The 116568-nt window shown below is 37.4% G+C and overlaps 4 protein-coding genes and 4 non-coding genes across 13 annotated transcripts; 7 read left to right on the top strand and 1 right to left on the bottom strand.

Moving 5' to 3' along the window:
- Window positions 1-1069: 1069 nt before the first annotated feature.
- nxn (nucleoredoxin) lies at window positions 1070-64943 on the top strand. The gene is made up of 8 exons (XM_028465731.1): window positions 1070-1528; window positions 40883-41000; window positions 46952-47085; window positions 49255-49355; window positions 50219-50325; window positions 52496-52675; window positions 54276-54400; window positions 63971-64943. Exons 1-8 carry the CDS (start codon window positions 1220-1222, stop codon window positions 64151-64153), a joined length of 1257 nt encoding a protein of 418 aa, XP_028321532.1. The 5' UTR covers window positions 1070-1219; the 3' UTR covers window positions 64154-64943.
- A 1211-nt stretch (window positions 64944-66154) lies between these two features.
- mrm3a (mitochondrial rRNA methyltransferase 3a) lies at window positions 66155-71019 on the bottom strand. Its single transcript, XM_028464520.1, has 4 exons — window positions 70656-71019; window positions 69342-69586; window positions 69103-69264; window positions 66155-66787 (listed from the first exon to the last, which is right to left on the bottom strand). Exons 1-4 carry the CDS (start codon window positions 71006-71008, stop codon window positions 66201-66203), a joined length of 1347 nt encoding a protein of 448 aa, XP_028320321.1. The 5' UTR covers window positions 71009-71019; the 3' UTR covers window positions 66155-66200.
- Window positions 71020-71372: 353 nt separating this feature from the next.
- Window positions 71373-76802, top strand: glod4 (glyoxalase domain containing 4). Its single transcript, XM_028464521.1, has 9 exons — window positions 71373-71547; window positions 71700-71749; window positions 72681-72801; window positions 73647-73791; window positions 74739-74872; window positions 75939-76025; window positions 76125-76238; window positions 76319-76405; window positions 76479-76802. Exons 1-9 carry the CDS (start codon window positions 71458-71460, stop codon window positions 76542-76544), a joined length of 894 nt encoding a protein of 297 aa, XP_028320322.1. The 5' UTR covers window positions 71373-71457; the 3' UTR covers window positions 76545-76802.
- Window positions 76803-77731: 929 nt separating this feature from the next.
- On the top strand, window positions 77732-113289 carry LOC114474296 (protein KIAA0100-like). 6 transcript variants are annotated; one of them, XM_028464492.1, is made up of 41 exons: window positions 77732-77804; window positions 87065-87202; window positions 88562-88688; window positions 88793-88842; window positions 88931-89072; window positions 89196-89314; window positions 90081-90141; window positions 90222-90408; window positions 91795-91918; window positions 92007-92131; window positions 92215-92282; window positions 92371-92507; window positions 93210-93364; window positions 93446-93639; window positions 94424-94709; window positions 96109-96314; window positions 96393-97440; window positions 97536-97727; window positions 98626-98828; window positions 98930-99048; window positions 99177-99400; window positions 99498-99688; window positions 99833-99932; window positions 100573-100772; window positions 100861-101155; window positions 101325-101482; window positions 102116-102322; window positions 102503-102602; window positions 103441-103623; window positions 103713-103834; window positions 103935-104090; window positions 105017-105138; window positions 105215-105395; window positions 105521-105607; window positions 106333-106341; window positions 106631-106741; window positions 107963-108098; window positions 109002-109129; window positions 109210-109311; window positions 110283-110417; window positions 112006-113289. In XM_028464492.1, exons 2-41 carry the CDS (start codon window positions 87132-87134, stop codon window positions 112189-112191), a joined length of 6747 nt encoding a protein of 2248 aa, XP_028320293.1. In that variant the 5' UTR covers window positions 77732-77804; window positions 87065-87131; the 3' UTR covers window positions 112192-113289. The 6 variants fall into 6 exon arrangements, with proteins under 6 accessions (XP_028320293.1, XP_028320291.1, XP_028320292.1 ...); XM_028464490.1 differs by lacking the exon at window positions 77732-77804 and adding an exon at window positions 86507-86660; XM_028464491.1 differs by lacking the exon at window positions 77732-77804 and adding an exon at window positions 86530-86720.
- On the top strand, window positions 79068-79258 carry LOC114475096 (U2 spliceosomal RNA). The gene has a single exon (XR_003675427.1). It is a non-coding gene; the product is annotated as a U2 spliceosomal RNA (small nuclear RNA).
- Window positions 80515-80678, top strand: LOC114475089 (U1 spliceosomal RNA). The gene has a single exon (XR_003675422.1). It is a non-coding gene; the product is annotated as a U1 spliceosomal RNA (small nuclear RNA).
- Window positions 82508-82698, top strand: LOC114475097 (U2 spliceosomal RNA). Its single transcript, XR_003675428.1, has one exon. It is a non-coding gene; the product is annotated as a U2 spliceosomal RNA (small nuclear RNA).
- Window positions 84671-84861, top strand: LOC114475095 (U2 spliceosomal RNA). The gene has a single exon (XR_003675426.1). It is a non-coding gene; the product is annotated as a U2 spliceosomal RNA (small nuclear RNA).
- Window positions 113290-116568: the final 3279 nt, after the last annotated feature.

The following is a 116568-nucleotide window of genomic DNA, read 5'->3' as shown; positions in this document are numbered from 1 at the left end:
GTATATCAAGTTTTCAATTTTGGTGATATAGAAAATTGCAATATCACCTATATGGGTATACATATTTTTTTATAGCTTATTTTGTGTCAAAATACTTGTTTTAGGAGTCGCTGATTTCACTCCAGAACTCACTCACACGTGTTGTCCCTTATAGGAGAAAAAGCCAAAAGAGGAACATATTGTGCAGCTGTTTGTTTGTTAATAAATGAACCGGTTTGTCATTTTTCACCAACAAATTTATCCCAGAATTGTCTTTTTGGTCGGACTAAATTCAAAGGCAGTGGCTATCAGTAAGGTTGCCCTGTCAGTATACCGACATTCTATCCGTACGCAGCGCCCCTATTTGGCCAGTTTAGGTCACGTGACTAAGACTAAACCTAACCCTAAAACTTGTTGCGATATTGGGTTATAACCTAAACCTAACCCTAAGACGCTACGTATTTGTACTTTGGTAACCGTACCAATAGCACCGGGGGTTGTCCGTACTGCAACCGTACAAATAGACACTTTCAAATTTTAATAAAAATGATCAAAATTTGTATTGTATATTGCTATTTTGAGGAGAAAAAAAACATTGAGGTATGAATTTTTGTCCATATCGCCCAACTTTACTACAGTATACTGTACTTGGTATTCAGATTAAAAGACTGTGCTGTGCAAACCTGTTGCAGAACACAAGGTGGCAGCAAATCTATAATAAGCAAACTGATGTTCTACCACAGTTGTACTAGAATATGCATGATGAAAAGTTTAAAGTTATTTAATAATAAATAAAAATTGTTGTTGTTTATTAGAAAGATATATAATGTAGATAAACGTCTCAATAATCTTTGGGTCAAACGTTGGTAGGGGTCAAAAGAACATGTGTTATATATTATGAAGATGTGAAACAAGGAAACTCGCATAAATGAAATACGTAACCACCAGTGAAACCTTTTATATTGTGATGTGAACGTGTTATGATTGCTCACAGGTGATTTTAATGTGCTGGTAAAATAAAGTGAGGGATTTCCTTGGTGTGGAGCGCAGCCGCGGTTGCAGTCACACAGCGTTGCATTCCTACACACACACACACACACACACACACACCGCAGAGCCTGGAGCTTCACCCACCGAACACACCCGGAACGGAGGCTGAAGGGAGGGAGAGCCGGCTGGAGGACGAGCCTCGGCGGAGGGACTAGCTGAGGGACTGAGTGAGTGACAGGACGCCGCCGTGATGTCGGAGTTCCTGGTGGCTCTGCTCGGGGAGCGGCTCGTCAACAGCGACAAAGCCGAGGTAGACGTGCAGTCTCTGGGCTCCAGGCTGTCCCTGGTCGGGCTCTTCTTCGGCTGCAGCCTGAACGCTCCGTGTAAGCAGTTCAACGGCAGCCTGTGCGAGTTCTACTGCAGGTTTAAAAAGAGCTCGGAGCACAAGGACAAATTGGAGATCGTCTTCATCTCTTCAGACCAGGACCAGAAACACTGGCAGGACTTTTTACAGGAGATGCCTTGGCCTGCGCTTCCTTTCAAAGACAGACACAAAAAGGTAAGAAGAGGTGATGATGGATCACTTTAGTTATAAATACATCTACTCCTTTCAAACTAATCTGCTTATTGTGTGTCAGAGCTTTTGATTCATAGCAAAGTGAAGGTAATGGTGTAATTATATCATTAGCTTCACTTTTGTTCACATATTTACATCTGGATTTTTACCTCACTTTAAAATTTTCTTTCTTTCTTTAATCTCTAAATGCAAAGTTAAACCACAGAACAGCCATATTTAGTTAAGTTTGTATAAGATTGTTGTGAAATATAACTTTAGATTTTATATATATATTTTATTAATTTGACCTTTAAACAAATATCTGGCCCCTTCTATGCTATATGTTAATGTTCAATAACTAATGGTAAACTATTTCTTTTTGTGTGTCCTGCTGGATTTTGTGCTTTGCTTAAATTAAAATATTGGGGTTTGGAATGCATTTATTTATGTACCTTTTTTTTTTTTTTCATGTCAATCAAAAAGGCTTACATGGAAAAAAAACATTCTGTCACTTATCAGTTGAAACATATCTAAATATTATAATATTCATCTTATCTAAGTGGCTCCCCTTGTAAATACACTTATCTGTCTTTATTTTGATAAATATTTGCATCTTGGACCACGAGAGTTGTCTCTTAATTTTTGTTGTACCTTGTGTATAATGACAATAAAAACATTCTATTCTATACAGTGAATAGTGTAGAGACCTACCTGTAAATCCTAAGTTTTCATTTATTTTTATTTTTTATTCGCAAATGATTTGTACCCCTTCATTTAAATGTCTAATTTTCAAATCAAAGGGATTTTCTCTGAATTATTAGTGTGTGTGTGTGTGTGTGTGTGTGATGTCAACAGGCCTGGCCAGAGTCTGAATGTAATGGCAGATGAGCCATGAACAAAGAGTGCACAAACACACAGCTGTGTTTGCATGGCACAGGTCAGGCGTGTCAGTGAAATACGATGATGTTTACTGATATATATATATATATATATATATATATATATATATATATATATATAAAAAAATGTTGCTCTCTGTGCAGTTTGAGGATAATAAGGATCTTTTTTTTGTTGTTGTTGTTTTTGTTTTTGTTTTTTAAAAGAGTGTTATTATGATGAAAGAGCAAAATAAACCAAGCAAATGTCTATTTTATCCTTGAACTTTGAATTAAAAAATACAGATCTTAGTTATTTATTCTAGCAAGATTGATATTTGTGAGTTTTGCAATGATTCAGCAAGAAAATCCCCATCAGGTCTTTGTCTAAATGTGAGGTTTGGCTGAAGCTTTGTCTTTAAAAATGTTTCAGATTCCAACAGTGATGATTTTTTTTATTATTGCATGTTATAATTGAGTACAGACGGAAAAAAGGAAAAAGAGGCTCTAATGACCAGGAGAAGAGTGGGTGGTAGTTTTATTGTCTGCAGCAGAGCAGAGCATCCACAGGAGGATGTAATTGCAGAACAGTTTTCTATGCAGGTTGCAAAGGCCTGCATTTTTAGTCCATTTGTGTAATGTCTCTCCCCCCCCCCCCCCCCCCCCCCCCCCCCCCCCCATCATTTAGCTCCCATTTAAATTCACACTGTTATTTACATCCTAATATATCATTACAAATGCCAGGAACCGTTGCATAGTCAATCTCACATTTAAGTCCATCATAGTTTCCACCCCTTTTTTTAATTTCAATATTTTTTTTTTTTTTTTTGCGTTAGGGTTGACCCTTGCCTTATTATTTATGCACATTTGTTGGCCAAAAATTTCCAGCTTTCCTATTTATTTGTTTCTAAATGTCTTTATAAAATGATATCTTGCATGTCAGTAGGAAAAAAAGTTGTCTGAGTTTAGGAACCAGACATTTTGAGACCCTCCGTTTCATTTTCTTCCTTTATTTTCTCCTCACGTTTTTGGAGCCAGAATAATTAGTAGACCAATTGCAAGATAAACATTAAATAATTAGCAAATGTTTTGATTATGGAATAAAACTGTCACTCACAGCGGTAATTAGCAGACCATTATTTGTGGGGTTTAATTATGTTAATGAAACAAAAGGTGGTCGGCTTGGCCACAAAAATGCAAAATCTTTCTTTTTCTTTTTTTTCTGTTCTTCCCCAAACATGTAATTGGGGTTGTCTAATATAGTGCTGTGTGTGGGGGGTTATACTTTGCAGCAGAGGGCGAGTGAACTTGGCTGCTGGTAAAGTCCCTCATTAAGCCGGTAACACAGGGAAGCTGCTCAGGATGTGATTGTGAACAACACAGTATTTGAAGAGACTCCATAATGTGTTACTGACAAACACACACACACCTCCATGGGTGGGTGATGTTGGCCCGTTGAGGCTCGGTTGATGTTTTTGGTCAGAAACTCAAGTGCCCTCTAAATCCCCCCCCCCCCCTCTCAGGTTCCTGAAGGATTGGTGAGAAAGCCATTCATCTTTAAGCGATGCAATTTTTTTCAGCAATTGTGTGTTTCAGGGGCTCTCTGGTTACCTCAGACTGTTCCTCTCTCCTCTCTTTAGCCCCGCCTCCCATGTCCTGTAATGATTGGGCCTTTTCCCCCTCTGCAGGCCGTCCTCCTTCCTTCCTCTCAGGGGTTGTCCAGACATTCCTATGGCAGGAAATGAAATGTTAATGATTTAATCTTGGATGGTTAAAGCTCACAATCAGGACCAGTAAACTAAGTTACTCACAGGGGTGGCGAGGTGCCCACCTTGTCCTAAGAAGTAGTAGCACTGCTACTACTTATTCCAAAATCAGATTTCAATTTAGTGCTACTGTAGCACTAAATTGAAATATGACTGTGGAGTAAGTGAAGGTACAGGATGCACATAATTTTTCTTGGACTTCTTTCTGGGGTTCTTACAATACAACACATTTTGATGCAATTTGTGGTATACTGTATGAGAAATGGGCTTTTGTGTGTGGGTAAGAAGATTATTTTTTTTTTTACTTCTTTGTGAGTTGAGCAACATATTTTTTAATTTTTAACCTGTTTTTCTACCTTTGATTTACAGGGTTTTTTTTGTTGCTTTTCAAAGACAACAGATTTTTTTTTTCCAATGTAATATTTTGCTTTAATTTGATATATTTACTCTTCTTTCAATCATGCTCCTGTTTGCACCTATAACAGCGTTCTCACCAGGAATTTATCATCTCCGTAAAATTTTGAAATCTATAACTGTCTGAGGGCCAAATTTTGTAAAGTAAAGCTAAAGTTGTTTTTTTTTTAAAGCCAAAAGTTATTTGTGATGATGGAGTTAGAGAGTTACTCATGCTTGGTATGGGTCCTCCACAATAAAAAAACTCAGAGACACTGTATAGACAATAAATTTTATTGAAAAGACTGATACAAAGTCGTGCTTTTCAAATTTAAAGGAGGTAATATACTGTATGGCACCCGCAGTAATATCAGGATTGTTATCGACACAGTGGTGATTATGAGTTACAAAGCGGAGGATGCACATAGGCAACATCAGGGGCAGCTAAGTAGTTGCAGGGGTCCTCAGGTGAAGACGGGAGCATCCGAGCAAATCGCCGGTATAAAATAGACGGTGCGGCTGACTTCTGAGTTTCTCGGGCATGCAGATTAAAATAAGAGTTAAAACAACCCATGCACACCTGGAAGTCCCTTTGTGTCCTAGTGTGCAACAATTATTACGACGGTACCTGAAAAAACTGCAGAAAATACCCCTATGTTCGTTAAAACACAGCATAGGGGGCGACATCACAACGTAGGGGGCCCCTACACTCAATAGCATTGGTGAGAACTCTGCTATAAGGTCACATTAGTGTTGACATGCAGATGAGACTTACCGTTATAAAGTTTCTGTTTGATCACCACAGCTCATCTTTTATTGATCAGGCACTTGTGGTTTCAAGTTTAAAAGTATTTAGTTGTTGATGAATTAAAGGTGCAGTCCGCGATTTTCAGATCCCTCGCTCCCCCTCCCTCCCCACTGCTTTCTTGCCCTGCCTCCAAACTTTCCAAAGTCCCTCCCTCAGAGGAGCTAACAAGCTAACATTAGCCAGACAGCAACATCATAGTAATATGACATGCTCTGTTAAAAACATGCTACTGCAGCGCTTCTCTCTCTCTATGTGCCACACCTCAGCAGCAGCAGGAACACAGTGTCACTTACAGCAGCCACACGGAGGCTGCTGCGCGCACATGAACAAACACATGCACTACAGAGTTCTAGTGTAACAATTACACATTAAATATAATGTAAATCAAGCAGCAGTCATTACCTTTCAAGCAGAAAAGTTGCTAATTCCATGTTCTACTCTTCCAGACCATACACTGTTAAAAAAAAGGCAGTGCTCTAGCGCTAGGAAAGGGGCGGGGCCTGTGAGCAACAGCCGTCAGACAGTCTATCAAACACAATCCTGGCTCTGATTGGTTCTTTTTGCTCGGTCACGGTGCATTCTGGCAATCTGCCAAATGCTGCAGGAACAGCAGGGGGGCTCAATGAGTTTGTTTTTTTCACACAAAGTACTAGTTTGATGTAAAGCTGTCCTTACATAGTGACAGCTTTAGCAAATATGACAAAAAGTCACTTTTATAAGAGTTGCAGCCTGCACTTTTAAAGATTTGATCGTCACAATTAAAAGAATGTAATATATGCATTCAGTAAAACTCCCCACTCATAGTTTGATATGAGGAATACATCTCATCCACCTGGTTAGGCAATTTGCCCTGTGGTGGCCCAGCAGAGACGGCACGCTTACTACAGTGGGCTTGCAGCCAAAGGCATGAGCTACAGAGGAGCTCCAGAGTGAGGCTATAGGACATCTCTCATCATTCTGTCACTGATCTGCTGAAACCTTCAGGGCACCAGGGCCGATAAATGGCTTTCTGCCGTCATTACTCTGTGACCACAAAGAGGGGCTTGAGATGAGTTCAGAGTTGTTTGATCAGCAGGTGGTGATCCTCTTTTTGTGATCTGTCTTTGGTTTTTGTGGCTCAGTGATGCAGATATTTCCTTTTCCGTTCACGCACTCGGTGACACATTTAAAGGCTTCTGTGATGTGGAGCAGCTGCAGCTGAACGCTTGAAAGTTAATTGTGGGATTCAGAGGAAATGCATCCAGTTGTTGGTTTGCACTTGAGATCCAGAAACAGAAGCTCCAGCCTTGGCTTTGAACTTGTATCAATGATCAGTAATGGTATGAGCCTGATTCTTTTTAAGTTGTACAAATCATCCAACAGTTACAGATTGGTCAGACGCAATGAAAGCAGTTTTAATTATTCTATATCTGAAGAAGTGGAGCTGTATAGAAGTGGTTAGCGTTGTGCCTGATTATGTTGTCAGCTTGTTACGCAGTCCGTCTAAATGGAGTTTGCGTATTTTCACTAAGTATCCATGTTTTTTCCTGCAATGTAAGCTAAGACAAGGGGAATTTATTTTTATAGCGCATATCCCACACTGGGCTCTTTTTAACGTGCTTTACATGATTGAAAGTGCAACATTTACTTTACTGGCAACTTTTCCAGGAAGTGCACTACTTGCCACTGTTAGAGCCTCCTATTTTCCGTGATTGTTCTGAAATGAAAAAATCAACCCGACCCGTTTTTATTTCTTCTCTCTTTTTATTTAAAATTGGGCCCCAACACAACACGGAGATGCTTCACATGCCTTTTATGAGTGAATATTGCACATTTTAGTGATAAACCGATACATCGGCAGACCGATATTATCGGCCGATTTTTGCGTTTTTTACATGTATCAACATCGGCTGGTGCAGGCTGCTGCGTTCGCTGATCCACATTATTTACAGAGGGCAGAAATATTTGTTACTTGTTGATGCTCTACGTTGTTAATTTCAATAAATGTTCTTTTTTAGAAAATTGAGACTCGTACCATTTGTTATCATCATTGTGTAGTTTTTTATGATGTAAATTGAAGGAGCAAAAGTAGTATCGGCTCCAAATATCGGCTCAAGAAAATCGGCAGTCTGTATTTGTCATTGGCTAAGGCTGATGGAAAAAAATCGGCATTGACCCGAAAAAAAATCCATATCGGTCGATCCCTAGTATTGACAATATTTTTTACTGGAAAACGGGTGACTGAATGACGACTAAATGTACAAACCTTGAGCTATGTATAACGGTTTATAACTAGTGATTGTTTTATGTGTTGTGATAATAAACCAGCAGTTCGAATAATTATGGCTGCATTCAAATCAGAAAAGACAGGTTTAGCTAATGATGTAATAGTTTAACTTGTGGTCATTTTACCTGGTGATACGTCACGGCAGACATATTTACAATAGTACGCCAGCGACCCCTCTGACCACTACCAACACTCACTCACACCAGTTTTAGAATCATATCACACATTTTCTTGACATTTTTCTCATTAAACAGGTGGCTCACTGGTAATCTAACGTGATTTTTAGCGTAACCCCCTCAGGTAATAATAAATTTAGGATGTTATACATCCTCACTGATGACAATAGTTGAGTCTGTGAAGCCTATTAAGCATGTTTGGTATGGCTAGTATGGTAATCTGAATAAGGAAAGATGATGAAATGGAAAAGTGTAATGTGAAGCAGATATGGTTAACGCCGAATGATATTTGGGAAAATATAAAACGTGAAATCGGAGGCCCTGGCCTACACACTCTGAGTTTAGGTAGAAAGGACTCTAGTGCTCGACAAACCTGAAGTGGGTAACAGCAGGGTGAGTGCATGGCTCATTTAATGGAGGAGAATGAGTATGGGCTAATCATAAATACTTCAAATCAGAATGCTTTGACTTTGTTTGCTTTTAAGGTTTTGTCTGGGATCTTTGACTCAGAGAAGCTTTGTCTTGGATGAATACATTACTGATTGGTTTGAGTAGTTGGTAAACAGCTTAATGGGATCTTAGATCTAAGAAAAATAAGGAAGCGTGCTGATGTCTATGTCGTTGTGTTTGACCCTTCACATATTAGAGGACTAATCAAACAGAGAAAGCACTATGATGTTAAACTAGTTGAGGACAGGAAATGATAAATTGTCGAAAGAAAATTATAGAGGAAAAATAGTAATGGCTGCATTTCAATGAGTGTATTTGTAGAGAATGTATTACAAATCTAAAATAAAACATTTTTCTGAGGAATTTTCAAAATGATGTTATTATACATTACAAAAAGGGAGAAAACACCAGTGTTGCCGTATCCTTACTTGCACTCAACAGTGAAGCCTGAAGTCTAACGTGAACACCCACCCCCATTTTCTGACCCTTTTTTGAATGGACTGCACACACTAGCATTCTGTCTAGACGCAAACTAATCCCTGGTAAATGTTGAAATGCTGGCCTAATTCACTGTTGAATTAGACCCCCCCCCCACAGGCCACTGTGTTTACCATGGTCAGAATGCTGTTTATGTTTCTGATCAGTTTGAGTATTCATCATCTCATTCTAGACTTGTATTTTACAACTGATTTACACAAAACCAGCAGCAACAATGTATACGCATTAAATCTATATCTATATTCCAGGTTCACAGTGTTTGACTTTGCTTTACACCAGATTGTCATTTTGACTATGTTTTACCTCGGCTCCTGCTTCACGTCTTTCATACATGTCTGGCTGCAGCGCTGCCCCTTTTTAATAAGACTCTATTGTCCTGCAGCTGTGAGGCCTTGTTGCGTTTGCGCTATGTTTGACAAGAGCTTATGTAAAGAATGTGTGCTGACACCTGCTCTGCTGAGGCAGTTCAGGGCCATAGGCCATCAAGTGTATATGTGTGTGTGTGTGTGTGTGTGTATTGGGTGTACTTGTCAATGCCAACTGCTCAATCTCACTCCACTGAGCTTGTGTTACCGCCTGCGCTCACTGTCCATTGTGGCCTCTCTGCAGGGCGATGTGTAATATTATGAAATGTGACAAAGTGATTTGATCGGAGGTAAAGCAGAGAGGCTGGAGTTACACTCACGAGGATTTTCGGGAACAGTCGCTCTTATGTGTCTTGTTAAATCCAATCCCTGGTGCAACGCGATCAGTTTTCTCTTCTTGTCATCTACCCCTTTAGCAAACAATGGCTGTAGAGCTGCAGCCTCCATCTTCACTCCACCAACTGCTGAAACCACACCCAGGGACTGTACGCTGCTCCCCAGCTGCATAGCTCCATGTGCTCTGTGTGCGTTTCCAGATGACGGTCTATGTCAGAGATGGACAACTTCTATGACTGTGGGGGCCACAAAAAATGTGATTGTCTGATCCGAGGGCCAAATTATCAACATTCATGTCAGCATTTAGAAATCTGAGCATTAAAACTTCTCTATGTTTTTCCTGCAGTTTTGTGCAATTTTCCATCATATTTGCCAGTTTGTTTTTTTTTTAATTCATTTTGTTTATTTTTGTTTTTGTTTTGCATTTTTGGAGTCATTCTGTGAGTTTTGTGAGTCATGTTTATTTATCTAGTCGTCTTGTGTTTTAATAATTTTGCATATTTTTGAAGTAATTTTGTCTGTTTTGTGTCACTTTGTGAATATTTTTGAAGTCATTTTGTGTTCAAGAAGTCATTGTGTATTTTTGGAGCTATTTTGTGAATTTTTCTGCAATTTTTGCATGTTTTTTGGAGTCATATTGTGTATATTTTGAGCGTTCACTGCAGTTGCCCATGTCTGGTCTGTGTAGTTGTGCTCCGTGATCGAAAGATTTAAACCTGAATGAATTTTGTATTCCATACGTAGCTACAGTATGCTCTGCTTGGTAACAGAAAAAAAGCTGCAACACATTTAGATTCAAATAAACAAATGATTTGGATTTAATCGTCCTTTGACGCATTCACTCGGTATTTTCTGCGTTATCATCTTGTCCTTTCTTCCTGTGGGCTGAAATCACTCATGGATGGGATGTTGCCTTCCCTGGACCCTCCCCCCAGTCAATCCTCGGCTCTGTAATTGCCCCCACGCTGCAGCTCGGCAGCTCTTTCCAACATAATAATGGCACAGGCGCCCCAGGGGCATCCTGCCATCTCGGCCTGTCTTTCCTTTACCTTTTGTTATCTCCCTCTTCGATTGCATGTTGAATGTTCTTTGGGATTCATTCCACACCCCCATCCCTCATCATCATCACCGCTGATCATATTCCGTAAGACTAATGGAAAACACACAAAGATGGATGCACACTTAGGACTGTCAACACTCACTGAAAAAGCTCAAACATTACTAGTGGTGAAATTGATTGGATGTAAATTAATTCAATGTTCTATGTGGACAGTGTTGCTTTTCTGTGTGGACACGAGCATCATACCCATCCATTTCACTCCATCCCTGTATGGGTTGTTATAAGTGTAAGTGCTCTTTGCAGGTTCTGTTCCCATCTGAAAAGAAGCTGGCTATACAAAGGGAGCCAGTGTCTTAATGTGGAGCGTGTCATGCCAGCACCAGCTCTCCTGTCTTGACTAATTTGGCTGTTGCGTCTGGCAAAGCGATTCGTGTCTGAAAACTGACAGGGAATTATACACTCAAAAAAGTGAGAGCCTGATACTCAGAGGCTCTCAGTATTTAAAAAAGAAAAGCAAAATCCAGTTAAATATCTGTTTTTGCTGAATCAGGAACATGCTAATGTACCTGGGGTTGCCAATTCCTGGTCATCTTGTAAAGTCATTTTAGTTCAGGGGCCAAGTTTGACATTAATGTGCCCTGGTTTGCACTTCCACCTATATATGATAAAGTATGTAAGTATATCAGTCCCTGCAGGATCTTCACTTAAATTTCCCTGATTTTGAGAATTTGGGGAAATTCTGTGGAAAAATTTGAGGAAAATTTGCCAGATTTTGGAAAAATATAGAGTTCTTTCAACAATTTGAGATTGAAAATGACTGCCGTCTTGTGATATAAGAAGTGGAAAACTGAGCTCTGCAAATATTAATTGAATCTTTGTATTTGCAGGGACTGACATATCTACAGCTGAATTAGTTGGTTATTTACAAAATGTTTCATCTTTTTTTCTATAATTTTTACTTTCTCGAGCGGCTTGAATTTGACGCTCTAAAGGGCCGGATTTGGCCCCCGGGCCTTGAGTTTTGCTGTATGATGTATAGATAACATGCAAACAAACTTCATGAGGTGAAACCAATGTCTAAATTCTTTCAACCGCTGCACATGCCTTAACTTGAAATGCAAAGCATTCACAATGAGATATATAATATTCTTGATATTTGCCAACATTCCAGCCTAACCTTTAATGAGTTTGAGTTCTAACCTGTGGGGCCATTGGCGTGTGTCATTGTTATTGCCTGTCACAAAAACAGAGGAGTTTTTTTTTTTGTTGCTATTTCTGTGCATTTATGTTGATGTATTGAGTTGAGAAGAGTTTAAAATCGTTTTTTTTTTTTATAGACGTTTGTGGTTTAGTTAAACTAAAATAATCTGCTGCGAGTTGGCTTTGCTCTATTTTGAGGATTGTCTGTTCTCATTCTGCCCAGAAAAACAAACCAATCCCTGTCTTGGATTTTTTTTTTTTTCATTTTAATGAAACCTGAAAAGTGCAACTGAACAGTGCTTTCAATGCTTCACGGCTCAACAGTTACATTTGGCAACAACCTGTCAGCTTCAGCAGTTCCTCAGCAACAGATGCATGATGTTCAGTGAACAAGAGTAAAATCCAGAAATAGCTTCATCACAGTTATTGTGACAGTGAAGCAGGACTCTGTTCACCAGGGAAGCAGAACATAACATCATGTAAAGACCAGAGTCGTGCGTAACTCCTCTTTTTCTTTGAATTTTAATGGGATGTTTCCATTTTTCTGCTTAATTTGCCTCGTAAAATATCACATTATTGTTTTATTTTAACTGACAAACCTGAAGTTTACAGTGAACTACTGTATTCATTTCGGGAGAAGGTTGCAGGTCTAGGCCAGGTTCAGACACCGTCTTTTAAAAATCTGCTTTACATATTATTCAATTGGTTCATTCAGTCAGTTGGAGCTTGCATGTGTGTTAAATTTGTAAAAAAAAAAAAAAAAAAAGAGAAGTATTCCGATGAGCCTTTTTCCCCCCACTCTACCAGACTCTAGATTTATGTTGCTAATTTGAATGCAGTACTTAGTAAGTTGGCATGAGTACATGTTGCAGTTAGTTCCTAATTTTTGTAAAAACCTGTCACTTGCCATTTAGCCATGCTGCTTCTGCTTCTCCAATACAAGGCATAAAATCCGCACGTTTGGATTATTTATTGTGTTTCTATTCTATAAACACATTCTGTTGAAAGGTTCAGTTAACTGGGCACCGCACATTCTTCATTGGATTTAACAACTCATATAATCTCAAATGAATGTGTTGATAATGTAGGAGGAAGATTGTATGTGAGTGTGTGTGCATGCACACTAAGCCACATTATCATTTACTTCATATTGATGAGCATTTGCTCAGGGTCACCAGTGGGCGAGCTAATCTGGAAAATGGAAAGTCTTGCTGCAGCGCTACTCATAAATTGACTCGTGCTCTTGCATTAACAGGTAATTATGCTAACAATAATATGCTCAGCTTGTCATTGCCAACACTATGTTAAAACCTGTTACCACAGTAACAATTATAGTGAATGCCACATATTTTGTAAAAATTCGATTCATTCTAAAGCCCCTGTGTTTTTAATTCTCAGTTGTTTGTACTAGGATAAGGGAGAACGTTATTTAAAGAACGTAAAAGCGTAAAATGTTTATTTTTGATGGTGGATTATCACTTTAAGTGTAAATTCTGATATAGTTTGGTCCATGGTTCCTACATTTCATCTTAAGTTCTTTAACACCGGTTCACGGATGGAGATAAAACGTTGTGCATGTAATTTGTGGTCACCCTGTTTCCAACTTTTGTGGAAAGTGCGCTCCACACGTTACCGCGCTAGATTAGGTAATAACACATTAGGGTTTCATGAGTGTGTTTGTTTTGAACTCAGCGAGTTGGTGTTGGAAATCTGAGGTTGAGTGATTTTTAGAACTGCAGCGGTTTGAAAATCATATGGTTATTAATTTATACAGTCAATATTTGAACTGCAACAGAAGGGTCGCCTCTAGTTCAAAAGTCTTAAATGTTGTGGTTACTTATTGTTACTTTCGAAAATGGTTTTTGAAAGTATATTGGTCGTCACGATTGTTTGTTAGTATGTGTGTCTGTTTGTGTACACGATATTGTTTTTGACGAATCCACTTAAATCTTTTCCTGTTAATTGGTTTTTGGGCACAGATGAGACCATTCCATTTTGGTGAAGGTAGATTCAAGATCAAGGTCACAAAAAAATATAAAAAATTGCAAAATACCGTATCTTTAGCATGGGGCAAAATTTCTAAAACTCATGTATACGTCAGATCGATTCGTTCAAGATTTTGCAGTATGATGTAAGGCTATGACGTACAACATCTGACCAAACAGGATCCGGATTCATTTACGACTTTCATAAATGTCTATACAGTTTAAAGAAGTTTTGATTTCATTCAAATCTAGTGGATTGATGTCGGTTGTGACCTCTATTAAAATGTTGAAACAGTTAAGAACGAAATTGGGCGTTTTCAAATGTCTGCACTGCACAAGCGCTTTCATTTTGGTCTTTTGTTGTTTAAGCCTTTTTTGCTAAAAGCTTTAAGGAAGTACTTCTTAATTATTATTTTTTTTGATAACTTCATGATCTGTGTTTTGTATAGAATACAGACATTAATTGAACAGCTAATTCTGGAAAGGAATCTTGATGATGGAAAAACACGTAGCCGAGCAAACATGTTATTATGTTCGTTAATGAGGTTATATTTTTTACTAGCGTTTGTTTGTAGAATTACGTTAAAACGACTTTACAGATTTTGACAAAACTTTGGAGGGGATCCAGATCAATACACTGATTCAGTTGAAGAAAATCTAAAAAAAAATCCTTATCGGTCATTGTTGGCGATTTAAGAAAAAAAATATATTTCATATCTGGGTTCCTAACCGACCTATAATAATTAAATTTGACTCAGTTATGCCAGGTTGGTTTCTTGATTACACAACCGTGTTTCATTTGGGTCAGATCCAGATTGTGCATTTTATCACGATAAAAAAAAAAAGGTGTGCTCATACATATGTGAATGATCATCGTACCATGATCAGGATCACTGATCCAGGTAACTGTGAACATCTGGCAAAGAGGACATTTGGCTCCTGGCGGAGGTTTGTGCTCCCCTCTTGTTGGAGGGCGTTATCCAGGTCAGACTCTTGGATTGAATCAGAGAACATAGAAAGTCCACGACAGATTTGTCTATTAAATTGCTTTTTCAGGGTTCACCTCCGTTTTTGTATATAAGCCATGCCACAGTTTAGTTTTAACAGACCTCTCACTAACAGACAATCATCTTCTCTCTACTTCATGTACACCATGTGGTCGCAGTGTAATGTGTTAATCAAAAAAGGCTCAGACCAATCATCAGACACTTTTGGTGGTGGAGCTGGTGGACCCCCTGCTGAGGCTGCGCAGTGGCTTAGCTGGCTTAGCTCTGCTTCTGCACCAGGGGCTAATCGCTGTTTTGATTAGTCTTTTTTCTCCTCCGATCTGTTCACACGCAGCATCAATCCCACGGCCATGTTGAATGAAAGGCTTTATCAGCTTAAGCCTGTTGTACGGAGCAAGGGGTCTCATCTTTTCAAGGAAAAAACAGAGTGGCTCTCGGACACGAGTGTCCAGGCAATTAGAGACACGGGGGCCTCAGAGGGAGATTACTGGCACACAGATTTGTCGGTTTTCTTTTTCATCCCTCTCATTGTACACTTACTGCTGAGACACTCTGTGGTTGGTTTCAATTCTCAAAAGGTTCAAGAATGAGATAACTGCAGTTATTACAGGGCTGTTATCAAAGGAAGAACCAATGAACATTGTATTAGGAGCTTTAAAGCTAATATTTAACCATTGTATTGACGGAAAGGAAAATAAGGCTTGTCATGGTGGGAATATGTTATTCAATCAAGGTTGTAGGGTCCAAGTATGGAATCAGAACAGTATCATAATGAATGAACTCTTGCAGGGTTTTTCACGAATGCACATGCTTTGTTTCGCAGTTGTATTTCAGATTCACAAATGCACACGATCTGTTGCAAATATATATTTTATGCAAACTTGTAATATAAATTCTGAAATGCACACGCTCTACTTCACAAATATTATTTTGAGGCACACTTGTAATATAAATCCACAGATAATGCAAATTGCTGAATGTGCATTTACACACTGCTTCTGCGTTGCGAAACCGCACTGACGTCGCGGTCAACGAACGTCACCATTGGCTGATAAAAGTGATTGGCTGATGAATCTGTCAATCAGGTGTGTTTGCTTTCAGCCAATCATATGGCTTCTTAAATTTTTTCCACACTCTGGGTTGGACATTTGGGTTCTTTCTGTGCGGAGTTTGCTGCGTGGGTTTTCCTCAGGGTATGCCGGCTTCCTCCCACAATCAAAAAACATGACCGTTGGGTAGATTGGAGTCTCTAAAGGAGTGAATGTGTGTTTAAGTGGTTGTCTGTCTGTGTGTTGTCCTGCGATGGACAGAGATAGGCACCAGCAGACCCCGAGATCCTGAAAAAAAACCCAGGAACAAGCGGGTCAGAAAATGGATGGATGGAAATAAACTTATAGAAAACATCCAGGGTCAAGTATGGAGATCTGCGCCAAGGTCACTCACTTATAGGCTAGAGGGTGTTAAACACAGGCAGTAGACCACGCTGAAAGTGTGTGGGTAAAGGCAGACCAACCCTCCACCACATGACCAGCCAGCTGCTCTCTAAAGCACTAGGTGTGCTCCTGATAATCAAAGTCAGCACATCAGACATTCACCATGCTTCGGTTTGTAAGATGACTTTCTCTTACTGTGGAAAGGTGGATGGTAGAATCATTAAAAGGTCAATAGTACACTTTTGTATGTACGTAATTCCCCAATGAATGTTAACCGTTTGTTAAGTGAAGCAGAAAAAACTGGTTTGTTGTTTGGAATGGTTGAGTTCCTGCCAAGACCTATAGGTATTCATCTTCTCCCTTTTTCATCCGTCTTATAATTACAGTGTACAGTAAGAGCCAGAGGAATGCATCGGCACTTAATGGAGAGAGTAATGCTAAATTGTGATTGTTGGAAAAGAAAGCACAAACGCTGACATTTCTAGAGTGAGAATGGCGCTCAACGAGAAAGATGACACCCCAAAGAGTGTCTCATTGTAGCTGGAATCATTCTGTTTCTTCACTTTATGGCTGAACTCCATGGAAAACAAAAACATCTCATCATTCTGTTGCTTCAGGTGTTCCCAGGCTGAGTTGAATAACACATGTAAATATGCTAAAAATATTAAGTTTAAAAGGTAAGGAACAGGCAGAAAGTTGTTCTATTAAAACCTCTCTCCGACCTTAAAGGTCCTTCTCGGTACTTAATCAAGTATTTATTTCTGGACTGACCACATCAAAGCTTGAGATGCTAATGGAGTGTGGGGAAATCTTCAAAACAGTGTTGTGGTAAGAGGAAACAATCTGGGCAGAGACTGGTCTTTGTATACTGTAATTACCCTCCTAATTGCCGGCATCAGAGAAAATTCGCAAACCATCAAGACTGTATTTGACATGTGCTAACAGGCTGTTATTCCTGTGATTTCCCTATTCTTTTGTCTTTCCTACAATGCAGAACTTGAGAGTTTGAAAGTTTGCTGAGGAGAATAATCTATAAATCAGTCATAATGAAGGCAACTGTGTATTAGAAAGAAAAGGTACTTCCAAGTCCTCTTGCCTTTTTATTAACGTCCTCCTTTTTCCATTTTCAGTGACAACTAGAATGATTTCATTAGATTAGATGTCATTTTTGTCCACTTTGTCCACACATTGGCCTAAATATAAGGTAATGACAGCAGTTTCTCAAGCCTAATTATTTTGAACAAGGTCTAAATGTAGTGGGAATCTGAGTTTGTATATTTTCATGATGCCTTCTGGAAATCTAGCGAGAGCCTTGTTACTAAAGTAGTATACAACATACTCTCCCAAGCCATGATTTTAGGGTGTGCCTTGTAAAGTGCGAACAAGCAGGTCTAGTTTTAGAACGAAAAAGAAAGATGATATAAGTTTCTTTTATTTGTTGCAGCATATATTAAAAGAAAATCCTGCACATCTTCACTGTTTGCAGATAATGTGTGAGCAGTAGTTGTCTGAAGCTGAAACTTGGGCTAAAATGTAAACAAACAATTGAAACTTCATTTAATCATGGATCCATCCAGCCTTTGCTTTAGTCGTTTAAGGAGGTGTGGTTGTTAGAATGTGGTTGGTAAACTATTCACATTTCATGAAACACTGATTAAAGAACTACTGTATTTGGAGCTGAACATGATAAATGGGGCTTAGATCTTCTGGTTTTTCTGTCATCTTCTTATCTGCTTGCTTTAGCTTTTTTTTTTTTTTTTTTCTTTAGTCCAAAATTTGAACCGATCATTTAGTTTGGCCCTAAAATACAAATCTGATGTATTTTAACAAAGGCTCCACTTCTCAGCATTTAGAAATTTCTTAGGCAACTTAAAAACTGGATATTTTTTGCACATCGTTATACACACCATGTAAATTGACTTCTGATTACCATGCTTTCGTGTTTGATTGATCACCACGTTGACTGCATTTTTTATTATACAGAAAGAACAGATGACACTTGTTTTGCTGCTCATGTTCACATACAGAAATGGCCTTCTTCGTGAATGATGGAAATCTGTTTAGTCACAGTTTGGTTATCGAGATGCCAGAAGGGAATATGTTTGTGGTTTCAGCTTTGCATCAGTGCGAGTGACAGCTTGTACAGTTTCTGTTGTTGCGTTAACAGATTTTAAAGGCGAGAAACAAGAGCAAGGGTTCAACCACAGTCCCGCCTGCTTTTGTGTTTGCCGGTGGTGAAGTGTGAGCAGCTGTGGGAGGATGCCAACATAAGGACTGAAATGATTACTGCTGAATGCTGTTGCAGTCAACACAGCATCTGCAGCTGTGTTCCTTTTGTTCCTGGAAGTAATTCAAAAGATATATATTTCTTCAAGATGTTTTTGCACAATAGGTAAAGCCCTTGGGCAGAATAGGATTCATAATTGGTGATTGTGAGCACTGATACATCATAAGAGAACGTTGGCTTTAGCATCTGAGGAAGAAACTTGGGACCTCTCTGAGTTTGTACAGTATGTTTGGAGTACTCGTCGAATTGGAACAGTTAATCAGGAATATATCCATGTGTGAAAAGCCACTTTTTTTTTGTTTAAATACTGCGAAGTTACTCCTGAAAATGGCACATTGTTTTTCAGTGTTTCTTTTCTTCTTCTTTTTTCAAATAGAGTATTTGTCGTTAAAAAATGAAAGGTTTTTTAAGTGGTTGTGTTTTGAAAGCATGATTGTTTGCTGCTCAAAATCTGACATCACATTCGAAACACTCCGCCTAAATCACTAAAAGAAAACATGTTTTTTGGTGTTCCAACCAAAATGTATGACAAGGTACAAGCTTGAATTTGCGATGAGATAAAAAACTGCAGTTATGAATGGTTAAATGAGCTTTTTAAAGTAAAAAAAAAGTAGAGATTAACATTGGTGGAAATAAGATATAATACCAAATTTCTCTTTTAAATGTGCTAGACGTTGAAAACTCTCTAAACACAAGCAAATATGTTGTTATTTACAGTATTATAAGATAACCCTCCTGTTTTGAAATTGGTGGTAAGGTTTGTCTTCCAGGCCCATTAATAATCATTGCATTTACAGACACGATTTGGTTTTGTCCTCACAGGAACATCCTCCAGCTGGTTCCTTTGTGAGCAGCACACGGTAATCACAGACCGCCAAATGCAGCCACAAAGAATAGAGAGGTTCCAACTGACAGTCGCTCTGGTCAGAATTATGTTTGGTTAAATACCGCCCTATACCCACAGTGTGTGTGTGATTTGTGTTTAGTGTTTCACAGTCAGAACTTAAGTACAGCAGGGGTGAGGAGAGTGCATCGTCATTAATGCTCATTAGTCCACCATTTTCTGTTATTCACTGTGGATGGAATAAGCTTTCAGTTCCTTTCTAGAATGTGCCCCCCCTCCCCCCCCCCCCCCCCCTCACTTTTTCAGGCTCTAACAAAAGCCCCCTCGTTGCTGGCCCCTCGTAATCCTCACTTCATAGAACCCAAACTCCCACTACCCACACCCCCCTCAACAAACTGTGAAACATGCTGCCTCTAGAGGCCTGGCATCCCGCTGTGATGTCAAGATCAGGTACTCGGCCTCAGAGCTGTAACTGAGTGTTTTGAATCATTTTAAATGTTTAGGGGTGCTTTAACCTTGTAGCACACAGGAGCGGACAACATTATGTTTGGTAAAGACGAACAGCCACATGTGGGGCTGTACTTGTCTATTAGTATTCCATTATTCTATGCATTACTCTAATCATTAAGGGCTCTATTCTCCCATCTGGATTTAAGCATTTTTTTGCACGCGTGCAGTTACGCGCAACGCACAAGTCCGTGTGGCTTCAAATGTAACTAAGTCCATATTTCTAGTGCAATATCATGTTTCACCTTATCGGGGCGCTGCACTTATTCCAGGGTTAAAAGCGCGTGAGAGGAACAGGACTTACGTACACCGGAGAATGCGCGTAAAGCCAGATTTGAATGGGAACAAAAAAAGGAGTTGAAAACATACATTTTTTAAAAACATAAAACTATATATTTTCCTGTGCAACATGCATTTCACAGCATGCCTGTCAAAATAAAAGTTTCTTTCAAAATAAAAGACAAGTCCAACACGAGAGACTTCAAGTATTTAGTTACTTTTGACCAGCTGTCCGCGACCCACCAGTTGAAAATCAATTTTACGTTTTCAAAATATTATTTTGAAAATAATGTACCGGTAGATATTTAAAATATTTTGTTTTTTTTTTTCAATTGCAGGGTTTTTGTATTATTAGATGGACGGTTGAAGGCAGCTCCCCTTTCACCCATGGCACTAGGAATCTATATTTTTATTTTGGTTGTTGGACTCATGCGTTCCTCAATGAGCTGAAATGTGTCCACTTACAATCCAACAATTTGGGGAATTAAATGCTGTTCAAATTTATAGTAAATAAATTAAAAATAAAGTACTTATTTCAATTTATAAGTAATATTTTTGCATCAATATCAAGGTTACAACTTCAGCTTGTAGAAAGGAACACAGTAATTAGTCCCAACAAACTAAATCCAATGACAGATATTATTACCAGAAATAATCAGGAGCTTCTACCTGCCTTTTAAAGGTTTTCCAAACCCGCGAGTGTTCAGGCTGAAATAAATGTTTTCACATAGTTTCACCTTCACACTTCACTGAGCCAGACTTCGACTTTCTTGTCTCATGTGTTTCTGTTGTTGTATTTATTGTCCCGTGGTAGCCAGGAAGCCGACCTTGTTGTACTTTATAATGCAGTATGAGATGCAGCATGGATTTCATGTATTGTACAAGAAATCTGAAATGGTTCTCCACTTGGCATCATAGGTTGGCACAGAAATCTGAGACGTGCAGGATGCTGGGGAAAGTAAAAGGCGGGATGAATTTATTTGTTTTTCTCGTCAACAAGTGTGGTCCATCATAACTCTTTTTTTGCTAAAATGTGAACAGGTCTCCAACTCTGCAAAGGCCCCGTTTCAAGCATTAGCAACATGTTTTTAGTTTGTTTTTTGTATCGTTAAAGCTCTACATTGGGATATTTGCGTTTCCTTCTGAACAGGGTAGGCACACTCACTTTTTACTATAACTACATGTTAGTTTGGACCTTCGTGCATCAAATTTACTTTCTGGAGAAAGAAAAGTGACATGTAATTATAGATCATGGCATGTTTGTTTGGGAATTGCGAATGCCACTGTTTCAGACTTTGACGCCTCGCTGATTGCAGATCCACGAATCAGCTGTAATGTCAAAAGTTGTTTCCTGTGATCTACGTTATTTCCCCCAGTGGCCATTTTATAATTTCCCACATTGTACTAAAGGCTCAGCAGGCTTTCATCCTTTGTAAGTCCACATTTACTGATTGGTGCCTTGTACCAAATCAGATGCTCCATTATCAAAGCCAAGTGATAATGACTAACTAAGTAGAATGTAGTTTCTGTTCAGAGGGAACAGACCTGTATGATTAGAATAAAAATGCAGCTTTACTGTAAAATATAAAGTATATCTAGTGATGTAAGGAGCCGGTGTTGGTAGTTAAGCTGCTGAAAAGATGACTCTACTGGAATATACAAACTCTTCTTAACATACTTACTAGGCATGATTACACAGCAGTTTTAGTGCTTTATTTTTTACAAGTCATCATTATCATTAGTAAAGCGCCCATTCATTGAGCTGCTCACTCAATTTACAACTCATGTATTCTGAAAGAACGGAAGATATTATTGCTCATTTAGTCAATTCAGTTTTTGATCATAAAAACGAATCTATTTATTTGCTGACTTGAGAAATATTGACATACCCGAGATCAGCCAATTCTCCTTTCCACTTACCCCAAAAACATTACAATTATCTCACTGCAGAGGAACTTGATGAGTAAATCAATGTAATACATGTGATGACGTGTTTTCAGAGCTGACTGTTGGGGGAATGGGGGTTGGTGATGATTATGATCCGGTTTTCGAGTCTGCATACGTTGACTTTTGATTTTCTGTTCACCTCAGATTCCCTCTTGAAATCAGTCTTTTAATACATTATCCACCTGTGCAATAATGTGTACTTTGCCATTTACCCTCTGCATACTGGAATAGGTTCAAACCCCCCGTTTACTTAAACCAAACAACACAGTAGAATTGATGCGAACACAAATGGAAAAGATGCTGCTTGGATAAGGCAAGACTAAAGCAAGAAGTTACCATTTGTATTTGTGTTTTATGTATAAATGATGTTGTTTTTACCTGCTCTACTACCACAACATCTTAATCTTCCCTGCTCATCATAACACTTTATAAACCGAGGACTGAGTCAAAAATTACATTTGCTGCACTTTTTTACCACTTTTGCATGGTTTGCATTTAAAGATATATGATATATTGACGCTGGATATTAAATTAAGGCTAGAAATGTCTATTGCTAAGGGATTGGCAATGGGCTCATAAGGACCAGATTGATCCTGTGGAGATAGAACTTGTACTTCAGATCTATCAAAAGAACAATGACAGCAAATACATAATGTTTAGTTCTAGTAATACGTATAAAAGTGATGGATTCTTTGACTAAGCAGTAACAGCTTTTGGATTTCTGAGTACCATTATAGAATTTGGAGCCAAATCAATGATGAATGCAGCATTGTGAGATGCTCCAGTTGTCTGCATATTTCACAGTCATTCCAAGTAGGTGGGATGTGTCTCTTTTTTACGTTTTGTTAGTATTCAGTATAAAGCTTTCTGAGGGATTGCAATTAATTAAGCAGGGAGGCACTTGTCAATATTGCTGAGATTAAAAACAATGGAGGTGTTATTCTCAGGTTTGTAATATGTCCTTAGCAAAATGAATAGCGAGAACATGATAATCAAAACTTAAAAGTCGTGTCTGTCCATGCTGCTCTGTTTACCGCTCACTTTGTTGGACCACCCTGTCGGGGCTGTTGGGCTAAACAGATGAACATTGTATTCCTTTGGGAAAAGAGATGGCCAAACAAAACTGCTTTTCAGATTCATTTTTCACCAGTGAGAAGAGAACTAATAATGAACAGCCCGAGTACACAGCGAAAACATTCATTCAATCTCGTGAAAAGAGATAATCGACAACACAGAAGGGGAAATAAAGGGACCTGCTGTTTGCGGGTTTATTCTTTATTCTTTTTTGTATACACATTTTACAGGTTTGCCATTTATTATTGATCTGTTAATCTTACAGTATCTTTAAATATCTATGTACTCTTGTCATTCACATAATGTCTTTTTCACTTAAAGGGTAAATTTCTTATACAATTTCAGCTGTTTATCACATTTGAGACCGATTGGTGCAGTTTATTATAAATGAAATTGTCTATTTGTATGGTGGCCGTACGGACAAACCCCGGTGCTATTGGTACGGTTACCGAAGTACAAGTGCGTAGCGTTTTAGGCTTAGGGTTAGGTTTAGATTATAACCCTATATCGCAACAATTTTTAGGGTTAGGGTTAGGTTTAGGGTAAGGTTTAGTCTTAGTCACACGACCTAAACTGGCCAATGACTGACCTATCACATGACCTAAACTAGCCAAATAGGGGCGCTGCGTACGGATAGAATGTCGGCATATTGATACGGCAACCGTACAGATAGCCACTGCCATTATAAATCTAACCCATACCAACAAAGCCCAGATTTGATGCTGATTGATTCTGGACATACCTGGTTAAAGTTTAGCACTTCTGTGTGTACGTAGGTCTAAAATAGGGCAGACGATACAAGCTTAGCAGTGTTTGTTGTTGATACTAAACAATCAATGGCATTAACCACACGATCTTTATCTTAAAGCGGAATTGTGAACTTCAAATGAAAACTATCAGAAGATAACTTGCATAAGTTCTTGTGAAGCAGCTACAGGTACTAAGTAACTACTCCTATTGAAGACATGGTCAGCATTTAGTCTAGAATCATTCAGTGTTTTCTGGAGTTACATGAGCGGTGGGTCATCCGATCAATGGATGTCATTTCTTGTGACAATTTGCGGAGTACATTTTCATGCGGTTTTTGTGTAGATGCAGCCTTCCAATCAGCCTTCCATCATAATACATAATATTCATGTAGAATGGTAAAGAATACAATGCTAAAACTAAAATGTGCTAATGGCTGAATTAGGGCTGGGCGATATGGCCTTTTATAAATACCGCGATATTTTTAGGCCATGTCACGATACACGATATATATCTCGATATTTTGCATTACCCTTGAATTAACACTTTGATGCACAAAATCACACCAGTATGATGATTCTATATGTCTACATTAAAACATTCTTGATCATACTGCATTAATATATGCCAATTTTAAACTTTCATGCAAAAAAGGGGATATCACAACTAAGTCAAAGTTGACATAACTGTATTTATTAAACAGTGAGTGGCTCAAACATAAAATTGTCAACAGAAAGTGCACGTTCTGTGCAAAATTGTCACAGAGACATTTCAAAACAAGACATTAGTGCAGGATGCAACTCACATGGCATTTCAAAACACAAAATTAAAGTGCACTTTTTGTACATAATGCCACTACAATATTTTAAAACAAATAGTGCCCTTTTGTGCATGTTGTCATTAAGATGACATTTCAAAACAACACTAAATTTAAGTGCACCGTTTGTGCAAAATGCAACTAAGATATTTAAAAAAAAAAAATAAAAAAAATAAATAAATAAAAAAATAAATAAAAAATAAAAAAAAAAAGTCCGCGAGTTTAACGGTATGGTCATTTTCAACACCGCACAGACTACAAGCTGCGATATATCGAGTATATTCGATATATCGCCCAGCACTAGGCTGAATTGAAATAGGCTGATATAAAATAGCAGGAAGCATTTTAGGATCGTAAAATGTCCGAGGAGTTGGAATGAAGTACAACGCTAAGGAGCATGCTCTGAGGTCCGCTTGTGGTGGAGCTGTCTGTCAGGGATTATAAATATTATTTAGGCTTGGCCATTTCTGACACATTCATTGGCCACTGCAGAGATCTTGACCAGTTGCTCTTTTGTCTCAACAAACTTGAGTTGGCACATAAACATAAAGTGAGCCCAGCATCCAGTAGACCCACTCCTGACCTGTTTATGCCTGAGAGATCTGAGTGCAGATATCGTAGAACCATGTCTTTTTCCGTTTTTTTAGAATTATACAACTTTTAGAGCTATCTGCAATTATTACGCTGTATGACTTTGTTCTTATTTAAATTGCATGTATTCATTCAGGTTTTCTCTGATGTCTGAGACACACTTATATTCTCCTGGGCAAACCCATAATTGGCACTTGAATTTAGCTGCTATGTACTTTAGGTCCTATGAAACCAATGCCAACATTCCATGTGGTGTCTTACAAGCGTGTACTGTGTGTTTGATGGACCACAGCTTCCTGGTTGGGATTTGACAGCATGTGGACTAAAACATGGTTTACTCAATGCTTCTTTAGATAAAATGTATTGGTGACAGAACAACTTTAGACAATTATTCAAGTCTGTTATGGTCATTGTAGTTAACCTGAAAATGAGTTACGCCACTCACAATCTCACATACTGACAGTGATAGGCAATACCTTTTTATCCTCACCAGTTAAAAGCTGCTTTAACTATTCACCCCCTGCCACTGTAACACTTCTGTCATGTTTTACCACACAGCGACACAATGTGCACTGGTCATCTGCGTGTACGGATGTCAGTTCCGCTTGTATCTGGCAGGATGTGTGTATGTTTTTGCAGGAAGCCAGTTGTCCGGTTCCTGTTCGTACGCATTACGGAGAGTGCCACTCACAGGCCAGAGAGAGCAGGCAGATATATGTAGGTTCACTCAATCCTGTTAATGTGGAACAGCATTTAATTGGATCAGCTTCACGGCTGCATCTGTGTCTGCACTGTAACAACACTGCGTGACACGGAACACAAGGTTTAGTCGCAGATTTCTCATTCTCTGAGAGTAAAAAGGGCAGATTGATGCAACGTCATAAGGATTAGGATTGAAAATAGATTGAAAAAGATTTTTTTTTTTGTTGCATTGTACTATATTAGTGTATAGTTGCAAAACTGTCCCTCAATCTGTGTCCAAGTTTATGAATACACACCCAAAAATTTACTGCTGATGTGTTCCTTTGCAAGCATTATTTTATCCACTTCACATGGAGCACAAGTCAGTAGAAATTAAAATAACTTTACTCTCTCAGCACATCACAAAACGCTATTGGGAATCAGCCACAAATATTAACAATGCCAGAGTTGAACCCAGAGCATATTCCATGCAGGAATGTTGAAGAGTCAATTGTTGTGGTTGATAGTGTTTTCGTCATTGTTTAGAAAATATTCATAAACAGGGTTGTCATAATTCTTGCATCTGTAATTTAAAACACAAAAACAAAATGCTGTTTTTGTTTATAATCCTCGAACTGGATCTGTTTGACAATTGTGGTTGCATGTTTTGCTACCCTTCTTGGTTTATACAGTACTTGGATATAATGTACTTATATATTGGTGGTGAGATGGCTGCTACAAGCGATGTATTTTGGTTTGTTATGCTTGCTAAAGTTTAGCTGGAAAGCAGAAATGTTCATGAGCCACAGTGATGTAAACAAGAGTAAACCTAAGGGGTTAGTTAAATATTCGTGTTTTATAAAAACAAACATGATTAAGATGTTTTCTCCATCGTACTTGGATATCTGACATCAACATGATGATTACATGTTCTTATAGATTCTAAACTGTTGAATGTTTTCTGTTGCACTTTTTGATCATGTGAAGCACATTAAGTTGCCTTGTGTATGAAATGCGCTATACAAGTACATTTGCTTTGCCTTGCCATGTGTTCAGTTTGAGTTCACTGTAGATTGTTGTTTTGCAGTCCTAATTTCATGCTGGTGCCACTTCTTTACTCCTCTGTGCTCATACTGGTGGCTTTGACTGTTCTTTATATTCAGGTCATTTCTGCATTTAACCCATTAATGAGTTGGGTGGGTCGGGCACCGGTGACTCACTGGCTAACTGACCCAGTGAGACAACTGTAGGAACAAGAAAAGCAGCGAGAGTATTCTGTCAGAAACGAGCAGACACAAAAGCTGCCACTGTTCTTCCTCACACAACTCAGCAGTCATTTATAAATGCACTAAACCAGCGGCACATTCCTGGCTGTCTCAACCTCAAACAGAGCTACACCTCACTCATGTATGTCCCCTTTGTCTCAGCTGGACATGAGCTCTCAGAACAAGGGTGACGTCTTTTTGACCTGTTGACATTTTGTGATATCCCAAAAAAAAAAAATCTGGCATTCATCATTTTCTTTTTTTTTTAGTTGTAAGGCTTAAAAAACAAATCATTTCTGTGTGTGTTTTACAGCCTTTACTTTTAGTTGCTGTGGTATTCATTAACCACTGCTTGTGGTCTTCCATGACTCATTAATGAGATGACTGACTTGGCATGGGGATTGCTCAGTTCAATGTTACTCTATTAGACAAATTCAACGTTTCTGTTTTTAATCCAGAGCGCTCTCTCTCTCTCTCTCTCTCTCTCTCTCTCTCTCTCTCTCTCTCTCTCTCTCTCTCATTTAAAACTGGGCCCAAACATGAAACGGAAATGCCTCACATGCATGTTTTGGGACAATACCGCGCATTTACACACTCGTTTTCACCAGAAAACTAGTGATTGAATGAAAATGTGATAAATAAACCAATATTCCAATTCCGCTGATAATCCCATTCAGAATCTCTCGCTACAAGTTGCGGTGAGACTAGTCAACATGCTATCCTGTGATTGAAAATGCATGCAGAGCTTCATCTGAAGTGTCTATAATGTGTTATGATGAACAAGTGGTTCAAATTATGACTGCATATGCACTAGATTTAGTTGTTGGTGTATTAGCTGAACTGGTGGTCATTTTACCTGGTTGGTGGTAATTAGAGGTTTTGCAAACAATGTTTTGGGACCATATCACACATTTCCGTGGTATTTTTCTCATAAAACAAGTGGCTGAGGATTTAGCAATGTGGCCAACATCGCTCTTGCAATGTAATCTGGCATGATTTCAGTGTAACCACCCCAAGTTTGCAAATCATCTGAAGCATATAAAATGTCAAATTAATAACAGTTGTCTCTATTAATCCTATTTAAAGCTGCACTACCTGATTCTTGAACCATGACACAGGGGCATGGCTGAATCCGAACCGCAAATCCCGTCCCCTACTCTGATAATCCCTCCCAGTCTCCTCTCACGGAAGTGCACGCAATCGCAATAAGATTTTTAGTTCAAGAAAATAAATCAAGTACCCCAGCTTTAACATGCTTGGTACGATTTAGGGAAATTTAATAGCCAGTAAAGTCATCATAAGGGAAAGGTGATGAAACAGAAACTAAAAATATAAAGTGACATGGGAATTGGTCAACTCTGAAACAGAATTTGGGGAATTTAGAAATGGGAAAAAAGTAGCCCCTACATGTTTTAGATGCTACCCTGGTCCACCACACCTGATTGTAAAGGGAAGCTTGTTATCAGACTTTGTCGAGAGCAGTTTGATGACACAATCATTAGATTCAGGTATGTTGGACTAGCTAGACTTCTAAGACGTGCAGGATAGTGGCTGGACTAATCTGTTCTGGTCTCTTAACAGGACAAGTTAGAAAACCATTACTCTACTTACATGGATAAAATAAATAGATTTTCCACACGTTTAAGCCCTTTTGCCCAAGATACAGATAAAAACCCAAAGTAGCATTTGTGTCTGTTTCACTGCATATTGACTGTTTTTTTTTATATACAGTTAATGAGTGAATTACTGGAAGCAGTTGCAATGTAAATTATGCAGGAAAGTTGTATGTCTTTAACAACCAAGCCGAGTGTTAAGTTTAATGCTCTCCACAGGGTATTGTGGTGGTTTTTTTTACCAGCTAAAGAATCATCAACTGCTCATAAAATGCATACAGGAGTTTAAGCAGAAACAGCCTTTTCTAGTACCGTAGTTCTAGCGCAAGCTAACGTATCCTGCTGTTAGATGAGAATGGTTTCTGTAGCATTTAGGAGTAAGGTATTGCATTTAGGAAGACGTTGCATTGGCGCCTCTGAGAACTTTCTGGAAACAAATGGAGAAGATAGATGTATTTACCAGAGTCGAAGATGTGTTCCAGGGGATTACTTCATCTTGTGGCTGAGAGGTGCTTGAACTGAGCTGAAACTAGAGATCTGCATTGGAAGTAAAAAAAAAAAAAAAAAGTGAGGCCGGAAAATCTTTGCTTGCATCCTCGGGAGGCCATGGATCTGTGTCCGTGAAATACAAATATACAGCAAAGCAGACTATTTGCGTATATTTCAAAACTTCTGGATTGCTGCTTTTACATTTATATTCATATTTCCCAAAATTTGCTTGTAGAAATGTTGCCAAAACAAATCTAAAGTGCATCCTCAAGCAGTGAAAGTCTGTAAAGGTCATGGAGCTTAATCTAAAGATTTTTCCATGATCTTAAACTGCTGTCAGAGAGGATCAGGGGTTGCGTGGAGGTGAAATGGAAAAGACGCAAATAAGGTCATGCTGTTTCAGGCAAACTATTAAAGGCTTGAACTTTGAACTTGTGCCGTGCCGTGTCAATCGGGCCTCCACCAGGGTGACATGACCCTGAAAATTGACTAAACTGACTCTAACGTCTCTAAACCCTTTGTGTGTATCCGCCTGTTTTTGTCAGTTTTTTTTGTTTGTCTACTAGCAGATGCATTCTTCAAACCATGCTTAACTTTTTCTAACCTACATGGAGTTATGAATAAGATATGATTAGGAAAGGCATACAGTGAGTTTATCCTCATGTGCACTGGACATTCTGATCCCTCAGGGCTGCAAGAAAAAAAAAAAAAAAATTTAAACTGTAATCATATTGATTACTGAGGATGATGTTTTAAAAAAATTTAAATTGTGAAATCATTTTTAGATCTGAGAGACCTGCTGAGTTAATTCCTGACTAATCTCTCACTGATGTATTCTGGACCAAACTTATTCAGAGATTTATACACCAGCTGCAGAACTTTAAAGTCAATTTTGAGGCTAATGGAAGCCAGTATTGAGAAAAGTATTGTTCTGGTAAGACTTGAGCTGTAGCGTTCTCCTGTCAGAAAACCATTACAATAGTCCAGTCTGCTGGAGATAAAAGCATGGACCAGTTTCTCCTGGTCTTTCTGAGTCATGAAACCTTTCACTCCTGATGTGTTCTTTATGTGGTAGAAGCTGTTTTTGTTACTGATTAATTCTGACTGCTGAATGTCAGATCTGAATCCATCAGAACATCAAGGTTTTGGACTAAACCCAATTGTTCTGCTTTGTGTCTTGCGTCACCCTTGTAATAATCATACTAAATGTTTATGCACAAGAATCAGATAAATAAAAAGCAGACACACATTGTGAACAACCCTGTAAAGCAGAGATGGACAACTTCTATCACAGCGGGGTCCACAAAAATGCGATTGTCTGATCCGAGGGCCACATTGTCAACATTCATGTCAGCATTTAGAAGAATGACCGATCTGAGCATTAATACAAGCATTTTGGGTGTTTTTAAATTCATTTTGTAGATTTCAGTCTTTTCGTGTGTTTGTCAAGTCATTATGTGTATTCTTGTTGTCATTTTGTGTGTTTTTGTGTGTGTTTGAAGTCCTTTGGTATATGTTGATGTTTTTGTAGTCATTTTGTGTCATAATGTGTGTTCAATGAGTCATTTCTTTGAATTATTATTATTTTATTTATTTTTTTATCTTTTTCTTGTTACTTTTTTCAAATTCCTTGACATATTGTGCATTTTGCTGTTGTTTTCTGTGTTTCTGGAGTTTTGTGTATTATGTTAAGATAACTTCCAACTTCATGAATTACACAATTTTGTTCTGGGGGCCGCCAGGTGCCTATATCTGCTGTAAAGTCTTACATGTTTGACATTTCAATTTTATTTTTGATTTAATTTAATATATTTTTTTATTATTTATTTTTAACAACTTTTGAAGTTGTTTTTTTTAGGTGTTTTAGATGTTTGTGTCTCTGTCAGTATGAGAATTATGTTCTAGCCTTACTGTTCTCAGTCTGTCAAGGCTAATGTCTATATGTGCTGACCTTGTATGGGTTAACTCCAAGCACTTCCATCACTCTAGTGTTTAACTAATCCGGCTGAGGTTGGGGGAGCTCCTGCAGAATATCCCATGTTGTGCGAGCAGTAGTTGGAGATTTCCCAGGAGGAGCTGCAGGAAGCAACAACAAAAAAAGACACTTCCCTCCGAGTGTTTCCACAACAGTCCTGACCTTAAATATCCAAAGAATTGATAGATGTTTATTTGGAGCTTCAGCAGGGGGTTTGACTTCAGGTTGCATTTCTGACCTTTATTTTTAGTAACTTTCTATGATGTGAAGCATTGCCTCAGGTCTTCTGGCAGAGTAGCACACGGCATTCAAAGGGACTCTGAATATAACAAAATGATGACCTGCCTTTGCTTTCAAAGGCTGCGTCATGTGTTCTGTAAGCCTGTGCTGGGGCTTAGACGAGCCAAATCAGAAGCATCTCAGGGTAGAGATGTCAGAGGAAGCATTTTTACAACCTGCTTTTTATGTCTTTGTTTTTTTTTATTGCTGTCCCAAACCTGTCTGGCCCCTCAACCTGGTTCGTGTTATTCTTTTCTCTAGTTCCTTATAGATTTAGTTACTTCATAAATTCACTTCTATTTTCTTTTACCTCCTGGAGCTTATTTAACTGTAGCAATATTTGACTCTTAATGGGAATTAGTTTGTGTGTTCTGGGATAAAACATAAAGGCATCCAACTGACCAAACTACTGTATCTTCAGAGTTGACGCTTCAAGAACCATTAAACCAGGGGTGTCAAACTAATTTTAGTTCAAGGGCCGAATACAGACCAGTTTGATTACAAGTGGGCTGCAGCTTTTACGTGGGAAAACGAATAATTTCCACAGTAATGTGCACAAGTTTGCACTTCCAATTATAAATTAGACAAACTATGGAAGGCATCAACAACATCTATGCAGTAAGCGACAGATACTTAAATGTCCTTTGATTTATTTATTTTTTTGACCAATTTGTATTTAATTTGGGAAGATTTTGTGCAATAATTTGAGAAAAATTTCACACTTTTGGAAAAATTTAGAGTTCTTTCAGCAACAATTTACAACTGAATTATTTGGTTATTTACACAATGATTCATGTGTTTTCTCTGCCATTTTCACTTTCTCCAGGGGGCCAAATCAGATGCTCTGAAGGGCCAGGTTTGGCCCCTGGGCCTTGAGTTTGACACGTGCATTAAATAGAACTAATTAAAAAAAAAATATATATATATATATATATTTTTTTTTTAAACCAATTAAAAACATTTTTTATTTTTTTTTAAACCAGTAAGGTGATGCAATGAATAAGGATTAGTTTTATTTGAAAAATATTTAAACATGATTTAATGTATTTCATCTATCTTAATACTACGCATTTGTGCACAAATTTTATCGGATTGCAGCTTTGACTAATATTTGTCTTTCATGAATGTTTTTTAGATAATGAAAATCTAATTTCTGCTGATAACTAAATAATCTCAGCTGACTAACAAAAGCTGCTATGAGAGTCTTCCTGTCACATGATGTGGGAGGGCAATGAAAAAGGGAGTAAAGCATGCATGAGCAGTGTGAGGAGGGGAAGCTGTGAGAGATAATGAGATGGGTCCAGATGTAAGACCTGGCAATAAAAAGCACCAACGCCGTTCTCAAACAGATGTGACTTTACAAGTATTTGACTGGAGAAGGAAGCAGGTTAATGGACGGGTATAACGTGTCGGAGTGCAACCAAACACTGTTGAGATGAATGTAGCTCAGGCAATGAGTAGAACGGATGAGAACTTCTTCTAAAGATAGTGAAGTCATTTTCTTTTCATAGTGGGGAGTCGTCTTTGTGTGGTACAGCCTTTTATCTGCAGGAGCTGATATTGTGAGAAAATTCCTGTTGTCCTGCAGCCGAAGGTGCTTGTCTGGCTCTGAGGGTTATTTATAGTCTGTGCATACGTTTGTTCACGGGTCATGTTGCGCTGTCTCTATCACAAGTTTGTGTTTTATGAGGCAGAGTAGGAAAAGGATTTGATTGTACAATGGAAGAAAAACAGCTAGAAGGAATCTGCTATGTCCACAGTATCTCAGCAGTTGGATACCAAATGTGTACATCTCACTTCATCCCACATGGTAATATAGTGGAATCAAAGGACGGGCAGATGATTGTTTCATCAGAGTCGCCATGGCAACTTTCCACCATCAAACATTTCTTACTTTTATAACGTGGAAAGCTGTGTAATGAATGTAACTAATACATTTGGCAGTTAAAATATTGGTCTTACTCTTGTATTTTGATGTTATTGTTAATGTATATTTACTATCTGGGATTTTCATGGGAAGTGTTAAAGTTTGATTGGCGACATTTTCACAAACAGTTTTTTTTTTATCATCACTAAGATGTGGAGAAAATGTTATATCACGATATAGGAAGATTTATGTACTGATAATGATATAGTATATCCCGATATAGTATTTGTTCCTTAAAATGACATGAAATTAATGGAAAATTGCTATTCATTATATATTTTATTATATGTAAAATTGGTTTCTATAACTAAATTGGTAACATGACCTTTTCCTATTTCTCAGTACCTTTAGGAATTTGTGACCAATTTCTGCGATTGTTACAGCCTAAAACGCCTGATTTTGCAGCAGGTTTTTCAAAATATTGTTTCAAAAGTTGTGGCTAAGGCTATTTTTTTTTTTAATAATAAGGCTTTATTGTTTTCTATAACTTTGCATAGACTGGTCAATAGGGGTGTCCCAATCCGATATTGATATCAGATATCGGTTCAATATCAGCCAGAAAGCGAATATTGGATTTTATTCGACTGAATCTAAAATCTCCGATATAATATATTATGTTTTTTCGGATTTATTTTTTCAATATCTTCAATTTATTTATTTAAATTTATTTTATTCAATCATAGAATATTCTTATTCTAAAATGTTAATTATATGTAATCTATTGGTTTATAATAAATGGGTTTGGTTTTATTAATAATCAAGCATTTTCTAACATTCCACACTACAAAATAAGTAATAAAAGTATGTAAGATTTGTGCTGTTTTCGTATCGGATTGATATCGGTATCGTCCAAAAAGCAAGGCTGCAATATCGGTATCGTATCGGAAGTGATACATCGCTACTGGTCAATTTCCAATTATTTCATATCAATACAGAAATGAGGAGATTCACAACAATTTACCAAGATATGGATAATTTCCATCACAATGTTATAATTGGATAATCTGTGTGGTTTTATCATAATGCAATGTAACAATAATCCAATATAGGGATGGGCTTAAATAATGTATCATGTTTATCGCAACATTTGCAGCCACTTTTGAGTGCTACGGCTAACCATGCATTAAATTGCATTTGAAAGAGTGAGGTCAATGGAGTTCAGAGTCAACTTGATTATGCACAAAACACTGATAATGCGTCTGAAATGTTCCCTATAGATTCCTTATAAATATGTATGTGTTGTGCTGCGGAGAGATTGCAGGGTTAAGTCACTACTCCGACAGACTTCCCGGGGGGGGGGGGGGGAGGGGGAGGAATAGTGTTGTGACGTAAATGTTGTCCCTGTTGAGACCTCTGTTTGAGGTCACAAGAGGAAGCAATCTAAAGTAGGGCTGGGCGATAAATCGAGATTTCTATTTTGTCGATATAAAACATTACAGTATCGCCCATATTTTTATAGCTTATTTTGAATCAAAATACCTGTTATAGGAGTCCCTGCTTTCTCTACTTTTCAGAACAGCATGGAAAGCACAGTTAGATGGATTGTTAATAGTGTCCTACTACAACTACATAACAAGCCACACTACAGAACTCACACGTGCTGTCCCTTAGAGGAGAAAAAGCCAAAAATGGCACATATTGTGCAGCCGTTTCTTAATAAATGTGCTTGTGTGGCATTTTGTATTAGCGGTATTAAACCTGAGTTGTCTTTCTGATAAGACTTCATTTGAATTGAAATTATAGGGATTTATATCGTATATTGTCATTTTGAGGAAAATGATCAAGATATGAGTTTTGGTCCATGTCACCCAGCCCTAGTCTAAAGCCAATATCCTCCACTGGTTCTTCAGGAACCAGTCAGAGAACCAGTGATGTTGAGCCTTTTGGGCCAAAGTAATGCAAGATATGCTCAAACGAATGCTGAGAGAAGCTGGCATGATAGATGGATGGATAGATTTGAAATCATTGCACTCTGTATGTTATTAAAGTTGAAAGTGTTGTTAACATTTGGCAAGAGCTACTAAAACAAAAACCAATAAAACTTGCCAACCTTTTTTAAAGTCTAAAGTTAAGCAATCAGTGTAAGTGTATAGTGCTTAATCACAGGGTCACTCTGAGGTAACAGATAAGGCCTGTCCAGCTGGACCAAAGCCAGTCCAGCTTTGTATCATCTGTATCTGTGTGTCTCTGAGCTGGCAAGCCTGGACCTGTTAACATGCTGGCTCGTGGCTGAAAGAGCCGAGCCATGAAACGATCAGATATCCTGACAATTTGTCACCGAGTCTAGCAGTAATTCATCAGAAAGTTAGTGGAATATAGTGACTGACAGGTAGAGATTGACATCGTAAATAAAGGCACCATTGTTTCAGATATTTGTATAAATCATTTCCGAAGTAATATGTTCATATTTGTGTTAGTGGGATACACAAAAAATGTGGACACAGTTTTATTGTTTATATCAGTGTTTCGGAAATGAGGGTACGTGTTGGCACTACAGGGGGTACTTGAGACAGAGAGAGTGGAGAATTCACAAATAAAATGTCAGTCATGGTCCGAACCCGGTCATGAGATGAACTGAAATGATATGAAACTATAGAAATAAATCTATTCAGGAGCCAGTAAGTTAGTGTTTTTCAAACTTGGGGCCGCCTGAAATTTCTGAAAAATTCAAATAGATTCTTTTTTTTAAATTAAAACAATCTTAAACAACTGTATTTCAAAACTTTCACTTTGTGAAATGAAAATCTAGTTCAACTAAATTCTGGATATCAAAATGGAGTCACAATCCAAAAAAGGTTGGGAACCACTGCACTAAATACAGTTTATTTCCACTTATTTACAAAATGAAATTCTTTCAAATGTGTATTATCACTCATTCATTCCTTCATTATGATCTGTAGTTGTTTTTACATTTTCTAAGCAAAATGTTGTAGTTGGACAAAGGGGGTACTTGGGTTCAGAAAGAAGAGAAAGGGGGTACTTGAGCCAAAGAAGTTTCAGAACCACTGATTTATATGATAAAACACTACTAAAAGGAACATTTGAGAGACAAATTCTAATGAAGGCTACAAAACTTGGCTTGAAAAATGTTTGTATCTTAACACAAGAGGTAATCAAATTCTTTTCCCATCACATAATATTGCAAATGGTTGTTATTGTTTGCCTTTGCGTCATAGTTTTGGTATGCCTTGTTGGTTTACTCAGAGCTGGTTTTTAGTTTATCCAGAACAATCAAGGGTAAACACACAGATGCAACCCTGGGGAGTGAAGAATGCACCCCCTGCCCAACTGAACTTTGACCTCTCTGAGGGCAAACCATGACATCCGCCCAAGTCCTGTGGAGAGACAATGCTGCAGATACCTATTGAGATCTGGCTTTTTACTCCTTTACAACCCCCTCCCTCACCCCTCCGTCCCACCTCCTCCTGTGCTTTTGGTTAACGTCTGTTTTTACGAGCAAGTTCTAAGTTTGGATTTAAAGCCTGTATTCAGGGCTTCAGTGCCCCGGTACAACACTAAGAGGTGGGATGTACTATTCCCCTCTCGATTTTTCACACTCTTTGCCCCCCCCTTTTCTCTCTGCCGCCCTTTTTCCATTCTGTGGTTAATACCCAGAAGCCTTCTGACATTCTGACACCTGCTCGCCCTCACAAAACCATTTATTTATCACTGAATTATTAAACAAGAGCCCACAAAGTGTCTGGCACTTAGTGACGTACCCTGACTTTGTGGAATAGATGTAATTGGGAGGCGGTGGTTGCCAGGGAAACAAGGGGCACTCGCTCGTATCATAGAGGGTAAAAGGCTCTTTAGCCAAAGTCTTTTATTTGGGGAAAGCTGTGAGGAAAATGGTCTAGAACAGGGGTTCTCAACTGCTCTTACCCTCATTTAAACAATCCCTATAAATGTTCCTGTGCAACATGCATTTCATGACTGTCCAAAGTTTTTTTCAAAATAAAATTAATATTTACTTTTGACCAGCTGACCCACCCAGTACAGGTCTGCGACCCACTTTAGGATCCCGACCCACCAGTTGAGAATCACTGGTCTAGAACATAGTAAGATCAAGAGCAGTTAGATGTTGTGTTGGTGAAGTTTAATGTGAAAGCCACATCTGCTTTTGTCTCCAAAGATTTCATGAGTATAAGAACATTTTCTCAACACTATGGCTATCTAGTTGTCTGTAAAGAGCTCGGTAAGAAAGGCTTGAGTTGGTGAGCTTCTTGTGCTTTTATTTATCAATCCAAATATTTTAGGACTTTGCAGAAAGATGCAAAAACACGCTTAACAGAAGGATGCTTAAAAATATTATGAGAGGTCGTCACACAGAAAAAGGAAAGGGTCTTGTGCAGCTGTCACTGAGTCCTTGATGAGTACTTTACCACCCCAGGGAGAGGTGGTCATGATGAAGGCAGTAAGGCAACACACACACTGGCCATGAGCTGATGTAGGGCTGAGAGGTGGGGAAAGAAGGCTTTCTTTGTAGCTGTAAAGAGCAGAAACGGCGTTTTGAAGTGGATACAGGCAGTTACTCTGAGCCCCAGGAGCAGATTGAGCTGAGGCGGAGTCCGGCATGGAGGAATGTACAGTGAAAGGCAACTGCAGGGGCCAAACAAAAGGGAGTTACATCTGTGCAGCTCGACGACCGGGCAGTGCGGAGCAGGGAGTTTGTTTCACGTCTGTCTTCGGCCCTAAGGCTATGAAGATGGAAGAGGCTGCTGGCTTATGTGATGTATGAGCTGTTGGTTCTGCTGAGAACCAACATAGCTTTGAGACCATTTGCAGATGAAGTTATCAATGCTGTGGAGGTCATGACTTTGTTACATAACAAAGAAACGCTTGTATTTGCTCCAGCCAAGAGGCATAGCAAACATCTGTGATGTCTCCTTCACCAGGAGAGTAAGATGGTTAGGGTCAGAGTTCACATTGCCTCTGAAAAGGGTCTGTGTAGAGAAACCACACAAATGCTTATAACTTATAAATTGTAGTGTTGAGATCCGTATTTGTAACTTCTTTTCAACTTTGACATTTAAACTACTGAACTTATTAAACTGACCTGTTCTTTTTCATTTCAAGCTTTCATTCAGCTTTTATTGTAACAAACATTCAAAACACAAATCAGTGACCATTCACCATCAGTGATAAAGCATTATTGTTTGTTTTTTCTTGGGGCATCTTTGAGTCTGGCATCTTTCTTTAAGTGTTGGAAAAGAGAGTTTCAACACAGCTGTTGCAATAAAAACCTTAATCCATTTGTCAAAATCAAATAGTTTTTCTTAAAGCAAACTAAAAATGAAATCAACATCTGTCTTATTGTTGGTGAATCTATGATTTGCGCATTAATTTCAATGTACATGTTTTAACTGTACAGTTGGCAATAATTTCTATTCTATTCTGATCTTTGAGCAAGATTGAAAGTTCTTGAAAAAGTAAAACTTGAATAGAAACTGTAAAATAGTTCAACAATTACTTTAAATTGTTACTGTATTAGTGTAGTATAAGGCATATATCTCACCTTGGGTTTCATCTCTGGCAAAATAGGCCAATGTACCCATGATCTACTGCCAAAGCCTTTTAAAAAAAAACAGAGAGAAAGAAGAAAAAAAAATCAACCAACAGGTTGTCAATATTTGTCCTTTGAATAATTCACAAAGCAAAAGTGCCAAGCTGCTGTGGCAACCCCTCAGGATGCATCTCATGTTCTTTATTGTTAAGGGCTGATTTCCATTTGTTAGAAACACAACTGTAACAAGGAAGCAACAACAACCTCTGCTCAACATCTCTGGGTCAGTGCAACCCAGTGAAAGCCATTTTATGTGTCGATAGGAGTTGATGAATCAGGAATGTAAAGTGAGAAGATTTTTCTCACCCTGCGTCTCCTGACACATTGATCCTCAACCACTGCAAAGGCTCCACTGTAAATGATGGAGACCAGATCCTAGGCCAGCACCAACTACTCAAAACCTAAACTGAAGCAGATGTTTGAGGATTTAAAAGATTTTGACCTGTGAGTGTCAGTTTCCCACTGAGGATGACCTCGTCTAATGCAACTGACTGAAGTGTCGTACCCCAAAGAAGCATGAAACTGTGCTCTATTTAGTCGTTAAATGTCAAATGTTGGTGGATTGGTTTTCTTTCACTGGCGTAGATTCTGAAGGTACATGAGTGCAATCATGTACTTCCATCAACACACAATTATTTGTTTTCCATGATCCCTGAAGAAGTGGGATTTCTTGCATTTATCTCCCTGCTCACACGTCCACAGTCCTCAGACTTGAGCTGATTTGCTTCCATCTGGGATATGGATCGCTGCAGTCATGCGTGATCCAATTAGTAAGATGAATGTAGTACCGAGTGTTTGGCTGAAGCTTTCTTGTAAAGGAGGGTTCTGCGTATGGATTTCTAGCTCATCAGAGGCCTCGCAGTTGGTTGCCTCGCTTTGCAGGGGTTATGATATTGTCTCAGTGTATCAAATCAGACTTCTAGCTCTGTTGCTCAGCTCTCATATAGCACACTCAGAGTAAAATGATAATGAGTTCCCCTTGGTTTCATTTCAAAAAGAAAAGCTGAGAGATTACAAGAACAGCAGCTGGAAGGTACTTCAAAGTGATACAGTTAGCTGGCAGGACTCAGCTGTGAAACATTTGGGATCGCTGATATTCCAACACAATCCTACAAAGCTCATGTAGAAAGGTGTGTAAATGCACTGGGTGTTAGTTTGATACAGACCACAAGGTATGTTTTCAGTGACCAAGTTTTGTAGTGCCTGTTCTTCTCTTTGCCAAATCCTTTGATAGAAATGTTTCAAAGTAAATTCTTTGAAAGACCAAAGGAAGGTTTTACCTTTGCTGCACAAATCTCCATAGCTGCCTTTCTTCTGCCACGTTGGAAGTAGAAAACAGATGCTTTCATAGACTCGAGCTAATGTTATGGTTTTACTGGTTTGATGTTATTCATTATCCATTTGTAGTGGATGTTTTAAGCTGGTTTTCGGTTTTTGTGCAGGACTTTTCTCTTCTTGCCTACTTACTAAAGATGCACAGAGCAGATTGCAGCTCTTTGAGGCACGTCTGTTTACCATTCATTGGGTATAACTGAGCCATTTGATATTTAAAAGGAGCTCTTGAAAAAAGCTTGATCTACTGTTTGATGTACGAGCTACGCTAATGCCTGTGCTCTGTGAATACTTCATGTCCACGTGCAGATTCTGCCTGTAAATCATCCTTTCTGACTTCACAATGTTGTAATAGTATCAACTTGTCACATATGATTAATTTAAAGACTTGCCTGATGTGAATTGCGGTTGCCAGTAGGAGTAATAGTGGTTGTACATTTTCTTTGATTAAAATGAATGGATCTTGTGTGTGTGATGCAACTTTGCTTAACTTTCTACTCTTGTTTCCTTTCTTCTCTGCAGATGAAGCTGTGGAACAAGTACAAGGTTACCAGTATCCCATCTCTGGTGTTTGTAGATTCAACAACGGGAAAGATTGTGTGCCGGAACGGTCTGCTGGTGGTCAGAGACGACCCTAAAGGTACTCAAAATCTTTACTCTTTAGCCCCACTTCTGACCCTTATATTCCTTACCAAATGGTTGACCTTAACCCTTCACCACAAACCATTAAACCATCACAGTTTAATGAGGTAATAGGAGCTCATCTTAGGGTCAAAAGTCAGAGCAGCAGAAATAAATTCCCCACATTTTCGGACTGCCAAAGTCTTTCGTGTGTCACAGCAGGCAAGCACCAATAACTTCACCGTGTTTGCTCTGCTTGACACTCCTAACGGTTTTCCAGCTGAACAGCAACATATACCACTTAAAATGTCCCTTTGGTTCAACTCCAATGAAGTTTTTTCATCAAAGTTTACTTAACTATCTAGAAACTGCGTGCTGATGTCACGTACTAAAGTTAATGGGCAAGATGGCACATGCCTCACTCGTGTGCTATTTAAACTCCTGCAACTAATCACGTGATGTCATTTTCAAACAGTTTACCAGCTCTTAAACAGTATTGTGTAATCGTTTGTTCTGTGCATTTGTTAGGATTCCTGTCTTGTTCATACTGTACATGTGCTCATGGATTTTTTTTCCTTGCAGGAATATTAATCAAACATTAAAATCATAGCCATACTAGCGATTTTTACTTTCCCCATTATGTAAACTGAACGATTTAAAGCTTGTGGTTTTTCAATTATTGTTTTTTCACAAAGAAAAACAAAAAAAAAATCACTGCAGAGGAATTAACATTCATTTATGAAGACCGATAGTTGGGGGCAATATTTCATTTACTCCTGGTCAGTGAACTAATCTAAATAATCCCATATGTGTGTTTGGACTGTAAAAGAAAACAACTTGAGTTTAGCACTGTACAAGAAATAGGCAAGAGCAAAGCCATTCAAAGAAAAAATAAAACATAATCTGATAATTGTGGGTTTTTCCTAAACTTAATGGTTGGTGCAATGAATGCTGGATGTTATTCTTACAAAGTTAATAATTGTTGTCAAAGTATTGAAAATAGAATAACAGCATCTTCTTGGCTTTCTAGCCTCCTTGCTACTGCGCTTAAGTCTGAAGGATATATACACCATCCACTAATTCTAGTCTCATTTACTTAAAGCGGGGAATCCTGCAACCAGAGCCAGATGGGAAAAATACGCTGATCAGTTCAAGCTCAGACAGGAGAACTAGGTTTTATTTTGAAAGTGTTTCTCTGTTGGAAGAACTAGTTTTTTTTGTTTTTTTGTTTTTTGTTTTCAATAAAATAAATCACACCTACGATTTTTAAGGTTGCCTAAACAGTTGGGTGTCTGGGGCATTTATCAGCATTTGTCTTTTTAAATCATTTCTTGTAGGAAATTAGACACATGGTTGAGTCTAAAAAGAACAACATTATTGTCCATCTATGTGAAGGTTTTAGGAAATGGTGCTAAACAAAAGTGTTTATCAAAGAGTGATTTATATAATGGGACATAGAAGAACCTGTAATCTATGGATTATGCAACAATGGCCATTGGAGACGATAATTGATGTTTAAGTTGCAGAAATACTGAAAGGGCTCCAAAGTCTGTCATTTTCTGTAACCAAAACTCCAAACAAGGTCAGGAAGAAAGTGTAAACTGTGCCTGGGCTGAACTTCACTCAACTCAAGTTTCCCTTTTAGTAGAAGTAACAAAGCCATATATATTGATATCCTATTGTTTTGTAGTTCACAATATCTAAAGGTTTTTTTCTATCTTGTTTATTAGATCTCTGCATGGAGTTTGCATTTTCTTTCTGGGTACTCTGGTAAATACCACAAACAAACATGTAAACAGGTTGATTGGAGTCTCTAAATTGCCCATCGGAGTGACTGAGTAAGTGAAGGGTTGTTTGTCTATTTTTGGCCCTGGGACTGAATGAGTTCCTTTGAGGGTAAACCCTTCCTTACTAAAAGCACATCATTTCCATTTCTACAAAGCCATTTGGACAAATTGCCTCATATATGTTAAGTGGCTTTAACTAAAGGCTGCTAACTTAACTTTCCCTCACACTACAGCCATGCACAATAACAAACAAGCCTACTTTGTTGTATACATTACATTTTGCAATTGCAACTTTTTCAGTCTACATTATTAAAGCATAAACTTTTCCTTCTCGCTTGTATTGGTGTCTAATCATTTTTGTGCTCCATGAGCTTTACAACGCTTGCCTTTCACGCCCTATTCTGCGAAACCTGTAATTTACGCACTTTGAAGCAGGGATGAGGATTTAACAAGAGCGAGACTGCATTCCTGCCCTGCACATGAGAGCATTTCTCTGGCTCAGAAATGATCATTAAATTGACATTTTATCTCTTCAATTCTACTCTGGTCATATTGTGGAAAAGAGGGATGTTGTTCACCATGTGTTGCTTTGGTGACAATAGAAAATTTGAGAAACTGCTTTGTCAGACCCTGACAAAAAAAAGAATAAAATACAAAAGCCAGGCTGTAGAATTATTTCCATGATTTATTGAATGTAGTTAGATATTTGATGTGGGAAGAGAAAGATGAATCTTGGGCAAAGATCATGACATCTTGATTTGTCAGGATTTAAAATAACCTAACATCTGTTTCCCATTTTTCAAATATATGAAGTTTGTTCATTATTTTTTTTTGTGTGTGTGCTTTTGTACCATCTCTCGCCTAGATGGAAAGCGGCTCCCAACATGATCAGTCAATTAATCTACAACAGCTTCAGTGATGTAGAGAGACATACAAAAGGCATTGAAAGTTTGCTTTACACAGTGGCTCAGAGGGGTGAGCAATTCAGGACCTTCTGCCTTTTACTCACAGTGAAAGGCCTGATTTGAGTGGCAGCAGCGTTGCCTGCAGCGTAAAGATGGAGTGCACTTTCACCATCTCCACAACAAAGAAAGACCTTGCCTATACAGTACAGGCGTGTCGTTCCTGCCTAATGAAGCCCTACACAGCAGTACTCAAATAAAAAGGCCTTTATCAAGCGGCTATACAAGGTTTTATTTGTGATTACTTCCTTTTTTTTTAATTCAACAATTCCAAGTTCATCTTTAGAGCTTTTTAGTGGACAATAAAAAAACCTTGAAAAGAGAAAAAAAATGTAATTGGATGCAGGAGGGAACCGATTTTGGCTTGTTGCAATCTTTAAAACATTTATCTATGAGAGATGTGTATCCCCCCAAAAAACAAACTTGTATAAAACTCTGAAAGTTACGATGTTTGTGGTTAGGCCATTTGGAGAATTATTATCTGTGCTCCAAATCCTGGTTCAGTTGCATTTTCATTCCAAGTTTTGCAACCATAAAAATGAGTTATGCATATTTCTTTTACTGCTTTAATCACCTCATCTCTGACTTTCATGATGAACACACTGCATCGATAATAAACTTGACATGTACTGTTTTAAATTGGTGACTAAATTTATGATACAAAAGTGTACCTTCGAAGGCATGTTAAAGAAACTTCACAAAGAGTTTGAAATGTCTCCAAACTACCTAATTGCTGTTCTCAAGAGTCCTTGTTCGACTCATTTCCTTCATTCCACTGTATAAACATAATAAGCTAAATGACCCCTAGGAAGAAGGCACAGAAACACACACACACACACACACACACACACACACACACACACACACACACACACACACACACACACACACACACACACACACACACACACACACAGACAAACATACCCTGCATTCATTGGTACTCCCAGTTTGGGGTTATTGAGTTGGTAGTTTTGCAATGCTGCCTTTTGGCTAGGAGAGTGTAGGTTCAAATCCACATAATGAGTCTAATGGGCAGAAGCAAATGATTTTTTCCTGTATGTTACCCTGTGATGGTCTGTTGCCCTAAATATACCTGAAAAGGCTTCAATGACCCAATCCAATGAATAATTTTTTATAATGCAAGGTTTGCTTGCCTCTTCATGCTTCTTGCTAGATTTGCATTTTTAGCTCTAAATCACATGGGCCAAAAATGGCCCTTCAGACCAATGTTTCTCAAATAGGGTACCCCTAGGGGTACGCAAATGAGGGTTTGTGTTGGCACTACAGGGGGTACTTGAGAGAGAGGGAGTGGAAAATTGACAAATAAAGTGTCAGTCTTGGTCCCACCCATAATGTGATATGACCGGAAAAACTCTAGAAATCAATCTATTCAGGAGCCACTAAGTCAGGGTTTTTCAACCTTGGGGTCGGGACCTTATGTGGGGTCGTCTGGAGTTTAAATGGGGTCACCTCAAATTTCTGAAAAATTAAAATAGATTTTTAATGATTTTTTTATTTATTTATTTTTTTTATTAAAACAACACACAATCTTTAACAACTCTATTTCTATATAGTTTAACTGAAATGCAGTAAAAAAAAATAAAAAATAAAAAAAAAATAGTAATAATAATGAAAAAAACATGATCAAAAACTTTTTCTAGAAAAAAAAAAGTATTTGGGGTCACCAAAAACACTTGATATCAAAATGGGGTCACTATCAAAAAAAGGTTGGGAACCACTGTACTAAATACTGTTTCATTCCACTTGTTTACGGAATTAGTTTCTTTAAAATGTGTGTTATCACTCGTTCATTCCATCATGATCTATAGTTGTTTTTAAATAGATTTCTAAGCTAAACGTAGTCGTCGGACAAAAGGGGTACTTGAGTCAAAAAAAAGTTTGAGAACCACTGCTTTAGACTATCTAATTTAGCCCACAGGAGATAGTGAAAAAAAGACAGAAAGAACATTAGTTATTGTGTAAAATACCAAATAATTCAGTTGTACATATCTTAGCCCCTCTAAATACACTCATCTATTGAATCTACACAATATTTGGAAGATCGCAATTTTCCCATGCTTTTATGACATGACTGCAGTCATTCTAAATCTAAAATTGTTCAAAGAACTCAATGTTCCTAAAATGATTTCTCATAATTTCCCATATTTAAATGAAAATTAGTCACAAAATCAATGACATTTAAAAGAGAAAACCCTGCAGGGACTGATATCTGTCACTTATTGCTTAAATATTGTTGACGTCTTACATATTTTATGCATCCTTTATATGTCGAAGTGCAAATTTGGGGAAATTATTGTTGAAATAGCTCATTATCCCACCTAAAATCTGTGGCCCACTTGAGATCAAAGTACTTTATATTTGGCCCTTGAACTAAAATAAATTTGACACCCCTGCTCAAAATGAATCCTTTGTAGAAACGAATTTGTATACAGGTGCGTTCACACCAAAAGCGACTTCAGCGTGCTTTTTGCTCACTTCATCACCTCATAACTTCATCTACCCCAGTGACGTGATGACTGGGGGAGTAACATTGGGAGAAACTCATTGCCGATTGGATGTTGCGACACTGTCTCTCAAAGTCACTTGAAAAGTTAAAAAAAAATCCATGCCAGAGCCAGGCCCCTAGAATAAAATGTCCTCCTTTCTAACCCTACCTAACCCCACTAGATCCCTCCACCTAACTCAAAAAATACCAACATGGCTCCAAAGGTGTCATAATTTAGCAAACGACACATAATGACGGCCTCCATGACACCTTATTCATGCTAGCGACAGATAATGACAGCGTAATGTTAGCCTTATGTTTCAAACTTCAAGTAGTGTTACCAAAATGTTCAACTTTGATCGCGCGAGTCTCGTCACTTGAATGGAGGTGGCTTGATGTTGCATCATTTATCATCCTCGTCATTTATTGATTTTGAATGTAATCTTGTCACCAAAGTTGCTGAAGTGACATTCGATGTGAACACACCATAAGTATCACTGAATGCCATTAATAGTTAAATTGTGCACTAAACAGCTTTGCATTTCCTTTTTTATTTTCTTTCAATAAATCCCATTAACATACAAATGACATGTAGTATTTACAGAGATTACTAAACTGTAGTTGTGCATCACATCATGACCAAAATTATCCTGTTTTCTTCCAAACTTGGGCCCATTTTATTAAACCTCCACACTTTCCTACCTTCCCTCAGGCCTGGAGTTCCCCTGGGGTCCGAAACCGTTTGCTGAGGTGGTGGCGGGGCCTCTGCTCAGGAACAACAGACAGACAACAGACGGCAGCTCTTTGGAGGGACACTATGTGGGAGTGTATTTCTCAGCACATTGGGTAAGCACCTAGCTTTTACTTTCCATGACCTATCTTTTGGGAAAAGCAGAGGAAGGAAAGAGCCGTAGACCAAAACAGAGCGAGGCAAAGCGATAGCGAGAACAAATAAAAGAGCAGCTTTATCATGTATGTTTACTTTACCGGTGGTTGCCCACCCCCGTCCATCCTTTCTACTGTAACCCCCGGATCAGTCGTCACACCCCAGTGACATCAAGCCCATTGTCTGTTTCTCTGCTGGACGCACTGATAGCCTGTGAAGGTCATGACTCTGGTGCATGGGAGCCGTTAAATCATCTGTGTGCTGCTGGTGATGAGATGCAGCGCAGGCTTTTCACAGAGCCGGGGCCAGACTGCACAACAGCTGCCAGAGCCGCAGCCTCAGATACCGGCTCCACAGCACGGAGACGCCTGCACGCTGGCTCCAGCCCCAGACTCAGAGAAAATGGAAAAAGACAAGGCACAAAATGCATTGCTGTTTGTTTGCGGTTATTTCGACCACATTCGCCTTGGTTACACATGTAAACACATCTGCATCAATGAGCTCAGACATCACATGAGATATCGGCACCTTGCGCTGACCTCCATATGTACTGTTTTGTTTTGTCCGTTTGTGTCCCGATTAAAGCTCAGTAATAATAATAACAAAAATACATTTTATTTGAAAATCAACGCCTTTCAGGTCACTTTACAGTGCAGAATAAAACCACAAAAGTGCGTAGTATAAAACCACTAGAAAAGTTAAGCTAAAACACTATAAAAACAACAGTAAAAGTGAAGCTAAAACACAGAGACAGCAGGGGTGGTCAGGTGGGAAATGCTGTTGTGAATAAGTGGGTTTTTGAGTCCGGCTTTGAATTGTGAGAATAAGTCCATGTTCCTGAGATTCAGAGGAAGTGAGTTCCAGAGTCGGGGAGCAGAGCGGCTGAAAGCTCTGATCCCCATGGTGGTAAGGCGGGCTGGGGGAGTGGACAGATGAATGGTGGAAGAGGATCTGAGGGAGGGCGATGGAATGTGGACATGGATGAGTTCAGTCAGGTAAGGGGGGGCAGTGTGGTAAATGGCCATAAAAGTTAACGGAAGGATCTTAAAGTGGATGCAAAATTGTATGGGAAGCCAGTGGAGCTGGTGGAGAACAAGAGTGATGTGGGAGATAGAAGGGGGCTGAGTTCTGGACTAACTGGAGTTTATGGAGGGAATTGCTGGGGCGACCAAAGAGAAGGGAATTGCAGTAGTCAAGCCGGGAAGTGACGAGACTGTGGACAAGGATAGCAGCAGTGTGAGGGGGGTGGGAGGGGTGGAGGCGATTGATGTTACGGAGGTGGAAATCTGCAAACGGGGTGATATTATTGATGTAGGATTTGTAAGATGAAGTGCTGTCGAGGATTACACCCAGACTCTTAACCCGTGGGGGACGGGGAGGCGGGAGACCAAGGAGTAGTAGCATATATTTTGGCTTCTGAAGGGGAAAAAAGACTATTTTTTTGCACACATGGACATTGATCAATGGTTTTGTATAATGTTATCCTCATATCTAAAGTGCCAAGATCTTTTCGGCCCATTTGAGATTTTATGAATAATTCTTCTATTTTATGAGTTAGGCCTCAAGTATTTTATACATCTCAGTCTCGCTTAGAAATTAAGTCAAAAGCAAGAGTCATGTGCGCTCAAGTGGAAGTGGGGATTTAACAAGAAAAAAGAACGTGGACTTTTCCCAACTTTATTCTTTCTTTGTGGTCCTGTACCAAATGGTCCACACACCTGTGGCATTTTCTGTTCATAAAAGGATATTATTAAATAAAAACAAAAAAAATTAGAGATTATTTTCTGGGTTTTTTTTTTCAAGGTGTTACTGTTAAGTAAATAAGAAAATAACTGAACCATGGGAAACAGACTAGAAGTATTATTACTGGTCTGTTCCTCTTCCTGTTGCTGTTCTGCTTTGTTGTTTTCCTAATGCCAGCCATACCATTGCTTCCTCTGCTAGATAACAACGTACTCACAGACAACAAATAGTTCCCTACATCCTAATGAGTGTTTCTGCAAGATTAGTGTTTAAGGAACCCTTGTTTGAAAGATGTTGCATACGTAACGGTGAAGAATTATGACTAAATATGTAAACGTGTTGTTGACAGTGAAGTGTGTAAATTCCTTACTTTGTTTTTCTCCTAGTGCCCGCCATGTCGCAGTCTCACACGGGTCTTAGTGGAATCGTACCAAACCGTCAAAGAGTCGGGTCAGAAGTTTGAGATAGTCTTTGTCAGCGCTGATAGGTGAGTCACCATGTTTTTACTGTTTTATCATAAAGGGATGAAAATTGTGAAACCAAGTCAACATCTATTATTTGTGTCTATTATCTTGGGTAGAATATGCCTTAAACTAGTTTAAAGCTGATGAAATAAGTGCGAAATAAGTGTTTCCAACTGATAGGGCTAAAGTTACTAAGACTTTACAGTTGTGCTTTGGCAAATGTGTTTCAACACATCATTTTAATTTGTAATTTGATGTAATTTTTTTTACATCAGAATAAACTTTAAAGTTCTGCTGCTGGTGTATAAATCTGTGAATGGGTTTGGTCCAGAATCCATCAGTGGTCGCTCAGAGCTATGGACACATGTCAGATAGTGGAGCCCAGAGTTCGTACTTAACATGGTGATGTTGCTTTTAGTTGTTATGCTGCAAGGAAATGGGACAAACTGCCAGCAGAACTGAAGTCAGCAAGTCCAATTTAAAGGCACTATTTTTCTCTACTGTGTATGATTGAGAGGAGATTTTCAATCACTTTATTTAATGGTTTTATTGTTGATTTCAAGCTCTGTTTAATGTTTTTATTGATTTTTAAACTCCATTTAATCTTTTTTGTCGCACTTTTTAACCATGTATATTGAATTGCACAGATCTTCCTTTATGACCACTAGCAGGTGGTCCATTGTGGCCAGTATTGCATTTATTTGTCCAAGAACTACTGTATGAGCAGCCAATGTTTGATGAAGCAGTCTCCAAATTCTGTCAGATACCTCAGCACACCACACCACAAAAGGCCTAATTAAATTCAAAGCCGTGACAGGTCGGGGCTGTTTGATAGATCATATTTTCAGGCATGTTTGATGTATTTTTGTTGCCGTTTTGCCAACAGGTCAGAAGACTCGTTTACGCAGTACTTCAGTGAGATGCCGTGGTTAGCGGTGCCGTACTCAGACGAGGCTCGACGATCACGACTCAACAGACTCTTCGGGATACAAGGTGCTACTATTTCTAAGCTTCATCTTTAAATTCTGTTTTTACCTGTTTGGGTCAATACAGATTTTTTATTTCTTCTACCAGGCCTTGCCTTGGTAATAATGTAACAAAGGCACAACAGCTGAATGGTCTCTAAACCAGGCATGGAATACTGGCCAGTTATAATTTCTACCATCTCTCCTTCTCTCTCCTGTCCATCCTTTGCCTCCTCCTGTGCTCATGACTGTGAATAAAGTGAACACGAGCTGGCTCTTCATCTGTCCTGCAAAGAATGTGAGGAATGCACAGAGAAGACCAGTCAATGCTGCAGAGCCCAAATCCCCATGGTTTATAATCACCCCAGCCGCTGTTCAAATCAGTCGTCCACGTGCGCAGACAGGAACAACTGACTCATGCCTGCTGTTGGCAGCGTGATGGTGTCTGCTTCGGATAAAGGCTCCAAAAAAGCCAAGGGGATTGTAGTTTTCTGTCAGTGGAAAGCTTTAGGTGGAAATTTATTTTGAGGAAACAAGCAGAGCTGACATAAATGTGCAGCTTCAGGTATGGATAATGAAGAGGGTAAAAAAAAATAGGTAGACAAATAAACATTATTTTTAATTCAGTGAAAGACTAAAAGTGAAGCATTCAAATGTAAGAAGTCCTCCAAAATAATTTACTCTAAGTGTATTTAAGGATTTGTTGTAGACCCAGTTAAGAAAATGATAAACTGTGTTAAATAAATCATTTTGTAAAAAAAAAAAAAAGTTACCAACCAGCTTTCTGGTCTTGGCCATGGTGGAGGTTGGAGTGTGACTGTTTGAAGGTGTGGACAGGTGTCTTTACTACAGATAATGAGTCAAAACAGGTGCCGTTAATACAGGTAACGAGTGGAGGATAGAAGAGCTTCTTAAAAAAGAAGAACAGGTCTGAGAGAGACAGAATTATTGCTTGTTTGTAGGTGGCAAACACTTACTTTACACAATAATTTACAAATATGTTCTTAAATAAGCATACAATGTGATTTCCTAGATTTTTTTTCTCATTCTGTCTCTCACAGTTGAAGTATACTTATGCTGAAAATTACAGACCTCTGATCTTTTTAAGTGGGACAACTTGCACAATCGGTGGCTGCCAAATACTTTTTTGCCCCACTGTATGTGTATTTATTTAAAACTTTAAACTCTTTTTTTTTAATTTTCATGTGTGAAGGTAAGAATGCCAGCATGAGCTTTTCCTTATTGAGAGCAAATTAGAAGCAGGTAACTGAAGTACAGACATGGGCAACTGGCCCTCGGTCTAATTTTGTGGCACCCCCAAAACAAATTCCCAAAAATTTTATTTCAAGAAGTTGGAAGGAACATAAACCCTGACATAATACACAAAATAACTTCCAAAACATACAAATCGATAGCAAAATACGCAAAGTCCACAAAAATTTAAAAAAATACACAAATGGACTATGAAAACACAAAAAATATCACATTACAGAAAAGCTCCAAAGAGACACAAACCGTCAACCAAATTGCACAAAATGACAGGAAAATACAGAAAACAACAAAAATACAGGAAGTGACAAATTGGTAACCAAAAAGGGCAGAAAATGACAAAAAAATACATGAAATGACACAAAAAACAAAACATAAACACTCATAATGACTCCAAAAACATACAAAAAAAAAAAAAAAAAAAGCCTGACAAAACATCATAAACAAAGACAACGCCCTCCCGTATTAATACTCAGATTGGTCATTATTCTAAATTCTGACATGAATTTTGATCATGTGGCCCTCGGATCAGATACAATGACATTTGGCCCCCGCTGTGATAGTTGGCCATCCCTGTTGTAGTGAGTTAAAATTTTCAACACATCTCAGTTCCCAAAATGGACTGTATATTTTCAAGAACTCAATGAGAAGTGCTGCGTTAACACTTATGTGTTTTTTCACTGTATATATTTTACAACAATAACCGTTTTTTTGGGGTTGATCCAATGATGTCTTTTTGATTTATAATGGGTGAATGTGAAAGAAAAATATTGGCATCACAGAAGACAAACTCCCAGCATGGAAGCAAAGCAGCCTGTGTCTGAAAATGACCCAAATCACACCCCACGCTCACACGGCCAATTTCCCCCTCGCCCGGTGTTTGCCTTTCTCTCACATCGCACTTCCCCCTGCTCCTCTTTTGTCCCTAGGTATTCCCACGCTCATTCTGTTGGACACGGAGGGTCACGTGATCACGCGACAGGGCCGCGTGGAGGTGCTGAACGACCCAGAGTGTCGCCTCTTCCCCTGGCACCCTCGGCCTGTGCTGGAGCTCAGTGAGTCCAACGCGGCGCAGCTCCATGAGGGGCCCTGCCTCGTTCTGTTTGTGGGTGAGTGGAAATGTGCTTGTTAATGCAGTAGAGGCTGCAAATGAGGCGTGGCCTGAATGAAGGGGCTTTCTCTTTGAGTATCTGATTTCACACTCGGATCATTTTCTGTAGATTTTGGTTCATATAGTTTTTGAAAGGCTGGAATATGTTTAGCTGGACTTCATAGGTTTATAAATCAGTGTTGAAGAGTTGGGACAAATTTATTGGGTTTGGTCACATAGTGTCGTCGTTTGCACTGCAGCGTTCTTCTTTTCCTGCAGCAGCAGCCACAGCTGATCCGCCATGGATGTAGAATGGAGCAGAGGACAATTATAAAGGAATACACCTTTATAGCCGTGTGCTGATCTGATGTTGACATTATCAATTGTTCGTTAATAAAATTGGTGCTTACGACTAAAATAAATGCACATATGTCATTTATTTGAGAAAAAAAATGAGTTTTTCACTGTTGGGTGGGACTCGGACGAGAAAATGCGACCCGATCCACACTCTAACTGTGACACTGTTATTTATTTACTGTCTGTTCATGTACTTTGCATGCATCTGTGGAACCAAACAGTAGTTTAGTTCACTGTGCTTGTCTCCAAGCCGTCTTTTTCTCATTCTTTTTTTTATTCCTGGGTTATTGGGACGACTCTCCAAACCGTCGTTAACACGCACCAGCGTTATTTGATTTGACGTCACCATCAGTGTTATTTGACTCCTGGTCCTCAGAACTGAGCAGGAAAATCAGACTCCAAAAAGCAGTAAAAATGTATCACACAATCTTTTCAAGGCAATAAGTAGAAATTTCTGTGAACTCATTCTCTTTGGTTTCGAGCGCTTCATCCCTTAAATTAATGTTGTTTTTTTTTTTAATGCTCCTTTAAGGGATTTAGCAGGATTTTGGAAAACTTTGGTTTCTTTCAACAATTTCAGAGCAAAAATGACTTTTCTCATGTTCTACAAGCATGGGAACCCCTGTAACTATTGGAGTATTATTTAATTTCTGATAACGTCAATGAAACTTTGCATCAATAATTGTAAAGTTCTATTTCCAAATAAATCTGTTGAAATGTTATGTTTTTGAAAGTGTATTATTTTGCATGGATGCCAATATTTATGTTTGGACATGATACAGTGACTTAAAATTACTCCCAATTTCTGCTTAATTTCAATAAATACATTTCCATGAAAAGTTTCAGTTTTTTGGGGATGTTGCCAAAATCCCCAAGCTTAAGTTCTTGTGGAAATTTGTAAGGTATTTTACGCCTCTTTACAAACCTTACTGAGATATCCACAACTAAATTATTTGGTCATATGCACTGTTTTCTTTGCCATTTTTATTTTCCCCTGCGGGCCGATTTGGATGTTTTAAAGGGCCGGATTTGGCCCCCAGGCCTTGAGTTTGACGCATGTGACATAGAGGTTTTAAAGATGATCATAAAAGTGTGAGACTCACCCCTGGTCTGTTCATATCAGACTAGAGTGTGAAACAATAAAAAAAAAAAATCATCTCTTCTCTGTTGTTTCTGTTTCTGTTTCACTCGGCTGCCCCCTTTTCCCCCTGTGCCGCCTGTTTCATTCAATACTTCTAACATTATCGTGTGTTTTCTTTCAGATGCTGAGGAGGAAGGTGAGCTGGAGCCAGCCAAGGAATTAATTCAGCCAATAGCAGAAAAGCTGATGGCCAAGTACAAAGCGAAGGAGGAGGAGACGCCGCTGCTCTTCTTTGTGGCTGGAGAGGTGAGATAAGCCGCATGAAGCTTCTGAAGATAAATGAAATGTATTCAGTCAATAAAACAGGAGTGTCAAACTCGAGGCCCGCAGGCCGAATCCGGTCCGACAGAGCCTCCACTTCGGACCGCTGGCAGATTTTGGTCGTATTTTGAATATATTATGTCGTTAAAAGTTTTAAAAATTATGTAAATCAGTTTAGTTTAGTTCAAGGTATCTCAGTCCCTCAAAATTGAAAAAAATTCATGATACTCTCAAATATATACCGGACTTGATATTTGTTACTGCTCATAGTTACATTATTTTTATAATGATTAATTGTGAATTGTCTGTCAGAATTTGCTCTTTTTTTTAACCCTGCAATATATCCCAAATATTTCCTCAAATTACATTTGTTTTAGAGAATTTTTTTTTATTATTATTCTACAAATTCTGGTTATTCTGAATAACGAGATCCTGGAGTAACTCATTCCTGTAAATTCATGTTTTCCAACTTGCATCTATTATAGAGATTTTTTTTAAAGCAAAATCTAAATTTTGAATCTTTGATGAGAATAATCCTAATGCATTTTATTTAAAATTGCTTTTCTAGAAACTCGAAGACACTTTACAGGTAGGTTAAAATAGAAACTGCAAATACATTGATGAAAACATAAATATAAATAGTAAAAACATAAATCAGAAAAAAGACAAACCATCAGTAAAAAAAAAAGGCAGGAAACAGACATGCATGAGTAGATGGTTCAATGTTAAAAGTAGAGTGAAACAGGTTTGTTTTCAGAAGTGATATTTATCAATATCTTTATATTTATCAATATTTTTCCGCTTCAGCCCATGTGTGATTAAAACAAAAGGTTGTACTTCATTTAAAGCAACAACACAGGACGGTGTGTCCTTCAGAACAGTTTTAATCATTTAAAATAATCAACTAATTCTTTAAACCATCACCCCCAGGATGTCCTTTATCGTTAGTGAATTCAAACAAACATTTTAATGATATTTTTACGGCAGTGATTTTCAGCATCTGCATAATGACTTATTTGTTCTGAGACATATTTGTAGAGTAGGACTGGGTGGTATGACCAAAAATTTATATCACGGTATTTTTCAAAATTCTAATGGTTTCACAGTTGATGACGGTATTTTTTCTTCATGCATAATCAGGTGTTCACAACAATTTTCTTATGGTGAATATGGTAGCATTTTGTTTGCAGCTCCACCAGGACGTATTTACGCATTACAGGAATTACAAATTGTGATGCTTTGCTCTCTTTTTTTTTTTTTTTTTGTGTATTACTGCCGTACTGCCGACATGCTAAGCTAACCGTGCCTCCCTTTCCGTGAGTGTTGTTCTCCCGTAGCAGAGGCATGCGCACGCAGGCACATGCTCACATGCAGCTTCAGAGCTTTCAATTGTGTCTTTCTTATCCATTTACACATATGATTTACACCGCAACTAACACCAGAGCTCTACTGTTTACCTTCCTTTTTAGAAGTGCAACGTTGAAAAGGGTCGGGTCTGAAACGTTCAGAAAATTGTACAATCAAATACACCGGTACAGCGGTATATTAAAAATTCATATCATAACGAAAATATATACCGGTATTTGGTATGAACCGGTATACCGCCCAGCCCTATCATAGAGTCATACAATGGTGCCAATGTTGATGAAAACGTCATTTTAACTGTGAATTTAGCTGTAATAAAGTAAGCCTGCAGACTTCCTTCTCACATTCCCACTCCCTCTAAATCCTGCTCTTAGATCTCCTCCCACGTCTCCTCTGTGAGGGACAAACTATGTAGCGCTAGTTTCCTCAGCTCCACTTCTCTCGTATTGCTTTGTCCTGACCTTTGCAGAAATAGTGGAGTTAACAGCAGCTCAAGTCTTAATTACCAGATTATCTGCTCCCTCCTTAGTTTTTCCGCTCCGTGCCCTCTAACTCACCTTTTCCTAATATCTCTGTCTGCCCAGCATGGGTTCAGGTTTCAACTGTGGGGGCTCGCACGTGTGCAAAGTGTTGGGCTTCGGCTGCTTGTATTTGCTTTTGAAATGTCACAGCACACTTTTTAACAAGAAGAAGAAAATATACTATCATGAATAATATTTGCTGTGAGATGTAATCAAACAGTTGGTGTAAGCTGTCCGTTTGCTAATGTTACGTCTAAATGATGTAAAAATCTTTTTTTTTTTTTTTTTTGCAAAGAAGCAGGAAATAGCAGAGGTGTAAAGAGTACTGATATATGCTACTCAAGTAGAATTACTGTTACCTGATTGAAATTGTACTCAAGTACAAGTAAGTCATACATAAAATACTCAAGTACAAGTACAAGTAAAAAGTAGCTAATAATAGTACTCAAAGTAAAAGTTACTAGTTACTTTCACCCTGTACATTTATGTTTTGGTAATAAATGAATAAGCTTCAAATGTGGACACAAAAGCATCTGTTTAAAATAATAATAATAAAAATATGACATTAAAAAAAAATCAAAAAATAAAAGGCTCTAAAACGGTGTCATGCCAAATGTACCATGTGGGTAACAACATAATAGGTAGAAACCTACAACCTGAACTGAAGAAAGTGGCTGGATGTTGATCAGAAATGGCACAACTAAGATCACATGAATTATGTTCAATGTGCTGAGATGGAAATAAAGACATAATCAAAAAAATTGTAAGTTACTCGGTAACAGTTGCGTGTAGAAATGTAATGAATTACTTTACTTCTTTTAAAAAATGTATTTAAGTACAAGTAAAATGGCTGATTTAGAAATATACTCAAAAAAAGTACAAGTACCCCTAAAAGTTACTCAGTTACAGTAACGAGAGCACTTTCACCTCTGAGAAATATTGCTCTTCTTTTGTTTTGCCTCGTAGCATGATATATTATTCTTCCCCTCCGTGTATTGAAGGTATAATTTCCTGGATATAAATTCACTAGTTACATTTCCATATTGAGTTCCACTACATGTATCCTTTTCTGTTTGGAACTTCCTGTAAGATTTCCTGCGCTGTGGCGTCAGAATCCTGCACCAACACATCTCTGTAGTGTGCCACCAGCTGCTGGGTTTACTGTGTCCATGAGGCAGCAGTATGTTGGCAATGTCTCTGGATAGGGATAGGGTGGTAAGGGTGTGTGTGTGTGTGTGTGTGTGTGTGTGTGGAGGGGGGTGCACTGGATCTTCTTACACTTCTGTAAAAACCTGCACGCCTCTCAGTATTTATACGTGCAGCGTTTGGAAGTGCAGAATAAAAGAGCTTTTGTTCTTTGGTCCCTGATGTGTCGCCGGTGGTTTTTGATCAAGTTACAATAAGTATGCCACAGGTTTGTGTTACAGTGACCTTTGTTGTCATTCTGCTTTTCAAGCCAAACTTTTTAGGATTTGGGACACTAGTACACTGTAAGAGGTTATTAGACGGACGGTGCAATGTTACTATTTTTGGTGCAGAATGCTGCTTATGCTTTAACAGTTAAATACCAATAATGTGAATTGATCTCTCCTCCGAGGCAGCTAATTTTACAAAGATTCTGCGCTGTGGTGGAAACTGTTCGATGCTGTGTAGGGCTGAAAGACTTTGGAAAATAATCTAATTGCGATTGTTTTTTTCCTCAATATTGCTATTGACATTTAATATGCAATTATTTTTTCAAGAACGTCTTGTCGTGTATTTTTCAATGAACACAAGCAATGAATCAATCTGTTTCATAATAAACTATTTCAGATTTCATTAAACTTTAAATACATATACATTTTAAAGCACAGATTACAACAATAAAGCAAACTAATCTGTGGCTTTACCTCTTCAACATATCTAACTAACTTCACGTTTTATGAAACATGTAAACGTGTGGACTGCACTTCTTAAACACTCTCTGAACTTAACAGGACAGTATAAGACAGGACAAGAAAAAAAAATTAATAATGAAAAAATGATAGAAAATTGCAGCCTTTGCGATTAGGAAATCGCATGATATCGCGATAATATCGTAAATGCAATTAATCGTTCAGCCTTAATGCTGTGTTTTTCAATAATTGTAAAAAGTAAGCCTAAGGAAATGTATTTCTGTATAGATGTCCTCCTTATAACAGAGCTATAGGGTTAATATATTTTACTTTATCACAATAAATCACACCTTCTATTGTCTTAAAACGTTGCCTCCAGAAAAGGAGAAGTACAAACTTTAAAGTGGAATAATGATGGTATTTATATTAAAAAACACATTTAAGGTCTCCATAAATGAAGCCTCCTGCAGCCATTTTGGTAACATTTACCTGGAAGATGCATTATGACACACAGGTCATAGTCTACTATAATTATCAAACTGTGAACACACAAAACACAGCTTTAAAATAGAAGCAAACCAAACAAGAACTTAAACAGTATTGGTGTCTTGGTTTAAACTGTCAGTCTCTCCTCCTGTCTGAGTGAAAGATCTAAAGGCTGCAACGACAGGTTCAGCAGATTTATTATTAGGAATTGTCCTGGCATTTTTATATTCATTTATTTTATTTTTTTTAATTTGTTTTTTTTTTCCTTTTTTCTTTCTCTCTCATTTTTTTCTTACTTTTTTATTCTTTATTTTTTCATTTTTCCCCCCCTTTTTTACTAATTTGTATTTATTTTTCTATTTTTTCAACAACAACAAAAAAGAAAAAGAATTCTCCTTCCAGCCTCCATTTGACCATCGAGATGATTTATTAATATACCAACAAAAAGTTATCAGTTGATGATTTGCTGTAAAGAAATATGCATTGATAAAACGATGAGGGCAGATGAATGTCTTTTTGAAAATAGGATGTTTTAACTTAGGTAAAAAATGATTTATTTATTTATTGGCTCTCCAAGATTGGATAATATCTATATTGTGATTGATTTTTGCCTTTAGACGTTAAAGGTGACCTATTGGATGGACAGAAGCCTATAGCTCTGAGGCCTATATGTGTGATGACGGTTGGTTTCTTATCATCAGCTCAGGGCTTATCAGACAGTGCCACAGTGCATCAGTAATAATCACCAGGATAAGCTGGACACGGCCCAGCAGGTTGTCTCATAGTAACACAGCAAATGTTTCTCACTGCTGAGAAGCCCTTTGTGTGTTTGCTGTGAGCAGAGCAGCAGAGGAGCAGCAGAGGAGCAGCAGAGGGCAGTGGGGGGTGGTCGTAGGCTGCTGGATGCACCACATGATGAGCAGCATTTCTCTCAAACCAAGACGCTGCACAAAAGAAGATGCCTGGGCTCACGTGGAGACACATAATGATGCAGATTACATCTCCACATATCAGAGAGCCTTCACTTTATTTCCTTCTTTTTTTCACCGTTATGATCTCCAATAATCTGCGTAATCTTCTTTCATTTGTTGGAAGAAAGTCAGACTGAATTTAACTTTTAACATCATCTACACGCAGAGGTGAAAGTAATGCATTACAAGCAGGGATTTTAAAAGTCAGGGTGTTCTAAAGGTTGGGCAACCGTCGACTACCAATTTAGTTTGTTAAATTAATTTACTAAAATCACGATAAAGCTGTTATTAAGTCAGTGATACTCAATATGTGACTATTTTTGTCTTAATTTAAATTGTTAATCCCCCAGAATACCTTAAAAACTTTTTACCTTTTTTCTTTGGCCACTTTTTTTCACTTAAGATTTTTACATTTTACAACAACAAAAAGAACATTAACAACACATTTTTTCCATCTCTCTTCACAGATTTCTTGTTGTAGTCTTAAAATATATGTTAGTCTCTCTATGATGTAATTTCCTTTGTCCCATTTTTGCCCCTTTTCCAAATAAATTGACACTTTTTTGTCTTTTTCAGATTTTACCTACCTTTTGCCAATAAATATCCCTTTTTCCATTTTTGCAAGTTTTGTTTGACACTTTTATCCAATTTTTATTGATTCTTTAACCATTTTTCCCCACTTGTTTCCCTTTTCCCTATGTTTTGCCTGTTTTTGTTCCACATTTTTGCTCTTTTTGACTATTGTTTGCCACATTTTGCTCTTTTAAGCTACCTTTTGCCTGTACATTCCACCTGTTTCCTTTTTTTGTCCATTTTTTTTTTTTTTTACCACTCTTGACTGCTTTTGGCCCATTTTAGTCACGTTTTTGCCACTTTTGGACCATTTTTTGTCTTGTCAGTTTTTACACTATAGGCCAAAAGATTTACTGCATCAAATTACTGCAAAAAGACATACGTTTGTGTTTGTCTTGGTTACGTTATGATATTTATTGAAATTTAACACAGAACCTGTAAGAGTGCTAAAAAAAAAAATTAATAAATAACATTCGAAATGTAACTTTTTGATGTTGACCATTGAAAATTTAATAAATCCTTAAATCAAGCCTTTTATTTTTTTTTTGTTATTAGTTTAATAACAGAAATGCATAAAGGAGTTATTAAAAGGACAATTGTGAATATCAATAAAAACAACGAATAATGCAGTTTTATGCATGATCAGATTATTATGTGTTTAACCAAAAGTGAGTCATAATTTGAAAAATTATATTTATATTAAATATTATTTTATTTACATTCAAGGTATAAGGCATTTTATTCACTGATGTAAAGTCTGTATATCAAGTATATAAAATAAAAGCCTTAACCTATGAGATAACTGTAAAAAGGTCCAATAATTTGTTACAGCGCCCTCCTCTGGTTTGTACTTGGAACTTTTCTATAGGCAAGGAAAGTGATTATTCTGCTTCGCTGAACTAAAGCTTAATGTGATCATTGTGTTATTAATAAGATGACATGATTAAGTTATTTGAAGATGTTAGATGTTGACATTTACAGGATAGTGGATCATAATTTTAAGGCAGGAACACCTAAAACTAAGAGCGTTTCCAGCAGGAATTAGAACTAAATTATGAAACAGTCTTATTCACTATCACTGTCTCAGGCTGCTCTATAAGCTGCTGCTCATCTTTCTGACACTATCTGTGATCCAAGCTTGACATGTTGTAACCCCACAAAAACAAACTGGAACCTTGCATCCATCCAATAATGTCTATTTAAAGAGGTGTTAGATAATATCTCCCTGACAGATGAACATGAATGATTAATTATTCAGAACATGCCTTATATTGTTTAAATATAAGTTGCTATTAGTAGATGTTTCATGTCATTCTACAGGAATATGTGAAATGTTTCATGTTAGTTTAAGTCAGTGGTGTCAGTCGTTTTAGTTCAGGGGCCAAATACAGACCAGTTTGATCTTCTGGGCCACAGATTATAGGCAGAAAACACAACATTTGAACAATAATATGCACAGTTTGCACTTCCACGTTTAATTGATATGTGAAGTATGTAAGGCACCAACAATAACCAAGCAATAAGTGACGGATATCACTTCCTGCAGGATCTGTACCTAAATTTATTTGATTTTGTGATTAATTTCTGTTTATTTTTGTGGAATATTTTGAGGAAAATTGCAGGATTTTGGAATATTGGAGAGTTCTATCAACACTTTGCTTTTAAGAATCATGTGATATAAGCGCGGGAAAACTGTGAGCACTGGCAAATATTGTAAAGTTCAAATGAAATTGTGTATTTGGAGGGACTGCGATATCTACAGCTCTGCTGAATTAGTTGGTAATTTAATTATTGAATTTTTTATATTGATTTTTTTTTTTTTTTTACTTTCTCCTGCGAGCCAAATTGGAATTTAACCAACCAACCAACTTCAATTTTTCAAAAATAGCTGCTGGAAACACACACATATACTGTATAATATTTTTTAAAACATAACTCTATATATTTTCCTGTGCAACGTGCATATCACAGCATGCCTGTCAAAAGAAAAGTCTCTTTCAAAACAAGAAGACAGTCTTCAACATCCCTCGCCAGATTGGTTCTCATTATAACTCTCAACAACTTTTTCCTAAATGTCCTAAATCTAACTTAGATGTATACATAAGAAAATATTATCACATCAGAATATAAAATCACTAACTATCTTAAACGGTTTCTAAGAAAAGCTGCTTCTTTGAAGATATCTCGAACAGAGTAGAAAAAAAAAGGGCGATAACTCCAGAAGTAAAATGTGCACACTTCTCATTTTCAAACTCCATCAAGGTATTGATACCCTGAAGTCACACACACCAAATTTGGTTATCCTATCTTAAACAGTTTCTGAGAAAAGCTGTGCCGGGGATTCTAAAACATGAGAGACATTAAGTATTTATTTATTTTTGATCAGCTGTCTGTGACCCAGCCGTTGAGAATCGCTGCCCTAAAGGGCCACAACTGGGCCCCGGGCCTTGAGTTTGACACGTGGTCTCAGTAATTCACATCTCGTGTCGTCATGAATGATGAAATCCTTTTTACATTTGCTGTAAGAATACATTTGATATTTTTGCTTCTATCACATGTTTGCTTTCATTTCTACTCCACCCTCCTCATACTGTCTGATTTAAGGTCCCTAGTCCTCAACGTCGTGATAAACAGACACAAATGCATTCACACCTGCAGCCAATTTAAAGTCACAAACCAACCTAACATGTGCAGATGCACATTTCTATCAGAAAGTCTCGTAAACAGACCAGGCTTTTCTCATTTTGAGGCTAACCGCGAACTCAATGTTCATATTGAACATTTCCAGCCACTTCTTACCTTGATTCTCTTATTTATGGCTAATTTGTTAGCCATAAACAAATTATCAGACCATCTTTTTAGCCCCGTACAACTACTACTTTGTATAGAGATTGTGTGAAATAAGTGAATAAGCAGGAATTATGTTGCAAAATAGAAACAAATGTATCATCTTCCACTAAGAATACGTGAGATTCCGAGGGGCTGAACAAAAGCATGCTCACAGCAACTTTATTGACAGGAATATTAGTCATTTTATAGAAGGCAAAAGAAGTGAATTTGTCCTTTCTTTAAAGCAGAACACCTGGCCAACAGATGTGAATAAAAGAGAAAAATCTTCCCAGATTCTTGTATAGTCAGCACCACAGTGAACTTCAAAGGTTCTGTGAACAAATGTGAATCGACACATGTTGCTTGTTTTACAATAATTATGGCATATTCATATTTCAATACATTCTTTTTTTTTCAATAGAATTGTAATAAGGGGAGGGAACTAGCATAAGGGTCATTCCGAGTCATTTCACAAATGGCCCACGCACTTCGGTCTCAAAATTTTTTTTACCAATTGTTTCGTGATTATTCGTTAGGCACACTGTACACTTTTTTGTTTGAACGGATAAAGGCTTTTTGAGATATGGCCAATTTAGTGAGGTGTTGATTTTTGCTTGTCCTTTTATTCATACACAGAGGAAAGCTACAATAACCTCATGTAAAGGATTTTCATTATCCGCGAGTGGTGAAATAACCCAAAGTTGGGCTTTAAAATAAAAATGAAGAAGTTGCATCAAGAAAAAATAGTTTTATATCCCAAGAAAGACTAATATTCATACTATAAATTAAAACAGAGATTCTTACATTCCCACATGCAGTAATGGGCCAATGAAAAAAGTTTTCATGCCAGCCCCCAGTTTTGAGGGGCTGGCATGTCCTCCAAATGAGATGATTTTCTGCATTGACCCGTGTGTGTTGTGCTGTGCGTTATCACAGGACGACATGAGCGACTCCCTGCGAGACTACACCAACCTCCCTGAAGCAGCTCCTCTGCTCACCATCCTGGACATGTCGGCCCGAGCCAAGTACGTCCGAGACGTGGAGGAGATCACGCCGGCTATAGTGGAGGAGTTTGTCAACGACTTTCTGGCCGAGAAGCTTAAACCGGATCCAATCTAAAGAAAAAGTCCCAGCTCTAACTGGACCTAATGTACCTGACTGGGACCTACTACGACACCTTTCACCACCTCACCAAGCCACCAAACTTTGCTCCAAACAACCCCCACCTGACTGTTAAAGCATCCTCTCACTTTTTACGGAGATTTTTAACCTTACTTTAGACGTGTTCCACCATGTCCCTTCTTTCTCCTGTGGTGCCTTGCATTGACTATATTTCTCTTGTTTCGTTTCCCCTCACACTAGCATTTTTGAATTGTAGACGAACTGGAGCGTCACCCAGTGGACCTAACTCTTTTCAGCCGACTTGTTGCTTTCTGTCTGGGGTCCGTGTGTTACCGTTTGATGTGTGACTGATGTATGGAGAGAGAATAAAACACACTTTTACAATTGTAGATCACACGTCGTGCAGATGTATGTATGTAAACCTTAGTGGGACGTAGCCGTTAGCATTTGAAGCCCCTATTTAAATAAAACCAATAAGTGCACCGAGAGCATGTGACACTTGATTTTACAAACCTATGACTGATGTGTGTTTAGTTTGTGTGTCCTGATGATCATCTCTTGTCAATTTACTTAAAGATGGTGTTCTGAGGATTTTCTGTGAAGGTCCGCAAGAAAGAGGCCATGTTGATTTCTTCTTTTTTTTTTTTTTTTTTTCCTACTTTCAGAGACGTCATCTTGGAAAAGTGAATGTATAAAGTCCCTGTTTTTTTTTTTTTGTTACATGTCACTCCCATTAAATTTCACTGGCTAGCACATTTGCTAATAAAGTTAACTACTAAATATAAAATTCACCACACACTGACTGGAGTTTTTTTTTTTATTTTTAATTTCATATCTTTTTTACTTTGATGTTGTAAATATGATGCAACACGCTGTGTGCAGATTCACTTATGCAATTTAAAGGTGGGAAGCCACATTACTGGACACTTTAAAAAAAAAAAAAAAAATCTACACTTGATTTCAAATGTTATTTGAAATCAGTATCACATTTATAAATATATTTTTATTTTATGTCTTGTTTTGTATTAAACTACTTGTTTTAGGAGTTTAATACAAGATACTGTAAGATATAAAATAAAAAATATTGATAAATGCGGGATTTCAAATCAAATTTGAAATCAAGTGTAGATTTAGTTTTGCTGCTTTCGCTACTTCTCAAAACATGACAAGCACAGTTTGATGGATTTCTGTGTGCGTCCTAACCCAGACCTTCCCCTAAACAGGCCACACTACAGAACTCACTCACACATGCTGTCTCCTAAAGTAGAAAGACTAAAGTAGCACATGTTGAGCAACTGTTTGTTAATAAATGTGCCTGTGTGGCAAATGGCATCTGCAAATTTAACCCAAAATTGTTTTTCTGGTAAAACTTTGACTAAAAAATATCTAAATCTTAATTGAATATAGACATTTTGACAAAAAATATTTATAAATATAATATAAAAATATCAAATTTCTAGTCAATTTTGTTTTGAACAGAAAATGTTCAAGTGGTTGAAAAAGGTTTTGCAGTTTGATTCACTCTTAGGGGGTCATCTTTGGATTTTACACCCAAAATATTAAATCACAAAAGCATTTAAAGTATTAATTTAAGGGATAAAATTCGAATTTCCATCAAAATAATTCATATAACTGATATTTTCTTCATGTATTTTCTACATAAAGTATTATATACTTAAAGTTCTATTAATGGTCAAAAACATTGTTCCACTGTCCGATCCTAACTCCCTCTCCCCTGTTCCTTTCCCCCTCATCAAGGTGTAACACTGCCCTGTCTTTTCATATTTCCCCCATAATAAAGTGTTTCCTACCCTTCCTTAAGGAGGGCTGGTGATGGCCACAGTTATGCAATAAAATAAATGAATGTATTTATTTGCAATAATAAAACATGCATTGCTGTCGTAAAAAGATTCTTTCACAACTCCACCTGCGTCACTTGCTGATATTTTATTTACAAAGAGAAAAAACAATACATTTACTTAATTCAGACAAAAACATGCTTTCTTTTTTTTGAAGTCTACACTTTTAAATGATTAAATTCAGATCACGAATACTTCCTCTCAGCTTTAGGTTGTTGCTTCTTTCCAGATGTGTGCAGCAGTTGTAACAGTTGCTTCCTTCCTTCAAACAGAAGGATGCTGGCGGCCATGGCTGAGTTCAGACTGTCTACACCTGCAGCGAGGGGAATAAAAAGCCTCTGGCCTTTGTTATTCTCAGCCAATCGGAACGCGTCAGGACTCAGACCGTGTGTCTCGCCTCCGATCACTAAGGCCGAGGGACTCTGAGCCCAGCGTTCATAGTACAGCTTACTATCCAGTCTGGGAATGGACAGTTCCTCATCCTCAGAGTCGGATTCTTCAGAGTCGGATTCTTCAGAGTCGGATTCTTCAGAGTCGGCACTTTTATTACTGAGCCTCGAGCTCACCCAGCCGTAGTCTCCGGCCTTGGAGGGCGTACGTGAAACATTGTCCTGTGCGTCTGTGGGCCTGCTGCTGTCGGCCACATAGACGGTCACAGCTGTAGACAGATGTTGTCTGATGTCATCCCAGTTCAGACTGGGAAACACGGGGAGGCGGAAATGTGCTCCCATCGCTGCACGGAGAACTTTGGGTTCCCAGACATCAACGCAACCTTTGGGAGAGAAAAATCCACACTTTTACTAATTAAAGCAACAAAACTGATATAGTAACTGATAGGGGTGTTGAAAAAAACAGATTGGGCGATATTACGTCGTGCGATTCTCGGATCGATTCTAAATGCATCCATATCAAATTTTCATTGCCTTTATTTAACCAATAAAGTATTTTCCACTGCAGGAAACATTGTAACTGCACAAAGAAGTGTGCTTTCAATAAAATCTAAAAATAAAGTTCTAACTTTCTGCATTTATTTGTTGTTCTATGCATTTACCTCAGTTAAGTTGCACTAAAGTCAAAGTTGGTTTAAATGCCACACGCAGATTGTATGTTATTTTAAGTTGTTGGCACATGGCATTTTTGAGTGTAAAATATGCCAATAAAATACATTTCATACATAATGTTCTCATGAAGGTGTACAGATTTACAGACTAGTTGTTTCTTAAGTCACATATATACCGTATATTTTCGGATTATAAGGCGCACCGGTTTGTTGTTATTATTATTATTATTGAGAAGCATTAAGCAAAACAAAATAGTCAGATAAGTCAAACTTTATTCAACTCATTAACAATAACTCAACATTGTTCAGGTTTAACACATAAAATATATAACAATACACTCACATATCACTCCACGAGGTGTCTGACTACGGTAGCCCTGAAGTGCCAAAAATCCATCTTGCAGTGCAGCTTCATAGTTTACCAAAGTTGTACTAAAACATTGTGACATTAATTTCATATATAAGGCACACTGTCGATTTTTGAAAAACTTAAAGGATTTTAAGTGCGCCTTATAGTCCGAAAAATACGGTGTATATATATATATATATATATATATATATAAAAAGCGCAATAATCGCCTTATACTTTAATATCGGGATATATTTTATCGTTTCGTATCGGGATACAAATCGTATCACCAGATACCAGGCAATACACACACCTAGTAACTGATCATAGTACGTTTATCTCTATATTACTTAGGGGTGTGCATTGCCATTAATCTAAAAATATGATACGATTCACGATTGGCACGTCACGATACGATACAATATATTGATTGATGTCTTTATTACGAACATGTAAAATGATAAAGGAACAACATTTTAGAAAACAAAAAGAATTACAACAGCAGAAATAAACCATTGATATGATCCACCAACACAAACTTCTCAACTTGCATGTGTGAAAAGGAGTAGAAAGAAGTTTATATCCCGATACTAAACAACACGATATTCATCGTGATATATCGGGATATCAATAATTACAAATCTCACCCTTACAAATACAAAATGGTATAAAATAAAATTTATTTAATTATTTTTAAACTTGCGAGAAATGGTAACTAACTAAATGCCAATATCAAAGCAAGTGGTATGTTTATCAAACTGTCAAATTACACGTTTCATACAAGGTTAACTTTTGCTTTTACAACAGATTCTGATTCTGTTAAGTTCTTAAATTCTTCAAAGAAAAAAAGGAACCACATACATCTATAGAGTTCACATCGTACTCTTAAAATCTCAGTACGTGACTGCTACGTACTGAGATGTACCCGTACTGGATTATACTTATTTAAAAAATAAAGTTACATTAGGTTAACTGTTTTTTACTGCAATGTATATTATAATCATGTTTTTTTTGGAAAATAAACTATTTATTTTCGTATGGAGTTTTATTATAATCATGTTCTTGTCAGTGTCTGGTGATGGCGTGCCCTTCACCATGAAGAAGATTAACTTGTCTATCATTTTTTTGTGGCGTTGGAACCTCTCCTGCCTCGTATATTGAGCAGTTGTACATTTTTGTACAAGAAAAGGAGCCATCCAGCACTCGTCAAAATAACATTAGCTTTGAAATTACATTTTTTATCTCAGCACAGCGGAAGTAGATAAAAGGTAAGCGAAAGTAGCATAAATTCATTTTCCTGTAGTGCGCATGCTCATAACCGATCTCAGACCGATGTGAACTCAGACCGTGACACCGGTATTTTTTGAAAATAAAGCTAAAATGCATTAAGGAGTGAGGTAGTTTAACAAGGTCTGATGTAATTCACTGACATCTAGTGACCAGACGTTTACGTGCTACGCACGTTAGCGCAATTCCATGTTTGTTTTTTTGGATCGATACGATAATCGTGTGGGGAAATATGGCGATATATCACTGAATCGATTTTTTTCTTACACCCTTAATATTATTGCATTGTGACTCAATGTGCTACAAAATAACAAAAGACGATAAGAGATGATAACAGAATGTTGAAAATGTAAACAAACTAAAAAACAATAATAATCAAGCATGACCTCACCTTTAGTGAGGAGCACGTTGTGACATCCAGCAGCAGCCGCACATCGCAGCATCGTCCCAAGATTTCCAGGATCCCGGACGTTGTCACAAACCAAGGACAACGGAATCGACTGATTTCTGTTTGCAAAGATTAACCTCGCGGGGTCTGGACGGGAGAATACAGCTGTGGGAAGAGATTAAAAGTGAGAAAGAATTCCCTGAATCTGAGCTCCATCATCAGCCACTAACCACAACACTCACCCATCACTCCCTGTGGCGCCACGAGGTTGGACCAGATCTTAATCTCCTCAAACTTGACTTTGATCAAAGTGGCTCTCCTCAGTTTGTCCAATGGCAGCTCTTTGAGCCGCTCCACCTTGCTGAAGAACACGGTCTGTGGGTTGGCACCAGCATCCAGAGCGTCACAGATCAAACGTCTGCCCTCCAGGAGGATCTTACCCTGCTCCTCCCGGAACGTTCTGGAGCTGGCGACACTCACCAATCGTCTGCAAAAAATTAAAAAAAAAGAGATATGTATTTAACAAAACATATTATGAATCCGCTCCTCCTAAAGTTCAGATTATTCTTCATTTTCCTCTTTTAAAAATACATTATCTATATTAGTCAAGATTACTCTAATTACTTTTCCCACATGTCACTTGAATTATTATTGGAGTATTTGCACCACATGTGTCAACAGAAAATGGTAAATATCACATTCTATTAAAATCAGGGGTGGATGCAGAATGTTTTCTAATAGGGGGCACAGACGATAACAACAAAACTGACCCCGTTTTCAATTTTTAGACAACTACAAAGGAACAATTACTTTCCTTAAATTGTAAAGTTGCACAGTGTATTACTATTTTTGTATTCACCGTCATTCTTTTCATGTAAGGAAGGTGCATAGAACCTTTTCATTTTCCACTGTCAACAATAAAAACATAATGGATTTGACATCCTCTTGTTTACAATATTAATATTATAATCAACATCTGGATATTATGTGCAATTAGTACTTGGGTTCCCAACCTTTTTTTGGGGTCGTGGCCCCAATTTTTGGTGACCCCAGAGACATTTTTTCTTTCTTTCTAGAATTAGTTTGTTTTGATGTGTTACACAAATAAACTGCATTTTAAGTTTTAAGTATATAATGCAGTTGTTTGATATTTATTGTGTGATGTGTCAATTTGAAAACGAATACTATTAAACAAAATTTTAATCAGGAAAATAATTGCATGTATTTACCAATTACTAGACAATTCAGGTGACCCCAAAGTTGGAAAATGACTGAATTAGTACATTTTATCCACATTTAAAGATAAAATGTGATGTGCATCACATGCTGTAGATAGAATGACTAGGCTCTGTGTGATTTACATGCCATGTTATCATTGTGGAAAAATTATGCTAAATTTCTCAAATTTGGCAAGAGGTTGCAATGTTATTTATAATATTAATTTAGAAAATAAAAGTTGAATATTTCTGGGAGATATAAACACAATAGTTTCTATGAAGTGTGCTGGTGTAATCCTGATTCATGTATTTCAACAGCACTCATCTTTAAACACTGACCCCAGTCTTTTATCTCCAGGTAAGGCTTTTTCAAAGCGGAGTCCCTGCAGATGATCGGTGATATCTACCGATTGAGTCCCGGTTTTAACCGACTCCTGTGGTTTTTGATGCTCTGGAGGAGAAGTGCTTTTTGTCCACTCGTCCTTCTGGGACTTTGTGGTCTCCGACTGACTTTGGGTTTTTTTGCTGGTTTGATGTTCAGCTGATAAAACTTGGACAGGTTTCCTCCTCAGTCCGCGGATGTATCGCTTTGGCTCCACAGAAATACCGAACCGAAGCACCGATAATGATGATAATAATAGTTGTTTCCCTGAACAGACCCGCACAGCCTCGTGAGTAATGTAGGCCGCCATCTTTAATTCACTCTTCTTCTACAGCTTGAAAACAAACTGTACTGCCACCTGTGGATGTGGCTGATATTACATCGAACTGGCACGTCTTACTTTTACTGTTTTTATTTCATTTTATTTTATTTTTTATCTTATCACTCGCGCAAAGATACTTGGGATATATTTTGAATGGGCGATACCAATAGGCAGGGGAACAGGGGTGAGTGTTGTTGTCTTCTTATTATTTAATCATATAAAACTACTTAATAATTATAATGTTAATATGTATCATTGTAATCTAATTTTCTCATCAAACTGTAGCTAGAAGCTCTGTGTATGATTGTAAAGCTTTGTTTCTCATGATACGGTCTATGATGTGTCCTTGAGTGAGTACCGAGCACATCGATCGTAATATTCAGGAAATCTAGTCGAACCCCGAGCGCTCTGCACATCGTCTCCTACCTGTGTGAAAGATGTCTCTGAGGAGGGCTCTGCACTTTGTTTTTAAAGTCGGGGATCGGACAAAAACAGCCAAGTTCTACCGAGATGTCCTGGGAATGAAGGTTTGTGCTCGTTTGGACACATAAAAGTGGTGGTTGAATATTATCGATACAGTGTTGTTAAACAGATGTGCGCCATGTCTTCGTCTGCATGAAAATAACACATGGTAATGTAAAGTGAACTGTTTTCTAACTACAACCTCATTGTGTTGCAGATTTTACGACATGAAGAGTTTGAGCAGGGCTGCAAAGCAACGTGCAACGGGTATGAGCGTTATCTATACGCCTTTAGCTGAACTTTGCACATGTAGCATTACATTACAGCATTAGTGTCAAACTCAAGGCCCGGGGGCCAAATTCGGCCCTTTGGACCATCCAATTCGGCCCGCAAGAGAGAGCAAAATTGACAGAAAAAACGTAAATCATTGTGTAAATGAAACTCAACAATATTTGCAGGGGCTCACAGTTTTCCTCTGTGCTTATATAGCATGATGACAGTCATTTTAATGTAACTTTTTATTTTTACTGTTATGACGTAACATTTCTTTTAGCTGAATAAAAATTGGATACAAAATCAAGGAAATTTAAAGGAAAAATCCTGTTGGGACTGATTTGTTATCACTTATTGCTTTGATATTGTCGGTTTCCTCCATATTTTGTAATAAATTTAGAAATATATGTAGAAGAGCAAACTAGGCACAATAATATTGAAATTACTCGTTTTCCTGAATAAATGCTGTGGCCCACTTGAGAACAAACTGCTGCTCTCTCGTTCTGTTTTTTTTCTGATTTTCTCAGTCTTTACGACAGCAATGTGTCAAGACCTTGAGTTTCCCAGCACGGCAGGACATTGGGTGACAAGATAAAGGCACACACACCCACACTGTAACATTTGTAGCTCAACAATAGCGTATAATTAGTATCCATTCACAAAAATCTAATGATCAATTATTAGAAAGGTGAATTAAAAAGACATCCTACGTGTATCAGTGGCTGGATTACTCTGTAGGCTACTAATACGGTAATAAATCAATTTTAGTCTAGTTGATTTATATACATTTCAGAGTTTTAGGTTGTATTTGTGCTTTGATTAAAGCAGTACCAAAAATTACTAATTTGAGATTATTGTTAGGTCAGTTCATTGTTTTTTTTTGCTGATCTCAACCATGACACTTTTTTATCCCCAAACCATTTAGACCATACGATGGAAAATGGAGCAAGACGATGGTTGGCTTCGGTCCAGAGGACGATCATTTTGTCGCTGAACTCACCTATAATTATGGAGTGGGAGAATATCATCTTGGCAATGACTTTTTGGTAAGTGGGTGATTTTTAAAAAAAAAATTATTTTCGACATAACACAAACAAACAACATAAAAGAATAAAGTGGTTTAAACACATTAACATCATTAAAAAAAAGAAAAAAAAAGTCATACAATAATAAAAGCAAACCGAAGTAATGTAATAAAAAATAAAAGTAATAAAACCCAAAATGCTACATGCTGAGCACAAAACATAATTATTTTTTTGCCCAAAATGTAACAACTTGTTATTTTGGGTTTGTTATTACATTATGGGGCAGGAAAAAAAAAAAGTCCCCAGACACACATGCACATATTTACACATACACATGTGTGTTTGATTCTACTTTCTACATTGAAGCATTAAGTCCATAAAACATTGACTCTCTATGATGTGATACAATTATTACACTATCAGGGGAAACATTTTTTGCCTGTCCCATAATGTAATACCGTAACAAGTTGTTATGTTTTTGGCTCATGTTTTGGTTACATTATTGACCAGTTATTAAATTTTTTGGTTTTATTAATTTTTTTTCCATAACAATTTGGTCGTTATTACATATCAGGCTTTAATAAGTGATGCAGTGCCAGAAGCCAAAGACTGAAAATCAAAACAATTACATTGACTTTATAAATGTAACTTCATTCAGATTTTCTTTGAATATGTTACACATTATGTCCATTAGGTTACTTTCCACAATTAGAAATGAAACATTTAAAAGGAAAACACCAAACTACTTTTGTTGCCTTCACTAATAATGATTATCATAAGGTATTGTTTGTGACCTGAATGACCGCAGGGCTTATTGTATATTGTACTATTTTGCTCTCCAACTCTTTCCCATGTTGTGTCTTTAGGGACTCACTCTTCAATCAAGCCAAGCTGTAAGAAATGCCAAAAACCTTGGTTGGCCCATCACCAAGGTGGAAGAGGCGTTGTACCTGACCCATGCTCCGGGAGGTTACCCCTTTTACCTGATAGACATGGATCAGCCTACCACAGGTGACTTTAGTTCATCTAGTGAGATATATGTTTTGGTGTTCTACTCTGGTTCTTGAATACATTAAAAAAACATTTTGATCATTGTGGAAATTCATGAGAAATCCACTTTGAATTATCGATATGCAAACAGTGACACCAACTTCGTCACTATTATTATTCCCCGCCACAAAATGTGGAAGGGGGATATAGGTTTGAGCTCCGTCCGTCTGTCCAAGTTAAATGGGACAGCTTTTCTCTGAAACGTTTAAGATAGGATAACCAAATTCAGTGTGTGGCTTCAGGGTATCAATATCTTGATGGAGTTCGAAAATGAGAAGCACGCAATTATTTTTCCTGGAGTTATTGCCCTTGTGCTGTTTTTTTTACTCTGAGGTATCTTCAAAGGGGACAGCTTTTCTTAGAAACCGTTTAAGATAGGATAACCAAATTCAGTGTGTGGCTTCAGGGTATCAATACCTTGATGGAGTTTGAAAATGAGAAGCGCGCAATTATTTTTTCTGGAATTATTGCCCTTGTTCTGTTTTTTTTACTCTGTTCGAGGTATCTTCAAAGGGGACAGCATTTCTTAAAAAACGTTAAAGTAAAGTAGTTTTATATTCTGATGTGATATTTTCTTATGTATACATCTAAGTTAGATTTAGGACATTTAGGAAAAGGTTGTGAGTTATAATGAGAACCAATCTGCCGGGGGATGTTGACGACTGTTTTTTTGTTCGCATTAATATCAGGCAACTTGTATTGTTACTGCAACACATTTTTATTTTAATGTGTGGACTAAAAGTATTTGGACAAATGAATACAAACCAACTATAAATTGTCATTGAATCTTTTTATTTCAGATATGTAGTCTAAAAACAGCAGCCTGAAGCTGTTGAAACCATAGACATCAACATGTTTTAGGTTTCATTCCCATCTGAGTTCTAACTGGTTTCTACACTATTTCTCAGATCCAGTGCAAAAGGTTTGTCTGGGAGTGTCTGACCTTCAGAGGTCTGTACAGTACTGGACTACACTGGGAATGAAGGTGATGGAGAAGACTGAAGGAAAGAAGACGGTGTTAATGGGATTCACAGATCATCAAGTGAGTCAGATGAGAAAAATGTGTTTTATATGTTTTATATATTCATTGGTTGAATAGAATAGAATAGCTTTATTTGTCATTGCACATGTTACAGAGCAACAACATTTCATTTCAGTTTCATCCTAACCCATGGATGGAATAACGTAAAACATGACCCAGTTTGAAATAAAGTAGGCCGGTCAAAAAAACAAAAAAGAAAGTTATTGTTTTTTGTGAAGGAAAAAGCACAAATTCAAACCAAATCCTGAATGTTAAGCCATTGGTCAAAATTCCTTTTTGCAACTAATTTTCTGGAAATTTGCTGAATTAGCCAGAATTCTGACGGCTAATCTGTGAGAATTTTCCAGGTTTTTGAAAGCAATTGCGATTTAATATTACTGTAAATTATGTAGTTCCGCAAGCTCCATCGTATTTTATCTACAACTTGTGATCATTTACAAAAAGTGCTGTTTTTGTTGTTTTTTTTTATTTTAATCCGTAGGCAGGATTAGATGATCTGGTGGGCCAAAGTTGGCCCGCGGGCCTTGAGTTAGTGTTGCACGATTATGGCCAAAAAGGTAATCACAATTATTTTAATCCATATTGTAATCACAATTATAATCACAATTATTTTCATGTTAGGGAAAAATATGTGTTTTTATTTCACTGCTTTTAAACAAACAATATGTATACAGTTTAAAGTGCAAAATGTAGCTTTAAAATTTAATTATACCAACAACAAAAAAATTTCAAAAATAACCCATGAATTTAAAATGTACCAAAGGTTAAGTGAACAGATGGCAGAGCCCGTTTCATAAATGTAAATATTGCTGACGACTAGGTTAATTTAACTGTGGCAACCAAAATCATTATCATGATTAAAATTGGATTAATTGTGCAGCTGTACCTTGAGTTTGACATTTTTTCCCCTAAAAGTAAATGTTATAGAACTGCTTTCCTTTCTATGACAATTTCCATTGTCAGCATCAACATTATACACACAATAAACACCATTTCATGTGTCGGATAGGCTCAGGCTGTGGCAGTCCTTACATGATGGTGATTTTCTGTTTGTGTCTTTGTGTAGTGTAAACTGGAGCTTCGTGATATCAGTGGAGCAGTCGACCATGGGACAGCATTTGGAAGAATAGCTTTTTCATGCCCACGAGAACAAGTAAATTGTTGTTTTTATTTTTTTTTTTACTTATAACTTGTTAAATAAATCCCTATTAAGTCTTATGCAGGTGTGATTTATATTGTTTGTGTTGTTCAGCTGCCAGACATCGAAGCCTCCATGAAAAAAGAGAATCAGAAAATTCTGACTCCCTTGGTGAGCCTTGACACTCCTGGAAAAGCCACTGTGGAAGTGGTTATATTAGCCGACCCGGTAGGTTTCACCAACTGTATTGCTCTGCATCTGCTAACATATGTCACATTAAATATGAAGTTTAATTAAATCCTTGTCAGGACGGCCATGAGATCTGCTTTGTGGGGGACGAAGCGTTCAGGCAGCTGTCTGCTGTGGATCCCAAGGGAAACGAGCTCCTCGATAAGGTTTGGGTCTTACAATTTCCAACAGGCGTAAGATTTCCACTGTGTTTGAAATCTGTTTTCAATGCGTTTCCAGGCTATTGCTGAGGATAAAAGCGACGAGTGGTTTGCCAAACACAACAAACAGAAGGCGACTGCCTAAGAGCAAGAGAATTATACATTGAATAAACTACATCTCACATGAATCTCTCACATATCTCTAAATATCTCAATTTGCATTGAACTAGTATTTATATTTATTCTGCTATAGAGAGAAGCCATCGATTGCTGTAGCTAGGGGTGTCCCGATCCCATATTGATATCGAATATCGGTCCGATATCAGCCAGAAAACGAATATCGGATTTTATCAGACTGCATCTAAAATTTCCGTTATAGTAATTTATTTTTTTTAATTTATTTTACTCAATTGTAGAATACTGTTGATATTATGTTGAAGGTTAAAATGTTATGTAACCAATTGGTTAATAATAAATGGGTCAGTTTTTCTCATCCCTACTGTTGCTGACTATTGTTCTCTGTTTGAGTGACATCACTTGATCAAGCCTTTTCTAACATTCCACACTACAAAATAAGTAATAAAAGTATGTATGATTCGTGCTGATATCGTATCGGATCCATATCGGTAACGGCCAATACTCAAGGCTGCAATATCGGTATCGTAAGTTAAAAAGTTGTATCAGGACATCCCCAGCAGTAGCATTAATTACAAGATTAATGAATTACCCTTTAAATTGGTTGATTTTCTATTGATCACTTGTGGGTGGGTTTGTGGGGACAACGACAGTGTTAAACAGGGAGTATTAGTGTTATTGATGATTTGTGGATGTTACTCTTCAAATTAAAAAGAATAACATTACAAATATGTAAAGGTTTCATTTTTTCAGACACCTGTTTTTCAGGAAATGTACATTGATATCCTGACATTGTTTTACTGTCAACTGCCAGGCTTCTTCAGAGACCTCTGCTGAGCGCTTTGATGTTTCATTGACTTCCGCGTAATAATTCCAGTAAAGGGTCAGATTTTAGGTAGGTACATTTAGTATGGAGTCCTGAAGAAATGTCCACTGTGTCTGTGTAGGAGTGTGTGTCTTTTGAAAAATAAAATAAAAATTGTGAGAAAGGAAAAAAAAAAAAAAAAAACTGCAAATAATTTTTTTTGGTATATTTGTGTCTACTGATTTGCTTTTTGTCTGACATTTTGATATTGTTCTGTTGGAAATGTCATATCTATGGAATCCCATTCCCACCAGTAAACAATAATAAATAAATAAATAAATAACTAGGAAAATAAAAAATCCAAGTCAGAATAATTTTAACTTTTTTTTACCGGCGGGAATGTGCCTCCATATCATTTACAGAGAGGGGGAAAATATTTACTCGGAAATTGAATCACGACTGGTGGTAAGTATTACTAAATGAAAATATTTATTGTGTATGAGTTGTAACTTTTCAATAACGTGTGTTTTTAAGGCTGTGGGTAAGCTATAAGAGCACGGTGACAACTTCTGTACGACTTTTTAAACACTTAAAGGCTAACTTTAGCATAGCTAAATTTAAACTTTAGCATAGCTAAATTTAAACTTTAGCATAGCTAAAGTTAGTGTACGAGTTTCTGGAAAAGCGCTTTTCAATAAAATGTATTATTATTATTATTATTATTATAGCATCCAACAATTGTTTTAACAAAATTTGCTTGAAAAACAAAAAATGTGAGTATGTTTTAAAGCTAACTTGTTTATCTCAAAGTTAGCATGCAAGCTAACGATTAGGTTTGGACGAGCTAATGGGATATGTAAAATTCAGGCTATAGTATAGTGTTGTTTTTTTAATTATGCATTACGTTTATCATCATATTTAATCTTCTTTAACCATCTGTTAAGATTAAAATACTGAGTTTTCGTGGAAAATTTCAGTCGCTTTAAGTACAAGTGCAGGAGCTACATTTATTTGTTGTGATACCGTAATTCTAAATGTCTACTTGTTAAGAGCAAATCTTTGTTAATTTAACTGCATATTATACAATGTGAGTTGTTTCTATGTATAAGAAGTTCTCCATTCAACAAATTAGGTGTCATTGTAAGTTTTTCTCTGTTAAGTGATTACATTTTAATACATATTTAGGTCTGGACATACTTTATTTATTACACAATGAGTCAAATATTAAATATCTACAGAGACAGTTAAATGTTATTTGTTGCGTTGAGCAGCAGGATGTAGCATGGTTGGTTGTCCACTAGATGGTAGTAAAACATTACGTCACAGGCGATGGAGACTGGATAAACTACAATCCCTTAATTCGCTCAGATAAGTTATATCTGTGCATCAAAGTCCACTTTAAACCCGTATAATGTACCATCTACGTTGGTGTTTGTACTGTTTTTGTCTGGTTTTATTAACATTAGAACTGTTTTTGTAGTTGCTAGCTTCTTTGCTTTCCATTGGACTAGATTTAGTCACGTGGTCACGTCATCGCACATAAACTTGATTAAAACGTAGGTTTTTTTTTCTCACTTACCGCCAGGAGCGAATGAAATCAATGCATCCATGTTGAAGAATTACCGTATATGTGGTGTTGTGACTCGAAAGGTGAGCGTGTTAATTTTCCACCGCTAGAGTAAAGGAGGTTTACGGGAATCACTTCCCTGTTTCTGACAGTTCTCAGGTATCGCTTCTCGGCCTTTTGGCTAAGATCAAGTGTAGTATCTGTTCTTATCAGTTTAATATCTGATACGTCCCCTATCCGGGGACCATATATTAAATTGATTTATGGAACTGGGAGATGGAATAGGGGCTTGCTCCGTCCACTCCACGCATCGACCTGGTATTGCAGTACTTTCAGGAACGGTGCACCCCCTCACAGTGTAAAGAAAATATTAATAAATAATAGATTTGAAGGAAATACAGATTAGAGTAACATTATTGAATCAATTATCAATTCTTTGTTTATTATTGCTAATGATCCGCTCTTAAGTATTTAGTAAAAAAGACCATTTTAAAACGGAACTCAAAAAACTGATAGTTGTAAGGAAAATAAAGTTAATCACATCGTTATTTACACTCTGTCTCTAATCCTACAGAGTATTCAATTGGTTTGTTATTTCACAGGAGTGTAATATTATTATTTCACATCTACATTGTACATTGATTAGTGTTAAGGCCGTGATTTGTGTTTTGTATTGAATTACATCTCATTCTTGAGCCCAGTGAGTGAAGGGACAGTTTTAACTAGAATACTCTTTTATTCTGTGGCAGAATCTATAAAATTGTCCCTCATTGTGTTGTTGTGCTTTGAATTCATTATTTGGTGATTTAAGGTTTTATAATAATATGATTGTTACATAAAAGCAAAATAAACATTGTGAAAACAGTTGAACGGAATCTCTGAACAGAACAAAAACAAAATCAGTGAAGGTAGATAACATGATAGAAACAGCAGTCCATTGTCCAGACGTTGTATTAGGTGTCATAATGCAATCTAATCATCTTAAAGACTCTTATCAGTGGCTCATGATACATATATAGTAAAAATGTCACACATTCCACTAATTAAAACGTTTTTATTTTGTTCTGCTTGGGTTTTTGTTGTTTTTACCAATATAATGTGAAGGCTGTAATTAGTTCTCTACAGTTGTTTGTTACCGTTCTGACCAGCAGAGGGCAGCAGCTGGAATAGTCTGCGTGTGGAAATTAAACACCGGAAGTGGTCGTAGTTCGATCAGAAAAACATAGTTTTGGTGTCTTTTAACGTGTCTCATACGAGATATTTCTCCAATTGTATTTATGTTCCAATGTAACAACATGAAGCACATATATGAAGGTAAACCTTTGTTAAGGATGTAGAGGAACCGATAAAGCAGCTCATTGGTCCTCATGTTTGTCGTGTGTAATCACAGAAATGCATGATGGGAAACCTAAACACTTTCTTCATGTTATAACGGTTATAACTATTATTATTCGCCAATATGTCATTTAGTCGATCAGTATTGTGAATATCTGATCAGCGTTATTATTGAATTGTGATCATAGGTTAAAATAAAACTTGTAGCTGTTTGATCGTGAATCTCTTGTGTCTGTCGGTGAATGACGTCCCTGAGTTCTCCGTGTACAACTCATACTTACCTGGCAGGGGAGACACTTTGATCATGAAGGAGGTTCACCTAGGGCGAGGCTTAGCCATTGCACTGCGGCTACGCTGACCTTTACGAATTCCCCAAATGTGGGAATCTCGACTGCATAATTTGTGGTAGTGGGGGACTGCGTTCGCGCTCTCCCCTGATCATTATGTTAAGACAATATGAAAGAAATAAAGTGTCATGATACATTGTACAATAGTAATATAATCATAACAGCCAACGTTGACTAATGATGATTTGAAGCACATAGCAGGTTAATTGCAGATGTTATTTACACTATATAGATTATGCTTTTGTTGAAACACTTTTATTTGTCCATAATGGATTCACTATAACTAGTAGACTACATATAAAAAAGTATTCAGAATTTCAGAGGAACGGTACCATATATGATTAACTGGAAGGTAAATATTATTTTAACCATATTGTTCTTTTTTTTCTCATTGTAATTATCTTAAAATAGAAATGACTATTTATTTTGTATTAATCATTGTAATAATCCAATCACCTTTTTCTTTTTTTTTTTCTTTTTTTAACATGCACTTTTTAATGTTTATTGTGTAATTCCTACTTAGAAGCGGTAATTACAAAAACTCCACAGGATGTTGTTAATAGTTGGATGTCTTCTATTTGTTTGTTTATTTATTATTTTTTGTTGTAATTTTCGTCATGTGAATATTACCATTACATGTAAGTTTGTGTTATTTATATTTGTTTTCTGTGGTATTTAAGTGTCAGATTTTATGCAGGTACATTTAGCTCTTGGAGTCCTGATGCTGCTTCTAAACGTCCACTCTGTTTATGTTAGAATGTGCGTTTTTTTTTTAATTTTTAATTATTAAACATAATATGAAAATGTTGATATTGTTCTGTTGGAAATGTCAATATTATTTACAGGGGGTAAATCATATTACTACCGGTAGTAAGTATTATTATAAATTACAAAATGTATTGTTTAAAAAATATGTGCTTATCTGAAAAAATCAGCGTGTCTGAATGTTTTTTAAAACGAAGTCAGCATGCAAGCTAAGGGAACAGGTTAGGTTGAGCTAATGAAAAATGTGAAATTTAGCCTCATTCGTGTTGTTTTATTCAGTTATATATATTATATTATCATATCTATCATATTTTTCTGACCATCTGTTAATAATAAAAATACTCTGTATACCTTTGAGTTTTCTTGCAAATTTTCAGTTGCTTTAAACACAAGGACAGGAGCTACGCTTAATTGTTGTGATACCGTAATTCTAAATGCCAACTTTTTATTGACACATCATTGTTAGTTTAACTTTAACATACTGCATATTATACAATGTGAGTTGTTTATATGTATGAGTTTTATCAGAAGTTCTCTATTCACCCAATTAGTGGTTATTAAGAGTTTATCTCTGTTTAGTGATTGCATTTTTATAAATTTATAGGTCTGAACATTACTCATATATCCAGTTAGTCAAATATTTTAGATCTCTACAGACAAACTGTGATTTTTACTTTTTAATTCATCTGTTGGAGCAGCAGGATGTAGCATGGTTGGTTGTCCACTAGATGGAGATAAAACATTACGTCACAGGCGATGGGGACTGGATAAACTACAATCCCTTAATTCGCTCAGATAAGTTATATCTGTGCATCAAAGTCCACTTTAAACCCGTATAATGTACCATCTACGTTGGTGTTTGTACTGTTTCTGTCTGGTTTTATTAACACGAGAACTGTTTTTGTAGCTGCTAGCTTCTTTGCCTTCCATTGGACTAGATTTAGTCACGTGGTCACGTCATCTCACATAAACTTGATTAAAACGTAGGTTTTTTTTCTCACTTACCGCCAGGGGAAAATTAACTCAATACATCAATGTTGAAGAATTACCGTATATGTGGTGTTGTGACTCGAAAGGTGATCGTGTTAATTTTCTACCGCTAGAGTAAAGGAGGTTTACGGGAATCACTTCCCTGTTTCTGACAGTTCTCAGGTATCGCTTCTCGGCCTTTTGGCTAAGATCAAGTGTAGTATCTGTTCTTATCAGTTTAATATCTGATACGTCTCCTATCCGGGGACCATATATTAAATTGATTTTTAGAACTGGGAGATGGAATAGGGGCTTGCTCCGTCCACTCCACGCATCGACCTGGTATTACAGTACTTCCAGGAACGGTGCACCCCCTCACAGTGTAAAGAAAATATTAATAAATAATAGATTTGAAGGAAATACAGATTAGAGTAACATTATTGAATCAGTCATCAAATCTTTGTTTATTATTGCTAATGATCCGCTCTTAAGTATTTTATACTTAAGTATTTATTTCTTTTCTCACTTACCGCCAGGTAGTGTTGTGGTGGTTAAGACCGGTCTTGGTCTCGAGACCAAATTTTAAAGGTCTTGGTCTTGTCTCGGACTCGGGATTTTCCGTCAAGACCGTTCGAGACCAGCACTAATTCCTGCTATTTTTAAACTTTTTTATAATGTGATAATAACACGGAGAAGAACGGGATAAACAATCCTTTATTAATTATTTCTTCCACCCTGTATAATGACCACAACCTTCCTTAATGTGACTGAGTGACGTGTGTGACACTCATACGTGTGTGGCTACGGTGTCAGTTTGGACCGCGGAGCGCAAGGGAGATATAAACTAATCACCGGTAAAAATCCCAGTAAAACTCCAGAAAACAATCACCAGTAATAAATATTATCTCCCTGGTAAAGACAGTAGCTGTAATAACTGGTAAAATGATAAACTGATGATATTACAGCCTGTGAAGGCTGGATAGGGGACGCACTTACTCTGCTTCTGGGTCCTAGTGCCAGCCGTGCGGTGAAGCCTGTTCCGTTTACCGTGTTTACTGAGGTCCGTGTGTGTTTAATAAGTCTGTGTGTGTTTAATAAGTCTGTGTGTGTTTAGTAAGTCTGTGTGTGTTTAATAAGTCCGTGTGTCCGTGTGAAAGTCTGCATGTCTATGCCTCTGTCCATCCACTCTTTTCATTATATCCATGTCTTTTAAGGCTTTTATTACATAGTGTCAGCTGTACTCCGAGCCGCCGCCATCTTGGTTTATGTCGTCTCCAGCGCATCATCGCCGCAGAGTTGCACGAGCATAGAATGAGTCAAATAACTGTAAAGAGGTCTTATATTAGTCTATTATCTTTTTAAAGTGGTGTTTTTTGTGGCTTTAGACTCCAATTACATTTATCTATATAATATGTTCCCCACAATATAAACAGGTTCACAATATAATTATTTTTTATAGTCTCTGTTTCCACTGTATCCAGAATAATAATAATAATTCTCAACAAGAACTATTGATTGATTTGTCACATGACTGTTCCAGTGGTTGTTTTATTTAGTTTCACATCTACCTGTAGCTCTTTGTTTTTTACACTGATGACAACTTGTTTGTAGTTTTATTTCAGAAAGTTTCACTTTTACAGTTACAGTTGGAAACCTTTGTTAATTGAATATCCTAGTTACATTACAGCAACCAAATTAAACTAAGTGAATTAATAAAAATAACCTGTGTAAAGGCTTTTTCAAACTAAAAAAATATCTTGTGAACTCTGTGACCTGTTGACCTGCACAACTCAAAGAATCAGAATCGAGAATCATTATTTCTTGGCAGAAATGCTTTTAAACACTTGCTGTACATTCAGCTGACATAAAAATCTTGTTTTCAAATATGTAGAATAATCGTGAATTTATCAGTAGCAGTAGTAGTTTTAATACTTTAGTTAATTTTTTGCAGGCACCTTTTTTGTCTGTCAAATGTATTTAAAATAAACTAAAATTAAAGAGAGAATGTTATTTAACTGTTGAACCTTGCCATAATTTTATTTATTTATATATTTTTTTTAAATTGAAAAAAAATGTTTACGGTCTTGGTCTTGGTCTTGGTCTCGGCTTGTCTCGGTCTTGGTCTTGACTCGGTCTCGGCTCCCGAAAGTCTTGGTCTTGTCTTGGTCTCGGATAGTGTGGTCTTGAACACAACACTACCGCCAGGGGCGAATGAACTCAATACAGCCATGTTGAAGAATTACCGTATATGTGGTGTTGTGACTCGAAAGGTGATCGTGTTAATTTTCCACCGCTAGAGTAAAGGAGGTTTACGGGAATCACTTCCCTATTTCTGACAGTTCTCAGGTATCGCTTCTCGGCCTTTTGGCTAAGATCAAGTGTAGTATCTGTTCTTATCAGTTTAATATCTGATACGTCCCCTATCTGGGGATCATATATTAAATTGATTTTTGGAACTGGGAGATGGAATAGGGGCTTGCTTCGTCCACTCCACGCATCGACCTGGTATTGCAGTACTTCCAGGAATGGTGCACCCCCTCACAGTGTAAAGAAAATATTAATAAGTACATAATGAACAAAATATAGACCAGAATGATATTATCTATTTTCTATATATAGTGAAAAATACTGTTTAAAATAAAACTCAGAAAACTGATAGTTGTCCGGAAAATAAACTTAATCACATCATTATTTATACTTTGTCCCTTTTCCTTCAAAGTACTCATTTATTCTACTCTGTATACTTTTGAGTTTTCTTGCAAATTATCAGTTGCTTTAAGTACATGGGCAGGACCCACTGAGCAATAGACGGATATTAGACGTCTAGTTATTTTTTCTAGACCTAATTTCACCCGTCTAGATTCCGTCTGTTTTTAGATAGAATTTAGACATTGCATCGTTTATTTAAAAAAAAAAAACAACAACTGTAAGGTGCATAACTGATCTCCATATACGGAACTAAAATAATTATGATAGCCATTGAGCAATATACAGTATAGTATAGATATAGCTGAAATCTCTACTGCATTTCAACATCTAGATATAAACTGAATCTAGACAATTGAATTGAATCTATTATTCAATAGTTATTTATTTAAAATAATAACTGCACGTTGCAGAACTGATTTCTAGCCAAAAATTTCTAGTTTGGTAATTTCTATGATTTTGAGACCTAATTTTACGTACCTACCAATTTTTTTTTATCGTTCAAATTTGGCTCGGTGGTCACTGACACATGTTTCTGTGGTGTAAACAAACTCATAACACAAATAATTTCTGCTTTACACAGACTTTAAAGACTCTTATCAGTGGCTCATGATACATATATACTAAATGTCACACAGACTGGCTGAACTGATTACACAATACAATAAGCACAATTATAACATCACATCCCACTCTCACTTTGAAACAGTCAACTTTTCCTCACCCCTTCCATTTCCTACCCTGACTCCCTCTTCCCTGTTCCCTTCCCCCTCACCTAGGCATAACACTGCCCTCTCTTTTTATATTTTCCCTTTGATAAAGTATGTCTTACCCTTTTTTAGGGAGGGCTGGTAATGGTCACAATTATGCCATAAATAATATGAATAAATACATTTCATTTATTTTTATTGCAATAACAAAACATGCAATGTCGTCTTAAAAAGATTTCACTTCCTGTAGTGTTGACCTTTGACAGCATGTGCAGACAAAGTGAAGAGGTAAATAATAAATAAACAAACTACATGTTGGCACAGAGGACCGGTACAATATATATATATATATATATATATATATTATTAACGAAAAGGTAAACATTATTTTACCATATTGTGGATTTTTTTGTTATGATTTGATTTTAAAATGAAAATGATGATGATGATGATGATGATTTTTATTAATGATAATAATAATCCTATCACTTTATTTATTTATCATTTTTTTACAAACTTTGTATAATATTTAATTGTAGTGTTAATTTCAAAACCCCACAGAATGTTGTTGATATTCGGACGTCTTCTTTGTATTTATTTTTCTTAATAATTTTTTGTGTTAATTTTCTTCGTGTTAATATTACCATCATTTGTAGTTTTGTGTTATTATTGCATCTATGTTTTCTGGGATGAACAGTTATTTTTATGTTGAAGTATTTTCTTTTATAGTTTATTTTTTTCAGAACCAAGCCTTCAAATGCGTGTGCAGCGCTTCCGCTGATAGAACCAATCTACTGGGGATGCGGTTATTGACATGACTGCTGTCCTTAGTGTCACAAACGCGGCAGTGTTATGAACAAGTCTGTGAGAAAGCGACACTGGTGACACCAAATAGCTAACATTAGCGTTAGCATGCGACAAGGTGGGCAAAGACTCGCTCAGATTGGGTTTCTATGATTCGGCGGTGGCGAAGACATTAACGGTTGTATGTGAAGTTACTTATGTTGGCTAACTGTTACGACACGGCTCACAGAATAGCGGACAAAACAGAGCTTTATTCGATGCAACAAAATGCTAAACTGTTTGCGAAGTATGGAAGTTTCCCTACGCGCTTGGTCACTTCCTCGTAGGATGTTAGCTCTGTTCGTTAGTTAGCATTGCGAGGCTAGCTGTTATTTGTAGCAAGTAGCTAATGCTCGTTTATTCGTTTGACTCGCGTATTTGTTAAGGCTGTACCAGGTTGTAGCCTCATGTCATTGGCTGTGTGCAAACATTCCAGTAAGATAACAGTGGGTGTACTGACATACATCTGTTCTTCTGTGACAGCTGCTGGGTTGACTTCATAGCAGCCACCTCCATGTTCAACATCTGGCTCTAAACATCTGGGGACACCATGTCTCTCGGGTCCACATCCTTCCTTTTATTCTTCCTGCTGGGGCTTGTGCTACTGTGTGTCTTTTTAAGGTAGGATATCAGTAGTTTTAAAACAACTCTATGCTACTACCATTATTGGAAGCATTGTCTTTGCTAGTAAGGTCTCAATTCTCTGTATTCATTCTCAAGTAGGGTTGTGCATTCATGTGAATCTGATGATACGATTCACGGTTTTGGAATATGATATATCTTGATACTAAACAATACGATATACATTGAGATATATCGCAACATCAATAATTGCAAATTTCACCTTTACAAGTACAAAATGGTATGAAATATCATTTATTTCATGTTTTTATTTACATTCAAGAATATTATATATATAAGTGCCCAGTGTGTTTTATGGAAATACAGTGCAATCAACTTCTAAGCTAAAATGCATTGAAGGAGTGAGGTGGTTTACTGATTTACTGACACCTTGTGACTGGGCATTTATGTGCTGTGCATATGTTAGCGCAATTAAAGGTGTTTTTGTGTTAAAAAAAAACATGGTTTAAAAAAATCAATTTGGAAATTTTTTTTGGACCGATACGATAATTGCGTGGTAAAAATATTGCGATATATTGCTGAATCGATTTTTTTTTTTCTCACACTCTTATTCTCAATTGAACAATTGTGCATGTTTCAGATCAGCAATTTGCTCATTTTGTCCTGGACACTTCTGGTGGGAGTCTTTACCGCTCACGATTTGATTGCAATTATAGGGACTATGATTCCATTGTGAATCGATGCATCTCGATGCACTTTTTCACAGCATTTCTTACTTTCTCACCGTGACCACTGATTAATTGATATTTTTTAAAACTATAACAATTGCATTCACATCGGGATACATTGACCTTTTATAAATCGGTTATTTCTCCCACCCCTACTGGACACCCACATTCCTGCATGTTGTGCATATATCTCTGTCCAGGGTATAACTGACTACTTTAGTTTTTATCTTTATATCTCACCATGAAAACTGTTTAGCTTGCTTTGTTTGATATCATTCTTTTCAGCACAATGTCAGCTGTATGAATTTACTGATAATTTTTCATTTTGACATACTGTATAAACACAATGGACTTAAAATCACAAAAAAACACCAAATCTGAGTTTAAAAAATGGGTCTTTTTACTGTGAAAACCACAAATATTTTAACTAACTGATTTGATGAATGGGAATTTAAATATAAAGTGTAATTATCAAAAACGTATGTACAAGGTGAGAGTTTTTTCATAAAAAATAGGTGTTTTATAGATGGAAGTCTTCTCAAGCAATGCAGGAGTGTTACCCTCCAGGACTTAGCAAGCATAGACACTTCTGACTTCCAGAGATGTTTTACTGAGGCGTGTCGTGTGTGTTAAAATATTTAACTAAAGGATAAATGTCTTGTATTCCTAGATGGCTCATAAAGACCCTGCTTGTGCGAGTCTTTCAGACTGTACTGAATGCAGAGCTGAAGATCAAATCCATAGGGTTTTTTTCTGTTCAAGGCATCACTGTCCACTTCCAGCCACTACATACTTTGGTAAGACACCTCGTTTATGTTTTCTCACAGCTAATATAGTCAATAGGAAAATTGCTTACTTTCTCGTAACAATTGAAATGTTTTTTTCGACTGTTTATTGACAGGAAATTGACCGAATATGGATTTCAAGTAGATTATTTAATCAAGACTTGCCGTAAGTTGTGAAATAATTTAAGGAAGTTGGACATTCTCAATTAGTATACAGTACACATTGCTCTAAACACTTTGTGCTTGTGTTATAGGAGATATGTTGCTTTGTGTTTGGGCGAAACTAGGGTCAGGTTTGACCTACAGACTCCTCTGAAACCTTTAATGAAGACGAATCCTGGAAAAAAATCCCAGAATATTCCTTTTAGCCCGGCAACTCAACGCTTCCTGTCACAAGTACGACAGCTCATTGTTGGATTTATTATATAGGCTGAAGATGTCCTTTCGTGGCAAATATAAAATGGTCATTTTAGTTTCACACAAGTCTTTTTCCTCCTCTTTTTTGCCCTGTGTTTACAGCTTCTGTCCTTTCATGTCACTTCTTTCAACGTGATGGTGCTAAACCTTGCACAGACAGAGTCTCTTTGGCACATGACTCTCACAGGTGTCTCTTTGTTACTTGACCATCAGACAAAAAGGTACCGGTAATTCTTTTTCTTTCTGTTGGCTCTTCTACTGACACAAATCTGGAAATTAAAGAGTGTACAAATATCAAGCAATTTAAAATAAAATATAAAGAAAATATCCTTATGTTATATGACAATTTTGCAAGTGTGTAATGTGTTTTTTTTGTGTGTTATTATCAAAATCATATGAAGATGAGACAAAATAATTTATTAATGGCAGTATTGGTTGGAAAACAGGATGCTGAAAATTAGATTATTACTTCTGCCACGCACGCAAGGTTATGTTTTAGAAAAAGAAAAATATAACTGGCCTTCACAGAACATGCTTTGTAACAAGGTTGCAATATTTTAACAACTATTTGACAGTTAATAACATCATTGTTATTTAAAATGCTAAAAGCATGTTTTATTATCAGTGAATCTAATAGTGTATATAAAGTCAATGTAGGACTACAACATAGGGTGGAAATGAGCTGCTTAGTGGAGGTTTGCGCTCTCCCGGTGCTTTTCTAGTTTGTTATTGTAATGTAGGAAAATGGGTGTGACTAATAAGTTTATACTTCCACCCACTGCCTTTCGATCACAAAACGTATGTGTATGCAGTAATATATGTAATTATTGTTTTGTTTTTCTTTTTTTTTCTGGAGGGATCCCATCTGCATCAAATCTTTTATTTATTGTAATAATGTTTCTTGTATTATTTCATTTGTTTGGAATGAAACAGTGTAATCATAATAGTTTCTACAAACATATAAAAACTAGTAAATGCTGTCCTCAGTTTGGCGTGGACCTTATCCATTGGGCAGTTAAGCAGTAAAGTGCTGAAGAGTAGTCAGCTGGTGAGTTCTTCTGTTACTTTCAATTTAAGGAAAAAAAATGGATCGTATGCGAGTAAGTGACTAAAAACACTCTGTTGCAGGACACTTGTCTGGCTGAATTGGCTCTGAGTCTGCTGCTCTCAGGTGACGTGAGTCTGCCAGAGATGAAACCAGGCTGCCTGTCCCTGAGTGTGAGGACGCTCATTGCAGAGCTGCATGAAGGTCTTTTCCTCAGCCAACTCCTACTGCCCTCCATCTCCCACCAAGAGAAACCCTGTGATGCTTCTGGTGAGTGACCAGTAACAAACACCTCAGTGTAAAAAAAAATTAATGGGATTCTTGGTTTTGAATGCTTCAAGTAGGGTGACCATATTCTGATTTCCAAAAAAAGGACATAAGTTTAACAGACCTAAAAAACCTTCTCAACATCTCTCAATAATTGAAACAACAAGAAACATCTCCAAGGCTTACAGAACTTTAAATAATCATTAAATATACACTTTAATAAATAACTGTGAAATTTTACATCACATGGTCTCATGCTGACTGTTGTCTATGGAGACAGGGAGGTGATGAGGTGAAGACCAGATGATGAACTTTACCATACCTTCCTACATTCTAAGTTTCTCCCTGTGGCTCCTACATTTTTAAATCCCTTTCTGATCCTTCGTGGAGGTTTTATCATCCAGGAGGATCTTCCTGCTGATTTTTTTTAATTAAATCCACCAGTATTTGGTCTTTTTCAATCTATCTTGGACTTTAGTCTCTCTTCTCTTTTCCACTTGTGTGACAATTTTGTCAAAACAAAGCCGTATCTTTAATGATTCTGTTACTTGTGAGTAAAACTACCATAATGACATTATACTGACTGTAAAGAGAAACTCATTAGCTTTCAGAAACTGTTGGAATTTATCTGATAGAGCAAACATTAACGAAGTTATGGTCATTTAGATAACGTGTTCCCTGAGATGCGTTTAGCGTCCCTGGGAATCATAGACATTTTGATGAGTTTGTAAAATTCGGCCGGACAGTCCGGACAAGACATGAAAAGAGAGCATGTTTGGGTAAATCCGGACGTATGGTAACCCTGCTTAAAGGGATCCTCCACTGTTTTTACAAATGTGGCATAAAACCTTTGAAGTGTCTTTATTAGAAGATTTATGCCTAACAAAACACATTATTTTGCACTATATTCGTTTTTTAACTTTTAAAATTGGGACTACTTTACTCTGTGTGCCCCTTTGTTGAACTTTTTAACTTTTACTGATTTTTAGAACAACCCAAAGCAGCACAAGTTGTCATTTTGACTAAAAAAGCTGCTAAATGATCCTGAATGCTAACTTGAAACCCTAGTTTCAAGTTTTGGTGCTTGTTTTATTAAATTTTCTTAAAAAGTTAATAATATGAATATGGTGCAAAATAATGCATTTTGTGAGGCATAGATCTTCTAATAAGGACATTTCAAAGGTTTTACGCCACATTTGTAAAAACAGTGGAGGATTCTTTAAAAAGATTGCATGACTTGTAATTGGTTATTCATATCAAATTTGGCCACTTTTTGTGTTTTTAAACCTTTTGATTTTCAAATGTCAGAGATAATTATTTGGACCCTTACTGTTTTGATGGTTTTGTTCAATAGTTCCAATAATGATATGAATGTTGCTTTGACTTTAGCATCTGAAAGCGTGGACTTCATGCAGACTCAAGCTGTGGAACGGTTTCATCGGCTCATTCCAAACAAGGTCAATGTTGAGTTTGATAATACAAACGTAACCCTGTCCATGCACAGCCAGAAACGGTGAGTCTTACACCAAACACAGTAATGTACTCATGCAGTCAAAACTCAGTGTTTCTGTCTGTTAAAATGCACCTTCACATCTGTCCAGACACTTGAACTGGACGCTGAAGTTTTTAAAGGTCTGCTATGGACGTGACGATGAGCAGCTTCCTCTTAAAAGCTTTACTCCAGAGCTAAGTTTCCCTCAGAGCAGCCTGGAGCTCCTTCTAGAAGGTTCATGTTCTTCTGGCAAAGTTTATTTTTTTGGAAGAAAAACTTTAAAATAACAAAAAGGTATTTATTTTTTTTGTTGACAGATGGACTTCTTCTTTCTCAAAGTAGACAGAGAATCCTTTGTGTGAACACTCTGAAAACAGTGCTGCAGGTGAGGAGGGTGTGTGATGCATGCGGGTGGAGCTACAAGCCCTATTCCTACTTCTTTGATGTCATCTGTTGTCTTTTAATGCCTTTAGGTTACAGCCATTGACATCTCAGGGTCATTCACTGTCAACACTTGCATCATACACTACCGTCACCAAGAGTTCTCCCACTGGCTTAAACTATTTCCTTGGGAGCTGCTTCTTCACAGGAATGATCCACACAGAAAAAGGTGAGTGGTAAACCAAACATTCACATGACCTGCAGAAATGTTGTTTGTAACAAGACCATTTAATGACAATAGTATGGAAGAGGATTAGGGCCACTGGAAAAAACTGTATGCAATATATCCATCCTTTTTTCTTTATCCTTTACATTTATTATTATTATTATTATTATTATTATTATTATCATTATTATAGTGGTTTGTTTTTTTGTTCTTTGCACCATCCTCCAAGTTACATTTCTTGTATTGTTTTTAAACTGTAATTGACGAATACAACTTTTTCTGATTCAGATTCAGATTTCTGGAGGAAAAAAAAACTATAAAAACAGATCCTGTAGTAGAAAAAAAAAACTTCTTTTTTGTCCCTAAATAGTATCAGATGACAATACTAAGAAGGAAAAAAAAGTTAAGAACCAAAAAAATAAATACATCTAGACAAAAAAAGATTAAGACTAAAGACAAAAACAAGATAACCACATGATTAAAAAAAAAAAAACAGTGTTTTTTAGTGGCATCAGTTTTTTTCCCAAGTGGCCCTAATCCTCTTCCGTAATAGTGTGTATGATGTTTAGAAGTTGTTTTTTTGGGTTTTTTTTGCTACAGGCAAAGATAAATACTAACATTCTTTACTCTCTCTCGCCCTTTATCCATGTTTGTGATCCTGCATTACTCACTATTGTTTCTCCATGACGTCGTTGTGTTGTATAGTCCATTAGAATATTTGCCCATCCTCCTCCTCCTCAGGTGCTTCCCTCACCTGGATGCTCCTGTGATTATTACCTCCTCCGTGTCCAATGTTAGCCTGTCTGTTCAGCTGGGAGACACCACGCCCTTTGCCCTCGGCTTTCTCTCTGCTAATGCAGGTACCAAATCCGTACACTCGCCACACTTCACTTCAGCTTTTCCCACATCAGTACATGACTATGTCCTCTTTGTGATTGCAGAGCTGCAACATCTTCAGGACCTTAAAGTTGAAAAGGAGAACTTTGATTCCCAGAATGTGCACCAGCGTGCTTCACTTTGTCTGGACAGCTTTTGGTGGAGAGTTGGTCAAGGATCTCATATTCAACAGGCTCCCCACCCACCTGGTAAACATGTGTGGGGAGAGGCGCTCATTCTAGACTGCCTCAGCCTTCAGGTAGGAGTACATATTACCACAAAAACACATGATTAGAGTGTGTATTTTAGTTTTTGCATTATTATGGTACATGAGCTGCAGTATTTAGTATCACTTTATGTCCAAAATAGTAAATTAATTTTACTGCCTTCAACAAACACCATGTACAGGCAGCATTCTGTTCAGAGTCACTAAAGCCTGGCTCAGCTTACTTTGGTCTAAAGGCCTTTTTTTCACAGAAAAAAACAATCACCTGCATAGACATTTCTTTAAATCAAGTTCTCCACTTATCACAAAGGTGTCAAACTCAAGGCCCGGGGGCCAAATCCGGCCCCTTACAGCATCCAATTCCACACACAGCTAAAAGTAAAAAAATCAGAGAACCATGAATCATTGTGTAAATTACCAATTAATTTAGTTGTAGTTATCTCAGCTAGATATCTCCAAAATAATACATAAATTCACAAATTCAACAAAACAGGGCTCACATTTTTCCCATGCTTATGTCACATGATGGCACTAATTTTTTTCTCATATAGTTAAAAAAAAAAACCTACATTTTCACAAAATCCTGCAATTTTCTTCAAATTATTTGACAAAATTTCCCCAAATTACATAAAACTTTGCCACAAAATCTAAAAGACTTAGAGTGAAGATCCTGCAGGGACTGAGACAAACTGCTCCGTATTTGCCCCCTGAACTAAAATGAGTTTAGCACCCCTGACTTATCAGATCAGCCCTAACTTGAAGTGGTGGATTGATATGTGATATGTTAAACTTTTTCTGGTATTGTTCTATTCTTCAGGGAAGTTTAAATCGACCCCACGCTGAGTCGAGCAACCAGTCTCTGAGCTTGAGCGTGGAGTCCAGCCTTAAAGGACTTCAAGTGGAGCTGTCAGAGACCTGTGCACTATGTTTGTCTCGCCTGCTGTCCCTGATGTGTGAGAGTCCTGACTCTGAGCCACAGATGTTAGACCTGCTGTCTCACCCCAACACCGTCCTACCCAACGCCTCTGCACAGTCTAAACTGCTTTTTAAACTGGACTGTTGTCTGGAGGATGTTAATGTGTTCACCGTGTCCAATGTAGCAGGTAAGAGCATTGTTAATCAAAAGGCTTTCATTGGGTCATCTATAGTTATTGAGGTTAGGGTCAATTACATTTTTCAATTACATATATGTCTTCAATTTTCCATGTTCAATTTCAACTCAGTTACGATTACTTTGACCAGCAATTTTTTCCAATTAAAATTATTACAATTGTTGTTTTCCCCCTGAAAGTCAATTAGAATTACATTCTCAATTAGGAAAGTTTAAATTCAATTATTCACAATTACTGAGCCTTTAATAAATAACCCCACACAACTTGTCCTTCCTCTTGTGTTAGCTTTCTTTTAGCATATCTTATGATAATGGGTCACTTTTGACCAATGTCTTAAATCAGCTGTAAAATACACTACAAAATATTATCTATCATCTAATTTGTTTTTCAACTCTTGGTCACCTTGTTAGGCTTCCTTCTACATGAAAATTTTGGTATTTATATTTTTGGTGAGTGTGTCTGAGCCTTTTTTCTGTCACTATGCCCCTAGATTTTAATAGTAAAATGATCCTAAAGAGAACTGACAGGTAAACATGATATGAAACACATTTTACTGAATGTTAACCATGCATGTGTCTGTAACATGGTTTCCCGGTAATTGACAGTTTTTATAGAATTTACATTTTCAATTACAATTACAAACTCTATTATCTGAACTCAATTACAATTCAACTACAATTACAACAGCAACAGATTATTTCAAATTAAATTATTATTGTCATAATTGCAATTAATGAACAATTATGCGATTACAATTATAATCAACTCTAACACTTGTTATCATATAGGGCCAATTTCTTCATTAGGTTATTATATAGCAAGTGGTGATAGTTTAGTCTTTATGGCTATTCATCCGAGTTGGTTATTTTCTGTTGCAATATAGAAAATCAACACTTGTAGTTGCTCAAGGCAAACCAATAGCCATCAAACTCAAAATGCCAACACCAATTTAAGTGGGATTTTTTTTTTTTTTTAAATACAAAGGATTTTTTCTTTGTTTTTATTTATTTTTTCTAATTCCCACGTTTTGAATGCTTTGTGCAAGCTTTAGTTTATAGAGCAGCTAAAACTTCTTCAATCAAAGCATATCAGTACACAAATAGTTTTTCTTAAAAACTAAAGCATTTGAGGAGGTGTTTAACAATAACTAATGGATAAAGTGCACAAATGTGACAATCGCATGCATTTCTTTGTCATGATTTGAGGACCAGAACCAGTTTTTTATGTTTTTATCGCCCCACCAATAGTTTTTACCAATTAAGGCATAAATAACAATGATTGTCAGTTTAAAAAAAAAAAATCACGTTTAACCCTGATTAATATCTTAACTGCAACTGATTGTGAATGAACATAATTATAATCTTTTTTTTTTTCTTCTCCTTCTTTTCAGGAGCCGTGTCAATACGCATGGACACAGTCCACGTCCTGAGTTCTGCTGAGAGCTCCAGGGTGTGTCTGCAGGGAGCGAGTCTCTCTGTGATCAAGTCACTCACTGAGAACATGGAAACATGCTGCTCTGCCTCTCAAACCATCAACCCAGTTATTCAACTAACCACAATCACCTTATGGTATCATATCACTACCCACACTTTCCAGGTAATCAGATCTTTTTCACCGAGTGAAAGTCTTTGGTATGATTTATTTATTAATCATGGCTCATATTTCTTTGATTAGGTTCAGTGTGAAGGAGAACTCTTAGCTGAGTGGACTCCATCCGATCACATGTTCTTATATCAGCACCTGACAGAAGCTCAGGCGTGTTGGTGCATGCTTAGTGGAGAGAAAGGAGAGAAGTCAATTAAAGATGTGGACTGTGAAGACGTGTCAGGGAAAAGCTGGGGGCTCTTTGTGAGGCTGGAGTTTGGATGCACTCGTCTACGAGCACACGTTAGTGAACAGAACTACATCCTTCTGCACACAGAGGCTCTCTCAGTATCTAAACATCCTGGCTCCACGCACATTCGCTCCCCGTCTTTAGTCTTTAACTTTGATGGCAACGACATTGTCTCCTTCAGTGAGCTGGACCTGGAGATGCACGATGAGCTGACTGAGATGCAGCTGCACAGAGACACCTTTCCATTCCTCGTCACTCCTCACAACCGAGTTTGGGTCCTTACCTGCCCTTCTTTAGCAGTCGACTTCCCTTATCAGTACAATTTCTCTGAAACCTTTGATAAGGCAATTAACGTGCAGAAGTGGTTGAAGACCCTTCATCGCTCTCAAATCCAAACAAACATCACCCCGCATCTGCCTCCAGACCTCGTGTTTAAATGCAGCCAGTTCTCTTTTGTTTTCCTCGACGACGTCTTTGAAATCAAGTTGAGAGACAACTACGAGCTGATGAAGGATGAGAACACGGAAAGTGCGAAGAGATTACAGCTTCTGGATAAGAAGGTGGCAGATCTGCGCAAGCAGCATGGAGAGCTTCTTCCTGCGAGAAAAATTGAGGAGCTCTACAGTTCCCTGGAGAAAAAACACATTGAGATTTACATCCAGCGGTCACGCCGCCTCTATGCAAACACACCCATGAGGAAATCTCTGCTGACGTGGACCGTGTCCGACTTGGAGCTCGTGGCTCTGGCTGATCAGTCTCTTCATGGCCCAGATTGTGTCAGAGAACAGCTGAGGGACATTGATGGGATCAGTCCTTTTCCAAAAGAAGGACTCCCCCTGGTAGTTCAATGGTGCCGTGCAGTCAAGTTCAAACTAGCTACATTTCTTGGTAAGAAAGAAAAAAACACTATTGCTGAGTTTAATGAGGATGGTTTCATTTTGATCTAATTTTTTGATAATGTCATTGTTGTCTATTGATATCAGTGAGAATAAGGGACTATCCTCGTTACCTGTTTGAGATCCGAGACTGGCAACTGTTTGGACGTCTTATTGGGACAGAGCAGGACGGACAAGGGAAAGCTCTGCGCAGAGAGACGGTTTCACTTGGAGCACCATGGGGAGATGTGACGGTTCACAGGAATATGCCACCACTTAAATTTTACTACGACTTTAAATGTAAGTTATATTTAGAATAATTGAGTGAAGAAATGTTTTGGTTTTTCTTCAAATTCTATTTATTTTAACTTTTAGCAGCATACAGTATGATTATGCATTCTAAATGTTAGCATATATATATATATATATATGGGCTAATTATTGTTATTAAAGTAGTCTATAAAAGGTTGCCAGATTAAATAGGAAAAGTTTACCTTTTCTCTCAATAGAAATTTTATTTTCTCCACTTGTAAACGTTTAATCACTTCTTTCAGTACTGCCAGGTGTGGAGGAGGAGTTTTATTCTTCCAGTAAAGGAGAATCTGTGCTAGTAGTGCAACATATAGTGCCATATTGTGATGGCATTCTGTGAGTTCTATTGATGCAGGCTTCAGATTTAGATATCTCCCTCCAGTTTCCAATAATGAGTGGGCAACTCCAAAACATGTGGGCTAATGTAGCGGGTTTCTGACCACACCTTTCACAAGACGGGGCCACAGCTGGAAACGTTTTTGATAATTTTGTCTTTCACAAATGTAAACTATGCAAAGACATGTTTCTTTATTTTTCTTTTCCTAAAGCTTAATGAATGCATTCTGTCAGTCACTAATGTAGTAGCATGTCCTGACAATCATTAAGGCAGAATACTGTGTATAAAGGCCGCTTGACGGAGTAATGGTTAACAATGGTAACTCACACCAGAAATGTTGCACGTTCTCTCAGCTGTCTTTCCTTTCACAGTTTGCTAAGTTTTCTTCCACAGTCCATGAATGTTTGTCTGCAAATGTTTAGTGCAAATGAGGAAACCTGCCTTAAGCTTTTAGTAAGATGGGATAAGATCCAGTGCCCCACTTTGCTGAAGAGGATAAGCACGTATAGAAGATGGATGGATGAAATTACACAAACTTTGTTCTTGCAGCCAATATTTCTCAGTACACCATTGTCTGGGGTCCATGTTGGGATCCTGCCTGGACTTTGATTGGACAGTGTGTTGATCTACTGACCAAACCGACAGCAGATACTTCTCCACCTCTGGCCTGGTGGGACAAAAGTCGTCTGCTTTTGCACGGGCGCTGGATCATGGACATTGAACTGGCAAATCTTCATCAGCTAGCGACAGAGGTAGTGACACACTGCAAGTTAACTCACAGGTTAAGTTGTTAAAACTTGATTACATATGTTCTGGAAAAGTTTTAGTAAATATTTGTTTTGTCCCCTCACAGGATCCCTATAACACCACAGAGAACTTGCACTGGGAATGGAATAAGATGAACTTTGACTGGACTTCTGGGCATTTTGTTTTCAAGGGTGACTTGGATGTAAATGTCAGGACGGCATCCAAGTAAGTCAAAGTTGGAAAAAATAATTTAAACAATTACTTTATATATATATATATATAATGTATTTAATTTTGTTGAGGCAGAATTTTCAGGATCATTCAGTAAAGAGTTTTTCATTTCCACACACCAGGTATGATGATATCTGTCTTCTGAATCTGCCTAACCTGTGTATGACCCTCGACCTGCAATGGCTTTGCCATGGCAACCCCCATGACCACCATGCTGTAATGCTGTGCTGCCCAGAGAACATTGCAGATGTGACCTCAGGACAGCCTCACGACTCATACAGAGCATTTCGCTCTGAAAACCTCAATCTTTCCATCACCATGGACCTTAACCAGCATTGTGGTACAGGTATAAGAAACATTTACATCATGGTTTTTTGTAATGTTTTGAACTACTCAACACTTACTTCATAAAACCAGTATAATTTAAATGTTTTACTTGTTAGAGCACTCCCAGCCTACAATCCTGCTTTACAGCAGCACGTTACGCTGGATGCAGAACTTCTGGGCCACCTGGACCAGCGTGTCACGACCCATCTGCAGAGGAAAGCTTTTCCACAGCCTCCGACCAGTTCGCAAGAAGCTTGGTCAGCACTACAAACAGATGTCTTACACTGCTGCCTTCCCACAGCTACAAGTAAGCACTAACTCATTGACTTTGGTTCAAAACAATCAGCTCTGTATTTAAGATTAGAACCTTTGAATAAGGATGAGCTTGACTTGTAGCTGTTTATTTCTGCAATGGTTTTTAAATTGTGTCCTGTTTGGTGTTGACCTCCAGGTACATTATTGGGCATCATTTGCGCAGCAAAGAGGAATCCAAGTTGAGTGTGACAAAGGCCACGTGTTCACTCGGGGAGCTCAGAGGCTCATTCCACAAGGTAAAAACCATTTCAGTTAATACAGTCAAACCTCCATTGGTTGCACCACATGATTAACTACAATAATAAAACAAACCAAGGTGAGCACATCAACAGAACAGTAAATTGTGTAAAGTTTGATTTCTGTAGTTGATTGCACTTTATTTTCATAAAACGTACTGGGCACTTTAATAGATGGATGTGGTTACTTTTTTTAAAGAATTTAAAAACTTGACAGAATCTGTCATCGAAGCAAAAGTGAAACTTTTGTGATTTGACAGTTTGATAAACATATCACTTGTTTTTGATATTTGTAATTGAATTACAGTTAGTTACCATTTAAAAAAAAATGAAATAAATTGTATGTCATACCATTTTGTATTTGTAAAGGTGAAACTTGTAATTACTGCTATTGATTTCGCTATACAGTATATTGTGATGCATATCGTGTTGTTTAGTATCGGGATATATCGTGTCGTGACATGCAAATCTTGAAAATACACACCCTTAGTTTGAATGCTTGCGGCAGCTCATGGGTTCTACAGATCAGATATGTTACTTTTAATGTGTCTAGGTATCTAACATGACTGTCACAGTGAGTCGTTTGTGGGGTTCTTTTTAATAGGAAAGCGTGTGTGCTGCTTGCTTTACATTTCCCCAGCTGGCACTGTGATGAGGAGGCTGATCTCTGAGTGGAACGTGACTCAAATGGTTAGTGAGCTCTCACAAGTTACAGTTCACCTCATGGCCTCCACATGGGATGAGACGGCTGACCACCAGATTAACGCTCAGGTGAACAAGACTCATCTGCTCAGCCTGTCGTCTCTTAGCTACCAGCGACAGAGCAACCACGTGGAGGAGGTAAGAATAAGAAAACTGTGGTTTGTTTGTATGGCTTTAACTACAGTGGTCCTGAAAAAATGACCCATATTAATGTTTGTGACCTGAGGTGAACTCAAAGGATGAAACGAACGCTTCCTACACTCATAAGCTCTGCCTGGTGGACCTGCGTGCTTCCTGGACAACCACCAACAGGAACATAGCCTTTGGGTTGTACGATGGGTATAAAAAGGCTTCAGTTCTAAAGAGAAATCTTTCCACTGAGGCTTTGAAGGGCCTGAAGATAGATACACAGCTGCTGACCAAAAAGCTTAAACGCTCTCCATCAAATTACTCTCCTACCACAGCTCCCAGCACACCAGTCATGCCTCCTGTCAGTCGAGCAGAGAAAAGTCAGAATGAAGGTGAGAAAATTGTGTAACTGAAGATAAAAAAAGGTTTTAGGACCAACCATGCCTGTTTTCAGTGTCTCCCACCTGTATTTAAGATTTTTTTTTTATGCCAATCAGATATGTTGGTGAGTAGAATTAAAGTAGAAGAACCTAATTTTCTTTTTTCGTTTTTTGTTTCCAGGGACGTCGATGCTTCAGAAGCTGATCGAAGAAACCGACAGGTTCGTTGTGTTTTCAGAGGAGGACTCGGGTGTGAGCGACCAGCTGTGTGGGATCGCAGCCTGTCAGACTGATGATGTTTTTAACCGAAACTGGTTAATTGAGCTGGTCAACTGTCAGGTAACGTGATTAAAACCATCATTGTTTTACTGCAACTGCTTTTGTTTTTGTGCAGTTTATGTAAAGTCAAACCAATTACTCTGTGACAACCCTTTTACATTAATAGACTACATGTTCTGCTAGAGAGTTTTGTCATACAATGAGAAATTACTGGTAATTACAGAAAAGTAACAAGTTTAGATGATTTGTGTTCAAACCAAAGGCCTGGGTTAAAGCATCCAATTTGGCCTGCAGGAAACATTTTAAAAGACAGAAAACATGAATCATTGTGGAAATTACCAACTAATTCAGTTGTAGATATCTCAGGTCCTCCACCTACTAATTCAATGAAACTCTGCATTGTTTTCTGGGGCTCACAGTCTTCCTGTGCTTAAAACACATAATCTTGCAATTTTCCTTAAATTATTCCAAAACATTTCGGCACAATAGTGTCGAAAGTACTCCTTTTCCCGCCTCAAATCTCTGACCCATTTGAGATCAAACTCATTGGTGTTTGCCTCCTGAACTGAAAAAGACACCCCTGGTTTGGTTCCACCTAGGCTGAGATCTTTGACTGTCAGAATTTTACTAATAATAATTTTACTAATGTAGATGGTTTAATTTTTTATTTTTTTGCATTTACTTTTCACACAGATGATGCTGCGTGGCACAGAAACGGTAGGTTGTGTGCTGGTGTCTGCAGCAAAGGCTCAGCTGCTGCAGTGCGAGCATCACCCTTCATGGTACAATGACACGCTGAAGCAGAAGACCACCTGGACCTGTTTGCTTGATGGCATGCAGTACTTTGCCACCATGGAGCCCAACCCATCAGAGGAGGAGGACAGACAGCTCTGGCTAGAGGTTAGAGTTGCTCATATTGCTCTGTTGACAAAATTAACATTGCCTGACTTACTCTTAACTAAAGCTGTAGTTTAAGTTGTATGGGAAAAAAAAGAAAGAGAAATAAGTTGAATTATGACATGCATTTTTTCTCTCTACGAATCGAGATTTCCCCCCTTTTAGTCACCTGTTTGTGTTTAGGTGAAAAACATAGAGGAGCACAGACAACGACATCTGGACTCTGTGTTGGAGCTGATGGAGAGTGGCCAGGCCGTTGGTGGGATGGTTAGCACTACCACAGGTCAGCGACTTTTCACGCTTGGGATTTTTGTGTAAATAATGAAACCAGGGTTTGAGTCAACGACCTTTCTAAATGACAATTATCCATGTTCAATTACAACTTAACAACAATGTTACGGTGACCGGCTATTTTTACAATTCAAATTGCAATTATAATTTTTTCCCTGAAAGTCAATTACATTTACATTCTCAATTACTAAAGTTCAATTACAATTAATCACAATATCTGAGCCTTTAATAAATAAATCCATGAAACGTTCCTCTTGCGTTGGCTTTTTGTTGACATCTCTTATTTTGACCCATGGCAAAATACACTAAAAATATTATCTATCATTTAATTTGTTTTTCATCTCTTGGTTACCTTGTTAGGCTTCCTAATCAATGAAAAATATTGGTAATAATATTTCTAGTGTTGGCTTCTGAGCCTTTTTTCTGTCAGTATACCCCTAGATTTATATATTTTTTAAATTGTAAAATAATCCTAAAGAGAACTGACAGGTAGTGGGTAAAGTTTATATAAAATGTATTTCATTAAGTATTAACTAGGTTTGTGTTTAATTAAATTGTAAATTACAGTTTTTATTTAATTGCCAAGTACAATTACAAAGTTCATTATCTGAACTCCATTACAATTCAATTACGATTACAACAGCAACAGATTTTTTAAAATTACAATTCTAATTACGGCATAATTGTAATTACCAATTGAGCGATTACAATTATAATTGACCCCAACTCTGGCTGAAACCAATTGGTTTATTTGTATAAAAGATTGTGTTAATGAGTTGTTGCTAATGGCTATCTCTCTTTATTTTTCCACTTTTCTTTGATCCACTCAGACTGGAACCAGCCTGCACAGGTAAATGAGACTCAGCAGGTTCAGCGCATCATCTCACGCTGTAACTGCCGGATGCATTACATCAGCTACAGCCACGACATCAACCCAGATCTGGCAACCCAGATCAAACCACCAGAGTTGAGAAACAGCCATGAGAAAGAGGACCTGCTAAAGAAGCAGGCAGGTGAGTCACCAGTTCCAGCAGAGAATGACACATTTTCACTAAGTTTATGGGTTTAGTTTTGAACCAAAGAAGTGTCATCATGTCTTTAGGGGCCGTGGACACGTTCACTCTCATTCATCATGACCTGGAGATCTCCACAAACCCTGTTCAGTATGCCATGATCCTGGACATCGTCAACAATCTGCTGCTGCATGTGGAGCCCAGACGCAAGGTAGGAGTTAACGGTTCTCATTTACCCAAGAGCTTGATGATCCGGATCACTGTTACAGTTCCACGCTTCTTGCTTCCTTCTCTCTACTTCATTTCTGCAGGAACACAGTGAGAAAAAGCAGCGAGTACGTTTCCAACTGGAAATTTCAAGCAACCCCGAGGTCCAGCGCGGCAGCATCTTACATCTGCAGGAGATGGTCAGACAGCATTTAACCCAGATCAGATACCTCGAGAAACAGATTTACTCCAACATCAGGGTGAGCAACAGCTTTACAACACTTGTTTTTCTTTGCTTTTTGCTTTTACACTTGACAACAAACATTAAAGTGACAGGAAAATGATGCCAAAGCTTTAATCAGTTTCACTCAAAGTTTACATGTACATCATTTTTTGTTATTTGGGGGGAGGTTTTGGTGCTAAAATCTATAAATAAATAAAAGCATTGCTTTTTTTTCTTATTTCAGTTGACATTTGAGGTAAAATAAAAACATTTAAATTCAACTTTATTTTCATAATACAAATTACAACAAAAGTTATCTTGAAGTGCTAGATCATTTGTAAGAAAAAAGAAAAAAACCCACAAGAGGGTTCCAACAAATACGGTCTTCCAGGTCATTTTTGTCGATTTTCTAGAATCCCCAACATCTGTTGAACATCCGATAACTTGTTTTTCATTAGACCACTTCTTATCAAAGTGTGTGGCGTGCCCCCCCTGGAGGGGAATGGAGATATGACAGGTTTCATTATTTTTTGTATTTTTGAATACTGCTCTCTTACATTTGTTTTTTTTTTTAATTGCAGGTGATTAGTTTATTTAGTTTTAAATTTTTATTCATTTTTGATTATGAAGTTACTTATCAGATTTATTTGGAGGGCTTGAAAGTTTATGTTTGTTCAAAGTAGAATACCCAAAAAAGTTTGAGAACCACTGCATTAGACACAATGTATGTTTTAAATTCAAAACATTTTTTTTCCCATTTTTCTACTGCTTTTTAGAAAAAATGTGGTACTCCGGCCATGAGTACTGCTCTGTTCATACAGAAAGAAAAAGTCTGAAATTGCCCTTTGGGGTTAATGAGGAAGCAATTTTAGCATCTCTTCAGCTCATACAAGACTGTGTAGCGTTGGCATCAGAATCAATGAATAATCTTTGAATGCTTGTTTTGTTTCTGTCATCTTGCAGGCTCTACCTGATGAACTCTCTGGAGAAGAGATCGCAGATGTCAACACAAGGTTGCAGAATCAGCTGAATCAGGAGAAAACTGACATGCAGATGAAGAGTGAGGAACTCAACATCCTCATTAGGTCTGATCAGCACAGATTCAGCAGATAACAGATAGAAATTAAAAGTGACAAAACTCATCACATTTGCCCCTTGCAGGTGTTTTAAGGATTTCCAGCTACAGCGAGCCAATAAGCTGGAGCTACGAAAGCCGCCTGAGGATGTGAGCGTGGTGAGGAGGACAGAGATTTCCTTTGCTCAGGCCCGCTGGTGTCTGACGGAGGAAGACGGACAGCTTGGCATTGCCGAGCTGGAGCTGCAGAGATTCATGTACAGTAAGGTGAGCAGATGGTTGGACTCCAGTCAATTCAAACTTTAGCTGTCTGCACTATTTTAAAACATTTTCACACTCCTGCGACTTTTATTTAAAACGTTTTAACCACCGTGAGTTCTTTCTTTCTTCAGCTAAACAAATCAGATGATACAGCTGAGCATCTTCTTGAGCTTGGATGGTTCACAATGAACAACCTACTGCCAAATGCTGCTTATAAGGTACATTTGATATGAATTGTTCCAGTTTCACCATTTAAATTTTTTTTATTGTCTATTTTTACTTTTGATTTTAGCAAAGCTCTAATGTCATATTAAGGATGTGCTTTGGGCAGCTAGTTGCAGTGAAAGTGTTTTTATTGTGCTTTTGCAATACATTTCACAATAACAAAACATCTGAAAAACCACACGGAAGCGTCAAAACTTTTTAGTGATAGGTTTTTTTTTTTTTTGAGATTCAGCTGTTTTTATTGCGCTATTTAGATTTTGCGCATTTCCAGAGGTAATGGAAATTCAGCTTCTGTGATCATCTAATCTTATGTTATTTATTATTTATTCACGGTAGTAAGCTAGCGTACATGTAGTGAAGCCACACACATAACATAAGCCAGATGTAAACTTAGTACAGACAGACATTGGCCAAAGGCTTTTACAACTGGAATTTCTTCACAATGACAAAACAGTGAAAGGATTAAAGCTGCCGTGTTTTATTTCAGAGGATTATCAGATAAGCTATATATAGATTGGACATTGGACATTCTTTTTTAAAGACTTGACAACAACATTCACAACACCCATGTTTGCCTTTTGCAGTGTGGTAGTGCCCAGATCATCTGAGCTAACATGACATTAGAGCATTCTCTTATTGCACTGTAATATGCTTACACTCTGCTTAAGGGATGTGTTTATTATAATTAACTTTTTATGCTTGATTTTCCTTTCTGCAGCGATTGAGGGTATGTACAGTGATAGGACAGCAAAATCTGTGTTGATTCCATCATGTAATATGTAGACTGTATGAAACCATATCCAGAAAATGTCTTGTCTTTCATCTGTTCATTCAGTTTATGATCCAGATGTAATCTGCAATTGAGTTTAGTATTGTTGTTGCATGGTGGTGTGTAAAGACTTGTTGCTTGCGTGCGTGTGTGAGAGGAAGCTGCAAAACACAACAGTGTTGAAAGTGTGTAAACAGGAACGTCATAGTTTTGTTAATGCTGTAGTTGGTGATGTCTTTTTTTTTAGGTCGTACTTCGACCTCAGAGTAACTGCCAGTCAGGACGACAGTTTGCATTGCGCATCTTTAGTAAAGTCCGCCCCCCTGTGGGAGGAATCTCAGTCAAAGAACACTTTGAGGTGAGAGATTGAAAACTACACTGAATACAGCAGAAAGTATTCACCTTCCTTCCTTTTACAATGAGTTGTGCGTAGGTTTCGTTTAGGAAATTTCAGATAATGTTCTATTCGATAAAGACATACTGTAGTTTTGGCCTCATAGAAAATTGTGTAGAAGGTTAAAATTGTCACTTGAAAGTTTGTTTAGGTCTTAAATGTAAACACTTAAATTTCGTGCATTGCATTGTTCGGATGTGGAGTCGTGTAGATGGACGCATTGAAGTGTTTTTACTTCCTTCTTAGCGTGATTTCTTGTGTTGGCCCCCAGAAACTCTGCCAAAATGTATTTATTGATTGATTTAATTTTTATTTCGAACACAAACACAACAGCTGTGTATTTACCACAATGAGAAAATAATAATAGTGATAATAATTTTTTTAAAAAAAGCAAAGAGGGGTGGTGTGTAGCTCAGTGGGTTGAGCGCCCGCCCCATGTACGGAGGCTGTAGTTCCTCACCTGCAGCCGGTCCCAGGTTCGATTCCCGGCTTGGGACCCTTTGCTGCGTGTCATTCCCTGCTCTCTCTGATCCCTTTCCTGTCGAGCTACTGTCATATAAAGGCCACTAGAGCCCAAAAAATCCTTTAAAAAAAAAAAAAGCAAAGAGAGAAAAAATGGTCACAAAATCCTGCACGTGAAGCTGTGCATCTTTGAAAATGACTTACCAAAAACATTACTTGCTGTTTTATGTACTAAAAGTTGTGGCAAGACAATGGAAAATGTTTATTTTGGGGTTCATACAGAAAGATCCAAATCTGCCCCAAAATTGAAATTAATCATGGGGGAATACAAATTGAACAACTGAAAAAAATGGTGTCTAGCAAAGAAACACAATAAATTACGGTAAGAATAAAGGAAAAACACTACTTTTTATCTGTCTATGGGACTCCACATCCCATAATGCAATGTCCGAAACCTTTGACAATGTCAAAGTGGTGGAGATCATAACAAACTTCCGAGCAGCCATTTCAACCTCCGTCTTTTTTTGGAGCAAGTGATCTATGAGGCCGAGACTATGTATTTCTGTTAAATAAATAATAAAAAAATGTAAAATTATGAAAAATGTAAAAAATCATATTTCCCACATCAGTTGTAGAATAAGTCTGCTCCATAACAAAATAACGGAGGGTGTGTGTGTGTGAATACTTTGTGGTGGACGGTCTGATGAGAGTTGTCCTCTTCAGGTGAACGTCGTGCCCCTCACCATCCAGCTCATGTACCAGTTCTTCAAAAGAATGATGGGCTTTTTCTTCCCGGGAAGAAACGTGGAAGAGGAAGAGGTTGCTGATGAAGAAGACAAGTTCAGAATGGTCACTACAGGTGTGTAACAAATACCAACTCTGGGATTCACACCAGTCAGTCAATCACTGGTGCAGTGGTTCCCAACCTTTTTTGGAACGTCACCCCATTTTGATATTACAATTTTCTGACGACCCCAAAGATTTTTTTTTTCTAGAATTAGTTTTGGTTCATGTTTGTCACAGTGTAACAAATACAGAATTAGTGACAAATTGTTTTTATGCTGCATTTTATTTGAGTTCGATGAATATTTAGAAAAATAGCTATTCAATCAAAAAATGTCACTTAAATGAAAAAAAAATTAAAAAAAATTGAGTCACAAATTGTGTTTAAATGCAAAAAAAATATTTGAGACCCTGAAAAGGTTTCTTTTGATTGGTTATCTTTTTTTGTATTTTGGCCTTGTTATGGATTTATTATTCAAAAGGAAAATAAAACATTTCAATCAAAAAAAATATTTTCAATTAAAAAAAAAATGCAAAAACAATTTGAGCCCCCCCCCAAAAAAATTACGTTTGAACATTTTTTTTTTTCTGTGATATTAGTGAAAAAAGTTTTGAAGCTCATTTTTGTTGTTAATTGAATAATTTCCACTGAAACGTTTTGCAGTGTATTTGTATTTATACAGTGAAAGTATAGAATATAGTTATTGTGTGCTCTTTTAATTTTCTAAATAATATAATATATAAAGAATAAAAATAATAAGAATTTAATAATGAAAAAGATTTTAATCAGTCATTTTTTCAATCAATTACTAGACATTTCAGGCAACTCCTTTTAAATTCCTGGTGATCCCAAGGTTGAAAAACACTGCAATAGTGTACGTGAGTGTTGGAGAGGTGCAGTTTGGTGGAGGGTGTGGGTTACAGAGTCATCATTGTGTGGGAGGACCACTGTACTGATGGGGGGGTGTATGTGTAACAGGTATAACTGTTAAGTCCCGCCCACTGTCAGAGGACACCATGGGTGCAATGGGCCCCAGCAGCAAAAGTGTCACCCAGGGACTGAACCGCACCACTGGGGTCAGGAGGTCATTCAGGAAAGCTCCAGAGGTAAAGTGTGTGTGAGGAGCTTTTCTGCTAACATTCGACTAACAGTGTGTGACAGAGTTTGGTTTTATTTCCTCTTTCAGCATCCTGTGGATGACATCGATAAGATGAAGGAACGAGCTGCTATGAACAATTCATTCATCTACATCAAGATCCCACAAGTGCCTTTGTGTGTCAGCTATAAGGTGGGTTTGTGCACATCTGAGTTTAATTCATTATTAGACTTTCCTTTCTAATTATTTAAAAAAAATACTAAACTTTAGCTTCTTTTACAATGTCTTCACTTGTTACCACGTTAGCGTATGCCATTCACAGTCAATGTGATAGTCGAGTGTACATCCTTATTGCAATCATAACAATAAGTACGGAAAAGGATTAGGGCCACTGAAAAAAAAAAAAAAACAGATCCAGTAGTGGAAGAAAAAAAAAATGACAATGGTAGAACACTTTTAATTCATATGTTATCTTTTGTTTGTTTGTTTTTGTTTTAGTCTTAATGTTTTTTTGTCTTGATTTTTATATTTTTTGATCTGAACTTATTCAGTTTTCCAATCTTTTTTTCAATTTCATCTGTTACTATTTTGGGACGCCTGCAAGCTCCTCCCACACACACCACAGGTGGAGGCAGGCAGATGAAAATTAAAAAAACACAAAAAACACGACTGGGAAAAACTGAAGACTAAAAAAAAAAAAATCAAGACAAAAAAAATCACACTAAAAGAATAAAAAGATCAAGGCTAATAATAAAAAGATTAAGACAAAATAAAAATGTTTTAAGAAAAATCGAGACAAAAAAAGATAACATATGATTTTTCCACTACTGGATCTCTTTTTGTTTTGTTTTTTTTTTTCAATGGCCCTAATCCTCTTCTGTAAATCAGCCTAATAGTTTGATAAATGAAAAGTAAAATACAGAAATCCCTTTATTCTGACTTGAGACTGCAGCTTAATCACTAACAGGTATTTTCATCCTCGCTGTAACATACACATATCATCACAACACAGTCTATTTTGTTGGACTATGGAAAGAAACCTGTTTGAAAAAGCAACTTTTCTATGACCCACTTGACCTTTGAGAAACATTAATGAGGAAAAATTTGTATTTAATCAGGGTTCTGTTTAATGGTCAGTTTCTGTAAAATGTTTAAATTTTCAGGGTGAAAAAAGCAGTGTGGACTGGAAGGACTTGAACCTGGTCTTGCCTTGTTTGGAGTATCACAACAACACGTGGACGTGGCTTGACTTCGCTATGGCTGTGAAAAGAGACAGTAGAAAAGCACTTGTAGCGCAGGTACCCAAAATAACATCCATCCGTCTACGTACGGTATTTATTAGTCAAATCAATTACATTTATTGGTATATAGTCTTGATTTTTTACCTCTAAGGTAAAGTTTTGATGTCCTTTCCAGGGTTGGGGTCAGGTATAATTGTTATCTCGTAATTGATCATTATCTACAATTATGACGAAATTGTAATTTTAAAAAATCTGTTGCGTTTGTAATCTTAATTGGGTTCAGATAAATGACTGTAATTGTAATTGCCATGAATTTGTATAACATTTACAATTATAAATTAACGGAAAACAATGTACACAATTATTAAATGATGTTTCATATCAAGCTTTCCCACATTTTTCCATTTAAAAAAATTGAAGTCGAGGGATATACTGACACAAAAAAGGCTCCGACATCCACACCAAAAATATTAAAACTTATATCTTCATTGATTAGGAAGCTTAACAAGGAAACCAATAGATAGGAAATAAATTAGATAATAGATATTTGTTTTCAGTGTATTTTGGGGCTCATTTGGGGCCCATTATCATAATGCTAACACAAAAAGGAAGGTTAACTTTTATTAGGTTATTTATTTCAGGCACAGTAATTATGATTAATTGTAATTAAGAACGTAAGTGTATATGTCTTTCTGAGGATAAAAAAAAATTTGCAAATAATTTGTACAGTTGTCCCTCACTATATCGCGGTTCACCTTTCGCGGCCTCTGTGTTTCGCGGATTTTTTTTACAGTGCAATTTTGCATGCATTTTTTTACAGCGTATGAATGTGCATTGTGTTCTGTGTCCTGATTGGCTAATGCTGCGTTCACACCGAATGCGTCGTCTGCGGCACCGGACGCGTCTGCCGCACAAAACGTTCCACATGTGTCGCAGGATCAAAAAATGTCCCCGTTCGCTTCATATGCGCGTTTGGAGCAAAGCCCCGCCCACCAGTGACACATCCAACTTGGTGAGTTTCACTGCCTGCTAAAGCGAGGAGCTGCGCTTCTTTTTCTCCTCTCATGAACATAAACCACCAGTGAAACCTGCTACTACCACCTCCTCGCTGATTCTCCTCCATCTCAAATCCTTCCTAGTCCGGTCCCGGTTATAAAGGCCGTGTCATACAGCTCCAGGTGGTCACACACAGCTTCTACCACATGGTTGAATGGGTGAACAGACCAGTGTCTGTGTTGACGGCCTGATGTCATCGTCAACAAAGACTCTGAATGCGTTCAGCATCAATGTCTGATCACTAGCAGTGTGACTCTGAAGTGCTGTATGTTTGAAAACAGGTTTATGTTTTAAAATCTACAAAGGTTTGAACTTTGAGAGTGTTTAAACAAGAGAGAAATGTGAGATAATGTAAATTCCTGTCTGAGAAAAGTGTATGAAGTGTGTGGTGTGGGGTTTTACAGCCTTAAAACATGTATAATAATAGTAAAAAATAAAGCTGACTACTTCGGATTTCGACTATTGCGGGTTATTCTTAGAACGTAACTCCCGCGATAAACGAGGGACTACTGTAATTGAACATGGGTAATTGAAAACATAATTGTAATTGACCCCAACCCTGGTTACCTCCCTGCCTGTTGTTTAACAGATGATCAAAGAGAAGCTGCGTCTGAAACCAGCTGCAGGATCAGATCTGCGCGGGAAGACGTTGGAGGGTAAATCAGACAACAGCCTCCAGCAGCAGGAAGAAGATGAGAAGGCTCGGCTCCTCATCGGCCTCAGCACGGCCGACAAGAGCTCCAGCAAGAAGAGCATCTTCAGCCGCCGCAAATAATCACATACAAGCTGCACAAACTGTCATTTGTACCAGTGGAAAAATGAGTTGGAGCAACAAAAAAAACTCTGTAAAGATGTTGCTATTGCAGATAACCATAGTGAACTGGTCATTTCATATAGACTCTATTTACAGCTGGCTTTAACATGTGTTTAGTTGGTCACACACACAGTTCTTTTGTGACCTAAACTAAACGTACAGAATCGTACCTTAGATGCCTCCATCGTAAACAACCAGCAGTTTGAATCTTAATTTCACGTCTTATTTTAGCCTTTTTAGCTCGTCAGGAACAGAAATAAGACCACTTAACATTCTATGTAACACATTTCCTCAGCCTAAGATAAAAAACCACTTACGTCCACTTGTGCCTGCCTCGTGTCACCACATGTTTTCTGCATCAGTAAACTAAGAATAAGCTTTTTACATGTTTGTCAACTTTTCCAGGTCGTTGTAAAATATTTGGAAATGAGACCAAAACACAAACCAGGGGTGCATCACATTAAGATTTATCTTTTGCTTTTCACTTGCTGAGGATTCAGTAAAAACATGCACAGCATCTAAAAGGAAATTATGCTTTTCTAAAAAAAAAATAAGTACATGTATTCTGTACTAACGGAGTAAAATCAGCTGATTTATTTGAACCGCGTGTCAACATTTTCATGCCAGTTCTAAATGGGGTCTGTAGTTGCAATCTGCGCTGTGTTGTCCAAATATACACAAATGCTGTCCTTATGTTTTGTGTCCATTAAAGTTTCACTCCTCGTTTCACAAACAGCTGTGACCCACTGACCAGTGGTTCGTCCTGGCGTCGTCTGGAGCTATGTTACTACTTTTGCTTCTGCCACCATCTTTTCCTGCTGGCTCAGGAACACACACTGTATATCAGAGATGGCAGGAGAGAGATTTACACGCTATGAAAAGCACTTTCCTTTCTGTTCTCACTTTCAACAGTTTTGAAAAAAAAAAAAACCTAGAACGAGTATTTGTATAAAAGTGTTCTGTTGTTTTTTTCAGTGTATTGTTGTAAACCTGATTCCAGCTGTATTACTGTCAAAGACAGGAAGGCCTTTACTCACTAAACATGCTTTTGGGCTTGTCTTTTTTTGTTTGTGTCTTATCCGTGTGCCATTTTACTGTAACACACCTCGGTGCAATACATCAACAGTTTAAAACCTGAAAGACTGATGTCAATACAAACAAAGAAAAAAAAAAAGCTTTGCAGCTCTTGGCTTTCAATGTTTTTTAACACTTGAGCACTTTTTATGGAGACGTATTGAGATATTTTTGTAACCTTTGATTGTTTGCTGTAGAGTCGCTCCTTTAAATGCTGCTAAAGTTTCCCCTTTTGTCTCATTTTTGTGGAGAAGAATCGTTTAAGGCCTGAAACATTTCACTTGACAGAATCGTATCACAGTGCAGCAGCAGGTGTTTTTCATCTGGCTTTTGTTTGTCAAATAAACACTAATAAAAACCCTTGGTTTGTTGGTCTGTATGTGACTTAGACCTGTTTATTACTGCACCATGCAGTGCTGTAATAAATCCACGTTAAATTAATTGTTCAAATGTGTGTTTTAGCCTTCATTGCACAGGTTGTTTTGAAAAATGTTATATTAACTATTCATGACAGTTTTGTTTATATAAAGCCTTTTATCACCTGAGTTACTAAATCGCCAGTCTACGCCAGGAGTTTTCAACCTTGGGGATGGTAGCCAGATACCTTAAAGAAACTCAGAATTTTTTTAACAATTTGAGCCCATTTTTGCTTATTTTTACCCTTTTTCTGCAGCTACATCACACCAAACTTGCCATATTTGATGCTATTTTCATCACTTTTTGCTTGCCATATTTTTTGTTCCGTTTAATGCGTTTTTGCAACATTAGTCCCATTTTTGCCACATCTCCATCAAATTTCAATGCATTTTCTGTACATTTTTCCACTCTAATGACATTTTAGACATTTATAAACATTTGCACCATTTTTCCTACCTAATATTGCATATATGTTGACACATTATTGTCTTTTCACCATATTTCATGCTTTATTTTACAATTTAACCACATTTACGATTTGTCGTGCCCATTATTTGCCAGTTTAAATCGTTCCAATATCAACACTTGGAACCCTTTTTACCACCTTTTCTGTCTGTTTTTGGCCACTCTAATTTGCAACTTTTAACCAATTTCTGTGGGTTTTTAAAACCCCATTTCATCACCTTTTCCACCATGTTTTTGTCACTTTTAACTATTTTATTTTTAATACGACTATCTTTATTTCACTGGTATTTGATACCAATCAGGATTTCGGAGTGTCGGCCTTTGTCTGACTAAACACAGTGATCACTTTTAAAAAAGTGACTCAAGCACACAACATTTAAAATTAGGCTGCTGGAATCCAGAGGGAGAATCACACATCCATCCAGAGTACAATCAAATGTTTTACATGAACCAGTATGCAGGAACAGCTACTCCCCAGTTATACTGGTTCCTTTGAGAATTGAAACCATCAGAGCAATATCTCACTTAATAAATGACTCGGCATATAGTGAACAACTTTCATCCTTGGTCGAGGCAAAGCTAAATCCTAAATTCAGACAAGTAACGGTAGATTGAATTAAGTAAATTGAAAGTTATTATATCAAATGTATCATTGAGAGCAGACGTGGGCAACTGGGAGCCAAATGTGGCCCTTGGTCTATTTTTGTGAGGCAAAGAAACACAAAACAACTTCAGAAAAACATAAAATAATGGTAAAAATACACAAAATGATTAGAAACATACACGTTTACAGAAATATACACAAAAGGACAACGATAATATAGAAAATACACTACAGCAGGAACACATAAGATGATGTCGACTACAAATAGATAACTGAAAAATATGCAAAACAACAATACACAAAATTGACAAAAAAAATGTATAGCAAACAATAACAAAAATACATAAAATGAATCTGACGACAGAATACAGAAAAAAACATTTAGCTCTTTCCTGTATTAATGCTCAGATTGGTCATTACTCTAAATGTTGATAATTCCAATTCAGTTTCAATTCAACTTTATTTGTATAGCGCAAGTTACAACAAAGTCATCTCAAAGCGCTTATCAAGATATGAAATTCACAATAAAAACCCAACAAGATCCACGTGAACAAGTATTTAGCGACAGTGGGAAGAAACAACTCCCTTTTAACAGGAAGAAATCTCCGTTAGAACCAGGTTCAGAGATGGCAGCCATCTGCGTCAACTCGTTGGGGTTAGTGGACAGGAGGATTAACAGAACAGGATAGAGAGATAGAACATCAGAGTGTCACAGACAGATCAGGAACTGCCATCATCAGCTTCACGACACCTGAAACAGAGAAGAGAGAGAAGGACGAGGAGAAGGCACTGACTGCAGAAAAACATGATCACTCCCAGTCGGCTGGTCAACACAATAATGTGGCCCTCAGATCAGACAATTCTATATTTGTGGCCCCCTCTGTGATACATTTGCCTATCTTTGATTCAGTGAAACCTTAGAAGTCATAATGATAAAACTACTGTTGTTGAAATGGGTCAGAGATGCTGATAGCAGTCATAGATGCTTCCATGTATCACCTGAACATATTAGGGCCACCCTTCATCTTTGCTTTGACCTATTTAAGCATTGAGGTCATCTCTAATAAGACAGAAATAGGAGTCCCAGTTCAAGTAATTAAACTGGTTTAATTAGGTGACAGAGAAAAGGAGGAACCTTCCCAGTGGAGGAAGAATCATTTCCATCCGTGTCTATTTATAGCCTCCTTCCCTACGGATGCCTCATCTTGACTTTGAATTCTCTCTCAGGCCTCTGGCTTAGAAGTGTCCAACGTGTCTCTGTTGTGACTGTATAAGGTGACACTGAGTCCAGTGACATCAGAGACACACTGACCTACAATAGTGAGGAAAGGAGACGGAGTTTCCTCAAACACCCTGCGTAACATTACATAACAAGTGAAAAAGCTGCTCAATGTGGTTTCACTGCATCACACAGATCAGTGGTTCCTAAACAGGGTTACTGGAGCACATTGCTGGGGGTACTCGGAAAGATTGAACAATTAATTTTAAAATAATCAGGAAATGTTCCTAGTTCCTTTTTTAGGCTATTTTTTGGACAAATTTACAACAAAATAACAGTACTATTGCATAATAAAATACTTTATTTTCTTGTAATTTATTGAAACATCAGGAGATCGTATTTACTCAGTAATTTACTCCACTCATTGTTTTAAATTCGTTGATTAAGCCCTATAGGGAACCAATATTGTGAACCAATGAGACACAGTTCGGGGTTTAGGAGAATCCACTGTTCCACAAGTGGAAAAGCATATGAAATAATAGAGAGGGTACTTATGAAC

Source organism: Gouania willdenowi, chromosome 13, assembly GCF_900634775.1.
Source record: "Gouania willdenowi chromosome 13, fGouWil2.1, whole genome shotgun sequence".
NCBI classification, from domain to species: Eukaryota; Metazoa; Chordata; class Actinopteri; order Blenniiformes; family Gobiesocidae; genus Gouania; species Gouania willdenowi.
This window is presented reverse-complemented; position numbering and strand designations above follow the sequence as displayed.

Excerpts from the sequence above, each read along its gene's own strand:
- nxn (XM_028465731.1), top strand. The coding sequence starts at position 1,220 with ATGTCGGAGTTCCTGGTGGCTCTGCTCGGGGAGCGGCTCGTCAACAGC. Across the intron at positions 50,326-52,495 it reads CAGACTCTTCGGGATACAAG|GTATTCCCACGCTCATTCTG; the intron begins GTGCTACTATTT and ends TTTTGTCCCTAG. Across the intron at positions 52,676-54,275 it reads CTGCCTCGTTCTGTTTGTGG|ATGCTGAGGAGGAAGGTGAG; the intron begins GTGAGTGGAAAT and ends GTTTTCTTTCAG.
- mrm3a (XM_028464520.1), bottom strand. The coding sequence starts at position 71,008 with ATGGCGGCCTACATTACTCACGAGGCTGTGCGGGTCTGTTCAGGGAAA. Across the intron at positions 69,587-70,655 it reads CCTGGAGATAAAAGACTGGG|ACGATTGGTGAGTGTCGCCA; the intron begins GTCAGTGTTTAA and ends AATTTTTTGCAG. Across the intron at positions 69,265-69,341 it reads GGCGCCACAGGGAGTGATGG|CTGTATTCTCCCGTCCAGAC; the intron begins GTGAGTGTTGTG and ends CTCTTCCCACAG.
- glod4 (XM_028464521.1), top strand. The coding sequence starts at position 71,458 with ATGTCTCTGAGGAGGGCTCTGCACTTTGTTTTTAAAGTCGGGGATCGG. Across the intron at positions 71,548-71,699 it reads GAGATGTCCTGGGAATGAAG|ATTTTACGACATGAAGAGTT; the intron begins GTTTGTGCTCGT and ends ATTGTGTTGCAG. Across the intron at positions 74,873-75,938 it reads TGGGATTCACAGATCATCAA|TGTAAACTGGAGCTTCGTGA; the intron begins GTGAGTCAGATG and ends GTCTTTGTGTAG.
- LOC114474296 (XM_028464492.1), top strand. The coding sequence starts at position 87,132 with ATGTCTCTCGGGTCCACATCCTTCCTTTTATTCTTCCTGCTGGGGCTT. Across the intron at positions 89,315-90,080 it reads CTTGACCATCAGACAAAAAG|TTTGGCGTGGACCTTATCCA; the intron begins GTACCGGTAATT and ends TGCTGTCCTCAG. Across the intron at positions 106,742-107,962 it reads CAGTCAAAGAACACTTTGAG|GTGAACGTCGTGCCCCTCAC; the intron begins GTGAGAGATTGA and ends TGTCCTCTTCAG.